The sequence below is a fragment of the Nansenia antarctica genome (genome assembly GCF_963989245.1).
Source record: "Nansenia antarctica genome assembly, chromosome: 3".
Taxonomy (NCBI): Eukaryota; Metazoa; Chordata; class Actinopteri; order Argentiniformes; family Microstomatidae; genus Nansenia; species Nansenia antarctica.
The window spans coordinates 84198998-84342184 of NC_137688.1; the positions used below are offsets into that span (position 1 = coordinate 84198998).

General features: G+C 46.2%; 5 protein-coding genes across 5 annotated transcripts; 2 read left to right on the forward strand and 3 right to left on the reverse strand.

The window, feature by feature from the left end:
- Window positions 1-31932: 31932 nt before the first annotated feature.
- On the forward strand, window positions 31933-56139 carry LOC308154527 (signal transducer and activator of transcription 1-alpha/beta-like; the record flags this gene model as incomplete). The annotated part of the gene is made up of 25 exons (XM_080527674.1): window positions 31933-32060; window positions 34573-34717; window positions 36741-36836; window positions 37434-37520; window positions 37650-37728; window positions 38758-38849; window positions 39921-40072; window positions 44846-45004; window positions 45681-45773; window positions 46437-46496; window positions 46605-46625; window positions 46709-46799; window positions 46909-46950; window positions 47057-47140; window positions 47267-47365; window positions 48032-48167; window positions 48658-48713; window positions 48817-48902; window positions 49167-49306; window positions 49538-49723; window positions 50143-50218; window positions 50522-50688; window positions 54804-54881; window positions 55721-55867; window positions 56039-56139. 25 exons carry the CDS (start codon window positions 31933-31935, stop codon window positions 56137-56139), a joined length of 2601 nt encoding a protein of 866 aa, XP_080383800.1.
- A 2371-nt stretch (window positions 56140-58510) lies between these two features.
- Window positions 58511-87562, reverse strand: LOC308152603 (glutaminase kidney isoform, mitochondrial). Its single transcript, XM_080525620.1, has 19 exons — window positions 87473-87562; window positions 86878-86975; window positions 81188-81284; window positions 80178-80296; window positions 77313-77442; window positions 76481-76560; window positions 74720-74883; window positions 72393-72451; window positions 68535-68567; window positions 68363-68421; window positions 68045-68111; window positions 67101-67151; window positions 66338-66514; window positions 64350-64481; window positions 64111-64203; window positions 62764-62825; window positions 62123-62199; window positions 61272-61335; window positions 58511-61130 (listed from the first exon to the last, which is right to left on the reverse strand). Exons 4-19 carry the CDS (start codon window positions 80243-80245, stop codon window positions 60983-60985), a joined length of 1464 nt encoding a protein of 487 aa, XP_080381746.1. The 5' UTR covers window positions 80246-80296; window positions 81188-81284; window positions 86878-86975; window positions 87473-87562; the 3' UTR covers window positions 58511-60982.
- Window positions 87563-92231: 4669 nt separating this feature from the next.
- LOC308152472 (NGFI-A-binding protein 1-like) lies at window positions 92232-101540 on the reverse strand. The gene is made up of 7 exons (XM_080525461.1): window positions 100701-101540; window positions 99908-100041; window positions 99274-99325; window positions 98484-98603; window positions 97178-97346; window positions 95532-95669; window positions 92232-92361 (listed from the first exon to the last, which is right to left on the reverse strand). The coding sequence occupies exons 1-7, from the start codon at window positions 101532-101534 to the stop codon at window positions 92285-92287; spliced, it is 1524 nt and encodes a 507-aa protein (XP_080381587.1). The 5' UTR covers window positions 101535-101540; the 3' UTR covers window positions 92232-92284.
- Window positions 101541-113140: 11600 nt separating this feature from the next.
- On the reverse strand, window positions 113141-122996 carry LOC308154528 (major facilitator superfamily domain-containing protein 6-A-like; the record flags this gene model as incomplete). Its single annotated transcript, XM_080527675.1, has 6 exons — window positions 113141-113272; window positions 115013-115302; window positions 116643-116741; window positions 116851-117012; window positions 119583-119680; window positions 121366-122996. 6 exons carry the CDS (start codon window positions 122994-122996, stop codon window positions 113141-113143), a joined length of 2412 nt encoding a protein of 803 aa, XP_080383801.1.
- A 17471-nt stretch (window positions 122997-140467) lies between these two features.
- LOC308154529 (uncharacterized protein) lies at window positions 140468-141535 on the forward strand (the record flags this gene model as incomplete). The annotated part of the gene is made up of 1 exon (XM_080527676.1): window positions 140468-141535. One exon carries the CDS (start codon window positions 140468-140470, stop codon window positions 141533-141535), a length of 1068 nt encoding a protein of 355 aa, XP_080383802.1.
- Between the last annotated feature and the right edge of the window lie 1652 nt (window positions 141536-143187).

Below are 143187 nucleotides of genomic sequence, written 5' to 3' on the forward strand. Positions count from 1 at the left end.
TCTCACAGCGTTTCCGCAAGTGCATTTCATAACAAAGGTCTCCCAGTATTCACTTAAAGCATCACGCAGGACTCCACCAGTGTCTTCTCCACCAGTGTCTTCTCCCTTCTCTGTGGTACCATTGGGTAGAACCATCGCCACCTCCAAGAGAGTGTCATCAACAGATAGACGACCATCCTTACAGGCAGCATTTAACTCTTCAAACACATTTCCCCTGTGAAGCCTTAGCTTTGTGACCTTGGGAGGTTCAACTGTTGCACTTTCCAGAGGGTATGATATATTATCTAGTGGTAGGGTATCATCCAGACTGATGGTGTCATCCATGAAGGAGTAGCCTATCTGTATTTCCTCATCAACTATAATGGGGTGCCTGCTCCCTGTGGAAGCAGCTGTAGAGGTGGAAGCAGCTGCAGATGGAGGTGAAGAAGCAAGTCTAGGCCGAGAAGCAGTTGCAGGTGGCGATTCAAATCCAGGTAGAAAAGCAGGTAGAGAATCAAACTCTGGTGGAAAAGCAGGAGCAGAACCAAATCCAGTTGGAGTTGCAGGCGGAGAAACAGCTGGAGGCGGAGAAACAGCTGCAGGCGGAGAAACAGCTGGAGGCGGAGAAACAGCTGGAGGCGGAGAGGCAGCTGGAGGCGGAGAGGCAGCTGCAGGCGGAGAAACAGCTGCAGGCGGAGAAGGTGTTCCAGTGTCAGACCTTGCTTTACAAGATAGGTAGACTCTCAACATTTTTACTTTTAGACTTTCATACAGTTGACCCAGACTCAGCAATGGATCAAGCTCCACTTCGGTGAAGTCCCTAATTGTGAAATCAAATTCATTCAAATCACCAAGCTTACTTTTCCCGTGAGGGAAAAAAAGGGCTTTTCCTCTGCCATTGTGGTGTTCTTTTCTGCTTTTAGGTGTCTAGTGCCGCCTCCTCTTTTCCCTTTCACTTGATTGAAAGAGCCCCCAACTTCTTCAAACAACCCCATTTGGTAAGTGCGCTTCACTTTGGAAGCATTTTTGTTCCCCCACATTTTTCCAGCGCGATCATCCCCTTCAGTGTTTTTGGTTTTGCAGGCCCGTTTTCCAGAATAAACATCTTCAGTGTTTTTAGTGCCCCGTCTTTGTTTTAGTTTGGACATCAACCTTTCTGTAGCTTTGGAGACAGTTGTGGTGGTTCCTTCAAGTGCAGCTACTTCTCTTCTGCAGTACTGCCGAATAGCTATCCGGTCTCCAATCTTGGGTACATAACTCATTAGCTCGTCGTCTGTCATCCCATGGACAGCATAGCAGTCAATCTGAAAAACAAAAACATTATGGAACTTGCGCCTCTCACCCTCTTTGCATGCCCTCACCCTCTTTCCAAAGTCCTGTGTGTGTGCCCCAATCCCTTTTCCAGTCTGGAAACTACAATATTCCAACTAGAAATAATGCTTTGTGGATGTATGCCCCGCCAACAAGAGTCAGGTTGTTGTTTAGGCCTACATCCTCTGTCTAGACGCAAAAAAGTATGTAGTGAAGGCTTAATGTATTTTATTAAATGAGTCCCAAGTAGCCAATTGTGAAAACAATTCCTCAAGCCGTTCCTGAAATGTCACATTGACAAGGCCAAAAGTGAGGTCACGGTGACCTTAATCTATACCTCCTTTATAGCTAGCTAACATTGCATACCTTTTCATTGATGAACGTTGAGATAACAATGGTAGAGGAGCACGCTGTATATATATATACGTACTCTCTTACCTGCCTGCAACATACCATGCTGACAGACCCTCTCCCACCAGTAGGGGTGGGACGATTAGAACATTTCATATCACGATTATCATGGGCAAAATAATCGCGATCCACGATATTATTGCGAGATTTTTTATTTTATTTTTTTTCGAATGCCAATAAAACACTGTAATCACTTTAACTTAGATTTTGTTGTATTTTTATGACATTTTAAGTCAGTAATTCAAATTCAGATTCTAGTGGCACATATCTCTGGCCATAATCCGGGTCCTTAAGAAAGAGCAATCGAGCGCTGATTGACCTAACTCCTTTTCGGCCAATCAGCACCTTTCATTAACGTACCCAAGGAAGTTTAAAGAACGCACTCCCAGTGTTGCCAACTTCCAGAGCCCCTTGGTGACTTAATTAGGCAAAAGCGACCAGTGACAAATCTTACTTCCTTTTTTGGTCATTTGGGGAATTACTGTAAAGCATCTAACATATCCCGTATTCCACGGTTCACGTTACAACCGAGCTCAGGAGAGACGAGTAGGGATACAGTCTATGGCGAGCGAGGGTTGCCGTCTCCTCTCTCCCTCAACACTCACTCTGAGAACACCAGTCTGATAGCAGCCGCGGGGAGCGTACCGTTGTTCCCCGGGTCCTCGCAGGGGGTTCGGGCAAAGTTCGGGAAATAACGGACGGTTGTCATGTGTTTATACAGCATGGATGTTACGTGCCTAATGCCTTTGATGCGCACACTTGCTACTTGCCGCTTTCATAATTTTATTTAGCCTATATAGCACAAGTCATGCATTGCATGTAACCTCAAGTGCTGAACAGTATTAAGTAAACCACAATATATTTGCTAAAGCTTAGGGGCGACCGTGCCTTTTGCAGCCATAGACTGTCACTGCCTGGTAATAACAAGGAAGGCCAATGACAGTATCCCGTCTTAAGTTTGTCACCAGCCATGGTGAGAAGGCTAGCATAAGTTACCTAGTGACTGACTGACAAAGCTGACTTGACAGTAACGTTACCCATGCAGGCTGAACAATAGCGCGAGACAAGTTCTGTGAGGATATTCGCGCGCGGCTCATGTGAGGAAACACAATTATATTACAGTAACAGTTGCTAACTTGACTGCAAAAGTAATGTAGCCTGTGAGAGGGTAGTGAGAGGGCTACATTACTGTAGTGAGGGCTACATTATTAGTGAGAGGCTGTGAGAGGGTAGAGGAGGCTGTGAGAGGGTAGAGAAGACTGTGAGAGGGTAGAGGAGGTTGTGAGAGGGTAGAGGAGACTGAGAGGAGACTGAGAGGGTAGAGGAGGCTGTGAGAGGGTAGAGGAGGTTGTGAGAGGGTAGAGGAGGCTGTGAGAGGGTAGAGGAGGCTGTGAGAGGGTAGAGGAGGCTGTAAGAGGGTAGAGGAGGTTGTGAGAGGGTAGAGGAGGTTGTGAGAGGGTAGAGGAGGCTGTGAGAGGGTAGAGGAGACTGTGAGAGGGTAGAGGAGGTTGTGAGAGGGTAGAGGAGGTCGTGAGAGGGTAGAGGAGGCTGTGAGAGGGTAGAGGAGACTGTGAGAGGGTAGAGGAGGCTGTGAGAGGGTAGAGGAGGCTGTGAGAGGGTAGAGGAGGCTGTGAGAGGGTAGAGGGGGCTGTGAGAGGGTAGAGGAGGTTGTGAGAGGGTAGAGGAGACTGTGAGGGTAGAAGAGGTTGTGAGAGGGTAGAGGAGGCTGTGAGAGGGTAGAGGAGGTTGTGAGAGGGTAGAGGAGACTGTGAGAGGGTAGAGGAGACTGTGAGAGGGTAGAGGAGGTTGTGAGAGGGTAGAGGAGACTGTGAGAGGGTAGAGGAGACTGTGAGAGGGTAGAGGAGGCTGTGAGAGGGTAGAGGAGACTGTGAGAGGGTAGAGGAGGTTGTGAGAGGGTAGAGGAGGCTGTGAGAGGGTAGAGGAGGCTGTGAGAGGGTAGAGGAGGCTGTGAGAGGGTAGAGGAGGCTGTGAGAGGGTAGAGGAGGCTGTGAGAGGGTAGAGGAGGTTGTGAGAGGGTAGAGGAGGTTGTGAGAGGGTAGAGGAGGCTGTGAGAGGGTAGAGGAGGTTGTGAGAGGGTAGAGGAGGTTGTGAGAGGGTAGAGGAGGTTGTGAGAGGGTAGAGGAGACTGTGAGAGGGTAGAGGAGGCTGTGAGGGTAGAGGAGGCTGTGAGAGGGTAGAGGAGACTGTGAGAGGGTAGAGGAGGCTGTGAGAGGGTAGAGGAGGCTGTGAGAGGGTAGAGGAGGCTGTGAGAGGGTAGAGGAGGTTGTGAGAGGGTAGAGGAGGTTGTGAGAGGGTAGAGGAGGTTGTGAGAGGGTAGAGGAGGTTGTGAGAGGGTAGAGGTGACTGTGAGAGGGTAGAGGAGACTGTGAGAGGGTAGAGGAGGCTGTGAGAGGGTAGAGGAGGCTGTGAGAGGGTAGAGGAGGCTGTGAGAGGGTAGAGGAGACTGTGAGAGGGTAGAGGAGGTCGTGAGAGGGTAGAGGAGGCTGTGAAAGGGTAGAGGAGGCTGTGAGAGGGTAGAGGAGGCTGTGAGAGGGTAGAGGAGGTTGTGAGAGGGTAGAGGAGGCTGTGAGAGGGTAGAGGAGACTGGGAGAGGGTAGAGTAGGCTGTGAGAGGGTAGAGGAGGCTGTGAGAGGGTAGAGGAGGTTGTGAGAGGGTAGAGGAGGTTGTGAGAGGGTAGAGGAGGCTGTGAGAGGGTAGAGGAGGTTGTGAGAGGGTAGAGGAGGCTGTGAGAGGGTAGAGGAGGTTGTGAGAGGGTAGAGGAGGCTGTGAGAGGGTAGAGGAGGTTGTGAGAGGGTAGAGGAGGTTGTGAGAGGGTAGAGGAGGCTGTGAGAGGGTAGAGGAGACTGTGAGAGGGTAGAGGACGTTGTGAGAGGGTAGAGGAGGCTGTGAGAGGGTAGAGGAGGTCGTGAGAGGGTAGAGGAGGTTGTGAGAGGGTAGAGGAGATTGTGAGAGGGTAGAGGAGGCTGTGAGAGGGTAGAGGAGGTTGTGAGAGGGTAGAGGAGGCTGTGAGAGGGTAGAGGAGGCTGTGAGAGGGTAGAGGAGGTTGTGAGAGGGTAGAGGAGGCTGTGAGAGGGTAGAGGAGGCTGTGAGAGGGTAGAGGAGGTTGTGAGAGGGTAGAGGAGGTTGTGAGAGGAGGCTGTGAGAGGGTAGAGGAGGTTGTGAGAGGGTAGAGGAGGTTGTGAGAGGGTAGAGGAGGTTGTGAGAGGGTAGAGGAGGCTGTGAGAGGGTAGAGGAGGTTGTGAGAGGGTAGAGGAGACTGTGAGAGGGTAGAGGAGACTGTGAGAGGGTAGAGGACGTTGTGAGAGGGTAGAGGAGGCTGTGAGAGGGTAGAGGAGGCTGTGAGAGGGTAGAGGAGGCTGTGAGAGGGTAGAGGAGGCTGTGAGAGGGTAGAGGAGGTTGTGAGAAGGTAGAGGAGGCTGTGAGAGGGTAGAGGAGACTGTGAGAGGGTAGAGGAGGTTGTGAGAGGGTAGAGGAGGCTGAGAGGGTAGAGGAGGCTGTGAGAGGGTAGAGGAGGCTGTGAGAGGGTAGAGGAGGTTGTGAGAGGGTAGAGGAGGCTGTGAGAGGGTAGAGGAGGTTGTGAGAGGGTAGAGGAGGCTGTGAGAGGGTAGAGGAGGTTGTGAGAGGGTAGAGGAGGCTGTGAGAGGGTAGAGGAGGCTGTGAGAGGGTAGAGGAGGCTGTGAGAGGGTAGAGGAGGCTGTGAGAGGGTAGAGGAGGTTGTGAGAGGGTAGAGGAGGCTGTGAGAGGGTAGAGGAGGCTGTGAGAGGGTAGAGGAGGTTGTGAGAGGGTAGAGGAGGTTGTGAGAGGGTAGAGGAGGTTGTGAGAGGGTAGAGGAGGCTGTGAGAGGGTAGAGGAGGTTGTGAGAGGGTAGAGGAGGTTGTGAGAGGGTAGAGGAGGTTGTGAGAGGGTAGAGGAGGTTGTGAGAGGGTAGAGGAGGTTGTGAGAGGGTAGAGGAGGTTGTAAGAGGGTAGAGGAGACTGTGAGAGGGTAGAGGAGGCTGTGAGAGGGTAGAGGAGGCTGTGAGAGGGTAGAGGAGGTTGTGAGAGGGTAGAGGAGACTGTGAGAGGGTAGAGGAGGCTGTGAGAGGGTAGAGGAGGCCGTGAGAGGGTAGAGGAGGTTGTGAGAGGGTAGAGGAGGCTGTGAGAGGGTAGAGGAGGTTGTGAGAGGGTAGAGGAGACTGTGAGAGGGTAGAGGAGGCTGTGAGAGGGTAGAGGAGGTTGTGAGAGGGTAGAGGAGGTTGTGAGAGGGTAGAGGAGACTGTGAGAGGGTAGAGGAGGTTGTGAGAGGGTAGAGGAGGCTGTGAGAGGGTAGAGGAGACTGTGAGAGGGTAGAGGAGGTTGTGAGAGGGTAGAGGAGGTTGTGAGAGGGTAGAGGAGACTGTGAGAGGGTAGAGGAGGCTGTGAGAGGGTAGAGGAGGCTGTGAGAGGGTAGAGGAGACTGTGAGAGGGTAGAGGAGGCTGTGAGAGGGTAGAGGAGGCTGTGAGAGGGTAGAGGAGGTTGTGAGAGGGTAGAGGAGGCTGTGAGAGGGTAGAGGAGACTGGGAGAGGGTAGAGTAGGCTGTGAGAGGGTAGAGGAGGCTGTGAGAGGGTAGAGGAGGCTGTGAGAGGGTAGAGGAGGCTGTGAGAGGGTAGAGGAGGCTGTGAGAGGGTAGAGGAGGCTGTGAGAGGGTAGAGGAGGCTGTGAGAGGGTAGAGGAGGTTGTGAGAGGGTAGAGGAGACTGTGAGAGGGTAGAGGAGGCTGTGAGAGGGTAGAGGAGGCTGTGAGAGGGTAGAGGAGGCTGTGAGAGGGTAGAGGAGGTTGTGAGAGGGTAGAGGAGGCTGTGAGAGGGTAGAGGAGGCTGTGAGAGGGTAGAGGAGACTGTGAGAGGGTAGAGGAGGTTGTGAGAGGGTAGAGGAGGCTGTGAGAGGGTAGAGGAGGCTGTGAGAGGGTAGAGGAGGTTGTGAGAGGGTAGAGGAGGTTGTGAGAGGGTAGAGGAGGTTGTGAGAGGGTAGAGGAGGCTGTGAGAGGGTAGAGGAGGTTGTGAGAGGGTAGAGGAGGTTGTGAGAGGGTAGAGGAGGTTGTGAGAGGGTAGAGGAGGTTGTGAGAGGGTAGAGGAGGTTGTAAGAGGGTAGAGGAGACTGTGAGAGGGTAGAGGAGGCTGTGAGAGGGTAGAGGAGGCTGTGAGAGGGTAGAGGAGGTTGTGAGAGGGTAGAGGAGACTGTGAGAGGGTAGAGGAGGCTGTGAGAGGGTAGAGGAGGTTGTGAGAGGGTAGAGGAGGTTGTGAGAGGGTAGAGGAGGCTGTGAGAGGGTAGAGGAGGTTGTGAGAGGGTAGAGGAGACTGTGAGAGGGTAGAGGAGGCTGTGAGAGGGTAGAGGAGGTTGTGAGAGGGTAGAGGAGACTGTGAGAGGGTAGAGGAGACTGTGAGAGGGTAGAGGAGGTTGTGAGAGGGTAGAGGAGGTTGTGAGAGGGTAGAGGAGGCTGTGAGAGGGTAGAGGAGACTGTGAGAGGGTAGAGGAGGTTGTGAGAGGGTAGAGGAGGTCGTGAGAGGGTAGAGGAGGCTGTGAGAGGGTAGAGGAGACTGTGAGAGGGTAGAGGAGGCTGTGAGAGGGTAGAGGAGGCTGTGAGAGGGTAGAGGAGGCTGTGAGAGGGTAGAGGGGGCTGTGAGAGGGTAGAGGAGGTTGTGAGAGGGTAGAGGAGACTGTGAGGGTAGAAGAGGTTGTGAGAGGGTAGAGGAGGCTGTGAGAGGGTAGAGGAGGTTGTGAGAGGGTAGAGGAGACTGTGAGAGGGTAGAGGAGACTGTGAGAGGGTAGAGGAGGTTGTGAGAGGGTAGAGGAGACTGTGAGAGGGTAGAGGAGACTGTGAGAGGGTAGAGGAGGCTGTGAGAGGGTAGAGGAGACTGTGAGAGGGTAGAGGAGGTTGTGAGAGGGTAGAGGAGGCTGTGAGAGGGTAGAGGAGGCTGTGAGAGGGTAGAGGAGGCTGTGAGAGGGTAGAGGAGGCTGTGAGAGGGTAGAGGAGGCTGTGAGAGGGTAGAGGAGGTTGTGAGAGGGTAGAGGAGGTTGTGAGAGGGTAGAGGAGGCTGTGAGAGGGTAGAGGAGGTTGTGAGAGGGTAGAGGAGGTTGTGAGAGGGTAGAGGAGGTTGTGAGAGGGTAGAGGAGACTGTGAGAGGGTAGAGGAGGCTGTGAGGGTAGAGGAGGCTGTGAGAGGGTAGAGGAGACTGTGAGAGGGTAGAGGAGGCTGTGAGAGGGTAGAGGAGGCTGTGAGAGGGTAGAGGAGGCTGTGAGAGGGTAGAGGAGGTTGTGAGAGGGTAGAGGAGGTTGTGAGAGGGTAGAGGAGGTTGTGAGAGGGTAGAGGAGGTTGTGAGAGGGTAGAGGTGACTGTGAGAGGGTAGAGGAGACTGTGAGAGGGTAGAGGAGGCTGTGAGAGGGTAGAGGAGGCTGTGAGAGGGTAGAGGAGGCTGTGAGAGGGTAGAGGAGACTGTGAGAGGGTAGAGGAGGTCGTGAGAGGGTAGAGGAGGCTGTGAAAGGGTAGAGGAGGCTGTGAGAGGGTAGAGGAGGCTGTGAGAGGGTAGAGGAGGTTGTGAGAGGGTAGAGGAGGCTGTGAGAGGGTAGAGGAGACTGGGAGAGGGTAGAGTAGGCTGTGAGAGGGTAGAGGAGGCTGTGAGAGGGTAGAGGAGGTTGTGAGAGGGTAGAGGAGGTTGTGAGAGGGTAGAGGAGGCTGTGAGAGGGTAGAGGAGGTTGTGAGAGGGTAGAGGAGGCTGTGAGAGGGTAGAGGAGGTTGTGAGAGGGTAGAGGAGGCTGTGAGAGGGTAGAGGAGGTTGTGAGAGGGTAGAGGAGGTTGTGAGAGGGTAGAGGAGGCTGTGAGAGGGTAGAGGAGACTGTGAGAGGGTAGAGGACGTTGTGAGAGGGTAGAGGAGGCTGTGAGAGGGTAGAGGAGGTCGTGAGAGGGTAGAGGAGGTTGTGAGAGGGTAGAGGAGATTGTGAGAGGGTAGAGGAGGCTGTGAGAGGGTAGAGGAGGTTGTGAGAGGGTAGAGGAGGCTGTGAGAGGGTAGAGGAGGCTGTGAGAGGGTAGAGGAGGTTGTGAGAGGGTAGAGGAGGCTGTGAGAGGGTAGAGGAGGCTGTGAGAGGGTAGAGGAGGTTGTGAGAGGGTAGAGGAGGTTGTGAGAGGAGGCTGTGAGAGGGTAGAGGAGGTTGTGAGAGGGTAGAGGAGGTTGTGAGAGGGTAGAGGAGGTTGTGAGAGGGTAGAGGAGGCTGTGAGAGGGTAGAGGAGGTTGTGAGAGGGTAGAGGAGACTGTGAGAGGGTAGAGGAGACTGTGAGAGGGTAGAGGACGTTGTGAGAGGGTAGAGGAGGCTGTGAGAGGGTAGAGGAGGCTGTGAGAGGGTAGAGGAGGCTGTGAGAGGGTAGAGGAGGCTGTGAGAGGGTAGAGGAGGTTGTGAGAAGGTAGAGGAGGCTGTGAGAGGGTAGAGGAGACTGTGAGAGGGTAGAGGAGGTTGTGAGAGGGTAGAGGAGGCTGAGAGGGTAGAGGAGGCTGTGAGAGGGTAGAGGAGGCTGTGAGAGGGTAGAGGAGGTTGTGAGAGGGTAGAGGAGGCTGTGAGAGGGTAGAGGAGGTTGTGAGAGGGTAGAGGAGGCTGTGAGAGGGTAGAGGAGACTGTGAGAGGGTAGAGGAGACTGAGAGGGTAGAGGAGGTTGTGAGAGGGTAGAGGAGGTTGTGAGAGGGTAGAGGAGGCTGTGAGAGGGTAGAGGAGGCTGTGAGAGGGTAGAGGAGGTTGTGAGAGGGTAGAGGAGGTTGTGAGAGGGTAGAGGAGGTTGTGAGAGGGTAGAGGAGGCTGTGAGAGGGTAGAGGAGGTTGTGAGAGGGTAGAGGAGGTTGTGAGAGGGTAGAGGAGGTTGTGAGAGGGTAGAGGAGGTTGTGAGAGGGTAGAGGAGGTTGTGAGAGGGTAGAGGAGGTTGTAAGAGGGTAGAGGAGACTGTGAGAGGGTAGAGGAGGCTGTGAGAGGGTAGAGGAGGCTGTGAGAGGGTAGAGGAGGTTGTGAGAGGGTAGAGGAGACTGTGAGAGGGTAGAGGAGGCTGTGAGAGGGTAGAGGAGGCCGTGAGAGGGTAGAGGAGGTTGTGAGAGGGTAGAGGAGGTTGTGAGAGGGTAGAGGAGGCTGTGAGAGGGTAGAGGAGGTTGTGAGAGGGTAGAGGAGACTGTGAGAGGGTAGAGGAGGCTGTGAGAGGGTAGAGGAGGTTGTGAGAGGGTAGAGGAGGTTGTGAGAGGGTAGAGGAGACTGTGAGAGGGTAGAGGAGGTTGTGAGAGGGTAGAGGAGGCTGTGAGAGGGTAGAGGAGACTGTGAGAGGGTAGAGGAGGTTGTGAGAGGGTAGAGGAGGTTGTGAGAGGGTAGAGGAGACTGTGAGAGGGTAGAGGAGGCTGTGAGAGGGTAGAGGAGGCTGTGAGAGGGTAGAGGAGACTGTGAGAGGGTAGAGGAGGCTGTGAGAGGGTAGAGGAGGCTGTGAGAGGGTAGAGGAGGTTGTGAGAGGGTAGAGGAGGCTGTGAGAGGGTAGAGGAGACTGGGAGAGGGTAGAGTAGGCTGTGAGAGGGTAGAGGAGGCTGTGAGAGGGTAGAGGAGGCTGTGAGAGGGTAGAGGAGGCTGTGAGAGGGTAGAGGAGGCTGTGAGAGGGTAGAGGAGGCTGTGAGAGGGTAGAGGAGGCTGTGAGAGGGTAGAGGAGGTTGTGAGAGGGTAGAGGAGACTGTGAGAGGGTAGAGGAGGCTGTGAGAGGGTAGAGGAGGCTGTGAGAGGGTAGAGGAGGCTGTGAGAGGGTAGAGGAGGTTGTGAGAGGGTAGAGGAGGCTGTGAGAGGGTAGAGGAGGCTGTGAGAGGGTAGAGGAGACTGTGAGAGGGTAGAGGAGGTTGTGAGAGGGTAGAGGAGGCTGTGAGAGGGTAGAGGAGGCTGTGAGAGGGTAGAGGAGGTTGTGAGAGGGTAGAGGAGGTTGTGAGAGGGTAGAGGAGGTTGTGAGAGGGTAGAGGAGGCTGTGAGAGGGTAGAGGAGGTTGTGAGAGGGTAGAGGAGGTTGTGAGAGGGTAGAGGAGGTTGTGAGAGGGTAGAGGAGGTTGTGAGAGGGTAGAGGAGGTTGTAAGAGGGTAGAGGAGACTGTGAGAGGGTAGAGGAGGCTGTGAGAGGGTAGAGGAGGCTGTGAGAGGGTAGAGGAGGTTGTGAGAGGGTAGAGGAGACTGTGAGAGGGTAGAGGAGGCTGTGAGAGGGTAGAGGAGGTTGTGAGAGGGTAGAGGAGGTTGTGAGAGGGTAGAGGAGGCTGTGAGAGGGTAGAGGAGGTTGTGAGAGGGTAGAGGAGACTGTGAGAGGGTAGAGGAGGCTGTGAGAGGGTAGAGGAGGTTGTGAGAGGGTAGAGGAGACTGTGAGAGGGTAGAGGAGACTGTGAGAGGGTAGAGGAGGTTGTGAGAGGGTAGAGGAGGCTGTGAGAGGGTAGAGGAGACTGTGAGAGGGTAGAGGAGGTTGTGAGAGGGTAGAGGAGGTTGTGAGAGGGTAGAGGAGACTGTGAGAGGGTAGAGGAGACTGTGAGAGGGTAGAGGAGGCTGTGAGAGGGTAGAGGAGACTGTGAGAGGGTAGAGGAGGTCGTGAGAGGGTAGAGGAGGCTGTGAAAGGGTAGAGGAGGCTGTGAGAGGGTAGAGGAGGCTGTGAGAGGGTAGAGGAGGTTGTGAGAGGGTAGAGGAGGCTGTGAGAGGGTAGAGGAGACTGGGAGAGGGTAGAGGAGGCTGTGAGAGGGTAGAGGAGGCTGTGAGAGGGTAGAGGAGGCTGTGAGAGGGTAGAGGAGGCTGTGAGAGGGTAGAGGAGGCTGTGAGAGGGTAGAGGAGGCTGTGAGAGGGTAGAGGAGGTTGTGAGAGGGTAGAGGAGACTGTGAGAGGGTAGAGGAGGCTGTGAGAGGGTAGAGGAGGCTGTGAGAGGGTAGAGGAGGCTGTGAGAGGGTAGAGGAGGTTGTGAGAGGGTAGAGGAGGTTGTGAGAGGGTAGAGGAGGCTGTGAGAGGGTAGAGGAGGCTGTGAGAGGGTAGAGGAGACTGTGAGAGGGTAGAGGAGGTCGTGAGAGGGTAGAGGAGGCTGTGAAAGGGTAGAGGAGGCTGTGAGAGGGTAGAGGAGGCTGTGAGAGGGTAGAGGAGGTTGTGAGAGGGTAGAGGAGGCTGTGAGAGGGTAGAGGAGACTGGGAGAGGGTAGAGTAGGCTGTGAGAGGGTAGAGGAGGCTGTGAGAGGGTAGAGGAGGCTGTGAGAGGGTAGAGGAGGCTGTGAGAGGGTAGAGGAGGCTGTGAGAGGGTAGAGGAGGCTGTGAGAGGGTAGAGGAGGCTGTGAGAGGGTAGAGGAGGCTGTGAGAGGGTAGAGGAGGTCGTGAGAGGGTAGAGGAGGTCGTGAGAGGGTAGAGGAGGTCGTGAGAGGGTAGAGGAGGCCGTGAGAGGGTAGAGGAGGCCGTGAGAGGGTAGAGGAGGCTGTGAGAGGGTAGAGGAGGTTGTGAGAGGGTAGAGGAGGCTGTGAGAGGGTAGAGGAGGCTGTGAGAGGGTAGGAGGTTGTGAGAGGGTAGAGGAGGCTGTGAGAGGGTAGAGGAGACTGTGAGAGGGCAGAGGAGACTGTGAGAGGGTAGAGGAGGTTGTGAGAGGGTAGAGGAGACTGTGAGAGGGTAGAGGAGGTTGTGAGAGGGTAGAGGAGACTGTGAGAGGGTAGAGGAGACTGTGAGAGGGTAGAGGAGACTGTGAGAGGGTAGAGGAGGTTGTGAGAGGGTAGAGGAGACTGTGAGAGGGTAGAGGAGGCTGTGAGAGGGTAGAGGAGGCTGTGAGAGGGTAGAGGAGGCTGTGAGAGGGTAGAGGAGGTTGTGAGAGGGTAGAGGAGGTTGTGAGAGGGTAGAGGAGACTGTGAGAGGGTAGAGGAGACTGTGAGAGGGTAGAGGAGGTTGTGAGAGGGTAGAGGAGGCTGTGAGAGGGTAGAGGAGGCTGTGAGAGGGTAGAGGAGGCTGTGAGAGGGTAGAGGAGGTTGTGAGAGGGTAGAGGAGGCTGTGAGAGGGTAGAGGAGGCTGTGAGGGTAGAGGAGGCTGTGAGAGGGTAGAGGAGACTGTGAGAGGGTAGAGGAGGCTGTGAGAGGGTAGAGGAGGCTGTGAGAGGGTAGAGGAGGCTGTGAGAGGGTAGAGGAGGTTGTGAGAGGGTAGAGGAGGTTGTGAGAGGGTAGAGGAGGTTGTGAGAGGGTAGAGGAGGTTGTGAGAGGGTAGAGGTGACTGTGAGAGGGTAGAGGAGACTGTGAGAGGGTAGAGGAGGCTGTGAGAGGGTAGAGGAGGCTGTGAGAGGGTAGAGGAGGCTGTGAGAGGGTAGAGGAGACTGTGAGAGGGTAGAGGAGGCTGTGAGAGGGTAGAGGAGACTGTGAGAGGGTAGAGGAGGTCGTGAGAGGGTAGAGGAGGCTGTGAAAGGGTAGAGGAGGCTGTGAGAGGGTAGAGGAGGCTGTGAGAGGGTAGAGGAGGTTGTGAGAGGGTAGAGGAGGCTGTGAGAGGGTAGAGGAGACTGGGAGAGGGTAGAGTAGGCTGTGAGAGGGTAGAGGAGGCTGTGAGAGGGTAGAGGAGGCTGTGAGAGGGTAGAGGAGGCTGTGAGAGGGTAGAGGAGGCTGTGAGAGGGTAGAGGAGGCTGTGAGAGGGTAGAGGAGGTCGTGAGAGGGTAGAGGAGACTGTGAGAGGGTAGAGGAGGCTGTGAGAGGGTAGAGGAGGCTGTGAGAGGGTAGAGGAGGCTGTGAGAGGGCAGAGGAGGCTGTGAGAGGGTAGAGGAGGCTGTGAGAGGGTAGAGGAGGCTGTGAGAGGGTAGAGGAGGCTGTGAGAGGGTAGAGGAGGTTGTGAGAGGGTAGAGGAGACTGTGAGAGGGTAGAGGAGGCTGTGAGAGGGTAGAGGAGGTTGTGAGAGGGTAGAGGAGGTTGTGAGAGGGTAGAGGAGGCTGTGAGAGGGTAGAGGAGGCTGTGAGAGGGTAGAGGAGGCTGTGAGAGGGTAGAGGAGGCTGTGAGAGGGTAGAGGAGGTTGTGAGAGGGTAGAGGAGGCTGTGAGAGGGTAGAGGAGACTGTGAGAGGGTAGAGGAGGTTGTGAGAGGGTAGAGGAGGTTGTGAGAGGTTAGAGGAGGTTGTGAGAGGGTAGAGGAGGCTGTGAGAGGGTAGAGGAGGCTGTGAGAGGGTAGAGGAGGCTGTGAGAGGGTAGAGGAGACTGTGAGAGGGTAGAGGAGACTGTGAGAGGGTAGAGGAGGTTGTGAGAGGGTAGAGGAGGTTGTGAGAGGGTAGAGGAGGTTGTGAGAGGGTAGAGGAGGTTGTGAGAGGGTAGAGGAGGCTGTGAGAGGGTAGAGGAGGCTGTGAGAGGGTAGAGGAGGTTGTGAGAGGGTAGAGGAGACTGAGAGGGTAGAGGAGGCTGTGAGAGGGTAGAGGAGGCTGTGAGAGGGTAGAGGAGGTTGTGAGAGGGTAGAGGAGGTTGTGAGAGGGTAGAGGAGGTTGTGAGAGGGTAGAGGAGACTGAGAGGGTAGAGGAGGCTGTGAGAGGGTAGAGGAGGTTGTGAGAGGGTAGAGGAGGTTGTGAGAGGGTAGAGGAGGTTGTGAGAGGGTAGAGGAGGTTGTGAGAGGGTAGAGGAGACTGAGAGGGTAGAGGAGGCTGTGAGAGGGTAGAGGAGGTTGTGAGAGGGTAGAGGAGGTTGTGAGAGGGTAGAGGAGGCTGTGAGAGGGTAGAGGAGACTGTGAGAGGGTAGAGGAGGCTGTGAGAGGGTAGAGGAGGCTGTGAGAGGGTAGAGGAGGCTGTGAGAGGGTAGAGGAGGCTGTGAGAGGGTAGAGGAGGCTGTGAGAGGGTAGAGGAGGTTGTGAGAGGGTAGAGGAGGCTGTGAGAGGGTAGAGGAGGCTGTGAGAGGGTAGAGGAGACTGTGAGAGGGTAGAGGAGGTTGTGAGAGGGTAGAGGAGACTGTGAGAGGGTAGAGGAGGCTGTGAGAGGGTAGAGGAGGTTGTGAGAGGGTAGAGGAGGTTGTGAGAGGGTAGAGGAGGCTGTGAGAGAGTAGAGGAGGTTGTGAGAGGGTAGAGGAGGCTGTGAGAGGGTAGAGGAGGTTGTGAGAGGGTAGAGGAGACTGTGAGAGGGTAGAGGAGACTGTGAGAGGGTAGAGGAGGCTGTGAGAGGGTAGAGGCTGTGAGAGGGTAGAGGAGGTTGTGAGAGGGTAGAGGAGACTGTGAGAGGGTAGAGGAGACTGTGAGAGGGTAGAGGAGGTTGTGAGAGGGTAGAGGAGGCTGTGAGAGGGTAGAGGAGGCTGTGAGAGGGTAGAGGAGACTGTGAGAGGGTAGAGGAGACTGTGAGAGGGTAGAGGAGGCTGTGAGAGGGTAGAGGAGGCTGTGAGAGGGTAGAGGAGGCTGTGAGAGGGTAGAGGAGGCTGTGAGAGGGTAGAGGAGGCTGTGAGAGGGTAAAGGAGACTGTGAGAGGGTAGAGGAGGTTGTGAGAGGGTAGAGGAGGCTGTGAGAGGGTAGAGGAGGCTGTGAGAAGGTAGAGGAGGCTGTGAGAGGGTAGAGGAGGCTGTGAGAGGGTAGAGGAGGCTGTGAGAGGGTAGAGGAGGCTGTGAGAGGGTAGAGGAGGCTGTGAGAGGGTAGAGGAGGCTGTGAGAGGGTAGAGGAGGCTGTGAGAGGGTAGAGGAGGTTGTGAGAGGGTAGAGTAGGTTGTGAGAGGGTAGAGGAGGTTGTGAGAGGGTAGAGGAGGCTGTGAGAGGGTAGAGGAGGCTGTGAGAGGGTAGAGGAGGCTGTGAGAGGGTAGAGGAGGCTGTGAGAGGGTAGAGGAGACTGTGAGAGGGTAGAGGAGGTTGTGAGAGGGTAGAGGAGGCTGTGAGAGGGTAGAGGAGGCTGTGAGAGGGTAGAGGAGGTTGTGAGAGGGTAGAGGAGGTTGTGAGAGGGTAGAGGAGGCTGTGAGAGGGTAGAGGAGGTTGTGAGAGGGTAGAGGAGGCTGTGAGAGGGTAGAGGAGGCTGTGAGAGGGTAGAGGAGGCTGTGAGAGGGTAGAGGAGGTTGTGAGAGGGTAGAGGAGGCTGTGAGAGGGTAGAGGAGGTTGTGAGGGTAGAGGAGGCTGTGAGAGGGTAGAGGAGGTTGTGAGAGGGTAGAGGAGGTTGTGAGAGGGTAGAGGAGGCTGTGAGAGGGTAGAGGAGGCTGTGAGAGGGTAGAGGAGGCTGTGAGAGGGTAGAGGAGGTTGTGAGAGGGTAGAGGAGGTTGTGAGAGGGTAGAGGAGGTTGTGAGAGGGTAGAGGAGGCTGTGAGAGGGTAGAGGAGGCTGTGAGAGGGTAGAGGAGGTTGTGAGAGGGTAGAGGAGACTGTGAGAGGGTAGAGGAGGCTGTGAGAGGGTAGAGGAGACTGTGAGAGGGTAGAGGAGACTGTGAGAGGGTAGAGGAGGCTGTGAGAGGGTAGAGGAGGCTGTGAGAGGGTAGAGGAGGCTGTGAGAGGGTAGAGGAGGCTGTGAGAGGGTAGAGGAGGCTGTGAGAGGGTAGAGGAGGCTGTGAGAGGGTAGAGGAGGTTGTGAGAGGGTAGAGGAGACTGTGAGAGGGTAGAGGAGGCTGTGAGAGGGTAGAGGAGACTGTGAGAGGGTAGAGGAGACTGTGAGAGGGTAGAGGAGGCTGTGAGAGGGTAGAGGAGGCTGTGAGAGGGTAGAGGAGGCTGTGAGAGGGTAGAGGAGGTTGTGAGAGGGTAGAAGAGGCTGTGAGAGGGTAGAGGAGGCTGTGAGAGGGTAGAGGAGGCTGTGAGAGGGTAGAGGAGGCTGTGAGAGGGTAGAGGAGGCTGTGAGAGGGTAGAGGAGGTTGTGAGAGGGTAGAGGAGGTTGTGAGAGGGTAGAGGAGGTTGTGAGAGGGTAGAGGAGGCTGTGAGAGGGTAGAGGAGGCTGTGAGAGGGTAGAGGAGGCTGTGAGAGGGTAGAGGAGGCTGTGAGAGGGTAGAGGAGGCTGTGAGAGGGTAGAGGAGACTGTGAGAGGGTAGAGGAGGTTGTGAGAGGGTAGAGGAGGTTGTGAGAGGGTAGAGGAGACTGTGAGAGGGTAGAGGAGACTGTGAGAGGGTAGAGGAGACTGAGAGGAGGCTGTGAGAGGGTAGAGGAGGTTGTGAGAGGGTAGAGGAGGCTGTGAGAGGGTAGAGGAGGTTGTGAGAGGGTAGAGGAGGCTGTGAGAGGGTAGAGGAGGCTGTGAGAGGGTAGAGGAGGCTGTGAGAGGGTAGAGGGGGCTGTGAGAGGGTAGAGGAGGTTGTGAGAGGGTAGAGGAGGCTGTGAGAGGGTAGAGGAGGCTGTGAGAGGGTAGAGGGGGCTGTGAGAGGGTAGAGGGGGTTGTGAGAGGGTAGAGGAGGCTGTGAGAGGGTAGAGGAGGCTGTGAGAGGGTAGAGGAGGCTGTGAGAGGGTAGAGGAGGCTGTGAGAGGGTAGAGGAGGTTGTGAGAGGGTAGAGGGGGTTGTGAGAGGGTAGAGGGGGTTGTGAGAGGGTAGAGGAGGCTGTGAGAGGGTAGAGGAGGCTGTGAGAGGGTAGAGGAGGCTGTGAGAGGGTAGAGGAGGCTGTGAGAGGGTAGAGGAGGTTGTGAGAGGGTAGAGGAGGTTGTGAGAGGGTAGAGGAGGTTGTGAGAGGGTAGAGGAGACTGTGAGAGGGTAGAGGAGGTTGTGAGAGGGTAGAGGAGGCTGTGAGAGGGTAGAGGAGGCTGTGAGAGGGTAGAGGAGACTGTGAGAGGGTAGAGGAGGTTGTGAGAGGGTAGAGGAGGCTGTGAGAGGGTAGAGGAGGCTGTGAGAGGGTAGAGGAGGCTGTGAGAGGGTAGAGGAGGTCGTGAGAGGGTAGAGGAGTACATGAGAGGGTAGAGGAGGTCGTGAGAGGGTAGAGGAGGCTGTGAGAGGGTAGAGGAGGCTGTGAGAGGGTAGAGGAGGCTGTGAGAGGGTAGAGGAGGTTGTGAGAGGGTAGAGGAGGCTGTGAGAGGGTAGAGGAGGCTGTGAGAGGGTAGAGGAGGCTGTGAGAGGGTAGAGGAGACTGTGAGAGGGTAGAGGAGACTGTGAGAGGGTAGAGGAGACTGTGAGAGGGTAGAGGAGGCTGTGAGAGGGTAGAGGAGGTTGTGAGAGGGTAGAGGAGGTTGTGAGAGGGTAGAGGAGGTTGTGAGAGGGTAGAGGAGGTTGTGAGAGGGTAGAGGAGGTTGTGAGAGGGTAGAGGAGGTTGTGAGAGGGTAGAGGAGGTTGTGAGAGGGTAGAGGAGGCTGTGAGAGGGTAGAGGAGGCTGTGAGAGGGTAGAGGAGACTGTGAGAGGGTAGAGGAGACTGAGAGGGTAGAGGAGGTTGTGAGAGGGTAGAGGAGGCTGTGAGAGGGTAGAGGAGGCTGTGAGAGGGTAGAGGAGGCTGTGAGAGGGTAGAGGAGGTTGTGAGAGGGTAGAGGAGGCTGTGAGAGGGTAGAGGAGGCTGTGAGAGGGTAGAGGAGGTTGTGAGAGGGTAGAGGAGGTTGTGAGAGGGTAGAGGAGGTTGTGAGAGGGTAGAGGAGGCTGTGAGAGGGTAGAGGAGGTTGTGAGAGGGTAGAGGAGGCTGTGAGAGGGTAGAGGAGGTTGTGAGAGGGTAGAGGAGGTTGTGAGAGGGTAGAGGAGGTTGTGAGAGGGTAGAGGAGGTTGTGAGAGGGTAGAGGAGGTTGTGAGAGGGTAGAGGAGGCTGTGAGAGAGTAGAGGAGGCTGTGAGAGGGTAGAGGGGGTTGTGAGAGGGTAGAGGAGGTTGTGAGAGGGTAGAGGAGGCTGTGAGAGGGTAGAGGAGGTTGTGAGAGGGTAGAGGAGGTTGTGAGAGGGTAGAGGAGGCTGTGAGAGGGTAGAGGAGGCTGTGAGAGAGTAGAGGAGGTTGTGAGAGGGTAGAGGAGGCTGTGAGAGGGTAGAGGAGGTTGTGAGAGGGTAGAGGAGGCTGTGAGAGGGTAGAGGAGGCTGTGAGAGGGTAGAGGCGGTTGTGAGAGGGTAGAGGAGGTTGTGAGAGGGTAGAGGAGGCTGTGAGAGGGTAGAGGAGGTTGTGAGAGGGTAGAGGAGGCTGTGAGAGGGTAGAGGAGGTTGTGAGAGGGTAGAGGAGGCTGTGAGAGGGTAGAGGAGGTTGTGAGAGGGTAGAGGAGGTTGAGAGAGGGTAGAGGAGGTTGAGAGAGGGTAGAGGAGGCTGTGAGAGGGTAGAGGAGGCTGTGAGAGGGTAGAGGAGGCTGTGAGAGGGTAGAGGAGGCTGTGAGAGGGTAGAGGAGGTTGTGAGAGGGTAGAGGAGGCTGTGAGAGGGTAGAGGAGACTGTGAGAGGGTAGAGGAGGTTGTGAGAGGGTAGAGGAGGCTGTGAGAGGGTAGAGGAGGCTGTGAGAGGGTAGAGGAGGTTGTGAGAGGGTAGAGGAGGCTGTGAGAGGGTAGAGGAGGTTGTGAGAGGGTAGATAGAGGAGACTGTGAGAGGGTAGAGGAGGTCGTGAGAGGGTAGAGGAGACTGTGAGAGGGTAGAGCAGGTTGTGAGAGGGTAGATAGAGACTGTGAGAGGGTAGAGGAGGTCGTGAGAGGGTAGAGGAGGTTGTGAGAGGGTAGAGGAGACTGTGAGAGGGTAGAGGAGACTGTGAGAGGGTAGAGGAGACTGTGAGAGGGTAGAGGAGGCTGTGAGAGGGTAGAGGAGGTTGTGAGAGGGTAGAGGAGGCTGTGAGAGGGTAGAGGAGGCTGTGAGAGGGTAGAGGAGGCTGTGAGAGGGTAGAGGAGACTGTGAGAGGGTAGGAGGCTGTGAGAGGGTAGAGGAGGTTGTGAGAGGGTAGAGAAGGTTGTGAGAGGGTAGAGGAGGCTGTGAGAGGGTAGAGGAGGCTGTGAGGGTAGAGGAGGCTGTGAGAGGGTAGAGGAGACTGTGAGAGGGTAGAGGAGACTGTGAGAGGGTAGAGGAGGCTGTGAGAGGGTAGAGGAGGCTGTGAGAGGGTAGAGGAGGCTGTGAGAGGGTAGAGGAGGTTGTGAGAGGGTAGAGGAGGCTGTGAGAGGGTAGAGGAGGCTGTGAGAGGGTAGAGGAGGCTGTGAGAGGGTAGAGGAGGCTGTGAGAGGGTAGAGGAGACTGTGAGAGGGTAGAGGAGGCTGTGAGAGGGTAGAGGAGGTTGTGAGAGGGTAGAGAAGGTTGTGAGAGGGTAGAGGAGGCTGTGAGAGGGTAGAGGAGGTTGTGAGAGGGTAGAGGAGGTTGTGAGAGGAGGCTGTGAGAGGGTAGAGGGGCTGTGAGAGGGTAGAGGAGGTTGTGAGAGGGTAGAGGAGGTTGTGAGAGGGTAGAGGAGGTTGTGAGAGGGTAGAGGAGGTTGTGAGAGGGTAGAGGAGGTTGTGAGAGGGTAGAGGAGGTTGTGAGAGGGTAGAGGAGGTTGTGAGAGGGTAGAGGAGGCTGTGAGAGGGTAGAGGAGGTTGTGAGAGGGTAGAGGAGGCTGTGAGAGGGTAGAGGAGGCTGTGAGAGGGTAGAGGAGGCTGTGAGAGGGTAGAGGAGGCTGTGAGAGGGTAGAGGCTGTGAGAGGGTAGAGGAGGCTGTGAGAGGGTAGAGGAGGTTGTGAGAGGGTAGAGGAGGCTGTGAGAGGATAGAGGAGGCTGTGAGAGGATAGAGGAGGTCGTGAGAGGGTAGAGGAGGCTGTGAGAGGGTAGAGCAGGCTGTGAGAGGGTAGAGGAGGCTGTGAGAGGGTAGAGGAGGCTGTGAGAGGGTAGAGGAGGCTGTGAGAGGGTAGAGGAGGCTGTGAGAGGGTAGAGGAGGCTGTGAGAGGGTAGAGGAGGCTGTGAGAGGGTAGAGGAGGCTGTGAGAGGGTAGAGGAGGTTGTGAGAGGGTAGAGGAGACTGTGAGAGGGTAGAGGAGGTTGTGAGAGGGTAGAGGAGGCTGTGAGAGGGTAGAGCAGGCTGTGAGAGGGTAGAGGAGGCTGTGAGAGGGTAGAGGAGGCTGTGAGAGGGTAGAGCAGGCTGTGAGAGCTGCTGTATGTAAAGCTGCTGTATGTAAATTAAAAAGGTGATCCACTCTTTATCCAACTCATCCATTCTATCAAAGAATACAATTCAGTGACTAAAAAAAGGTATGGCATCATCACTAGCTGTAGATGGACTCAGACCTCTCCTCACCTCAACAATGTATTTGAATACCTACAGTAATAGCCTACTGTAGATTTCTGAGTTACAAAACTGAACAGTAGTGAAAAGTGAATAAACAGAGGGAAAGACAAATGGTGAGGGGTAGGGAGGCATCAGCTAAGATGGATGAGATGAGGAAGAATCAAAGAAACACACTTCTGACTTACAGAGCGGAAGGCTACTGGCACAAGTTCGCTGGGAATCAATTTCTGGGGAGGAAAAACAGACAACTGCATAAGTAACCATGCAAAAGGTACAGTTAAGTGATCATCAGTTATTTTAACATTGATTTATAATCCTAGCAACACTAAATTCAATTCCACTCAATTATATTATTCTATTTTCTCCCTATATGCATAACTAAAGTAATCTTAATTTATCCAAAAATATCTAGCCCAGTCTAAGTAGCCTACATGAAATAAACATCTGTGTAGCCTAATGCAATATATTGGTAAAGATGTCTACAGAATTTCAAAATCTCATCTAGAAACGTTGCTGCTTGGGAGCTGGTAGCTAGCCAGACAATTGTTCAACAACCTAACACTCAATGTTCTAATTGGAACGTTTGAATATCCTGAGTGAATGCAAATAAGCCTGTACTTAGGTATAACCATAGCGGGAGGTGCTCGCCATACTCCGACATAGACCTCTAACGGTCGGAATGGCGATACTTTAAAGTTTCGGGTTAACGTTCCGCCTTTCCGGACTGGTGGCACTGCACCTTTTTTTTCAAGAGTGCCGCTATTCCGACAATTGTGTGTGTGTGTGTGTGTGTGTGTGTGTGTGTGTGTGTGTGTGTGTGTGTGTGCGTGTGTGTGTGCGTGTGCGTGTGCGTGTGCGTGTGTGTGTGCGCGTGCGTCCAAGCGCGCGGCGCTGTCTTTCAGCACCCGCCGTGGTGAGGGCTGCTTTGCAGTTCTGGGGCCGGATTCACCAAAGTGTTCTTAAGATAATTCTTAAGACAATTCTTAAGAAAAAAGATAAGATGTTCCTAAGAATGTTCTTAAACGCTATTCACCATTTTTTTCCATGTCTTAAGAACTTCTTAGTTTTCTCACTTAAGAAGTTCTTAGATTTTGAACTGTGATTTTTACACCTGTGTGTCTCTCGCTCTCTTTTGAACTTCCATCTAAAATGTGAATATAAAATAAATAATAGTAAGGACATTGTTTCAGTTACTTGGCCTACTTAAATAACATGTTCATAATGATTAATTAAGTAGTATACATCAAATACAACAACTGCCTCCTTGATTTACTTTCTGAGTACATTGTGGTGTAATCTAGGAATAGGCCTACATGTGACACAGGCTGAAAGGCCCATTTCAGTTATATCTCAAACATACAAACATGTGATAGACATTCACACATTCACACAAAACATTCACACAAAAGTACTCTGACCAACTTGAATTAACACATTGTCTAGGGCTAAACTAAATATTAATAAAATCAAATAAATGCAATACAAAATTGTTCAAGTAAGACTTACCTTTCACTTTAGCTGCTTTAAGACAGGTGAGAGCTTCTCTTAAAGTTAATAAGACATTTGAGAAGAAATCTAAGAACTTTGTTTTGGAGAATCTCATTTGTTCTTAAGTTCTATCTTAGGAAAAATCTTAAGAAGAAAGTTAAGAAAAAACTAAAGTTAAGATAAGATTTTCTTCTGGAATACCAAATCTTCTTAAGTTTTGTCTTAAGAACAAATTTGTTCTTAAAAACGCTTGGTGAATCCGGCCCCTGTTATTCAGTGTGTCGTTCAGTGACTGACAGCTTTAGTTTCCATCTCTACATATTTACGCCTTTAACTTTGAATCATTGTTTTTATTTCTATTTCCTTGTCTGAGAAAACTATCTCGCCGAGATGTGGAAAACAACACTGCAATTACGCACGCTGCAATTACGCACGCATATTGGCCAGATCTCACACACGCATGCAAATGAACATCATTGCCAAACCCGCCCTATTCACTAAGATCAGCGCTAATTATCACATGAGGAATATCATTCCATTGCTCTATTTTGATCACAACACTCAGGTTGCATAGCCTACCACAGGTTGAATGCAATTGCAGAAAAGAAGGAAAATCAATGCACTTGTACAAAAATAGCTAACATTGCGTTATTAATAAAAGCGTAGTAATGCATGAGAATGAAATAATACACTGGGAAGCAGCATGTCGGAATGGCGAGATGTCGGAATGGCGGCATGTCGGATAGCCATTTTCACTCAAAGTTTAGACTCGTAAATCAATGACAGTCTACAACTAGCTACTCGTTACTCTATGATTTAGAAACTGTATGTCATATCTATATACCGTCGGGCTTAGATATGACACACAGTACCGTAGGCTACAGCTAAGCGTTGGCAGGCCGTCGGCTAACATTATCCTAGGCTAGGCTATCAACACTGCTAAAATGTCAGTGTAGGCTTGCTTCAGATTTCGGTATTCGGTTACAGTAATAGAATCCTGGATGAATGTAAATACGTGTAATGTGTGTAGGTTATATAACATTAGTCTACTTACCAGTTACAACAACGTGAATTTGGGGAAAGTGGGATGCTGACTGTATGAACCTGCCGAACATGTGCCGCGGTCGAGTGGAGTGTGTTTGTTGGTTGCCCATGCGGTGTGCTCTGATTAAATTGATATCACCTGGCACCTCCAGAGTCTCTGCAATTAGCTTTTTTAGAAACTCTATCATATTGCTGGCTCCGTTTGTTTCCTTGACATTATATATACACATATTGTTCTGTCTGGATTTATTTTCTAAATAATCCACCTGATCTGAAAGCTCATCAATTCGATCCTTTGTCTGCTTCAGCTGCTTCACCCGTGTCTCCAAACAATCCACACGTGTTCCTGTTTTCTCCACGTCCTCACGCAGATCTGCTGTTTGGTCCATAATTGTTTTAATGTCTTTTTCCGTGCGTTGTTGAAAGGTTTTGGAGTCGTCTCTGAACTCCTGGATCTCTTTAGACTATAAACTAAAAACCACAGTGTGTTTGTTGAACTGAATCCTCCACTGTGGGACTGCAGACTAAAGGGAGTGGTGATTGTTCAGGTGAGCTGCCTGCTGGGTGATTAGTGAATTGATTTCAGCTGTGTAGGCCGCGAATTTGCGAAACCTAGGATGGTAGGGGGTGGCAGGGCAATACCGCTACCTGATTGGTTGGCGAAGCACTCCCTCATTGCCCCCTCATTGGCTGGCAATACCGCTACCTGATTGGTTGGCGAAGCACTCCCTCATTGCCCCCTCATTGGCTGGCGAGTCTACCATCTAAAGCCAGACTCCTTGCTATAAGCTATAGCTTGGGCTAACGTAAACGGCTAACGTAAACGCTAGCATGCGGAGTGTGAACGGGTTGAAATGCACGCCCAGAGAAGTTAGAAGTCATAAGGAAACATGTTTATTGACTGGGCAACACAGTGTAAAAATACACAGCTTCATAAAATAAACCAGAAACACTCATTCTGCAGTCTGCACGTTTTATTCCGATATTAACCACCCACAAACCATATTACTGCATAAGCAACCACACAGGGGAAATACAGTATCAAAGGAGCAGTACATTTCAGGAACATTTCAGAACTTTAGGAGTTGTTTAAACTTGAACTCTCTTCAAGAGGTAAACACAGCTGTTTACCTAGCCTAGTAAAAACAATATATAATCATATATTTATGACCTTGTCCTTTACAAAGCGATGGGTATTCGTTTGCTAAATTGCTGGATCACTCTGTCTGCCCTACTGTGTTCACATTCACCCAGCATTCAGTATCTTTAATGCAAAGCATGTTCTTGATAGGTTTGAATTAAGTTTTCATAATGAAGAGTACATTTTGAACCGTACAAGAACTCTATACATTTCGGTTTTGTTCTGAGAGTTCAACTGTGCTTCTTGGGCACAGACTTGCAGGCTCATCATTCTACAAAACCTTATCTTCAGTGCCAGCTATGCCTCCTCTTTCCTGGCATTGTGTTGTCAGAGGGGCCCTGTCATTGTGTTGTCAGAGGGGCCCTGTCGTAAATGTCCATGAGACCCCCTCCTCAGGAACATGCGTGTTCCTGACATTGTATGGTCTGAGTCGCTCAGCAAAGAAACTGCTTATGGTGGCTTTCTCACGCTGCACTTCCTCATGAAAAGTGCCTCTTCCTACCCATGTATGTTCCTGCGATTGTGTGTGCCTCACGAGGCTGGCCCCGCCTGTACATGTGTGTCTTCCTGTACGTATGTCTTTCTTCTCTAATAAAATGACCTGCTCGAGAGAAATTAGCCAGTCTGGATGAGAGTCTCTGAGGGAGACTTCCATCCATTCTCCATGCAAGAAAATCATGATTGAATCCGTGTCTCTTTGTTGTTTAGAGTCTGCTAAGGTCTGTTTGAACTAGCGATGGGTTAACATGGCCTGATTTACAACCGGGCTGACCAGAATATAGCATTTAACCCTATTGAGAACCGAACAGTTCTCCTCGCCAGCAATCACAACATTTCCTTCTATCGCATATTTGTCATCTTTTATCTCAATTCTACCTCAAATTAACCTGCACTTTTCAGTGGAGTAGTCATAGAATCGATTCTTGGTTGGTTTCAGTTCTGTTCTTTTGGACAATACTCTCTTATACAGATTTTCTCCAATGAAATGTCTACTACTTCCTGTATCTAGTAAGTTACTAAGTAAGTAAGTAAAATGTATTTCTATAGCACCTATCCCAGACCAGGGGTCACAAAGTGCTTTACACATACAAGAACATAATTAAAGAGCAAAAGTCATAGCAGGTTAAACAAGTGAAAATAAGAACAAGTAACAAACAACAAGTGTACAACAATATCAACAGGACACAGAAAGACAGGCTTTTGGGGTTAACCAAAAGCCTGTCTATACAGGACAGTCTTTAGCTGTTTTTTAAAAGCCTCGTGCCTTTTGGCCATTTACTTTTATTGTCTCAGCACCTTCAGGATCAACAGCATGAATAAACTCATGGTCTGAATGTGTATCAGAAGGCTCATAGTGCTCTTATCTCACTGTTACCAATTAATTAATTGTTACCAGATGTTGAGATATCTGCCTTGTTGCCATTCCACCTCTCTAACACCTGGTGTCGCTGTCGCGCTCTCTCTCAGTCAGCATGCCTGCTTCTTCCTCACGGTTTAGATTCGTGACCATCAGCAGCACATAGCAATAGTGAAGCTATGAACATGACTTAAGTAACTGTATTCAGGAATAGGCCCTAGACACTAATAAGAAGAGCAGAAGAGAGAGAGAGAAGTCTATGGAAGCATATAGCTGACCTAACTCAAATGCTAATGCAACATGTTCCACTTTTGCATGCATTCTTTCAGACAATATTCAAATTCAAATGCAATTCTAATGATTTGCATTTGCATTTTCATGTACCTGATGTGCACATTCGCTGTCAATATTACAATTATAATGCAAAGCCATTTGACATGTACGTTTCAAAGTCATGCGCTGCTTTGTAGCTGACAAAATTCAAAAGTTCATTCTAATGTGCAAATGACTTTGCAATCCCAAAATAGCATATTAATTTGCCACTTTTGCCTGCGTTATTTGAGTCAATATTCAAATTGTAATGCAATAATGTGATTCGCAATTGCATTTACATGTTCTAGGAAACACATCCGCTTTACAGATGACAACATTCAAACTCTCTATGCAATTCGAACGCATCCGGGTACTTTCCCCTCCCGTAATGTCCACGCCCCTTTTTGGGTGATAGAAGTGTAGAAGTTTGACTGGCGGTCAATGGAAATGTCTGGTCTTCGCTACTTTAATCCGATAAAATAAGAAAACCGTAGTGCTTTTTAGATATTAGGAGCCCAAATCCGATGACCAGTTAGGCAAACTATTATATAGTGTCGTTGCCGATCAATGATCGACGTCGTTATATAGAGAAAATTAATGAAATAGGGGTTGATTCATCAGAGCAGTCATACGTCATCTCCCTGTCATCTGGGATTTGTCGATCTTTGATTTGATTTGCCGTGTAAATCCTCAGATGAGTGCGTTACATTAGTTTTCTTAAGATAGGATAATGAATAAATCTGTTCAATGGGCATTTGCCTACTGTTAATCAGTGCCTACTGTTAATCAGTAGCCTGTATGGTGTATATGAAGATGTTATAGCTAGCTAGCTACGATTTATCATGAAAATAATGAACAGCAAGCTAGATCCAAAACTAGGGCCGGTGGAGGAGGGCAAGTGTCACATTGGACAGACTACCAAAACAGAAAAATAAAGTATCTTAACGACAGCAAAAGTGATGGATGTCAGAAATAGCCTTCATTACCTGGAGATTCAATACGTTACTTTTATATGACAGGATATGGGTTAGGGTTATATGACACCTGTAGCGAGATCATTTATTGAATAGAACAATCAAACTTGGCGACATACAAAAAGAATCCATAAGCGATCTAAACCAGAAAAATAACAAACAATGCGTATAGAATATAGAATAGAATAGACTTTATTGTCCTTGTACAGTTGCCTATACAATGAAATTGTAGTGGTTCTTCTGATGAACCACTGATGAACCAGATGAGACACTGACCTCATGTCTTTTAGCTTGCTTAAAGCGGATGTGTTTCCTAGAACACCTAGAATGTAAATGCAATTGCGAATCACATTATTGCATTACAATTTGAATATTGACTCAAATAACGCAGGCAAAAGTGGCAAATGAATATGCTATTTTGGGATTGCATAGTCATTTGCACATTAGAATGAACTTTTGAATTTTGTCAGCTACAAAGCAGCGCATGACTTTGGAAATTAAATGTCAAATGGCTTTGCATTATAATTGTAATATTGACAGTGAATGTGCACATCAGGTACATGAAAATGAAAATGCAAATCATTAGAATTGCATTTGAATTTGAATATTGTCTGAAAGAATGCATGCAAAAGTGGAACATGCAATTGCAATCTCATATTGCATTAGCATTTGAATTAAGTCAGCTATATGCTTCCATAACTGTGACGTATGTGAAACTGAAAAGCGCCACTTTCAGTTTCTCTGAAAACACGTGGGCAACATTTGGCTCTTCCGTCGACTCTTAACCTCCCCCCCTGTAGTTTCTAAAGCGGCTGTTGAGAATATGTAATTTGGTTTGAGATAGTCTTTTGGTAATAGCTTGTTCTCGACCAAACTGCTAAGAAAACGTAGACCAGGATTAATCTCAGTGTATGAGAGCGATAGTATTCCCATGTTAGGATCTTTACCGGACGAGAAGGTCGGGGAGGGCGCGTCACTGTCAGAACAGCTCGACCCTCTTCATCCTGATTGGTCATCACAAAAGGGGGCGGGTATTCCCGGTTAATACTAAGCTCTGGTTGGATAAGACCGATATCCGTATTATTGCTGTTTTATTATGATCTTTATAGGTGTGTGTGTGTCTGAACTGTCCTGCCAGAGAGACCCAGGGAGCTGCAGGGAGGACTGATCATTATAGACATCAGAGAGTTATAATAACCTACGTGTCCAAACGGCTTTGTTGTCATCTCGTCAAAGTAAAAGGTAAGATTGTTACTGTTAGTGTATGCTTTCAGGAAGGGTGAAGGAAGGAGAAGTGGGGCTGTATTATAGCCAACTAAACATTGTAGTAACACAAGTCTACTGTGTGACAACCCTCGTGCACATAAGGTTCAGAGATAGGAAATGTTAGAATAGGTATAGCATAGCATAGAGTACAGCACAGTGTTTTATTTGTATAGTATAGTATAGTGGATAGTGTACATAGCCTTTATTTATGTAAACCAGCTCTTTTCCCTTCTTGTTTTTAGTATTTTTTTCCTAGCACCAGGGGAGCCCCCCCTCCCAAATTTCGTTGTTTGGTACCTGTACTGTATTAATGACAATAAAGACCATTCATTCATTCATTCATTCATTCATTCATTCATTCATACTGATGCACTGAGTTAACCATGATGTGCTCTGGGTCCCTTTCTGAACTACAACTAAACATTGTAGTAACACAAGTCTACCTGTCTGTCTGCCCTCTATACCTGTCTGTCTGTCTGTCTGTCCTCTCTACCTGTCTATCTGTCTGTCCTCTCTACCTGTCTGTCTGTCTGTCCTCTCTACCTGTCTGTCTGTCTGTCTGTCCTCTCTACCTGTCTGTCTGTCTGTCCTCTCTACCTGTCTGTCTGTCTGTCTGTCCTCTCTACCTGTCTGTCTGTCTGTCCTCTCTACCTGTCTGTCTGTCCTCTCTACCTGTCTGTCTGTCCTCTCTACCTGTCTGTCTGTCTGTCTGTCCTCTCTACCTGTCTGTCTGTCTGTCTGTCCTCTCTACCTGTCTGTCTGTCTGTCTGTCCTCTCTACCTGTCTGTCTGTCTGTCTGCCCTCTCTACCTGTCTGTCTGTCTGTCCTCTCTACCTGTCTGTCTGTCCTCTCTACCTGTCTGTCCTCTCTACCTGTCTGTCTGTCTGTCCTCTCTACCTGTCTGTCTGTCTGTCTGTCCTCTCTACCTGTCTGTCTGTCCTCTCTACCTGTCTGTCTGTCTGTCCTCTCTACCTGTCTGTCTGTCTGTCCTCTCTACCTGTCTGTCTGTCTGTCCTCTCTACCTGTCTGTCTGTCCTCTCTACCTGTCTGTCTGTCTGTCCTCTCTACCTGTCTATCTGTCTGTCTGTCCTCTCTACCTGTCTGTCTGTCTGTCTGTCTGTCCTCTCTACCTGTCTGTCTGTCTGTCTGTCTGTCCTCTCTAGCTGTCTGTCTGTCCTCTCTACCTGTCTGTCTGTCCTCTCTACCTGTCTACCTGTCTGTCTGTCCTCTCTACCTGTCTGTCTGCCCTCTCTACCTGTCTGTCTGTCCTCTCTACCTGTCTGTCTGTCTGTCTGTCTGTCCTCTCTACCTGTCTATCTGTCTGTCTGTCTGTCCTCTCTACCTGTCTGTCTGTCTGTCCTCTCTACCTGTCTGTCTGTCCTCTCTACCTGTCTGTCTGTCCTCTCTACCTGTCTGTCTGTCCTCTCTACCTGTCTATCTGTCTGTCTGTCCTCTCTACCTGTCTGTCTGTCTGTCCTCTCTACCTGTCTGTCTGTCTGTCTGTCCTCTCTACCTGTCTGTCTGTCTGTCCTCTCTACCTGTCTATCTGTCTGTCCTCTCTACCTGTCTGTCTGTCTGTCCTCTCTACCTGTCTATCTGTCTGTCTGTCCTCTCTACCTGTCTGTCTGTCTGTCCTCTCTACCTGTCTGTCTGTCCTCTCTACCTGTCTGTCTGTCTGTCCTCTCTACCTGTCTATCTGTCTGTCTGTCCTCTCTACCTGTCTGTCTGTCTGTCCTCTCTACCTGTCTGTCTGTCTGTCCTCTCTACCTGTCTGTCTGTCTGTCCTCTCTACCTGTCTGTCTGTCTGTCTGCCCTCTATACCTGTCTATCTGTCTGTCTGTCCTCTCTACCTGTCTGTCTGTCTGTCCTCTCTACCTGTCTATCTGTCTGTCTGTCCTCTCTACCTGTCTGTCTGTCTGTCTGTCCTCTCTACCTGTCTGTCTGTCTGTCCTCTCTACCTGTCTGTCTGTCTGTCCTCTCTACCTGTCTGTCTGTCTGTCTGCCCTCTATACCTGTCTGTCTGTCCTCTCTACCTGTCTGTCTGTCTGTCTGCCCTCTATACCTGTCTATCTGTCTGCCCTCTCTACCTGTCTGTCTGTCTGTCCTCTCTACCTGTATGTCTGTCTGTCCTCTCTACCTGTCTGTCTGTCTGTCCTCTCTACCTGTCTGTCTGTCTGTCCTCTCTACCTGTCTGTCTGTCTGTCCTCTCTACCTGTCTGTCTGTCTGTCTGTCTGTCTGTCCTCTCTACCTGTCTGTCTGTCTGTCCTCTCTACCTGTCTGTCTGTCTGTCTGTCCTCTCTACCTGTCTGTCTGTCCTCTCTACCTGTCTGTCTGTCTGTCCTCTCTACCTGTCTGTCTGTCTGCCCTCTCTACCTGTCTGCCCTCTCTACCTGTCTGTCTGTCCTCTCTACCTGTATGTCTGTCTGTCTGTCCTCTCTACCTGTCTGTCTGTCCTCTCTACCTGTCTGTCTGTCCTCTATACCTGTCTGTCTGTCCTCTCTACCTGTCTGTCTGTCCTCTCTACCTGTCTGTCTGTCTGTCCTCTCTACCTGTCTGTCTGTCTGTCCTCTATACCTGTCTGTCTGTCTGTCTGTCCTCTCTACCTGTCTGTCTGTCCTCTCTACCTGTCTGTCTGTCTGTCCTCTCTACCTGTCTGTCTGTCTGTCCTCTCTACCTGTCTGTCTGTCTGCCCTCTCTACCTGTCTGTCTGTCTGTCTATCTGTCTGTCCTCTCTACCTGTCTGTCTGTCTGTCTGTCTGTCCTCTCTACCTGTCTGTCTGTCTGTCCTCTCTACCTCTCTGTCTACCTGTCTGTCTGCCCTCTCTACCTGTCTGTCTGTCTGTCTGTCCTCTCTACCTGTCTGTCTGTCTGTCTGTCCTCTCTACCTGTCTGTCTGTCTGCCCTCTCTACCTGTCTGTCTGTCTGTCTGTCCTCTCTACCTGTCTGTCTATCTGTCCTCTCTACCTGTCTGTCTGTCTGCCCTCTCTACCTGTCTGTCTGTCTGTCCTCTCTACCTGTCTGTCTGTCTGTCCTCTCTACCTGTCTGTCTGTCTGTCCTCTCTACCTGTCTGTCTGTCTGTCCTCTCTACCTGTCTGTCTGTCTGTCCTCTCTACCTGTCTGTCTGTCCTCTCTACCTGTCTGTCTGTCTGTCTGTCCTCTCTACCTGTCTGTCTGTCTGTCCTCTCTACCTGTCTGTCTGTCCTCTCTACCTGTCTGTCTGTCTGTCCTCTCTACCTGTCTGTCTGTCTGTCCTCTCTACCTGTCTGTCTGTCCTCTCTACCTGTCTACCTGTCTGTCTGTCTGCCCTCTCTACCTGTCTGTCTGTCTGTCCTCTCTACCTGTTTGTCTGTCTGTCCTCTCTACCTGTCTGTCTGTCTGCCCTCTCTACCTGTCTGTCTGTCTGTCCTCTCTACCTGTCTGTCTGTCTGTCCTCTCTACCTGTCTGTCTGTCCTCTCTGTCTGTCTGTCCTCTCTACCTGTCTGTCTGTCTGTCCTCTCTACCTGTCTGTCTGTCCTCTCTACCTGTCTGTCTGTCCTACAGCCCTACTGATGCACAGAGTTAACCCTGATGTGCTCTGGGTCCCTTTCTAATCTCAGTTGACTCCTTGGTCTCCAGATGGCCCAGTGGTGTCAGCTACAAGTACTGGACTGTAAGTACCTGGAACAGGTGGACCAGCTGTACGATGACTCCTTCCCCATGGACATCCGCCAGTACCTCAGCAAATGGATTGAGAGCATCGACTGGTAAGCTTTGATTTGTTTATCGTGTCATCATGACACGGAGAATAGTCAAACCAAGTCATCCCTGGCAGAAGGGGGGACTGTCACTGGATATTAATCTGAAATATGTCCTTCTGATTTATGATTTCACAAATGCTAGTTGTTTCTGAAATCACAGCTTATGAAAAGGAGATTTGTTGTAATACCAAGTAGTAATTAAAGTGTTGGTGTTTATATTTATGTTTTGTGTACCAGGGATGTGATCAGGCGTTCAATAATAATAATAATAATAATAACTTTTTATTTGTGTGCGGAGGAGCTACATTTGAAAAGCTTATCTCAGAAATACACGTTAGTTTAGTTGAGTTGAGTTGAGTTGAGCAAGCACACACATTACAGAGACCTACATGTACATGAATAAAGTCATTGCAGATATTACACAATAATATCCAATATTTTACACATTACATTATGTAAAGTAATACATTATGTAATGTGTAATATACAATATATTACACATTACATTACACACACAGTGATATATGTAACACAATAATATGTCACTATTTGCACTTTTGGTTAGATGCTAAACTGCATTTCGTTGTATAGTACTTGTACTCTGCGATGACAATACAGTTGTAGTATTCAACTCTAAGTCCTTGACCATTGTCTGATTTCCATTGTGGTCCTCTTAAGGCAGCGGTTCCCAAACTTTTTCAATCAGGCCCCCCTTGGGTAATTGGAAATATTTTCGAGCCCCCCCTAACCCGGTCCCCACCTAGATTGATATAATTAATTGTATAAAGTTGTACAAACATTACATTTTCTCTTCTAATAATAACAAGACACATATATCCAACTATAGTTTTATATTTTATTATGGGTTGAAAAGGAACATAAGTGCTTGGCAAATGATCCTGTGCCACTGAAATATTCAACATATCAACATTAACTAATTTCTACTGCATCACTATTCTTACTCTACACATTCCTATCACAATTACGATCAATGACTTGTGTGTGCTTGCTTTGCCTTGCAAATCTTCTCAAAGCGGGGTTGTTGTTTTGAGACTGCCACTCTCAGTTCATTCTCAATGTTCAACTTCGACCTGTATTTGCTTTTGATAGCAGCAACAGCAGAAAAGCCTATCTCACACAGGTACGATGTTGCAAAAGGCAGCAGTATTCCCACAGCTTTTTTTTTTTTATTAGTTTTTTTTTGTTGTTGTTGCGCCCCCCCTGCAGTACCCCCGCGCCCCACTAGGGGGGCGCGCCCCACAGTTTGGGAAACGCTGTCTTAAGGCAATTGATTATTTTCTTAAGCTTATTTCTGACAGCAGCTGGTGAAACTGGGAACAAGTCACCAACCAATCAAAATGTTCAGACTTTTATTTTTTTAAAGCTTTATTTTTGGGGAAGTCCCACTCTCATTTCCTCAGTTCTTTTTGGACAGGAACAGTAGAGAAAGAAGTTAGGAAGAAACAGTTTGTCAGCAGGGCATGGGCCGGATTCAAACCCATGCAGACATGGGGCATGTGTAGGCCACTGTAGGCCGTAGTGCTAGACCACTGGACCACCCCAGGACACATGAGCCAGTTTTTAACCTTTGTTTTGAAGTTGAACAGAGAAGAAGTTGTAGCATACAGGATTGTGCAATCAATGCATAACCCCTAAATTACACCGCAAGCGTCAACCTCAGCAGTGCGTGTGCGTGGCTGAAGTCCTGCGGCTCTTTCTGTTCCGTCTTTCACACTGCAATAATAATAATATAATGTTTCATTTCACTTCATTTATATTGAGTTTAGACAGAGAAGTGTGCGCTCAATTGTAAAAAAAAATAAAAAATAAAATACTACTACTAGCCTAATAATAGACTTTGGCTTAGATGGGGAGATTCGTTTACATGTGAACAGAAAGTGAAACGTTCAGTTGTGTGGGGGATGTTGAGTGATAGAAGGAGTGGGTCAATCTCACCTTTCGGTTATGACGGTGATTTTTTTTTACAAGTATATTAGAAATAGATCACAGTACGCTACAGTAAGAAATAACATGTATAGCCTCTCTAAATGAAGACACAGCAGCTAATCGCTCAAACATTACATACGTTACTTATCTGAGGTGAAAGACCACATTTCCTGCATCACAAATAAATAAAACATTTTACATACAACCTTCTGCATTAAGAGCTGAAGCAACTTCTTCCCATGCATGAAGTGTTGATTTAAAAAATTGATTTAAATTTACAGATGTAGACATTGAAACTGTAGTGTATGTTGCTGGTCAACAGATCATTTTCAGGCGTGTGGCACGCGGAATAAATAGGCGAGAGCCCGAATCTCTGGATGGCATGTCGCGGCAGCCAGCACGAGACACGCGTCTCACCTGCGTTGTACGGCTGCTCCAACCCGTTAACGTGTGCGCCGAAATGAAACTCACACGCGCTGCTGAGGTTGACGCTTGCGGTGTAATTTAGGGGTTACCTCCACCCAACCTCCCCCGTCTCATCTTGATACCTGTCACTCAAACACATTTGCAGGGATAATGTGGCTGTTCAGGACTCCCTAGCAACCGTACGTTTCCATGAGCTCCTGGCCCAGCTTGACGACCAACACAGCCGCTTCTCCCTGGAGAACAACTTCCTGCTTCAGCACAACATCCGCAAGATCAAGAGAAACCTGCAGGTAGGCTTACGTGTCTCAACAGAGACAGACACTGCTGTCGGGAACTTTAATTACATAACCCGTTATTAGAGCTGGTTAATTCCCCCCTTTTCCTTCCTGGACAGAGCTGCCAATTCTGTGGCGCAGTTAACAGTTCTGCCTGTGGACAGTGCCAATAACTTTTCGCAATAACCTGTGGCACAGATTTGTATGATATGATTGGTTCCCAAGAATAGTGATCTCATGACCAAGGAAACTTCTAGAAATATGTGTCCCGCGGGGGAAATATGTGGGCGGGGGATTTTTTTGACTTTGCTTTCTCTCTGAGCACATGTACGTTGCTTAATAAAAGGCTTCATTTGAGCCAACTGATTTAAGCTCTTTGTGATTTTATATTACTGCTAAATCTACTAAGAATCAATTAAATCCACAACATGATCTCAAGGCAGCTGGGACCACAGTCACCAAGATGACCATTGGTAACACACTACGCCGTAATGTATTGAAATCCTGTAGCGCCCGCAAGGTCCCCCTGCTCAAGAAGGCCCATGTACAGGCCCGTCTGAAGTTTGCCAATGAGCACCTGGATGATTCAGAGGAGGCTTGGGAGACGGTGCTGTGGTCAGATGAGACCAAAATCAAGCTCTTTGGCATCAACTCGACTCGCCGTGTTTGGAGGAGGGAAAATACTGACCGCAAGAGCACCATCCCCACCGTCAAGCATGGCGGTGGAAACATTATGCTTTGGGGCTGTTTCTCTTCTAAGGGGACAGGACGACTTCACCGCATCGAGGGGAGGATGAACGGGGCCATGTACCGTGAAATCTTGGGTGAGAACCTCCTTCCCTCAGCCAGGACACTGGAAATGGGTCGTGGATGGGTGTTCCAGCAAGACAATGACTCAAAACATACGGCTAAGGCAACAACGGAGTGGCTCAAGAAGAAGCACATTAAGCTCATGGAGTGGCCTAGTTAGTCTCAGGACCTTAATCCCATAGAACATTTGTGGAGGGAGCTGAAGCTTCGACCTCCAAACCTTAAAGATTTGGAGAGGATCTGCAAAAAGGAGTGGGCCAAAATCCCTATTGGGATCTGCACAAACTTAGTGACCAACTACAAGAAGCGTCTGATCGCTGTGCTTGCCAACAAGGGTTTCTCCACCAAGTACTGAGTTATGTTTTGCTAGGGGGTGAAATACTTATTTTACTCAATAAAACACAAATACTTTTTCAAATTCATATAATATGATTTTCTGGGATTTTCTTTTTATATTCTGTCTCTTACTGTTAAAATGAATCTACCATTACAATTATAGACTATTCATTTCTTTGTAAGGGGATAAACTCACAAAATCAGCAGGGGGTGAAATACTTATTTTCCCCACTGTATGAGCTATGTACAGTTAAGGTAGCTATGTACATTATGGTATGTACAGATGCATACATAGAAAAATATGGTATGTGCAAGGTTGTATTTGTAAACAGTAGTAGCTCAAAGGGTAATTGATTCACATTGACATGGGGTGTGTGCAACCAAGCAGTAGTTATAGTGCACCTAACTGCTAGAACAATCTATAGTTGGATGTTCTGGTGCCGCTTGGGCAATTTAGAGTGCTAATGGACCTATCGCTAAGCCACGCCCCAAAATAGAAATTGTCCAATCATATCACAGCAAAAGTCACTACAGGCAGAAAACTCGGACAAACAACTCGCTAATATCTGATGGTGAAAAGCTTCTAGACAAAATATTCTTGTCATCTTTCAAATCAAATCAAATCTTTAAAAAACATGTCTATTACTTGCTGTGGTAAGTCAGAAATCAGAAATTTGCCAACTCCCGCCATTGTACGTTTTTGAACGTCATTCAGTCACTGTCAGTGAAGCGTAGTTTGTTTGTCCGAGTTTTCAAAGGGGGCGCAGCTTAGCGATAGGTCCATTGATGACCTCGGTGACCTTGGTGAAGGTACTTTATCCATATTGCATCTCTGGTAAAGACATGAACATCCCATGGTTGATGTTGAGTATTTGACCACACCCCTTTACAGGACCGGTTCCAGGAGGATCCCGTTCACATGGCGATGATCATATCCAGAAACCTGAAGGAGGAACTGAAGATCCTAGCCAATGCCAAAAGTATCGAGGTACAGCCCCTCAATTCTCTTTTTTAACTAGGCTAATTCATTGATCACCACCACACGTTTGCATCCATGTCAGCCATTACTCTCAATTTCTGTTGGCTTGACTGTCAGGGTTCCCACGGGTCCTTGAAAGTTTGTGAATTTGAGAGAAAAAAAATCAAGGTCTTAAAAGTTTTTTGAAAATAGACATGGGTCAAAGTGCTTGAATTCCCCTCTCTCTCTCTTTCTAAAAAAATTAATATATATCAAAAATGTTTTACTTAGCTCGTCAACTAGTAAATAAGTCTCTGTATTGCTTAACTTAACACATATTTCACACAATAAATTGTTTTGCTGTGCTGTGGTAGAGAAGGCAAGAGACCATCTAGTGTTCACACATTCAAGCCTCTCTTTTTAATTGTTTTCTGTGAGCGGATAGTTCCTATTATATAAATTCTCATCTACCGGTAGATCTGTCTCAGAACTATGCTGTGTTGGGTCCTTGGATTTGAGGGAATTGAGTCTTGTTGAAAGTCCTTGAAAGATGCTTGAATTTGATGTTTCAGAAGGTGTGGGAACCCTGGACTGTGGAGGGGTTCTAAATGCTCTATGTCTTTTCAGACCGATAGAGAAAGCGAACAGCCTAACATGGTTGTGGAGAAACAAAAGCTTGAAATCAAAGTGAAAGAGATGAAGAACAAGGTTCAGGTGAGTTATCTTTTCCATAAATGTCTGCCTGTTTATGAGTGTAGGCAGCCTGGCCCAGTCATCCCTCACGTTGGCCACCATGGATTGGTGTATCATGCAAACCCATAACTTTGACCTCCCTCTCTCTAGGAGACAGATCATTACATCAAATCTCTAGAGGACCTTCAGGATGAGCATGACTTTAAGCTGAATACCCTAAAGAACAGAGGTGAGTCAATCTGAATCATTATTATTTTTAAGATTTGTGTTTAAGCTTTAAGTCTTTGCCCAGCCAGCAGAGCAATGATATTTGGAGTTCTGTCATGAATTCAGTCCCAAGTTTTCTTGCCCAAAGACTACATTCCAAACAAGGATCCATCTGATTATAACATTAAATATCACAAACATAATTTAAGGGGAGAGTTACCAAAACCAACTAGCCAGCGTACATACCTCAAGCCAGAGTTGGCCAACAAGCAAACTGCCAGTTCTCACCCAGTACTGGTTCCCCACCTTTAGACCAAAAGTGGCCCAGTCATGACTGAAAGGTATCAGGGCTATATATCACATCCCAGAGCTGGCCGTAGCAAATTGCTAGCTCTCATCCAGGGCTGGCCTTACACTACTTTTCCGACACTGAGCCATACAGTCTGTGCCTCCTCAAGACCGGATCTGGCACATAATTGTCTGCTGACAGGATGATGCTGCTGTCCTCTCTGCAATGACGTTCAAGACTTAACCCTATAACGCCTGAACCAAGAAATATATAATTGCTGAATCTCTCGATGGTATGTCAATAATTGATTTTCCTGAATGGGTTAATATAGGACCTAGGACCTAAATACCTGCAGTACCACATTTGATAGGCACTTTCTGACGCGATATTTACTATAAAATACATCATGAAATATAAAGTAATTGAGTTGCTTCAAACAACTAGATTGAACTCATGTTGGATATCAGTAAGTAAGAAATGTGATATTCTTACCTTAACCGTTGCTAAAATAGCAAAGAATGGGGACAGAAAACGTTCTGGGTTTGTTCACCATTTTAAAAAAATGTCACAATATGCACAATATGCAATAATCACATTGCATCATGAAAATGCGCACCTGATCCTGATAACCATGTTGTATGCAATTAGGTGGATTTTCGCGGTACTGCGTTCAACTGTTCACCCATTTTGAGGTCCGAAAAAAACGGTGTAAACGGTGTAATACAGTGTAAACAAAACTCTTTTCCTTTGAATGTGTTTTAGAACATGAAATGAATGGGATTAACCAGAAAGAGATCGAGCATGAGAAGATGCTAATTTCAAAGATGTGTTTCGAGCTGAAATACAAACGAGGGGTAAGAAGGCTCAATACTGTACTGTACTCTACTCTACTGTACTGTACTGTACTGTACTGTACTGTACTCTACTCTACTGTACTGTACTGTACTGTACTCTACTGTACTGTACTGTACTGTACTCTACTCTACTGTACTGTACTCTACTCTACTGTACTGTACTGTACTCTACTCTACTGTACTGGGGTCGGTTGCACCACTTCTTACTAAGTACAAACTAACCCTAGTTATAGCGTAAGTATTTACTAAATCAAGATTTAGTCACTACTAAACTTGAATGGGTTGCACCAAGCACACTAGTTATGACGTAGAGCTTAGTAACTACAAAATATTTATACATACCCTAGGGTGGTGTAAGTTATAACTTAGTTGTTACTAAGAAGACATTAGCCAATCAGCGAGCAAAGCAAAACCCTCCGTTTTTAAATCCTCAATTTTGGCCGCAATTGGCTAGAAGCTGTAATTTGGCTCTACAAGTGTTAATATGTCATTTTATGAAGTTTTAATATGTTTTCAGGCGAGAAAGTAACCATATATATTCACAAAATGTATCCGGTTTATCAAAAGAACCCGTTTATATATCTGATCTGACGTTTTTTTCCCCACTTCTGTGGGAAACTTCGCTAGCAACATTACGTTGCTAAGATACCTTACTTTATCTCCGCTGAGGTAACGACGGTAAGCTCTACTCGTGTTGCTAGCGAAGTTTCCCACAGAAGTGGGGGAAAAAAAACGTCAGAGCTAAGATTACTAGCTAAGATTGGCAGAAGGTTGGCGTGGTGCAACCGAAATTAGTAAACAACTAGTTTGAAACTAGCTAGTAACTACTAGGGGTTTAGTAACTACTAAATGCCTACATTTAGTAATGACTTACGCCAAATTGGTGCAACCCAGGCCTGTACTCTACTGTACTCTACTCTACTGTACTCTACTCTACTCTACTCTACTATAATCTACTCTACTGTACTCTACTCTACTGTACTCTACTCTACTTTACTCTACAATGAACATCATATTGAAGAGTAGAGTCATTTAGAAGTGTTGTTATTAAGTGGTCGGTCTGCCGCACAGGAAGTGGTGAGGGAGCTGGCAGAGGTGCTGAACCTGGCAGACGGCGTGCAGTCAGACCTGATCTCAGAGGAGATGCCGGAGTGGAAGCGTCGGCAGCAGATAGCCTGCATAGGAGGCCCACCCAACGCCTGTCTGGACCAGCTGCAGAACTGGTGAAAGTTTTTGAAAATAGACATGGGTCATTGCTTGAATTCCTCTCTCTCTCTCTCTCTCTCTCTCTCTCTCTCTCTCTCTCTCTCTCTCTCTCTCTCTCTCTCTCTCTCTCTCTCTCTCTCTCTCTCTCTCTCTCTCATTAAAATATTTGGAGTTCCGACATGTTATGAATTCAGTCCCAAGTTTAAGACAAGACGACATTCCACAAACAAGGATCCATCTGATTATAACATTAAATATCACAAACATAATTTAAGGGGAGAGTTACCAAAACCAACTAGCCAGCCTACATACCCCACATTCAGACCAAAGATGGCCCAGTAACGAGCCTTCCTGCCCTGTCCTGTAGGTTCACAGTAACGTGCCTTCCTGCCCTGTCCTGTAGGTTCACAGTAACGTGCCTTCCTGCCCTGTCCTGTAGGTTCACAGTAAAGAGCCTTCCTGCCCTGTCCTGTAGGTTCACAGTAACGAGCCTTCCTGCCCTGTCCTGTAGGTTCACATTAACGAGCCTTCCTGCCCTGTCCTGTAGGTTCACAGTAACGAGCCTTCCTGCCCTGTCCTGTAGGTTCACAGTAACGAGCCTTCCTGCCCTGTCCTGTAGGTTCACAGTAACGAGCCTTCCTGCCCTGTCCTGTAGGTTCACAGTAAAGAGCCTTCCTGCCCTGTCCTGTAGGTTCACATTAACGAGCCTTCCTGCCCTGTCCTGTAGGTTCACAGTAACGAGCCTTCCTGCCCTGTCCTGTAGGTTCACAGTAACGAGCCTTCCTGCCCTGTCCTGTAGGTTCACAGTAACGAGCCTTCCTGCCCTGTCCTGTAGGTTCACGGTAACGAGCCTTCCTGCCCTGTCCTGTAGGTTCACAGTAACGAGCCTTCCTGTCCTGTCCTGTAGGTTCACAGTAACGAGCCTTCCTGCCCTGTCCTGTAGGTTCACAGTAACGAGCCTTCCTGCCCTGTCCTGTAGGTTCACAGTAACCAGCCTTCCTGTCCTGTCCTGTAGGTTCACAGTAACCAGCCTTCCTGCCCTGTCCTGTAGGTTCACAGTAACCAGCCTTCCTGCCCTGTCCTGTAGGTTCACAGTAACCAGCCTTCCTGCCCTGTCCTGTAGGTTCACAGTAACGAGCCTTCCTGTCCTGTCCTGTAGGTTCACAGTAACGAGCCTTCCTGCCCTGTCCTGTAGGTTCACAGTAACCAGCCTTCCTGCCCTGTCCTGTAGGTTCACAGCAACCAGCCTTCCTGCCCTGTCCTGTAGGTTCACAGTAACGAGCCTTCCTGCCCTGTCCTGTAGGTTCACAGTAACCAGCCTTCCTGCCCTGTCCTGTAGGTTCACAGTAACGAGCCTTCCTGCCCTGTCCTGTAGGTTCACAGTAACGAGCCTTCCTGCCCTGTCCTGTAGGTTCACACTAACCAGCCTTCCTGTCCTGTCCTGTAGGTTCACAGTAACCAGCCTTCCTGTCCTGTCCTGTAGGTTCACAGTAACCAGCCTTCCTGCCCTGTCCTGTAGGTTCACGGTAACGAGCCTTCCTGCCCTGTCCTGTAGGTTCACAGTAACGAGCCTTCCTGTCCTGTCCTGTAGGTTCACAGTAACGAGCCTTCCTGCCCTGTCCTGTAGGTTCACAGTAACGAGCCTTCCTGCCCTGTCCTGTAGGTTCACAGTAACCAGCCTTCCTGTCCTGTCCTGTAGGTTCACAGTAACCAGCCTTCCTGCCCTGTCCTGTAGGTTCACAGTAACCAGCCTTCCTGCCCTGTCCTGTAGGTTCACAGTAACCAGCCTTCCTGCCCTGTCCTGTAGGTTCACAGTAACGAGCCTTCCTGTCCTGTCCTGTAGGTTCACAGTAACGAGCCTTCCTGCCCTGTCCTGTAGGTTCACAGTAACCAGCCTTCCTGCCCTGTCCTGTAGGTTCACAGCAACCAGCCTTCCTGCCCTGTCCTGTAGGTTCACAGTAACCAGCCTTCCTGCCCTGTCCTGTAGGTTCACAGTAACGAGCCTTCCTGCCCTGTCCTGTAGGTTCACAGTAACCAGCCTTCCTGCCCTGTCCTGTAGGTTCACAGTAACGAGCCTTCCTGCCCTGTCCTGTAGGTTCACAGTAACGAGCCTTCCTGTCCTGTCCTGTAGGTTCACAGTAACGAGCCTTCCTGTCCTGTCCTGTAGGTTCACAGTAACCAGCCTTCCTGCCCTGTCCTGTAGGTTCACGGTAACGAGCCTTCCTGCCCTGTCCTGTAGGTTCACAGTAACGAGCCTTCCTGTCCTGTCCTGTAGGTTCACAGTAACGAGCCTTCCTGCCCTGTCCTGTAGGTTCACAGTAACGAGCCTTCCTGCCCTGTCCTGTAGGTTCACAGTAACCAGCCTTCCTGTCCTGTCCTGTAGGTTCACAGTAACCAGCCTTCCTGCCCTGTCCTGTAGGTTCACAGTAACCAGCCTTCCTGCCCTGTCCTGTAGGTTCACAGTAACCAGCCTTCCTGCCCTGTCCTGTAGGTTCACAGTAACGAGCCTTCCTGCCCTGTCCTGTAGGTTCACAGTAACCAGCCTTCCTGCCCTGTCCTGTAGGTTCACAGTAACGAGCCTTCCTGCCCTGTCCTGTAGGTTCACAGTAACGAGCCTTCCTGCCCTGTCCTGTAGGTTCACACTAACCAGCCTTCCTGTCCTGTCCTGTAGGTTCACAGTAACCAGCCTTCCTGTCCTGTCCTGTAGGTTCACAGTAACCAGCCTTCCTGCCCTGTCCTGTAGGTTCACAGTAACCAGCCTTCCTGTCCTGTAGGTTCACAGTAACCAGCCTTCCTGCCCTGCCCTGTAGGTTCACAGTAACGAGCCTTCCTGCCCTGTCCTGTAGGTTCCCAGTAACGAGCCTTCCTGCCCTGTCCTGTAGGTTCACAGTAACCAGCCTTCCTGCCCTGTCCTGTAGGTTCCCAGTAACGAGCCTTCCTGCCCTGTCCTGTAGGTTCACAGTAACGAGCCTTCCTGCCCTGTCCTGTAGGTTCACAGTAACCAGCCTTCCTGCCCTGTCCTGTAGGTTCACAGTAACGAGCCTTCCTGCCCTGTCCTGTAGGTTCACAGTAACAAGCCTTCCTGCCCTGTCCTGTAGGTTCACAGTAACCAGCCTTCCTGCCCTGTCCTGTAGGTTCACAGTAACCAGCCTTCCTGCCCTGTCCTGTAGGTTCACAGTAACGAGCCTTCCTGCCCTGTCCTGTAGGTTCACAGTAACAAGCCTTCCTGCCCTGTCCTGTAGGTTCACAGTAACCAGCCTTCCTGCCCTGTCCTGTAGGTTCACAGTAACCAGCCTTCCTGCCCTGTCCTGTAGGTTCACAGTAACGAGCCTTCCTGCCCTGTCCTGTAGGTTCACAGTAACGAGCCTTCCTGCCCTGTCCTGTAGGTTCACAGTAACGAGCCTTCCTGCCCTGTCCTGTAGGTTCACAGTAACCAGCCTTCCTGCCCTGTCCTGTAGGTTCACAGTAACCAGCCTTCCTGCCCTGTCCTGTAGGTTCACAGTAACGAGCCTTCCTGCCCTGTCCTGTAGGTTCACAGTAACGAGCCTTCCTGTCCTGTCCTGTAGGTTCACAGTAACCAGCCTTCCTGCCCTGTCCTGTAGGTTCACAGTAACCAGCCTTCCTGCCCTGTCCTGTAGGTTCACAGTAACCAGCCTTCCTGTCCTGTCCTGTAGGTTCACAGTAACCAGCCTTCCTGCCCTGTCCTGTAGGTTCACAGTAACGAGCCTTCCTGCCCTGTCCTGTAGGTTCACAGTAACGAGCCTTCCTGCCCTGTCCTGTAGGTTCACAGTAACGAGCCTTCCTGCCCTGTCCTGTAGGTTCACAGTAACCAGCCTTCCTGCCCTGTCCTGTAGGTTCACAGTAACGAGCCTTCCTGTCCTGTCCTGTAGGTTCACAGTAACCAGCCTTCCTGCCCTGTCCTGTAGGTTCACAGTAACCAGCCTTCCTGCCCTGTCCTGTAGGTTCACAGTAAAGAGCCTTCCTGCCCTGTCCTGTAGGTTCACAGTAACCAGCCTTCCTGCCCTGTCCTGTAGGTTCACAGTAACGAGCCTTCCTGCCCTGTCCTGTAGGTTCACAGTAACGAGCCTTCCTGTCCTGTCCTGTAGGTTCACAGTAACCAGCCTTCCTGCCCTGTCCTGTAGGTTCACAGTAACCAGCCTTCCTGCCCTGTCCTGTAGGTTCACAGTAACCAGCCTTCCTGTCCTGTCCTGTAGGTTCACAGTAACCAGCCTTCCTGCCCTGTCCTGTAGGTTCACAGTAACGAGCCTTCCTGCCCTGTCCTGTAGGTTCACAGTAACGAGCCTTCCTGCCCGGTCCTGTAGGTTCACAGTAACCAGCCTTCCTGCCCTGTCCTGTAGGTTCACAGTAACCAGCCTTCCTGCCCTGTCCTGTAGGTTCACAGTAACCAGCCTTCCTGCCCTGTCCTGTAGGTTCACAGTAACCAGCCTTCCTGCCCTGTCCTGTAGGTTCACAGTAACCAGCCTTCCTGCCCTGTCCTGTAGGTTCACAGTAACCAGCCTTCCTGCCCTGTCCTGTAGGTTCACAGTAACCAGCCTTCCTGCCCTGTCCTGTAGGTTCACAGTAACGAGCCTTCCTGTCCTGTCCTGTAGGTTCACAGTAAGGAGCCTTCCTGCCCTGTCCTGTAGGTTCACAGTAACGAGCCTTCCTGCCCTGTCCTGTAGGTTCACAGTAACGAGCCTTCCTGCCCTGTCCTGTAGGTTCACAGTAACGAGCCTTCCTGCCCTGTCCTGTAGGTTCACAGTAACGAGCCTTCCTGCCCTGTCCTGTAGGTTCACGGCGGTGGCTGAGAGCTTGCAGCAGGTGAGGCAGCAGCTGAAGAAGCTGCAGGAGCTGGAGCAGAAGTACACCTACGACAACGACCCCATCCCCCTGCAGAAGAGCTTCCTGGAGGAGCGGGCCCTCTCCCTCTTCAAGAACCTCATAGAACAGTGAGAAGCTTTCACATGTAGACGAGAGAGAGTGGCCGTCACGAATGGACCTGGCTATAGCTAAGCCACGCCTCCTTTGTAAACTCGGACAAACAAACATCGCTTCACTGACAGTGACTGACTGACCGACCGTGACTGAATGACATTCAATGACTTACAATGGCGGGAGTTGGCAAATTTCTGATTTCTGATTTACCACAGCAAGTAATAGACATGTTTTTTTAAAGATGACAAGAATATTTTTCATCTAGAAGCTTTTCACCATCAGATATTAGCGAGTTGTTTGTTTTCTGTCCGTACTGACTTTTGCTGTGATATGATTGGACAATTTCTATTTCGGGGCGTGGCTTAGCGATAGGTCCATTGGGGTCGGGAAGTCACTGAACCGTTAAAGGAGCAGATGGATGGTGAACTCTTGTTTGTTTGTGTCCAGGTCTACTCCCAGTGACTCAACTGAAGTTGATGTTCGTCATATAGAAATGTTTGCATATTTGTACCTCTCAGAACTCAATGATGTGATCACGATTACAACTGCTCCCTGATGTCAGTCAGGTGGAAGCAATGTAGAGTAAAAGGCCTCCGTGGCCGGTGTGTGGTGCTCGTCCGTGGTTCATAGCTGCTGGTCATCACTAATTGTGTGTGTGTGTGTGTGTGTGTGTGTGTGTGTGTGTGTCAGCTCCATGGTGGTAGAGAGGCAGCCCTGTATGCCCACACATCCACAGAGGCCCCTGGTGCTGAAGACGCAGGTGCAGTTCACAGTAAAGCTCAGGTGAGTCAAGATATATCAGCTCTTTCAGTTTGTCTCTACTTGTTCTTCTGGACATGGGCACTTCTCAAAAAAAATAACTTCTCACTTTTCAAAAAATGACAGTCGAGAGAGGACGCTGGCGTTGCGTGTTCGCCGCTTCTCTGCCCGAAATCTAGATGTAATTGCAGTATACAGAGTAGATCAGAGTAGTAGTCATACAACGACATTTTGATTTAGTAATCTAAAAATGTACTTTTTTTTTTTACGTCTTTGAGTGTCTAGAAAAGCGCTATATAAGTCTAATGTATTATTATTATTATTATTCTCACTCGGCTAAATTACACCAGAAGCGTCAACCTTAGCAGCACGTGTGAGTTTCATTTTGGCACCCATGTTAACGGGTTAGAGCAGCCATACAGCTGCGTCTCACGCGTGTCTCATGCTGGCTGCCGCGGCACGGCTGCTACAGAGTGTCTGTCCGACTCTCTCCTATTTTCTCTGCGTGTCTCTATTTTTGTTTGTTGTGTTTCTTTTGTTTATTGTCCTGCTTTTTTTTTCTTTTTTTCCTCTCTTTTCTGTACAGTGTCCTTGAGTTTGAGGCGCTTTTAAATCAAATCTGTTATTATTATATTATTATCATTATTTTTATTATTATTATTATTATAATTTCTGTTTCCTCTCCAGATTTCTTGTGAAGCTCCAGGAGTTTAACTATCAACTCAAAGTCAAAGCCTTGTTTGACAAGTAGGTCGACTGTCTTTAATTCAATTAATTCATTGTAATGATCTTAACAGACTTATTCTCTGAACATACAGTACCTCAAATGACTGCATGTTTTCTTTCCCCCCCCAGGGATGTCACAGAGAAGAAGGGGTATGTGCCATGTAATTTAATGTTGAATCTCTCTATATATTTGCTCTACATTTATTGATCAAAACTGGCTTTAACACCGACAGGTTACGTAAATTCAACATATTGGGGACCAACACCAAAGTTATGAATATGGAGGAGTCCAATGGAAGCTTAGCTGCAGAATTCCGCCATTTGGTAAGCAGTAGCCCAATCTCAAATGAGATACACTGATTTATGACGAAACGTCCATTTGGACCTGCACTGGTGTCAGTCTTTACAGTGTACTCTTATGATCTCAACACAGCAACTGAAAGAACAGAAAGTAACCGGCAACAGAAACAGTGAGGTAAGAAACCTTTCCAGCATCTCGCTGGGTCATTAACATGTTTGCTATGGTATGGTAATTACAGTACAGTCGTTATACTGACGTGTCTCTGGCCTTGGTGTCTCAGGGCCCTCTCATCGTGACGGAGGAGCTGCACACCATCTGCTTTGAGTCTGAACTCAGTCAGGCAGGCCTGCAGATCAAACTGGAGGTAAGCTGAACTCACTGAAAACATCTGAGAACAATTGGAGTAGTTTTTCTACACTCACATTGTCCTGAGGTCCACCAGATTCCTGGCCAGTTTCTGACAGACCTGTCTTCTCTGACCCTGTCCTAGACCATCTCCCTGCCCATCGTGGTCATCTCTAACGTCAGCCAGCTGCCCTGCGGCTGGGCCTCTATCCTGTGGTACAACATGTTGACCAGCGAGCCCAAGGTAGGCACAGGAAACACCCTAGGAACCTGCTGTTAGAACCAGACTAGGAACCTGCTGTTAGAACCACCCTAGGAACCTGCTGTTAGAACCACCCTAGGAACCTGCTGTTAGAACCACCCTAGGAACCTGCTGTTAGAACCACCCTAGGAACCTGCTGTTAGAACCACCCTAGGAACCTGCTGTTAGAACCAGCCTAGGAACCTGCTGTTAGAACCAGCCTAGGACCCTGCTGTAAGAAGCACCCTAGGAACCTGCTGTTAGAACCACCCTAGGAACCTGCTGTTAGAACCACCCCAGGAACCTGCTGTTAGAACCACCCTAGGAACCTGCTGTTAGAACCACCCTAGGAACCAGCTGTCAGAACCAGACTAGGAACCAGCTGTAAGAACCAGCCTAGGAACCAGCTGTCAGAACCAGCCTAGGAACCTGCTGTAAGAAGCACCCTAGGAACCAGCTGTCAGAACCAGACTAGGAACTGGAAGAAAGGTATTAGCTACGGAGTAGGACCCTTGCAGGGTAGAGGATGCTAAATGAAGGTGCATTAGGGGTTAGGAGGCGGAACATAATTAGCTCTATGGGGTGAGATACAAACACCAGACGGATCTAAATCTCTCCCCCTCTCTTCTCCCTGACTGATCTCTGTTACTCTGGGCTTGTTGTGGACAGAACCTGAAGTTCTTCCTGAAGCCCCCGCCGGCGACGTGGGGCCAGCTGTCTGAGGTCCTGAGCTGGCAGTTCTCCTCCATCACTAAGCGGGGCCTCAACGAGGAGCAGCTGGGCATGCTGGGAGACAAGCTCCTGGGTGAGTCTGGGGGATCTGATGTTTGTTTTTAGAGTTCCATCTCCCTCCTCTGTCCCCATCAGACAAGCCCCTGGTAGCTCAAAGGTATCACCAAATTAACGGGCATCCCTAACTTAGTTGGAAATGACACCGTAAGTGTTTTTCTACTCTGTTTGGTTCCAAAAGTAAGGGTGTTTGAACATTAGGCAATAGAACCTCTCCCGGGCCTCTGGGGTCTGAAACCATCTGAAAATGAACCTTATGGTATAAACTACCTATGGTAGAAATGTCATGCTTTCTTCAAAAAAGTGCACAATTCTTGTGCTAAGCCGCTCCACTATGGGTGAGCCTGAGGGATCTGATGTTTGTTGAGAGTTCCATCTCCCTCCTCGGTCAACATACAGATTATTGGATGTCTGTTATGTTACTATACCTACAGCATTGTGGGTCGATTTACGAGATTCAGATCCCCTGACGAGTCTGTAACCCAGAATGTTCTTTTCTTCTACAGGTCCGAGCGCAGCAAGGAACCCAGATGGTCTGGTCCCCTGGACTAAGTTCTGTAAGGTGGGTCGTGAGGACAGGATACAGAATACAAGGTTACATATTAATTCACACCGATCATTTAGGACACATGGGGTCTGAGTGTTCATGGTTCTTTCTGGATCAGGGTGAGAAGAACTTCCCTTTCTGGCTGTGGATCGAGGGGATCCTGGATCTCATCAAGAGACATTTGCTAACCCTGTGGAATGATGGGTAAGTTACTCATCCACATGTTATCTAGAACCAATCATCAGAACAACATTAGCCAACATTAGAATCTGCGCTCGACATCCACACACACATTTGGCGTGTCGATCACAGATCTGTGCGGGTAAGATGGTGGTGGGCAAGGACATGAGAACGGACCCCGAAGTTAATTAGCCGTATCTGCTGAGTGACACATTAGAAAAGCAAACGACTGCATTCTCGTCCTAAAATCGATGTCACTTCTTCTCTGTGTTTCTCTCGGTCCTCCAGGTGCATCCTGGGCTTCGTCAGTAAGGAGCGAGAGAAGGCCATGCTGACGAGCAGGTGGCCAGGAACGTTCCTGCTGCGCTTCAGTGAGAGTAGCAGAGAGGGTGCCATCACCTTCACCTGGGTGGAGTACGACGTGAACGGTGAGAGAGAGAGAGAGAGAGAGAGAGAGAGAGAGAGAGAGAGAGAGAGGGAGGGAGGGAGGGAGAGCGGGAGGGAGAGCGGGAGGGAGGGAGGGAGGGAGAAAGACTCTCCTCCCTGGGTGAACGGTGAGAGAGGAAGGGAGGCCTCTTCTCTGGGCAAAGTACACACACACACACACACACACACACGCACACGTTGAAATAATTGCCTGCGTGTGTGTGTTTCCACAGAGAAGCCTGTGTTCCATGCGGTGGAGCCCTACACGAAGAAGGAGCTTACTGCGGTCCCTCTGTCTGACATCATCCGCACGTACAAGGTCATGGCTGCGGAGAACATCCCAGAGAACCCTCTACGCTTCCTCTACCCAGACATCCCCAAGGACAAGGCCTTCGGGAAGTACTACAGGCCCACCGAGAGTAAGCAAGGACCTCGTTTCTCCAGTCCACCATGTCTGGTGGACCTACCCCAGTAAACAAAGAGTCCAAAAGACGTCCTCAGGGAAGCCGGAATGTGGGTTCAGATGACGTCTTTCTAGGACGTCCAGGTGACGTCTTTAGGACGTCTTAGTCCATAAGATTCATTCATTCATTCATTCATTCATTCATTCATTCATTCATTCATTCATTCATTCATTCTAAAGACGTCAACTGGACGTCCTAGAAAGACGTCATCTGAACCCACATTCCGGCTTCCCTGAGGACGTCTTTTAGCCTCTTTGTTTACTGGGACTGTACTGTAAATGGGTTGTTTAAGCTTTACGTTTATAGTACAAACTGACAGCTGTTTGGCCATTGAAGCTTACTGTACATTTCTGGTTGGCCATTTTGTTTTCCAGCATCAGAGCCCATGGACGTGGAGGGCCCCGCGACCACAGGTTACATGCCGACAGAGCTCATATCAATATCTAATGTGTAAGTGTTTACAGAGTATCACACATATACAGAGCCCTCCATGAGGATTGGAAAGAGGAAGGATTTTGTCTTCTTTTAGCTCCATACTCTATATTTGACCTCATAGGAATTGTTTGATTTCAAATATAGAGATTATTAGCTTTAATTAAACAATTTAAAAGACAGAAACACCCGTCAAAACAATATTTGTGGTGCCCTGACTATGTATAAAAAGGGTTGTAATTTCTAAATAATAACATTAATGTGAAATCAATTAATGATTGATTGATTGTTGGCGGCTGAATAATGTACAAATGTGTGTAGTCCCCCATCGAGACTTCAAGAGAGCATCATGCCCATGTCACCTGACGTCTACGGAGTGTTGGAGCAGATTGTAAGCCCGAGGGATATCGATGCTGTGGTGAGTACAGTTCAGTCCACATTACTTCACATTACTCCACATTACTTAATTACTTTTCGGGCCACGTACTGTACCTGGTTTTGGATTCATGAATATGAAATGTTGTTGCTCATGTCAACTGTTGTTTTCTTCTGTAGATGAACGCTGAGTTTGAGGAGGGGGCTGCCCTGGATCACAGCTAAGACATGGCCCAGGCTGAAGCCTGTTGACCAAGCCTGTCTGACTGGATTACATCTTATCTTTCACGTCTCAAACCACTTTATTCTTTTTCTAACAGAGCACATTAAGACATTATCAAATGAAATACATAAAAAAGATATACCGTTAGTTGTACTGGATCTGTACTGTTGTGGTTATTATATTAACATACATCGCTTTGTTACCATGTGTGGAAGGCCAATCATTCTATATAACTATACATATCATTTTGTATAACTACAGTTGCATATATAAGGGTTGGGGTTAGGACACAGTGGAGAATAATGTTGAACTGGAAGACATTCATTCTTGTATTAAAACTGATTTTGAATCATTGTTATTGGATTTGTACATCTTCCTTCACTGAATTTTGGAGTTTGATAATTTTTTTACCAAATTGAACTTATTAGGAAGAAAGGATTATTTTCCATCCACACATGTATTTAATACTAACACATTCATTTCCTGTTTGGTCTTTCCATGCCTTTTGTTTGATACAATGGGAATAAAAACACAGAATAGGAATAAAATAAAGCTAAAATAAAGCTAAAATAAAGCTGCGACAAACAGTTACTCGCTGCCATAGGGGCTAAAGCAAATACACTTTGAACAGGAAACAAACTGATGACATCAATATAGTACATTCAAAATAGTTCATGTTGACCAACGGACCATGTTGTAAACACTCGTACAACGTTTGCAAAAGGACTGAGAAGTCAAAGTCAATTGATTCCAACGAAGGCAACGCTACAGTTTTACACTTAACAGTCATTGGATCTGATTGGCAATACAAATATTTCTGATTCTGATTCTCACAATGTGGGAATATCGCTCTATGTAGAAATCCATAGGCCCTTTGGTGTGGTTGTATGGGTTGTGGGGGGCGTTGGTTGCAAGATGGGGCCTTGTTGTCTTGTTTTGTTATTATGTGTTTGAAAAGAAAATAAAGCAGAGCTAAAGCGGTGTCCAAGCATGACCCAGTTCAAAAAGCGGTATAAAAACATGGTTTTCACCAGGTACGAGGAGGAAGAAGGGCTTTGATAGTTGTTGTTTTCACAGATTATTTGTTTATTTACATGATCTGTTTTCTATTGTTGGTCAATATGTAAATATGTAAATAAATTTGATTTAATAAAAATAAAAAATAAATTTTTTATATTGAAGTCAACTGCAGATTATTAATTATTAATCTCTGAGTATTGGAGAAGGGGTAGGATTAAATAAGCTTATGCTTCTTCCTACTCCTTTTCGGACATGTGAAGTAAATAGTGTTTTTTGTTTTGTTTTGTTTTTTCTTGTTTTTTGTTTTGTTTTGTTTTTTCTTGTTTTTGTTTTGTCTTTTGTTGTTATAACTATTTCTCTCTACACATGTTCGAAATAAATGCTTTCATTCATTCAAGAAATATTTGATCACAAAAAAAAGAAATCCACACGCATCCACAACGTTCCACACGCACACGCACGACACACGCACACAGTTACCGCGCGTAGTCAACGCAACTTTCGGTACATCAACAATTCTGACGTTTATTCGTATGTACGTTTAAACTCGTATGTATGTTTAAACTCGTATGTATGTTTAAACGTGTTCAGACAAGCTCCATCGTCAGTAGACTAAGATGGGCTGCAACGGGACCCCACCTGTCTCTGCTGCGAGGGTTGGCCACGACCTTACGACTATTACAACCGGGCTGGATGTGGTAAGTCAAGAAGTCACTGCATTTGCGTTATAATGTAGCTTAAATGCAATTGTTGGACATGTTTTAGATGTTTTACAGCTAAAGACGGTCTTGTATAGACAGGCTTTTGGATAGCTATAAGCCTGTCTTTCTGTGATATTGTTGTACACTTGTTGTAAGTAAGTAAAGCTTTATTTATTCAGCACCTTTCATACAAGAAATGCAGCTCAAAGTGCTTTACAACAGGAAGATAAGAACATAAAGTGAATATAAAAACATATAGAATGAATATAAAAGCAGGGGAAAACAGTCAAAAGAAAAGGTAAAGATTTACATTTCTTACACACTATGTGATACATGTGATACATTCATACACTACTATATATTATTTTAGCCCCCTCAGTGAGTGTAGTCACGCTAGTATGGGACCGGCACCTGTGGTACACGCTACCCCACCCGCAATGTACTGCCCTCTCACTTGGTTGCAGGGTATTTCAACCGGGGCCTGGTTACCCCTTAATATCCAGGACCTACTGTCCCTTCCTTAAGCCTAACTTGGATCTCGGCGGGCCTGGTTACCCCTGAAATCTAGTATCCAGGACCTCCTGTCCCTTCCTTAAGCTGTTGTCTGTTACTTGTTGTGGCCCCTGGTCTGGTACTTACTTACTTACATATGTCTCAATTCTATTCTGTGCCATACTGCTTCTTTGAAGGCAACTGAGCCATGTTCCAAATGGCAGCCTCCTGGACCAACTATCTATTTGATGGTCGCTACAGTGGCGTTCATAGTGGCGTTCATCATCTATGGGAGCATTCTTATGGTATGTGGTTTGCCTTATGAAATGGACTGCACTTATATAGCTATGCCTTTATCCAAAGCGCTTTACAACGGCCTCTTTCACCCATTCACACACCAATGGCGGCAAGCTACCATGCAAGGCGCCAGCCCACTCACTGGGAGCAATTTGGGGTTCAGTGTCTTGCCCAAGGACACTTCGACATGTGGCCAGCCGGGGCTCGAACTGCCGATCTGCCAACCTTGCGATCATTAGACGGCGGCTCTACCTCCTGCGCCACAGCCGCCCCACGGACTGGGCATTATGACTATGCTGCTATAGGTTTTAAACTATAGAGACGAGGGTTATGGTTAGAGAGAGAGAGGAGGGTTAGGGTTAGAGAGAGAGAGAGAGAGAGAGAGGAGGGTTAGAGAGAGAGAGAGAGAGAGAGAGAGGAGGGTTAGAGAGAGAGAGGAGGGTTAGAGAGAGAGAGAGAGGAGGGTTAGAGAGAGAGAGAGAGAGAGAGAGAGAGAGAGAGGAGGGTTAGAGAGAGAGAGAGAGGAGGGTTAGAGAGAGAGAGAGAGAGAGAGGAGGGTTAGAGAGAGAGAGGAGGGTTAGAGAGAGAGAGAGAGACGAGGGTTAGGGTTAGAGAGAGAGAGGAGGGTTAGAGAGAGAGAGGAGGGTTAGGGTTATGACTGTTGGGCTAAGATTAGGGCTCTTTGTGTGATTGCTCCATTATTTCTAAATCTAGTCCATGGTTTAAAAAATGTTCTCATTGTCCGTTGTCTCTTTCTCTCTCTGTCACAGCAAAGAAGAGCACACCGATGTGAGTAATTCTACTTTGTGTTAACCAGTTCGCACAAGAAGTAGCTCACAATATTACAATATTGATAGCTGCTATTTAGTCATACTGTATGTGCCTAAGACTAATATCAACATTTTCTCCACTGCGTCTAAATAGCATTGGAAAAGCAACTCAAACATTGGATGACGGAATTTGTGAGTGAGGATTGCGACCTGCTGACAAAACTATCAAAAATGGAACTACTTGTATGGACCTCAAATGTGGGATTTTCTTACCAGGGTTCCTACAAGTTTCAACAAGTCAAATTTAAGAAATATTTAGACCCTTTTTAGACGTCTTTGAATATAATTTTAGACCTATTCGCGACACCATATGATAGCTTTTTGTCATCCTCGAGGAGATGAAATTAGGGATTTCACTGCCATACAGACAAAAAAGGAAACGAATTGGCATTTTTTTGGTTCCAGCTTGATTAATTTCCATGTAAATAGATGTGGTCAGACTGATTTCCTTGCAGGATCTCGTTTTTAAGACCTAGCACCTCATTTCTAGACCGAATAACTGACATTTGGGACCTTTTTTAGGCCTTATGGCCTAAATTGGATTGCTGAATTTTAGCCATTAAGGATTTTTAAGACCAACGAGGGAACCATGTCTTACAGTAATTAGAGTAACCACACATAAACTCTTGATTGATCATATTGTATTGTCTAAATCTGTCTGACAGATCAGACCTCTGTGGAATCTGAGGAACGAACCAAGATCTGCCTTTCTGGAGCGGATAACAAGGAGAGTCAGAGATATCGTAAGTGAATTACTGCTCAATCAAACTATGTCAACTATGTCAACTAGCTTTCTTGATAAAACGACGATTTCTCTTTTATAGACTAGACGGATGGGAAACAGCACTGCCAACGGACATTGTCATGGGGATGCTATGGTCCCTAATAAGGTCCATAATAACACTAAGACCACTGGTGAGTCAACCCCACAATATTGTTAGCGTGCAAAACACATGCAAACGGTACGTCACAAACACATATTTCCCATCAGCCAGTTTTGATTTGATTGTTTCTCACTCTGAACACGACTGTTTATTTTCTCACAGTGCAAACCAAGAAACTCAAGGAAGAGCACACACGTCTAAAGGAAGAGTTAACACGTCTAAAGAAAGACAATCTCCATATGAAAGGGAAGCTAAGCCTAACAGAGAGTCAGAGAGAAGTGAGTGAGAACAGAGTGAGAACCTTCAGTTGAAATCCTAATGAGTTGTTACTATCTTCTATAGGTCGCTGCTCTGGATTCTAAAATGTAAAACTATTTTTGTGCTTCTTTTCTGTGCTACGGTACACACTCTGACCACGGAGGCGAGACAGTTAACCACGCTGCTCCAGAAACGTGAGCCACCCTCGCTCCCCCCTTTGGTCTATTTACACCTTTCTCTGTAGCCATTTGATATTCCCTCCCATCTTGAGAATTACTGTACACATTGACACTGAGGTCTCCATCTCGTCTCAATGTCATTTGAACATTTAATTCGACTAAGACTAGTTCAAGACTAGAGTTCAAGTTCATGGTTGTAACTTGATCACTTCCTGATCCATCTCTAAGCCCATTAATCATTATGTTTTGTTCTTCATCTAGAAACTAACACCCCTCACCAGGCAGAGGCTACAACTGTAGCGATGTCACGTGCTAAGGAGAACACCTGCGAGAAGAGCAGCCAGACCAACAAGGCCAAGGACCTGGCAGGACTGAAGAGTTTCCTAACGAGGGCCAGTAAGAGCAACCGTAAGCATACCCTACGAGCATATCTCAGACAGGAACTACATGCATTTGATCATCACTTGAGAGTGGTATTATTGACACGGTTGACTGAGATTCACGTTGCTCCACTCCCTTATTGCTACAGTATGTCCTGGCTCTCACTGTTGTCCCCTGTTCTTCCTCTGATGCCTTCAGAGACACTAGCAATCGGCCTCTCTGATCTGGAGACCCACTGTCACCAGGGCATACTACATCGAGATCACTTTGTGCAAAAAGGAACACTCCAAAGGTCATGACCCCCAGCTTGGAGACGTCTGAGGTGCCCCACCATGGTCCTGACATCAGACTTGACCTTGAAAGACCGCGACCTTGAATACAGAAAATGATTTCCTCTAAAACATAAAAGCATAAAACTAAAACATCTTAGTTTTTTTTCAACTTCAACTTTTGTTTCACTGAGGTAGCATGAAGGAACAGTTTTTTGGGGGATAAACATAGAATAGTCGTGTTGTGTCGGCTATTATGTTGTAGCCTACTCTAACCTCCTGTGTGACAGTATGTGGATAGACATGCATTTGTGTCGCAACATATTGATTATAATCTATAATAGTATTTGGGAGGCAACATATTGAAAAGTGCTTCCTGTCATATTTGCCATCCACTCACTGTCCGTATAGTTTTGGACAGACTCTAAACGGTATGTCACAGGACAAAAGATGACATTTCCAGTGTCAAAAACATCAAATCAATGGAAAATATGCGATCAATTGCATCTCCATGTCCTCGGTGGGTGCCATGTTTGTCGGAAATCAGTTAAGGTTAAGCCAACTTTGGTAAAAAGAAAACAGTTGTTTAGGTATCATATTGAATTCTCAGATTGTATATTTTGTCACATTCAAAATGATAGTTAATGCATTTTCTGTGTTTAGTTTACTTGTTGCATAGGCTGTTACTAACCTCATTGAGACCAGTGACCCTCCTAGTTCAGAAAGCCAGGGAAAATCCTTTCCAGAAAGTAGTTACAAATGAGTGACGTCTCACCACACATTAAACCAATCAAATGCCTTGCGAAAAAACGTAATTGAGTTTTTACTTCTGGTTTTCTTCCATTTTATTAAATGTTGCAAGCTATCTGAGGCAATAACTCTGCAAAAATAGTCCTACCCAGTCGTAATAGACGATGCACATAGCAACAAGCAACCATTCTATGGGCATCTAATGAAATTACAAGCACATTCTCCTATCACTCCGTCCATAAAGCTTTGCTAAGTCAAACATTTGTCAATGATCACAGAACTGGTCACAGAAGATTCGCTTATTTTTAATTAAAACATTTAAAAAAATATATTATATTAAAATAAAAACAAAATGTATTTATTTGAAAAATCTAATATAATGATGTTTTATGAAACTCTGAAGAAGAAACCTATCCAGAAGAACAGGAGACGCAAACTGGGGACAAACTATATGAAGACACAGCAGCTAATCGCTCAAACATTAGATACGTTACTTATCTGAGGTGAAAGACCACATTTCCTGCATCACAAATAAATAAAACATTTTACATACAACCTTCTGCATTAAACATAACGACAAAAAATTTAAGACACTTGTTGCAAATTATTGTGGTGTGTGTGTGTGTGGTATAGTTCCATAAATAAATAAAAAAACATCACACCCTGAACATTGTTTTCAGTGAGTATTGTTGTGTGTAATGGATCCTCTGTAGTGTTTGCATTGAGTTGTGATACAATACAGTAGAGTACATGTTACGGTACATGTGGGAAAGTTAGGGTTAGGGTTAAGGTTAGGGTTAGGGTTAGACATGCCAGCATGTACCAAGTCACCCTAGCACCTAACCCTAACCCTAGTTTTCCCACATGTACCGTAACATACATATTGTATTTTCTGTAGATTTACATACTGTTCATATGAAACACACAAATCTATGAATGCCCAATACTCTACAGTGATATATTCTGAGAACAGATACTGTAAGGTTTCTAAAAATGTGCTTTGGCAGTTGTGAAAAAAAAGAACATTCTCACACACTGAACATTGTGTTTTCAGTTGTTTTGTTGTAGTCTGTAATGATGCGTATAGGGTTTAGATTTTTGCAGGCTTTGAGCAGCTGTTTTGGTGTGAAAGTTTGAGTTTTGAAGAGAGAAGGTGTGGTTTTGTTTATGTAGCTTTAGAAAAGTGTGTTGTGTTTAGAGTTTTGGGAAAATGGAGGAAAGTTTTGTGAAATGTGTTTTAGCAATTGAGAAAAACTGTAAATGTATGATTGATTGATTGTTGGCAGTTGAATAATTTACAAATGTGTGTAGTCCCCCATCGAGACTTCAAGAGAGCATCATGCCCATGTCACCTGACGTCTACGGAGTGTTGGAGCAGATTGTAAGCCCGAGGGATATTGTTATTGGATTTGTACATCTTCCTTCACTGAATTTTGGAGTTAGATTTTTTTTTACCAAATTGAACTTATTAGGAAGAAAGGATTATTTTCCATCCACACATGTATTTAATACTAACACATTAATTTCCTGTTTGGTCTTTCCATGCCTTTTGTTTGATACAATGGGAATAAAAACACAGAATAGGAATAAAATAAAGCTTTACTTTATTTAATGTTTTCTCAGTGAAATAAATATTTTAAATTGCCTGCGACAAACAGTTACTCGCTGCCATAGGGGCTAAAGCAAATACACTTTGAACAGGAAACAAACTGATGACATCAATATAGTACATTCAAAATAGTTAATGTTGACCAACGGACCATGTTGTAAACACTCGTACAACGTTTGCAAAAGGACTGAGAAGTCAAAGTCAATTGAATCCAACGAAGGCAACGCTACAGTTTTACACTTCAGACTCGTTACTGAATACAATGTTGTATTAATGTCAATATCAATTCACTTTGATCACTTGCCAGTTCCTTTTAGCACAATTCGGTTGTTAAGTCTGACGTCAAACGTGACGTTTAGCAATTTCCGGGTCCAAATTAAAAATTCCCCGCACCAGAGTACCAGTGTACTAAAGCCATAATGACAGTTCAATCGTTTTTTAGACTGATCTATTCATACAACAAGGGACACAGCACTTTCCCGTTTTTCCAATATTGTCAGCGTCTTTGAGCCTCGGAAAAGCAGTATACAAATATAATGAATTATTATTATTACTGCGGCATTTCCAAGAGAGCGCCTCAGCCAACGTTGGACCCGGAAACACGTCACGACTTAACAACCGAATTATCAAACACGCATATACACAGACAAAACTAGCAACTGGATTTACTGCTTTAACTTTTCAAGTATAGGCAAGGTTATTATTACACTCTTACTCTAAACAGTTAAACAATCAATGTGCATATCTGCATACAAAGTGCTCCATCAGTTTTGTTTGGGATCGTCTTAGAGTTGAGCTTTCATTTTGTCACCTTTCAGACCTGAGGGAGGTCATTTATAGTATGGTGAGATTAAAGTCCAATATTCTGAGCTCATAGATTTCTTCTAAACTGAATATGTGACTTGGGTGACAAGAGTAAAGCACTAGAATATTGTAATGAGTTGTCTATAAAAAAAAATATGAGGTGAATTATCATCAAGTTTCATGAGTTTTTCATGTTTTGTTTTCAAATTTGACTTGTGATTAAGCATAGCCGACTACTATAGGTGGGTCATTTGTCTCTCGAGTCCAATTTGCTTTTTAAATTGTAAAGGAGGCTTGTGTTTGATATGTTTGTTTGGAAACTTGCTGAATTGTGGAGTGAACAACACACATAAAGCTTTGGTTGACACTGTTACTTAGTCCATTCTACTACAAATCAAAGAAGACAATCAAGTATGAACATTTGTCATTTTGGAGAAAGGTGCAAAAAAAATGGCTAGCTATCAGATAGCAAAAACATAAACAAAAAGTGCTCCACATGCCAATCCTCTGAATAAGGGATGCACCGATACTGGTACTGTGCTCATGTACTCGTACTCAAGGACTGTGATCATCAGGTTATGTGTAGTTATGTGTTTTTAGCTTGTTCATGTTCTATCAGCCAGTTGTGATGTGCTGCTAAACATGCAGTTAGATGTTACATAGCAATGTTTTTTGTTAGCTACTAGCTAGCGACCAATGTGATGGTAGAAAATGCATCTGTTTTGATTAAGAGCGATTTTCTCCGGTATTCGGTTTGCGGTGTAGCAGCATTCAAATAAGCATAATCTTCTTCAACTATTTTCAGATCTCAATGAATGACACATAATTTCAAAGCTTACAATCTGCACTTTTCATACTTTGTAAAAAAAATAATGTTGGCCTGGGGACCAACACATCGGACCCTGTCACATATTTAATTTGTTACAGTCAGAAAGTGAGGAACAGCTGATGAAAATAAAACATCAAAGTCACTGTTAGAGCTGTAGTGGTATTATTAAGTACTCGGTATCGGTACTCAGTATCAGCAAGTACCCAAATGTAAGTACCTGTACTTGGTCTGAAAGTGGCATCGGTGCATCCCTACTCTGAATTCACATGAAGCTTTCAAATTAAAATATGATCACTGAACCTGGCTGATATTAGACATCAAGTCTGCTTCCTAGAATCAACTGCACGGTGCTTAAATCCATCCCCTTCAAAAGCTGTGCCAGTGTGAGTTATTTTTACTACAGATAAAATAGTATTTACACAGAATCCTACCACTATTATATTAAAGTCATTTCACACACACACACACGCACGCACGCACACACGCACGCACACTACATAAATGTACAGTTTATATCTTATAAATAGGTTAAAGGTTTACACACTATTGTACATGAATGACCAATTGTTGTGCACTTCAATATAGACAATACTGTACATTCCACATAGTGCCAACGTCGAGGGAAGAAAGTTACACAAAGTGAGTAAGACTACATATACAAAAAGCCAAACATAAACCAACCAAGAGACCAAACATGAGGGAGAGGTCGATTCAAATCAAAACCAAATGTGTTTGTCTTAGAAATGCACACAAATACTAGGCTTATTGTACAAAATTAACAATACAGTATCATCACACGACAACATGACAGGGAACCGTACACAAAATATCTTCCCACTTGTACACATACATACACTCTGGACCGGTCCGGTCGGCGGGGCTCACAGCAGGCCGTCCAGGTTCTTCTCGGCCGTCTCCTTGTCGGAGGAGGTCTCCTGGGGGCTGTACTTCTTGTGGTAGTCCTGGAGGATCGTCACTACGTCATGGTGGCCAAAGTGCACGGCCTCGTCCAATGGTGTGTTCCCCCACCTAGAACACACACACACACACAACACTGTAACTCAGCCTCATCCATGGGTGTGTTCCCCCACCTAGAACACACACACACACACACACACACACAAAACACTGTAAAACAGCCTCATCCCCCCAAAAAAGGTGTTCGCTCACCTGTCTTTGGGCACGGGGTTGACTTTGCATGCCTCCAACAGGAAACGCACCACCTCACCGTGTCCTGAAACACAAACCAGACGACTTAACATCAAAACTACTTATCATCGGTGGCATGGTCCGCTGGAAGACGGAGAAAGAGTGACGGTATAGACTCAGTAGGAGAGAGGCACAACATAGAGAGTGCCTAGTTCCTAGTAAATGGACTGCACTTATATAGCGCCATTATCCAAAGTGCTTTACACCGGCCTCTCATTCACCCATTCACACACACATTCACACACCAATGGCGGCAAGCTACCATACAAGACGCCGGCCCGCTCACTGGGAGCAATTTGGGGTTCAGTGTCTTGCCCAAGGACACTTCGACATGTGGCCAGCCGGGGCTCGAACTGCCAATCTGCCAACCTTGCGATCATTAGACGGCAGCTCTACCTCCTGCGCCACAGCCGCCCCATAGTGAGCAGTATAGAAGACAGTAGCTCCAGCTCGCCAGATCCAGATATGGCCGAGGCACACGGGAAGCGGCATATTAGCCGGCCGCTTCCGAGGGTGGGATAGGAGTATTTCTGGACTAGGATCCGTCGCGCAACACCGCCCCCGTCTGGTGCTGGAGTAACGGTACTGGGCTCGAGGAGCCAGTCAGCCTAGTCTGCCTGGCGGCCTCCTCTGGGACTGCCGGCCACGGGGTCGGGCGGCGGATCCTTCGCAATAGGCAGGGGATAATTGGATGCTAAGTTGGGTTAAATTGGCTACCAAATTGGGTGAAAAGGGGATAAAATCTGAAAAAAAAAAAAAGAAAAAGAAGACAGTAGCTCCATGTGAAGGGGGTGGGGGGGCGGTGTCCTCACCTTCAGCTGCGGCCACGTGGAGGGCGGTCCTGGAGTCGTAGTCTCTCTGCTCCATGTCCATGGACGACAGAGCAAACCTGAGGACAGAGACCAGGATGAGTCAAACGAGCCCACGTGTAACGCATGCATAAAAAGCCAACGATAAGAAGAGAATTCAGTGCTCTGCCTCTTGGTACAGCTGGTTTCCCACCAGGGTATCAAGAATGAGCAGAATACATTTGTTCCTTCTCCACACCCATCTCGATCCCTCTCACTTTGACGAGCTGAAATGGCTCAAGGTAGAAACACAGGGCGACCAGGTTTTACTACTCTGGATGTTCCATGTCCCCAAATATCTGCGCAACTATTTCAACTGGAGGAATGACCACCAGAGGGAGCTCTACTGTAGATTCAAGAACTCCATGAGGAAAAACACATTGCTGTACTCTGCTGCAGTTCTCTACAACGGACTGCCAAGCTATTTTGAAAACGTGCCAGTCTTGCCCGCCCTCTGCCATCTCACTGGAGGACCACAATGGAAACAAGCCTTTGGGTTTTGTTGGGTTTTAATCCTCAATATTTGTTTTTAATGTAGTATGTACTAATGTCTCCAGCTGGAGCAGAGGACTTATCTAATTATCTAATTAAATCAATCAACCAACCTTCTCAGTGCAGACACATCCCCGGTGTAGGCAGCGAACAGGAGGTTGATGACAGACTTCACCTGAGAGAGAACCACAAGGGGAGTTACAAAAACACTGTTTGTCATGTCACACTTTGTCATAGTAAGTAAGTCAAATGTATTTCTATAGCACCTATCCCAGACCAGGGGTCACAAAGTGCTTTACATATACAAGAACATAATTAAAGAGCAAAAGTCATAGCAGGTTAAAATAGGCAAACAAGTGAAAATAAGAACAAGTAACAAACAACAAAGTGTACAACAATATCAACATGACACAGAAAGACAGGCTTCTTTTGGGGTTAACCAAAAGCCTGTCTATACAGGACAGTCTTTAGCTGTTTTTAAAAGCCTCGACCGAGACCGCTGATCTAAGATCCAAGGGGAGAGCTTTCCAAAGCTTAGGAGCCACGGTTTGGAATGCTCGATCACCCTTGGTTTTCAATCTGGCACGGGGGACAACCAACATGTGCCAACTCAGAATCAGTGCTTTTCATTGCTATCAATAAAATATGAAAGCTGGGGCTGAAGCTTTTGAATTGTTTGACATTCAATCACCTTCATGGTGCACTACCTGAATCGTCCAGAAGATGTCCGTATTGCTTTCAATGGGAACAACTGCAAAACGTGGGAAATGCGTCTTACCTTTCAGGGTTAGGGTTATTTTACGGGCTCAATCCACCAGATCCAATTTCGGATATAAATATATTGGCTCCTATCATGCAGTGCATAATGGGACTGTGCGTGAGCGAAGTAGGCTGGGTAGCGCAATGAGAAATGTTGAATCTGTCTGAATATTAATTTAAATGAGTGTGAACTTCTCGGAGCGAGAGCAAAATGGCTGGTTGTCTTCCGACTGGATATTAATTTGAGAAACATTGGTTCCACACACTCAAGCTACTACTTGACAAAAATGGAGGACACAGGAGTTGATTGTACCGGTTGTCTCGGCTAATCCCAAACTGTACGGCCTCCTACGATCAACCACAAGGGGTGATGCCATGTCATGATCAGGGCTTCCTGGTCATAATCTGCTCTCTGCGACAGAATATAAAAAAATGTTTTGGGGGGGGGAGATTTGCTGAATCCTACAATCCTTCACTACAATCCTACAATCCTTCTCTGTAGTGAGAGTTGGGGGGGGGGGGGGGGGTGTAATCCGCTCTCTCTCTGTGCACTTTGACAAGACACTCTTCCACTGAGTCAGAGAGGTTAAGGCACATCGACACATATCCCAAATCTGCAGATGTTCTCCTTTAAAAACATCAGAGCCAATCACAGCGTATCCAGGTGGTGGTGCCGCTGTGCTGCTCCCGTCAGTACTCACCCGCTGGTCTCCCCCCTCCCTACGGGGGTCCAGCTTCTTAGCAAAGTGCCTCATGTTGTCGTAGTTGTGGAAGTTACAGAGAGACACCAGATCCTGCAACACACAAATAATCCCCATGTTGGTCAGGTTTGGTACTGCTTTAGAATGGTTCTCTAATAACACACACACACACACACACACATTCATCAGTCACTCATTTCAGCATTGACAAATAAGTACGAGGGTGGTGAGAATCGTACCGTGCAGAACTGGATGCCCCGGACGCTGTTGCCCAGCTTGTCCAGCGGGGGGGACCAGCACATGACCCCCATCACGTTGGGCACCACCAGCAGAATGCCCCCTGCCACGCCAGACTTAGCTGGAAGTCCCACCTGAGTTATACAGTAGAGGAACAAGAACCTGAGTTATACAGTAGAGGAACAAGAACCTCATAGTCATACAGTAGTGGTTGGAATAAAATTGCAGGGGGGTATTCCATCAACGTCACTAAAGGAAAATCCAGGCTTATTTTTGGTAACTCACAAGATTGATCAAAATAAGCCTGGATTTGTAGACAAATCTTGTGAGATTGATCAGAATAAGCCTGGATTTTCCTCTAGCAATGTTGCGTGCCTCAGGGCTCCGTTCTTGGCCCGCTACTGTTCACCAACTACCTCCTCCTACTTGGCGAAATAATTCGGAAACACGGCCTCAAATTCCACACATATGCTGACGATACCCAGCTCTACCTCCACACCAAACCCTCTGTCGCCCTTCCTCCCCCCTCCCTCATCTCCTGCCTCCACGAAATCAAAGAATGGATGACCACCAACCTTCTCAAACTCAACAGCAATAAAACGGAACTCATGGTTGTTGCACCCAAGAACCCCCTTCAAAAGATCAGTAGCCTCGTCCTCACCATTGACGGCTGTTCCATCTGCCCCTCCTCAGAGGTCAGGAACCTGGGGGTCTACTGGACCCAACCCTTTCCTTTGAACCCCACATACGGTCAGTCACCAAGTCTGCCTTCTTCCATCTCAAAACCATCTCCCGTCTCCGACCCTCACTCTCTGATACCTCTGCCGAAACATTAATACATGCTTTTGTCACCTCCCACCTGGATTATTGTTCTTCTTGGTGTTTCCAGCAAGGCCCTGAACCGACTACAATATGTCCAAAACTCAGCTGCCAGGATCCTCACCCACACTAAACCCTGGGAGCACATCACTCCCACCCTGTAACAACTTCACTGGCTCCCCATAAAACATAGAATCTCCTTTAAAATCCTCCTCCTCACCTTTAAGGCACTCCATGGCCTGGCTCCTACCTACCTAACTGACCTACTCCAACCGTACTCCCCTGCACGTGGTCTCACTGACCTATTCCAACCCTACTCCCCTACACATGGTCTCTGATCCTCCGATGCTGATCTCCTCGTCATACCCCGCACTAGGCAACGCATACTTGGCGACCGTGCCTTTTCTGCTGCTGAACCCAAGCTGTGGAACACCCTTCCACCAGCCATCCCATGCTCTGATACGCTCAACACTTTCACGACCAGACTGGCATCTGTTCAGACTATCCCCCATAGCTGCCTTTTCCTTTTTGTTTGTTGTGTTTCTTTTTGTTGGTTATTGTCCTGCTTCTCTTCTTTTTTTCTGTACAGTGTCCTTTTTAAAAAATATATATTTTATCTTCAGTTTTATACACAAGTCAAACAAACAAATTAACTAACAAACAAACAACAAGCTGCCAGGCATACATGTCTAGTATGATTTGGTTCCAAGCAATTCCCAAAATGCAACATCGTCAGGTATTACAAGGATACAACTAAAGAGTACAAGTAAAATAAAATAGTAAAAAAAAGTACAGGCTTGCTCTGTACAGTGTCCTTGACTTTGAGAAAGGCACTTTTAAATAAAAATCTATTATTATTATTATTAACCCCTAATTGTTCCAGGGGCACCGACTATGGCTGATCCTGTGCCTAGAGCAAAAAACACCAAATTCCAACAACTGACTGACAAGTTGATTGCACGGCAATAAAACTATTATTATATTATTACAGAGTCAGCCAGAACCTACTGCAGGGTAAGGTGCTGTGGAGGTTGGCAGATTGGGGACGACACAGTGGGGAAACACAGGGAAAAAACAGGGGGAACAGCAGGGCCAGAGAGAGGAGGAGGAGGAGGAGGAAACAAAGCGAGGGGAGAGAGAGAGCAAGAATGTTCTAGCAGCGCAGACTCACGTGGAAGGCAAACTGGCCGGAGAAGTCGTACATGCCGCAGGAGTGCATGAGGCTCAGGGTGTTCCTCACGGCCTCGGGGCTCAGCACGCGCTCGCCCGTGATTGGGCAGAAGCCCCCGTTGGCCAGGGTGGCCGCCATGACGCTGGCGCTCTCGCAGGTCACCTCGATGGAGCACAGCTACGGAGGACACACATGAACACAGTCAAATCACAGCTCCAGATGTGAGCTGTGTACAAAACAAAAAACAACAACACTCAACTGTATTCAAAATCGGTACACACGAATGCGCACACAGACACATGGCGACGCCACGGTTAAGATTTCCATACACACACGTTAGACATTGTCGAGGGTACGAATGCTATTACAGAGTGTCACTGAGCTGTTGTGTGAATGTTCAACATAGGACACGCCCACGCTAATGTACGTGAGAGCGCAGACATCCGCATCCCTGTAGGTGGTTGGAGGCAGAGAGAGGAGAGAGCTAGATGGGAGCTAATTGTGTGCCTGAACAGATGGTGAGGCAAGGTACGGTGATGGCTGGGGGAGAGAGAGCTCACACACCACGACCAGGGCCTGCAGGGGTAGTGGATAGTGAGTTGGGCTGATGATCAGAGGGTAAGATCAGAAGGACATGAGTTCAAATCACCACCTGGGAACACCACCACTACTTGAAATCTGTAATTGTAACTCCTTTGGATAAAAACGTCCTGCTAAATGGTTAAAATGGAGAAAAAAAGAAGAAATGCAGGGCCTCGCTCACCTGGAAGTAGAAGTCCAGTATGGAGGTCATGTCCGTCCCCTCGGGAAAACACTGGAGGAGGAAACAGCACACCGACAGTCAGAGGCTTGCAAAAACAGCAACAACTAAAAAGGGTTGTGAACATAATGACACAGAGCACTTAAAACCACTCACTTAAATAAAACATGTGTATACTTAATGTGATCATATCGACAGTGGCAAGAAAAAGTAAGTGAACCCTTTGGAATTACCTGCATTTATGTATACATTAGTAAAATACAATATGGTCCGACGGTATGGTCTGAATATGGTCCACTAATAAAGACATGAAAGACTATAATTGTTTGTGTGTTATTAGCTTATAAGCACATTGTGTTTGTCTATACCGTATTTTACGGACTATAAATCGCATCAGTCCAAAAATGCGCCATGAAGAGGAAAAAAATGTATATAAGCACTGGACTATAAGTCGCATTTATTTAGAAATGTATTCCATAAAATCCAAAAAACATTTAATCTGGAAAGGCATGAAATTATATATTTTGATATATAAGTTGCACCTGACTATAAGTCGCAGGACCAGCCAAACTATGAAAAAAAGTGTGACTTATAGTCCGGAAAATACGGTACTTAGGTTAGACTTAGATGAAGATCAGATCACATTTTATGACCAATTAATGCAGAAAACCAGGTAATTCCAAAGGGTTCACATTACTTTTTCTTGCCACTGTATATCTATATGGGGGGAAAGCACGTGTTAAGCACATTCCATCGTCCTCACCCTATAAACCCATAGAGAGAGAACAGCAAACACTATACAGACCACTTCTGCCGTGTGTTCCGATTACAGCTGGTTTAGAACGGGACCAGAGTTAAGATGGTTGCCAAATGGCTCTATTCCAGAACACGAGGTGTCTATGACATCAGCCTGTCTGTTGTTCTGTAGTCATGCTATCAACACTCACCTTCTTCTCCTTCAGGTAGTAGCCAATAGCAAAGTTTCGATCTCCAGACTCCCGCTCAGACTGGAATCTAGAGACAGTAGGGTTGTCGGAATCAGGTTTGCTGCAGCTTTCTTCACTTTCTATTCTCCAAACCAGGGATTGCTATCTATCTATCTATCTATCTATCTATCTATCTATCTATCTATCTATCTATCTATCTATCGGTGGCATTGTTGTGCTGGGTTAAAGCATCTGAGAAACAACATAGCAGAATCCTGAACCCAAGGTGGTTAACCGCAACAACTATTTAATTTGTTGTGTTTCCTCTTGTGTACTCACGTGGCATTGCTAAAACCCACATACTCGTTTCCTGCCAGTTTATTCATGAAGTTCATGACCTGCAGTAACAATGAGAACATCGCTATCACACCAAGACAGATCAAACATAATAAATGCACTTTTGGCCAGATAGATTTTGGCCAAACAAACATAAAAGCTATGCATTACTCACATAATCAAATTTTTCAGCATTGCTTGCCCCTTGCTGTAAGACAAAAAGAAAATCACAAGGATTAACATCCCCTAGAGGGAAAACTTTAGACCAATTCAAACAATTACAAGATTAAGCTATCAGTAACATTACACAAACATCAAGATAATACATCTATACATTTGCCTAATAATTAACTATATTGTCTATAATGTTGATGAAATTAACAATAAATTGGATGTGGGTTGATAACTGTATATATTTGATAGATTTTGTTAATCAATAATCGGAAATAAAACAGTATTTAGTAACTAATTAAGTCATAATATTAAAAAGGAGTTAGGATTAGTGCCCAACTAGTTGGAGATGAAGGAGATTAACAAATAATAAACAACATTCAAGCATTTTCAAATGGGAAGATATTCTACTGTAACACCAACTGCACAACACTAAACATTTTTTTTTAAATCTTTTACTGTTAAAAGGAGCGGTTTGGTTTCAATGATCAGAATAAACATATAGTTAAGTACAATCCATGACTGTAGGTCTCTATTAACAGGTGGGCTCTATCTGAAGTCCATCTATGTGAGTATAGTATGTGCCGATTTTCTACCACTAGCGTGTGGTTAATGCGGTGGGGTGGAGAGGTTTCAAAGTAGTGGAGAGCTCTAGGAGTGCAGACGTGTGTGATAAGGGGTGCTCAACACGTCACCACCCAGTATGGTGGAACACACTGCATTGTGGGATATGAGGAGTACTGTACTATAGGATGATCCCTAGTTTACAGCTCAAATATAAAATAAATAAAAACAGAATGTTTGGCTATAATAATTACAAATAGGGCAAATAATACAGAAGCCAAATAAATAACAATAAAACAATAAACACAAAGAATTAATCATCTATGAAAAACGGCACATGTTTGTAACTAAACCAGCTGTTAGGACCATAGTGACTATTGTGAGCCGTTAATACTCGATAATCGAGTATATAAACAGTTTTAAAACTACGAGTAGTGAATACAGTATGTGCAGCTGTAGGGCAAATCCAGATTTGGATTTTCAACAGGGAAAATAATTGAAAGAAAAAATTACCAACGTCATTGACCTGTTGCAGTGGTCATAATATCCCACAGATCCTATTGCTGTAAAATATGCAACAACAAATAAACCACAAACGAGCCTTCAAAATACATTCACAAGTCCCATAGTTTTGGACCCTGATTTACCATAGAGAAAATACATGTAGATCATGCATTGTTTCCGATTATTTCACCATCTGAGACACATATGCTTTTTATTGATGGATGCACTAGGCTACACTGTGGGGAAGCATCCAATCAGAGGATCAAACCGCCCCAGCCTATATAACAGTGTACAGTGATTGGGTTAAAGTTGAGGAAAGATTAGCTTGCAACATAAACAGAAAGGCACCACATGATTACCCTGTCGAACAAACACCCAAACCAAATCTATTAGGTAAGGCAGTAGGGCGGCTGTGGCGCAGGAGGTAAAGCCGCCGTCTTATGATCGCAAGGTTGGCAGATCGGCGGTTCGAGCCCCGGCTGACCACATGTCGAAGTGTCCTTGGGCAAAAATTGCTCCCAGTGAGCGGGCCGGTGCCTTGCATGTAGCTTGCCGCCATTGGTGTGTGAATGTGTGTGTGAATGGGTGAATGAGAGGCCATTGTAAAGCGCTTTGGATAAAGGCGCTCTATAAGTGCAGTCCATTTACCATTTTAGTATCTATGTGTGCATGTGTTGAGTACGGGATGACAGTATCAATAAAGCCAATGTGAACATTCACTCCTGTTTTAGGTATATCCACTTTTCCTCTCAGACAGGATAATCATAGAGCACCTTTCCATCAGATTTCAACCCCAAAAAATCCAACCAGATAGGAACCCTCTTAACAACCAGACAGGAAGTAGGAACACTCTTAAGAACTAGCTTGGTTATGGTTGGGAGACGCAAGCTCAGTGGTTTGCGTCTGTAGATAGACAAGACATGCCTCATCTATCTGGGAAAATATGGCAAGATTAACTGAAATATGGAACTCATAATTATGACAGTCATGTTTTTGAAGGTGGTAATATTATTGCTGAAGCTGAAGAGGTAAGACAGACTTAGTTTGCATCCCTAGAGCTAGAATAAGAATTTTTTTTTAATATCGGGAATAGGTCGCTCGTTACAAGGTTACATGGAAACTAAAATGATTAATAATAAAGTTTAACTTATTTTGAGTTGAAGACCTGTATCTCAAATCATTGAGGCACAGGGCATAATTTCCTGAATTTGTATCAAGAGGAGAAGGAACAAATAGATCCAAATCAGAGATAAAGGAAGCTCTAATCTACTGGATTATGTTGCTAAAATGTTGACATTGCCTGGCCACAGTACAATGACCTGACGTGGGAAGTTATCAGTCGTGCAGCCCACCTGCTGTGGAACAACGTGAAGAACATTAGACCAGGACCTAGAACCAGGACCTCTTTACCTGAGGCTGCTTTTCTTACGGCAAAAAACACACCGCAATTTCGGCGCCCATGTTAACGGGTTAGAGCAGCCGTATAGGGCGCGTGAGGCACGTGTCTCAAGCGTGTCTAGGCTGGCTGCCGCGGCACACCATCTAAAGATTAGGACTCTCGCCTAGTTTTTCAGAGTGCTGCGTGTTGCAGGCAAAACTCAATGTACAAAGACAGGGCTGGCAGTAGCAGCTCCGCAGTCAGAGCCACAGAAGACACGCAGCAGCCAGTGTGGAAGCCGCAACAGTGAGAGCCACAGCAGTTCCGCAACGCGCTGCTGAGGTTGACGCTTGCGGTGTGTTTTAGGGGTTATAATTGGAGTGCTTGATGTGTTTAGTGTGTACAGTGTAGTTGCCATATAATGTCTGAGTATTGTGGCCAAGCAGATATCATCAAATACCATCAATTGTTGGGATGACATGAAAACAAAGGCTCTACAAGAGAATGTCTAAAAGTATTATTTTGGGGGAGAATAAGAGGAATAGAGGAAGAGAGGAATCATTTCGATAGTACCCCTAATCCTTGATCGACGGCATGTAGTTAAAGTGATTGCTGGGAGTTTAGTATGAAACATACTTGCGTCCTCACGTGAAAATGAAACATGGGCTGGTGGGTTATGTAGTAAAAGCACTACAAGAAGAAATTGTATGCACACAAACATACGTGTCCCCGCTCTTGGTCTAGTCTTCAGCGAACCACCTACAATATGGCATTGGAGGTGAATGTGTTTAACCCCTACTAGGGTCCCACAAACAGATAAACAGTGCAGAGTGAGATTTCAGAAATCAAATCCCACATTGAACAGAAGAGGGCGCCACCCCTTATGTCTAACAGCACTTCCTGACAGGGAGGAAGTCGCCGGGCCTGCCTGTTCACAGACATGCACTCCCACCCACCCAGCCACCCACCGGTCTTTCATTCAGATGGCAATTATCCATGATTACATGTGCTTACAGAACGGCCTCTCCCTAGCCCCATCCAGACCCAAAACACACTGTTCTGTGTGAGCTGTGTGTACAACTTTGGGAGGCAGCAAGCTCAGTGATGCTTTCACTCAAACAAATCCCCTTTCAGTATGATTATCTACAGTGTAATCTTAATCCTATAGAAGCTGGTAATCTGGCTAAAGTAACCCCCCCCCCCCCTTTTATTAATTTATTTTGTAACATATTTCATTCAATTCGACTTTGTCAGTCAGAAGGTGGCAAGCCTACGTAATTACACGAGTGCGACCAGCGACAGTAGCATTTGGTAGAACTACACTATTGAACTGAACACAGGCAAAGGTTCCATTTTTCCTTTTTCAACATGTTTTTCCAAAAACATACATTAAACCACATGAAATTTAAATGTTACCTTGATGAGGGACGTGCACACGATCGCGCCGGCGTTTACCATGGGGTTATGGGGTTTGTCTGTGGGGGAATTAATGTGAATACAATGTTTAAAGATGCATTAGGAGGGAACATTCAGTCACTGAGATCAATTTGAGTTTCTCAAAACATAACAGACGTTAGAAGACAACCGTCCTATCATTCATTGGAGGTGATGAAGCGTGACAAAGTGAGACTGTCTAAATGAGGCTTCCAAGTGGTTTCTGAATCCACTCAACCATTGAACCATAAAACTAGACATGACACATTTCAGGCATAGGCAGCTGTTTGTAAGCAGTTTTAGAACACTCTAGAAGGTGAATGAGGAGCAATAAAACTGATAATGAATGCTTCCGGGTCACAGGCCACACGGCGGTGTCGTGGAGCACAGAAATAACGAGGTACAGTGCCCTCCACAATTACAGGTAAAGATTAAATAATTACTTCTTGATGACAGATTTACTCATTTATTTTCTCAGAATACATTTACCTCAGTTAATTAAAGGTTGGATGTTTCAAAAAGTTTTCAGTGTGACATTAAGCTAATTCACCAGAAGGTGGATTTTTTAATAACCCGTTATAAACATCTTTACCAGGGGTGCCAATAATTGTGGAGGGCACTGTACATAGTGTGATGGAATAATATTGCCTAAGACATTTTATACATTAATAAGAATATTCTTTCAGGGCAGAACCAACATTGACGACCTCAGCCTAGCACACAATGAAACCTGTTTTCTCTACTTGTCCTCCTGTGCCATACATTTGAATATATGCAATTACCCTTTTGTATTCCATAGTCTGTCTCTGACCCTAGAAACTCAAGACAATGCTGAGTCACACCAGAGTGATTGCCCTGCATTGTTCACTCTAGGGCCATCACCCCTCACCTTTGTTATACTGTAAGGAAGGGAGGGCCAGATTCCCCCCTAACCTTCATCCCCATCATCTTCCTCAATGTACAAATCCACACCCCTTGTAAATGATTGGCCTAGACCTCACCCGAGGGCGGACGTGTTACCTGAGGGTGCCTGAGGGCATATATACTGACATTGAATGAATGATCTGGACTTTGCGAGAAACTTTGACCGTTCAGACTCGTCTGACGAACCTGTAAACTTTCTCCTTCTATAGAGGAAAACATTAAATATCTTTTTCTTATGCATTTTGAAACGAAGCAGTCTGCCTTTCTTTAATTGCACTGACAATAGCCCAATCCCACAGTACTACCGCTACTTCTGCTGTGTCCACTTCCCCCTGTCGCTTTAATCTCCTTACGCAACAGAACAACAACACAGGACAAAACAATAAAAGCCCTTCTTCCTCCGAACAGGTTCTCTAAACCCTTCCTCCTCAAGGGGAGGCTGTGGCGCAGGAGGTAGAGCCGCCGTCTAATGATCGCAAGGTTGGCAGATCGGCGGTTCGAGCCCCTGCTGGCCACAAGTGTCCTTGGGCAAGACACTAAACCCCAAATTGCTCCCAGTGAGCGGGCCGGCGCCTTGCATGGTAGCTTGCCACCATTGGTGTGTGAATGTGTGAATGAGGCCGTTGTAAAGCGCTTTGGATAAAGGCATAGCTATATAAGTGCAGTCCGTTTTCTTCTCTAAACTCATTAGATCCTGAGCTTTCATCTCAGTCCGTTGTTTACCAACACAACTAGGCTACATTGTTATGAGCACAGAGCTTCCCACTGCTGCTCATCTTAGAAGTGCTGCCGCTACACAATACACCCGTATAAAGCTGACTATTGCTGCTACATACACTTTGACAATGTATTACTATTGTTATTACAATCATTACTGCCGCTACTTGTGCGACACCCTTATGCACTACTTCTGTCACTGTTTTATTATTACTATATTATATTGTATTGTTGATTTGTTGGTTGTTGTGGACTGTTGTTCCCAAAGCGTTTCATTATATCAATTACGGCTCTATGCAATGTACGTGACCAACTGTTTTTTGATTTTGATCAAACAATAATGTATTTTGGTGCGTTGTAGATTGTACAGAGCCTACGGACACAACACAGATTTTAATTCTGCACCGGCAACACTGCACAGCTCATTAACATTTCATCACACTACCATGGCAACAGACGACATCACCTCGCGCTGAATCATAAGACAGATAAGCCAGGGGGAGACGAGTTCTTTGCAAATCAAGGTCGGAAACAATAGCCTGCATGAAACATTTATAAGACACGATCCTGGATCATGGTTAATATGCACTGCAATGAGTATTGACATCCGAGCAGGGTTGTGCTGATGTTAGTGTGCAGTAACCATGTCAGTTGTGAGTGTGTCTCACCGTCCTCGTTCAGGAAGAGCTTGTTGAAGCGGAGGCCACTGGGCTCCTTCCCGATGAAGCGGTGCACGTACTCCGTGCCGTGGTCGTGCACGGCGATGGCGTACTTCAGGGGCTTCACACAGGACTGCAGGCAGAAGGGGACTTTGGTGTCACCCACAGTATGTCTGAGGGAGGGAGAGAGAGAGAGAACCGGGAAAGCGACGTGTCAACAAGCAGTTTTGTCATTGTCATCAGCTCAGTGTTTAATTGAAAAAGAAGAGAACGCACACTGCAGTTCACTTAGGAGAGGTGCTGGCGACGGAGCAGAATACTATTGAATGAAGTAGAAGCCGCACGCTCTTGTTCCAGATGCAAAAGTGTATTTTAATTGACAACGGTTTCGGCTGTAAGTAAGACTTGACAAAGACTACGGCCGTAAACCAATTGTCAATTAAAATCGACAGTTTTGCATCTGGAACAAGAGTGTGCGGCTTCTACTTCATTCAATGAGCTCAGTGTTTCCCATGAATCACCAGACTGTGGTGGCCCGCCATGGTGTCCCAAACTAACCGAAAATAACACACAAGTGTGTCCCAAACTAACCGAAAGTAACACACAAGTGTCGTGACTTTTACACTTGAGTGACGCGACCTTTAGGATTCGCACTGCATCTACTGTAGTAGGTCCATACGATTCAGTAAGTAAGTAAGTCAAACTTTATTTCTATAGCGCCCTTCACAGCACGGATGCACAGGGTGCTTTACATCAAAAACGAGAAAAGTGCAATCAAAACATCAATGGTTAAAAACAAAAAAGGGGACAACAGAAACAGAAACAGAAACAGGAACAATAAGAAGGCTTAAGGTGACTACCGGCCTGCCTAAACAGGTGAGTCTTTAATTGCGGCTTAAAAAATTGTTCTGAGGGAGCGTCTCTCAGGTCAGGGGGGAGGGCGTTCCAGAGGCTCTCAGGTCAGGGGGGAGGGCGTTCCAGAGGCTCTCAGGTCAGGGGGGAGGGCGTGTGTTTCAGAGGCTCTCAGGTCAGGGGGGAGGGCGTTCCAGAGGCTCTCAGGTCAGGGGGGAGGGCGTTCCAGAGTCTTGGGGGCGTCACCTCAAACGCTCTGTCCCCTTTCGTTTTAAGTCTCGTCCCGGGTACGACCAGGAGCTCCTGGTCGGATGACCTTAGTGACCTCAGTAGCTCTATCGATAATTCTCCCCCCCCCTCCCCCCACCCCAGACTTTAGAGAGTCCGAGGTCCACCCGCCACAGTCTCACACAATCCTGTGGGAAACAGTGTGAGCTGCTACTGTACAGTATGTCAACATGACAGAACGCTGGGGCCACATTTGTATTTGTATTTTATTTAGCCTACAGTAAAAAAAAAAAACATAATTCATACACACAACAACCATGACACATCATAGAGTAGGTAGACAAGGCAGACAAGGAACCCAGAGGGGTTTATGGAGCGTCTCCCTTAGTCATAGAATGTGATTACAGTTCATGTGAAATAAATCACATTTGCCATATCGCTGCAGCTTGAGAACGACATAATGCATTCACTCACTAACTGGCAAAGAATTCTGGAACACTCACCAACAGATGTTACACATGGTATTTACCCATCAACAATAATTTGCCTACAAAATGAATAATCTATGCATTTTTGGTGAATTAAGTCACCCTTTAGCACTCTAGAATGTTGACGATTCGGGCCACTTTATTCACCCTCCGCACTGAATGAGTTAGGGTTAGGGTTAGGGTTAGGAAGAAAAAAAGCTACCTTTGTCCGTCGACAGTGCACAGGGACACGGCCCAGAGGTCAGGACTGAACCTGGCCAGCTGGGGGATGTAGTCAGCCACCTGCACCACACAACACAGGACAACCACATATAATAATAATAATAATAATAATAATAATAATAATAATAATAATAACAACAATAATAATACATTAGAGTAGACTTATATAGCGCTTTTCTAGACACTCAAAGACGCTTTACAAACTGAAAAGATCGAGTAGTAATAATAAAAAGAAACAAAAAATAAATAAAAGAAAGTATAGGGGCCTAATTGAGGTAGTGCTGGGGACACATGGGAAGGGGAGGGGGAGAGGGTTAACTGGTGAAGGCGAGCTTGAAGAGGTGGGTTTTGAGGGCCTGTTTAAATGTTGACAACACAGGACAACCACATATAATAATAATAATAATAATAATAATAATAATAATAATAATAATAATAATAATAATAATAATAATAATAATAATAATTCATTAAAACAGAAAACACAGAAACAACAAGCAACAGATAACATAGAACACAGAATTAACGAACTGGGAACAATTAACACAGCAATGTCCAGGGGGGGAGGGGAGTGGCAGGGTTAGGGGAGTTGGTTAGGGCAGATGGTTAGGGGTAGGGGAGGTTGTATGCATGGGAGAACAGGTAGGTTTTGTGGTGGGATTTAAAAGTGGAGAGTGAGGGTGAGTCTCTGAGTGGTTGAGGGAGAGAGTTCCAGAGGCGGGGTACATATAACACTGGCTTCCTTATTCCTCAGAGTCGTTTAGCCTACGCAGGAAGTCTCAAAAACGATGACATCCTCTCCTGCAACCCACCTGCCCTCCTGAGAGGTTCTTGGCGCTGGCATGGAGCTCGTCAATGTGGGAGGCGAAGGACATGAAGTCTGGGATGACGAACTTCTTCCTGAAGGCCTGTGTGAGCAGCACAATGTTGCTCTGGACGCACCTGGGAGAGAAGGAGAGGACAGTATGGATTTAGGCACATGCCTAGGGCCTTCTCGCCACTAGGGGGCTCAGACAGAGAGGGCTAAAGAACATCAACTGCCTAAATAATGTTAAACATATATTTAAAAAAAATATAATCCTTTCTAAAACTTTATTTCACTGTTTATATAGCCTATATATCTATATCTATATCTATATCTATATCTATATATATATATAGAGAGAGAGCACATATATATTATTATATATAATTATTATTATTACTATTATTAATTAATTAACTATAATAATTAATTATAACTTAATTAAATAAATAACTAAATTAAATGATTATTAAATGATACTTATTAATATATATATATATGTTTTTATTATTATTATTTATTTTAAATTATTATTATTAAAACATTTATTTTAACATATACAACCTTACGTTAGCGCCAATGTGCAGGAATACATATTTCTGCCTAGTGTAATCTATCCATTTAATCCTTCCCTGCATGTGTCAGAGTCGAGATGTGACATACGTGGCCTGGGGTGGTCCAGTGGCCTATGTGAGCGCACGCACGCAGACACTTTCCTGTCTCTCTCCACTGTCTTTAGCCAATAAAGACAACAAATATAAGAGTGGGACTGCCCTCACTCAAACAACCTCTAAGAGGTGACACACATACAGTACAGGCCAAAAGTTTGGACACACCTTCTCATTCAATGCGTTTCCTTTATTTTCATGACTATTTGGTACATTGTAGATTCTCACTGAAGGCATCAAAACTATGAATGAACACATAGGAATTATGTATTTAACAATAAAGTGTGAAATAACTCTAAATATGTCTTGTATTTTAGATTCCTCAAAGTAGCCACCCTTTGCTTTTTTGTTGTTAATAAAATATATAATAATAATATTTAATATAATATGTGTTAATAATAATATGTTATTATATATATATTTAATATTATTATAATATATTTTATTAACAACAAAAAATATATATTTTATTAACAACAAAAAAGCAAAGGGTGGCTACTTTGAGGAATCTAAAATATAAGACATATTTAGAGTTATTTCACACTTTTTTGTTAAGTACATCATTCCACATGTGTTCATTCATAGTTTTGATGCCTTCAGTGAGAATCTACAATGTAAATAGTCATGAAAATAAAGGAAACACATTGAATGAGAAGGTGTGTCCAAACTTTTGGCCTGTACTGTACATCAATGGAAGAACACATTACTGAGAAATAACACCAGAAGCAATTGGCTCTGATATGTTGCCCTGCAGCTATAGGAGTTAAATCAGATGTACTCTGCTTTTCCTGCCCTTACTGTAGGGTCTATATGCTCTCTCAAGAGTTGTTTCATCACGTGCTTCCTGGCCAAGCCTGGTGCCTATAAATAAATGCAGAGTGAGTTGGCGTGGAGTCAAAAGCTGTCGTGCCTGGTGTGTTTGTGTTTTGCCTCCCTGACTGGTGGTGTGTCGTCTTATTTCCTGAATCCTGCAGCGTGATTCGCTTCAGGGCTGTTCCCCAAGCTGTCACTCAACTGGGCCGTGTGTGTGTGTGTGTGTGTGTGTGTGTGTGTGTATGTCCCAGGGTTGAGTGTCCCAGAGTCACTCACTAGGCTGTGTGTGTGTGTGTGTGTGTGTGTGTGTGTGTATGTCCCAGGGTTGAGTGTCCCAGAGTCACTCACTAGGCTGTGTGTGTGTGTGTGTGTGTGTGTGTATGTCCCAGGGTCGAGTGTCCCAGAGTCACTCACTAGGCTGTGTGTGTGCTTTGACCTAGAGGAGATGGAGAGTAACAACCCTTGTTTGTTGGAATAAATAACTGTGGGAAATAGAGGAGCAGAGTTTACGTTCTTTTTTCAGCTGCTCAGGAAACAGATATGAGTCTCTTGACAAATGGCGTGGTGTGTGTTTTCCCAACGTGCGGCTGCAGTAAGAGGGAGGCGTCTAAAACAGAATGAGATCAATAGATGACCTGAGACATCGGAGAGGAAGCTAGTATCCTTCCACAGACCGTGAATGAACGTGAATAATTAATGTGACGCACGCGGGGACTTTCCCTTTAGATCCTGACTATTCAATGTGATGAACTGTTCAGATAATAATAATAATAATAATAACTATTTATTTGTATAGCACTTTTCCTGCAAATGTTGCAGCTCAAAGTGCTCCAATCATTATATAATGATAATTCAATGATTTAGTCATTTAAAGGCAATATTAAAAAGATGGGTTTTTTAGTCTTGACTTGAACATATGTGCTGAGGTTGCATCCCTAATGTAAACTGGCAGTGCATTCCACAATCTGGGTGCATAAAATGAGAATGCAACCTCACCAAATATCTCCTTTTGCTGAGAAAACCAGTGTCAGAAGACCTGAGAGCTCTATTGGGCTGATATGCTAGCAAAAGATATTTCAGATGAAGACAAAGGGCACACAACAGCAATATCCTTCTATTACAAAATGACCCTAATGCTGGACAGTTTACCATGACAACCTAGCTAGAGATGGAGACTTACTTATTTTTTCTGAGTGGGGGCGGTCCCACTCATATTTTTCCTTTTATCGACAGATACAGTAGAGATTTAGACAGAAAGGATGGGTGAGAGAGAGAGAGAGGAGGGATGACATGCAGGACATGTCCACGGCCGGAATCGAACCGGGAACCCTGCGGTTACGTGGTCGACGCTTAACCCACTACACCACCTAAGCGCCCCCCAACCAACTTACTTCTTGAAGAGGTCCCGGTCCAAGGTTCCGTCTGAGGTGGTCTTCACCGTGATCTTCAGCATCTCCATACACTCCTTCAGCCGGGGGTCTCCAGTACGCAACCCTGTGGCCTTCAGCGCCTGCAAGAACATGGCTCGTTTTTTTTTTTGCAGGCTTGACAAACAGCAGGGTTGTATATTCAGGGTTCCTACAAGTTTCAACAAGTCAGATTTAAGACCTTTTTAGACCTTTTTTAGACCTCTTTGAATAGGATTTCTGACCTATTCGTGACACCATTATGATACTTTTTTGTCATCCCCGAGGTGATGAAATTAGGGATTTCACTGCCATACAGACAAAAAAGGAAGCGAATTGGCATTTTTTTGGTTCCAGCTTGATTCATTTCCTCGTAAATAGACGGACTGGTCGGACTGATTTCCTTGCAGGATCTCATTTTTAAGACCTAGCACCTCCTTTTTAGGCTGAATAACTGGAATACAAGACCTTTTTAGGCCTTAAAATGTGGTTTGCCGGATTTTAGACTTTTTAAGACCAGCGCGGGAACCCTGTATATTCTAACAACAAAGATACTGTGTCATGTCCAGAATAGGATCAGGTCTTTTCTTGAGATATCCAGAGAAAAGAGAGTAGGGGTCAGACAGAGAATCATTACGCCGGCCTCCCAGACACATTGGATTGGAGGATGTCAAGCAGGTTCAATGATGCTGCAGACCTTTCCTGATCGTTCAACCATCCAACTGTCTGTTTACATTTTCAGAGCACCAACAAAAAAAAACATTGAAATGTTAGGCCCATCACTTTGACCAATGAGATCGATCGTCTCCAGTCATAATGTCATCCGATGGACGAATTGCAACAAAAATGAACACAGGGTTATAGGCCTATACTGAGCCTACACACACACACACCCTAACCCAGACAGAAATAGTCCCTGTGGTCAAAGGCACCATGACCAGTGACCATCATTTGTGCAGGGCGCAAAACCACGGAACAGACTTCGGACCACTCACTGTGGTAAATTTGTGAGCTGGGATTTTTTCTTGGCCCTCTGCGATGGTGTAGAACAGCAGGTCCTCGAGACTAGGCAGGATGCCTGCCTTTCTTCTCCTGGGGAGGGGAGAGAGACACCACAGACAGACGGTAAGGAACATCCAGGCCCTCTGACGAGAACAAGGAGCTCTAGAGGACAACAGGTTAACTGCAGCAGGGGGGCGACTAGCTATACTGGAGGGAGAGGCGGTGAGTGTTTTAACAGTTTACTGCCCCAGCTTGAAGGAAAAGATTTGGAACACTGCTCTCAGAATACCAGTCAGAGTTTTTTTTTTTTTCAAGCCATTATGGTTCAAGGAGAGTTTGGAATCACATGAGGCTATTTACTAGCTGTTCGCAAGGGTTAGCTTTGTCAGTTTGACATCACCTTAAAAGATCCCAACCTAGATCGGTTACAGCCACAGCTGTTGTGTAGAGTCACGCACATAGTACGTATGACCATAGCATTTCTTGCTGGTCACTGACTAGTATTATGCAGTAGCAGTTCTAAATCCTTTCCCAAATGGAAGGAGAGTTAGTGTATGTTAGAGGAGGGAGATAGGAATAGTCAAACGAGCTCACAGCAAAAGCTTTCTGCTATGATTCATATGCAACTGATTGGATTTGTAAAAGCTCCGGGTTGACGGGGAGCTCAGGCCGTGTCCTGCGGTGCGTCGCGGACAGACAAGGGAGCGGTCGACCCCGCTCCGCCGTCTGCTCTAGAGAAGACGTTTAAGAAAATAGAGCTTTAGTAGGTAGATCCCTTCATCGGACATCCAGTAATGACTTAAGACTCTCTCCTCCTCTTTGTGTTTCCCACTGAGGTTGATTGGGGGTCACACTGGGGTCAACTCTGGGGCCTATACCCTTTTCTCGCCTAGAAAACTCTTGTAGGAGGAGGCCCATTTGTAGGCCTATTCTTTTCCCGAAATCTGGTAGAAGGGGCCTGTTTAATTGACAAATGTGGGTCCATTTGTGACGTCATTACTAGATGACCGATACCTGCTAGTGAGGAATGCTACGATACGCGTAAGTAGGGGGGGGGGGTCAAGCGCAGTCGCTTGGGGGGGGGGGGCTGAGGACATTTCAAGGTAAAAAGAAATGAAGAGCAGTCAGCTGCAAGGCTTAGCCTGTCAAAACGACACGTCACATCTACAGTGTATGAATAAATAGATACAAATACTTACAGACAAATGCAAAGCAAGCAGATCAACAGGAGGGAGAGAAAATATGCAGTGAGTAAATAAGTGGCAACAAACTCAATAGCATACACATCATCATCATCATCATCATCATCATCATCATCAGGCAGATACCATTTCAAACAGAAAGAGGTCAAAACAAGATATGCTGATTCATGATTAACAACAGACTTGAATTCAATAATCAAGACACTCAACCATAGATGCAACGAAAAAGAAAAATCATTACTTCCTTTTGGTCAATTAACTAACTAACTAACTAACTAACTAACTAACAGATGTTGTTGCTATGACCAGAACATCAAAGAATCCAGTGTCTTTTTTGCCATGTCCATTGTACTCGACAGATTGCCTCCTACTAGAGGCATGCTACCAGAAGCGGCAGGTGAGAGGTGGAGAGAGGGAGACATCTGGAGGGGACAGGGGGGCTGCAATCAATTCTCAATCAATATGCCTCTGCCCTTCCCTCTCTGCCCCCTCCCCCGCTCAGTCTCTTCTGCGTGTGAGGTCAGCTGTGTGCGTGGCTCACAGGGCCCCGTTATAAGCCCTGCACGCCACAGAGCCAACAACAGCACGCGGCCCCGCTTTGATCCCTCCTGTGGAAAATAACTAAACACATCTCCCAAACTAGACTACGGCTGGGCGGATGATAGCCCAGACTAACACTGGATGGACGATAACCCAGACTAACTCTGGATGATACAGTAGGAGCAGACAGCACCGGTATTTGTATGTCTCGGCATGACTCTTAAAGCTGACCACCACATACGATGGATGCGATGGCTTGTAGCGGCGACAGCCGAGCTTCGTCTGTCCACAGCTCCGTTGACTGGTGGCGGCGGCAGGAGCCTAGAGGTTAGAGAGGCCGGCTAGCGATCGGAAGGTTGCTGGTTTGATCCCCGCCTCAGGAGGGAGCTGCATGTGCTCTTGAGCAAAGCACTTAATCTTTAATTGCTCCAGGGACGCCGACTATGGCTGACCCTGTGCCTAGAGCAAAAAAAAGACAAAATTCCAACAATTGACTGTGGACAATGGAACTGAAGTCATAGGCTAATCAAACTAGGCCTCTATTAGGCCTTTCACCCCGCCAAGGCTCTGTGCCGGTTCCCCTTCTCGAGTTTCAGAACCGTGGTGCTTTCTGGTGAACCAGCCCGTGTTCATACCAGTTTAAGCGGAACCATCAACGTCATCAACGTTGGCTGACCAGATGGTTACAGCTCGGCCAACCGATCAACCATTGCCTGAGTCTGAGCTCTGACGGCGTGATCAATGCCCGTGTACCTGACATTTTGTCTGCCATCTTTATTTGACCAAGTGCATCATCACGGTGTCACAGTAGACCGGTTGGAGTAGAGGGGTCTTGTAGATTATAATCTGTTGCTGACAGCACCACAAAAATCAATCAGTGATAGTGAGTGACTCATCTTGGTGCTGCAGTGCAGTAGCCTACAAAGATCTAAATCTCTCTCTCGGCACTAAATTGGATCTCCTGGATACTAGACGGAAACTGAAGCTTACTCCACTCAATCAAAGCAGAAAAAAAACACACTCAAAGAACCAGTCCCAATGCAACACTATGTAGGTGATCTATATCAAGCTAGCCCCCCACCCCAGCCTCCCAACACTGATCCCACAAGATTCTTCTGAGGCTGAGCCTTGACTGAGGATGCTGTTGCCACTAACAACACAGTACAGATGGCTGGCAACTAGCAAATTAACCATTTAGCCTAGGCCGATAGAAAACCCAGAGGGGACTTGTTGTTGTAGGCTACAATAAACCTTGAGCAATGAGGCATAGGCCTATCACTATCATGCATGTTTTCGGGGAAAAGTGAACGTTTGGTAATAGAATAGCCCCTTCCTCCCCCTCCTCCATTTGAACAGAGTGTGTGGCGGCAAATCGGAATTCAAGTGGAGCTGGGAGGCGGTTATGCATCTGGTGAATTTCACCAGCGCCGCAGATTCTATCCAACTAATGCTGAACTTTCTAGGATTCAAAAATTCATTATATCATGAGTTGGATGATGGACATTGAATATGCTTTGTTGGCCTTAGCCTACCAGTGGACCCTCCACCCTGCATGCTAAGACGAACAGCGCTTGCATTTGGATATGAAGGCCATTATTGGACATTTATGGCAGGGGCACAACATGTTGATGGTCTTATCAACTGGTCCAAGTCCAACAGGAGAGCAAATATCCACAAGATAAACAGTTCCTAGCCTGCCAACTCAAAATACAGTTTTCTGACGCAGGTTTTAGCCTCGTCCAAAACATTCAATTGAATGACATTATCATGCGGTCTGAGGAAACAGCTGCGAAACAACAGGGGGGAGTTCAAGGAGACTGAGTGACATTCTGAACACGCCTCTGGATCAGCACAGACTGACCTTCAAGCAACATTGGGAACAGGCAAAACTAGGTCTGTCTCCATCACTGGGGGGGAATACCCTCCTTTTTATTTTTATTTGTATTATTTGTTTTTCTGATTTTATCCCTTTTTCACCCAATTTGGTATCCAATTGAACCCAACCTAGCATCCAATTATCCCCTGCCTATTGCGTAGGATCCGCCGCACGACCCCGTGGCCGGCAGCCCCAGAGGAGATCGCCAGGCAGACTAGCTGACTGGCTCCTCGAGCCCAGCACCGTTATTCCGGCACCCCGGGGGCGCTGTTGCGCGACGGATCTTTGTCCGGAAATAGTCCTATACCGCCCTCTGGAGCGGCCGCTCAATATGCCGCTCCCTGTGTGCCCTGGCCATATCCGGATCTGGCGAGACCGGGATTCGATCCCAGTCCCCGGTGGGCAGCTTGCACTAGTGGCTAGTGCTTAGACCGCTACGCCACCGCGGGGCTGGGAATACCCTCTTTCTGATAGCAGACGATATATGAGAACATCTCACAGTCGTGTCTCCTGTACAGTCAAGAGACCCTAACTTTGTAACATCATCAACGGGGCTACACCAACCACCACCCCATCACAAGCCTCAGTAAGACACAGGGGCTAAACCCATCAACATATCGCTAGAGGAGGCTATGCATGGCATAGGCAGCTTGTGACATGGTCATGTATCCTTCATCCCACCGAAATCTGCAAATGACAACCAGCTATAGGCCTACTACCACACATCATTATAGTACAGCAGACAGAGGTACTGGTGGCTTAGTGACAGAGGTACCGGTGGGTCAGTGACAGGTAGGGGAGAGTGTGGCAAGTTGACCCAGTGGGTAAGTTGAACCACAAGACCATCTTTTATTTTATTTTTTTATCGTGTTTTCACAGCCCTTTGTCATAGATGCATTCTTATAATTTCAATTCGATAGGAAACATCCTGAAATAGAGGTAGGGCCTAGATGATTTTGTTTTACTTCTGTCTCATTTTTCTTTGCCTGTAGGACAACAAAGGTAAACATTGGTTCATCTTACCCCACTCTCCCCTACCGGTGGCTCAGTGACAGAGGGACCGGTGGGTCAGTGACAGAGGGACCGGTGGGTCAGTGACAGAGGGACCGTTGGGTCAGTCAGTGACAGAGGGACCGTTGGGTCAGTCAGTGACAGAGGTACCGTTGGGTCAGTCAGTGACAGAGGGACCGTTGGGTCAGTCAGTGACAGAGGGACCGTTGGGTCAGTCAGTGACAGAGGTACCGTTGGGTCAGTCAGTGACAGAGGGACCGTTGGGTCAGTGACAGAGGGACCGTTGGGTCAGTCAGTGACAGAGGTACCGTTGGGTCAGTCAGTGACAGAGGTACCAGTGGGTCAGTCAGTGACAGAGGTACCGTTGGGTCAGTCAGTGACAGAGGTACCAGTGGGTCAGTCAGTGACAGAGGTACCGTTGGGTCAGTCAGTGACAGAGGTACCGTTGGGTCAGTCAGTGACAGAGGTACCGTTGGGTCAGTCAGTGACAGAGGTACCGTTGGGTCAGTCAGTGACAGAGGTACCGTTGGGTCAGTGACAGAGGGACCGTTGGCTCAGTGACAGAGGGACCCGGTGGCTCCAGTCAATGTGCCATGCCATCCCACAGTCCTTACTACCGCCAGAGTAAACATCAACATGACGTTATCGCTCCTCATGTTCACTGGTGTAACCCAGTATTACAATGTAATAACAGATAAAACAGTATAGTAATAGTCTAATCGTCAGTAGTATAAGTGTGGGCTAGTGTATCAGAAGAAAACCAGATTGTTAAGAGCCAAACCTGAACATCAATAATGAGTCGGACAAGGAGGATTATACATTTGTCAACACTGGGTCAAACCAGAGCAAATAGCAAATATTGACTGATATAATCTGGTACTATCTATGTCGTTTAATTGAATGAAACGTGATTATATCTATATATTAGACCGGTGACAGACTGACACTAGTGTAGTCAATCACACAGCCATGGGTGTGTGTGTGTGTGTGTGTGTGTGTGTGTGTGTGTGTGTGTGTGTGTGTGTGTGTGTGTGTGTGAGAGCCAAACACTCACTTTTCCGCCAGCTTCTCCTCCTTGCTGGCTTCATTCGTCGGGTCCGTTACCGAGCCGCTGTCGCCGGTCTTGGTGCAGAGGCTCCTGTTGCCCTGGGTCTTATAGTAGTAAGTAAGTACATGTTATTTATAAAGCACCTTTCGAAACAAAGTTACAAAGTGCTGTACAGTGGACATCAGGTAAAAACAAGTTAACACAAGGCACATAAGGGCATAAGAGCAATAACACAACAAGAGATAAAACAAAACAATGACCTATAGAAGTGGGTCAGGTGAAAATGTCATGAAATAAAGTGCAAACAAAACAGGTGTGTTTTAAATTAGTCCAATTAACGGATTGAGCATCTTTATCGACACTGGGAGGGCGTTCCACAGTATGGGAGCCACCACTACAAAAGCTCGGTCACCCTTGGTTCTGAGGTTGGGCAAGATAGGCCATCTTCATGTCTGCTCACACAGGACCAGCCAGACAGGGGGACAGGTGCAGTACATACTGGACAGGTAGCATGATAATAATACACCTTATTGCTAAGAGCTTTCCGACTGGGTGACCAACCTGCGCCGCATGCGAGGGTTAGGGTTAGGGTTAGGGTTACCTTATACCGCCAAGGTCGCTCTCTGCCCGCCGACCTGACATCCGTGATGACCCGGGCGGTGCTGAAGCAGCTCACCGCTTTAACTGATGGTGGCGGTTTATTATTCCTTATCAGAGGACGCGTCAGGCTGGACTGAATCAACAACTCCTTGAGCGCCACCGAAGACCGAAAATGTAACATCTCAATTTGTATCTTCTCTCTGAGAAAGGAGGTGAATGGTTAAGCTAAACCGGTCAAATCACTCAGTTAATGATTCTGTTATTAATGAGTCCAACGCGTTTAATAATACCGATGGGGTCGGATTGTGTCTCTGCGCTGTGGGGAAGAACGGTTCAGTGACGCTCACGACGCTGAGACCTTTAGTTCCCGCCCCTACTGGCTGGTGTTTGCGCGTAATCAACACTCTGATTGGCTAGTGTTAGTGCGTAACCCCGCTCTGATTGGTTGGAGCCGTTGTCAATCACAATCCCGTTTCCTCAGCACCCCATGGCAGCATAATAAATATGCCGGGTGCGTTGGTGGTGTTATAATTAAATAATGTGTTTCTGTCTGTGCAGCACGAGCGAAGTGTGCATGTTATGTTATTTGTTGTTTTCTTCATAAGTCAAAATGTGTAGTGTTTCTGTGTGCAGGGAAAGTCATATTGAGACACTGGAAATAAAAGATGTGATGATTTATTTTCCATCCTCTGTATATTCCATCTTCTTTTATTCCAACAGCCCTGCATATTGCATTGGTTGTTGGTGGTTGTTGCCCTGCTAAAAGGCACACATTCCACATTCCAGTCCAATGTTGAATGATGCCAAACGGATGTTAACGTTGGCAGGTCGTATGCTATCTGGATAGAGACCATGGCCAGGCAGGAGTTAGACATCTTTGCTCAATTCAGGACATACAAGAGATGCTGGCCATGCAGGTGGACCACACAGTGCATGGTGCATGTATGCATTCATGTTGTTCAAAGTGTGATCACTAAATACCAAAAGACATTGATCCAGATTGTTGTCGGAGTAGCAAAGCTATCAGCTCTTGTCACACATTCTGAAATGCTTGTCTGGTCATCTGAGATTAAGCCAGAGTGACATTACAATGCCCCAGAACTAACAACACAATCCTGGACTGATCCTCTCCTTTTCAAAAGCTAACTCTTTCACTGGGGTGGAGGTAAAAACAGGCAACAATCACAGGGGTGATATTTATTTTAGCCTCCAGTTTCAGGAACAGAAAATATGAATCAAGAATGTGTTAGAGGAGACACTATGCTGAAAAGGAAAGACTTTCTTACTAGAAGATTCTGAAATAAATATATGCCATGAGTAGTATCTTAAAAATCAAAAATAATTCATTGGAGGATATTCCTGATTATAAATAGGACCATAGTCCTTGTCCTTTCTCTCTTCCTGTCTGAATGAGTTTCTCCCCTGCTTTTGTCTTAGCCTGCCACCCTGTGGTCAATATTAATATTGCAATTAATACAAATGATAGAATACTGAGTGTGTAGCAGCCTATTACAATTGCAATCCAAATATGTAGGAATAAATAAAAAACGAAATGCACTTAGCCTACAAATGAAAAAAGTACAAACTTCAATACCTACTTTGGTTCTGTTTACCTGGGCACTGTAACTAATAGCATGAATTGACACTAATTCAGCATGTTTGAAATGTTATGCCCAAATCATCTCAAATTCTCTGAAGAGACTAAATAATATGATTTAAATGACTGATATAATTTGCGCGTGACAAGCATGACAAGCATTTCAAACATGCTAAGTTAGTGTCCATTGACTTGTAAAGTGCTAACTCTTAGCTGGGTGTTAGTGACGACATAATAAACAGAAAACAGCCCAGATAAACAGAACCAATGTGTTCAATTGGGGATTGAAGTCTGTCCTTCTTTCAGGGTAAGGAACCAAATGTGTGATTTCGTAATTTGTTGAAATGGTGAACTATCCCTTTAAGAGTTAATAAATGCATTGGGAGGTAAAAAGAAAGAAACAAATAATACATAATCCTAAACACAATTGGAGGAGGTGAGCCGATAATTCACAAACGCCCACATGTTCTCTAAAGGAGTCAGTTTCCTGCTCTTTTAAATGAGGGTGATGGTGCGTTCACCAGATCACTCCCACACAGCTTAGCGGCAGGCAGGCTCCCTCCCACCACTCCTGGTTCCGCCCACAATCATTATTGCCATGGCAACACATCAGTGACTTGCATTGGCAGAGGTCATCAGACAGAGTTGAGACGATGAGCTACTAAGAGTGGGCGTTCAGTGATGAGTTGACCTGTTCTCAGGAGAAAATCTGTGTACGTGTGTGTGTGTGTGTGTGAGAGTATGAGAGAGAGAGGGAGGGAGGAAGGGCGGGCAGGTTTGGGTGGGGGGGGGGGGGGGAGTGGGTTGACGACGACAACGGCGACTATGAAAAGGATCTGCGTCAGAGTGAGTCATGAGTTAGTTTCAGAATGTGTTGATGTGACGCTCATGCAAATGGTTTACTCAAGAGCTTCATACACTCCTTTCAGGAGAAAGTGTTGACATAACCCCAGCAGCTCTGTCACCACTCACACCTCTACTAATTGCAGGATTAGGTTGTCTGTCTGTCATACTGACATTTGGATGTCAAATAAAATATTTTCAGTTTCAATTTTTCACAGAACATAATGTTCCTTCTCTTTGGCACCTGGACATTTTTTCACACCACACGCCACTAACGAGTTCAAAGAAAGTGAGTTCAAAAAATAAAGTTTAATGTTCATGTGCTGTATAACAAATAAAATATATTAGTGTTTAAAAAACAGGTGCATAACAAGGCAAACCTAATCTAATTCTATCACATACAATAACAGTGATAAGAACATGAATCAACTATTGATAGCTCTATCACACAGCTGGACATGCGGTGATCTCTGAACATCATATGACACTGATAACCAGTATGGGCACTGGTCGACGACAGTCACCTAGCACAGAACAATGGTAGGCCCAGAAAGTGAAATTACAAAGAGTAATTACATACTTATTAACAAGTATTGCATTGGTTGCAGTCTTAGTGAGTGAGACTATTACGAAACTAACTGCCATGTGCAGAGCATCTACGTCAGACAAACTATCAACTGGATCTCAAAAAAGACCATGAGAACAAGACATATTTACTCAGTGGAAAACACAAAAACATTGATAGCCATCTGCTAGCTTATTCTAACAGCAAGGAACATCTTCAATTATACACTTGTGGTCCTAGTGATGAAACACTGGTAAGATCTAAGGCTATGCTAAGTAACATTAAAATCTTGTACAGCGCGTGGTACCAGACACTTTTACTGGTTTTTAAAACAACAGTAATTCGGTTTAGCTCTACACACATAAACACTATATTGACAACAACATTACAGCAAATTACTACACTCACTGACAAAACCCTGCTTTTGATATTAGGCTATTATTTCTGTAATTTCCAAACTATATACAGGCCTGATGATAATAATGTCTGACAGTGAGAACTGTAGAAAACATGACAACTAGTAGCCCCGGTATAAGATCCATTTTTGCTTCGCTAAATAAAAAGTGAAACAAAGCAAATGATCAGAGTCGGACTCGGTACCAGGCAACGCGACAAGGCTAAGACTGACCTACAACACTGACCTCTGGATGGAGTTACAGAACAGAACATCTGCTGCCTCAAGTCAATTTAGCACTCATAAATACATACAGTACAACGGGAGGGGGGGAGGGGGGGGGCAAAAAGATTGCTCCTCTAATGCGGGGTACACACATAAGGATTTTTTGGCCGGTTTTGGCCCGATTTTCGGATGTCTGAAAACGACAGAAAACGCCCGGTTATCAGATGGCTCTTAACATTTTCCTATACCAGAATCTTGGGGTGTGAGGTGTGTTAAGAGTCAATTCTCTTCAATTGTGCAATCAACTCTCCCGACAACCTGCTCGGAAAATGGGCGTGGCCGGCAATCGTAAATGTGAAATGCGTTCAATACTTCCGACCAGAAACCATAGGGTTGCCAGATTGTTTGGTAAAATTAGCGGTTTTAGACTGTGGTTAGGGTGGAAAATCTTTATGTCTGTGGGGTGCTGAAATGGGGAAATTGGCGCACACCACACACAACACGATCAAGGCTGTTCAAATCCAAGATGTTGTTTCTTCATGTGTGGGGTCTGTCTCAGATAAGATTTCTGTTAAGATTTAGAAATTCCTTATGTGTGTACCCCGCTTAAGGACAACGTTCTCTTGTCTCCTCTGAATTGAACCCAGAAAACGGTTCATGAAGGGCTGAATCTGAACTTGATCTCTACACTGAACTCCAAATGTTTTACACTAATCTACCGTTGACATCCAAGGTTACGTGGAACATCTAGGTTTGGCATGCAGATCTCAAGTTATGATTCCGCCTTTTAAAACTGCAGTAAATCAGCTGGTCCACCCAAAAAATTTACAAACAAGTCAAAAAAAAATCGATGGGGGTACAAAGAAAAAAATGCAACTTGTGGTGTTCTTTTCAATAACCGTCACTTTTTTAAATAACATCATGTACAAATCGATAAATAAACAAAGACCTGCACAGGACGAAGAACATCCTGTTCAATATTTCCCCACAACTGAATGCATGCTCTACTGTAGATGCTTTGGTAAAAAAAAACTTTGACAAAATTAAAGAAAATAAATGCTATTTTTGAGGCAACATTGGTTGTTAAGGCTCTACTGTGTCTGTGCTTGCTTAGTATCTATTGACTGATAAACTGCATACAGTAAACTGTGAGTAAAACAGGGGGGGAACAGAAGGGGGGCTGGAGGCACTATGTGGAATCCTCTGGTTCTGACTTGATGGTCTTCCTGTCTGAGTGGTTGGCTGCTCGCTGTGAAGTCCCGTTCTCTATGGAGTCAAAAGCGCAAAGAAAAAAACATCCTCATTATCACAATCCAGGGTTCCTACAAGTTTCAACACATCAAATTTAAGACTCTTTTAGAGCTTTTTTTAGACCTCTTTGAATATAATTTTTGACCTATGATAGCTTTTTGTCATCCTCAAGGTCAGGGGTCGGCAATAGGCGGCCCGCGGGCCATTGCTGGCCCATCACCAATAATATTTGGCCCAGCAGAATATTTTGAGAATCCACTTTTTTTTTTTTTTTTTTTTTTTTTTTACAATATCGGACCGACAGTCCCACATATAGCGCCTATAATGTCCGAATAGAGAATCTACCTCCACCTGAATAATGCTTATTGTACTTTTATCCATGTTGAGAGTGAATGACACAGGGACAGACAATCAGGCAGCGGGGTGCACCGAAGCGCACTGACGCTGAACCCCTCATAGTGAATCATAAGTAGGTGGACAACGTGTAGTGCTGAAATAGCCGTGTGTGGTTTGAAAAAAATAACACCAGCTCAGTAAATAATTCAAACGTAATGTTTACGTATATGTGACTGCAACACACATATGAACAGTAACAAAGCAAATTCAGTTTAATATTCTGAAAAACATTGACAACAAAATCGGTGAAAAAAAGAAAAGAAAGAAAAGTAATCCGCTTATGCGAGGGGTGGTGGTGCATAGGCCTATGCTCCTGAAACGACAGAGCAAACACGCTATTAGGGATAATAATTACAATGAGCCATTCATTCAAAATATAAAAAATACAATTAGGTTATTAAATACAATAACGACAGGCTTGGTACTCACTTAATGTGAAAAGTGGCATCTCCCATCGGTCAGTATTTGCTTGATATCTGGTTATATGGACGTCACTTTAATCCGCAGGCAGTTCTCAAGTTTTTTTGTGCATCAATCGATTCCTCTCGTGCGTCTTTATCACATTCATTGAGGAAAAGGACGACTCGCATGTATAGAAAGGGAACATTGTGAGCACGGAAGATGTGAGTCTCACAACGGCTTTGCGTTGATGAAACCAGGTAGGATGAACATTATAGTTCGCTGTCCATTCCTCTTTAAATGCCCTGTTTTCACCGTCAACTTTCCTCTTTACACCTTTGGAGAGTGACATGATGTTTCTCTTGCTAGTTAGCAGGTTAAATGTTTAGCTAACTTCACCCGGCACCAAACAACCAATCCAATAATAATGTGACCTTGTCTGGAAGGAGGGGGGAATCATTCAGAATGAAAGTATGTTAAATAATTATTAGAATAAGCTAGGCTGCGCTACATCGTCAGTCCACACATTTATTATTCAAAACTATGGAAAAGGGTGAAACTACGTTTCAACGTTGTTGAGAATCACAACACAAACTTGCTAGTCAAGCCAAAATACTGCAACGTAATGGATTGGACTGCTACCTAGTTAGCTACAACACTACTTTACATTGTTACCTAGTTAACTACAACACTACTTTACATTGTTACCTAGTTAACTACAACACTACTTTACATTGTTACCTAGTTAACTACAACACTACTTTACATTGTTACCTAGTTAACTACAACACTACTTTACATTGTTACCTAGTTAACTAGAACACTACTTTACATTGTTACCTAGTTAACTAGAACACTACTTTGCATTGTTACCTAGTTAACTACAACACTACTTTACATTGTTATCTAGTTAACTAGAACACTACTTTACATTGTTACCTAGTTAACTACAACACTACTTTACATTGTTAGCAGGCTCACAAAACAAGCTGTGTTAGTTGACTAGCGATGTGTACATTTTTCGAAAGAAAAGTCAAAGCATTAGAACGTGTCACATTTTTTAACAATCAATTACTTATGAATGAATGAATGAATGAATGAATGAATGGAATGAAGAATGGTCTTTATTGTCATTGCTACAGTACAGGTACCAAACAACGAAATTTAGGAGGGGTGGCTCCCCTGGTGTTAAGGAAAAAAAAAAAAAAAACGTTCGGGCCCGCCATCTAGTGGCTCAAAAAAAAATTGGCCCGAGGCCAAACCTAATTGCCGACCCCTGCTCAAGGTGATGAAATTAGGGATTTCACTGCCATACAGGCAAAAAAGGAAGCGAATTGGCATTTTTTTGGTTCCAGCTTGATTAATTTCCACGTAAATAGATGTGGTCGGACTTCCTTGCAGGATCTAATTTTTAAGACCTAGCACCTCATTTTTTCCACATGACGGTCGGATAATACACTCAGAATTATCTGAAAAGAGGAAAAACATATTTTTGGTAGAATCTTCTTGAAACGGCAAGTTAAAACTGAAGCAACATAAAATACTACTAGAGGTGGTGGGTTAAGATAAGGATGAGAGTGTGCTGTGTAGAGTATAAGGAAATATCAAAACATGCTACTGTAGGAGTCAGATTCAAAGAGCCATCCTAGATTAAAGAGGCAGCATACATTAAAGTGGGATCTGACTAAAGTGTTAGCCTGCAGTGTGTGACGGGACGCGAGATCAAAGAGAAAGGTGTACGCACGAACGATCAACATTTAAGAGTCGGAAATATGACCCACTTTATATCACGGAACTGCAAGGGATGCACAGTAAGTGGTCGCTCATTACCTGTAAAGATGCAGGTGTGTGCACTAAAGCATGACGAACACTATCATGTCTGTCGCGTGCACAGCGATGGATCATTACACATCAGGAGTATGATGCCGTGAACATTGAAAATGATTATTTTTCTGGCATTTCTGCTTTATTGGGATAGAGACAGTAGAGATTGGCAGGCAGGGTTCCTACACGTTTCAACAAGTCAAATTTAAGACCTTTTAGACCTTTTTTAGACCTCTTTGGGTAGAATTTTTGACCTATCGCGACACCATATGATAGCTATTTGTCCTCTTCAAGGTGATGAAATTAGGGATTTCACTGCCATACAGACAAAAAAGTCCAGCTCGTTTGTTTAGACCTAATGACTGAAATGTAAGACCTTTTTAGGCCTTACAAATCGGGTTGCTGGATTTGAGACTTTACGGCTTTTTAAGACCAGCGCGGGAACCCTGGGCAGGAAGGACGGGTGAGAGAGAGGTGGTACCGTGGGATTTTACGGTGTATGCATTAGCGTGTAATTGGCCACTAAGTGCCCTGTGCAGTGAACATGTTGCTGTGCTGCTACTGACCTGCTGCTGGTGTTTTGGCCTCATCTGTGTTATGGTGGTTATGGTGACGCTTCAGCTCATTGGCCAGCTGCTTCCCCAGCGTAAGCTCCCCCTCCGCCGCGTTCTGACCGACCACCCGCAAGTTCATCGGTCTCTCAACTGAAACAACACACACACACACACACACACACAAACGAACAAACATGAGCGTGTGGATAAACACTATCCTTTTACATGCTCAATCCCATTGCCGACCGCTTTTTTCACGTCGGCTGAATCTACTCCATCGGTGCATAAACCTCTCTCAAGGATCCCCCCACTTCTGCTGCGTGAGCACAGACACACACAGACACACACAGACACACACAGACACACACAGACACACAGAGCACACACACACTACTCAATAAGCCTACAGTGCTTTATGCTCCTCTCATTCAACTTGAATAAGGTGTTTTTAATAGCTGCTGTTTTACATTCGTCTCTTGGTAACCATACCTTATGAAACAGAGAGAGAGAGAGAGAGAGAGAGAGAGAGAGAGAGAGAGAGAGAGAGAGAGAGAGAGAGAGAGAGAGAGAGAGAGAGACACCCCCTGGGCAACTGGCTGAAGGTAAACAGGCGTGGGAGTGGTAATTACCAGTGCAGAGGGGATTTATGGGAACAGGGATATACAGTAATGAGCTGTCAGCAGCAGGCCTATGGGCTGTCAGCAGCAGGCCTATGGGGTGAGTGAGAAAACTGATGAAAAATAAGACGAGTCCCTGAAGGCTGGCTGGGAGCTGAGAAATGATTCCTCCCTCTTTTGAGAAAGTGTGAAGGAAAAAAAAAAAAAAAAAAACCCGAACCTGAATTTAGAGATTTAGGAGATTCACGGTCGTGTCACGGCTGATTTCGGGATTAAGTGACTTATATGACCGTGCCTTTTCACGAGCTGCACCCCGCCTCTGGAACTCTCTCCCTCAACCACTCAAGAGACTCACCCTCACTCACCCTCACACTTTTAAATCCCACCTCAAAACCTACCTGTTCTCCCATTCATACAACCTCCCCTACCCCTAACCATCTCCCCTAACCCTGCCACCCCCCCCCCCCCCCTCCCCCCCTGGACATTGCTGCGTTACTTGTTCCACGTTCGTTAACTCTGTGTTCTATGTGCTCATGTTATCTGTGGCTTGTTGTTTCTGTGTTTTCTGTTTTTCCCATATTGTCAGCGTCTTTGAGCCTCGGAAAAGCGCTATATAAATACAATGAATTATTATTATTATTATTATTATTATTATTATTATTATTATTATATGCCTGGGACGGCGAGACTCAGTGGGAGCAGGAAGTGGAGCTAAGTAGCTAAGAGCTAAGTAGCTAAGAGGAGTGGCATACTAAAAAAATGCTGGTCGAGAGAGGACGCTGGCGTTGCTTGTTCGCCGCTTCTCCGCCCGAAATCTAGATATACTTGCAGTATACAGAGTAGATTGTCCTACAAAGACACTTAGATTTAGATTTAGTCATCTAAAAATTAATTAGACCCCTATACTTTCTTTTATTTATTTTTTGGTTTCTTTTTATTATTTTACTACTCAATCTTTTCAGTTTGTAAAGCGTCTTTGAGTGTCTAGAAAAGCGCTATATAAGTCTAATGTATTATTATTATTATTATTATTATTATTACCGTGGTTCTCCCTGTTCTTGTCTGCAGACATGTTGTTGTTGACCTGAGCGTCACTGAGGTACTTCAGGGCTCCTGCTGGTATTCTCCAGTCCAGGGCCTGTAACCGCTCCTGCACCGCTGCGTCATGGAGGATCTCCATCTGCCTGGCCAACAGACGCTCCAGCTGCACCTGGGAGACACAGCCAGACGTCACGGTTACGTTTACATTTTTGGCATTTAGCAGACGCCTTATTCCAAAGCGACTTACAATCAATACATTTGACTAAGCAAGTGAATCATCAATCCGCCAGCCGTAGCAGGAAGAGTAATCTAGCTCAGGCCCCGGGCCATTGGCAGTCTCCGTGACAGAAGGAAAAAATAAAGATAAAAAAAATAAAAAGACAATTTTTGTTTTTGTTTTTATATAGACACTGGAGAAACAGAGAAACAATACAAGTAGTAGTAAGTAGAAGTCTTAGGGGACACAGTAAAGGGGAAAAGAGGGTGTCTCAGGAGACACAGTGCTGGGGGGTAGTAGATGTCTCAGGAGGAGCAGTTAAGGTGTAACCTGAAGAGGTGGGTATACATTCAATGGGAACCAAAACGTTCACAGGAACCAAGTTCATCTAAGAATGATAATGATTAGAAATAATAAAACAAACAAAGTACTTAGGTCCTCTGATGAGGGGGCGGGGTTTGGGCAAAAAAGATTATACAAAATAATTAGTAAAAAATTATAAAAATATATTTTAAAAAAGGGACCAGAAAGTGTTCTTATAGGAACATTTGGGAGTTGAGAAAACCATCTGTAGCCAGTGCCATTACTATGCTGCTCAACACTCTTGTTGCAAAGGTCTCAGGAGAGCTCTTTGCCTCTGCCCATCACGAGATGTGTCTTGCAGGGAAGCTTGGTGACAAATGATTTGTTTACTTGCATTCAGAGGTGGGAAACCCTTTTTCAAAGAGTGGAAGTAGTACTTCCCCACCAACATGCACTAACCCAGCTGATTCTGATTAGCACAGGTAGGAGAACCCATTAACGGCATAAGCTGGTTAAGTGCTTTTTCTTACAGTGTTCAATATCTTTCCATTCCACGTTATTGCGCATAGCTTTTTTTTTATGGACTGGAATGTTACAATTTCTTTAACTGTGTAGTTTTATTGAGTTACCAACACCAATTTCAGGTCTACATTTCATGTGAACAGCTGCAATAAGAAAGACGTTGACTTAAACAATTGTTGATGTGTTTAATACTTATTTCCCCCACCGTACGGGGCTGAGTCGTACCGACTTTGTAGAGGCAAGTACAGGCAAGGCTCTAATTACCTGGAGGTTTCGCCCAACCGTCTCCTCCCCTTTGGACTTAGCGCACGCTAGCTGCTCCCTAAGGATCTCCTGCCTCATGTGGATGGCCTGGAGAGCCTCCTGGATGTCAAAGAAGTTCTCCTGAGGACATCAAGAAACAAGAGAAGATATAGAGGATCTCACAGATAAGGGTGGGCCAAGCTATGGTATTTCTCCTGGTGTGTGGTGAGCATTCAGAGGGATGTACAGTCAGTGTCATACTGTAGATCAATAGGGGACTCTTCATTTTCGCACACTACCTTATTCAAAGACCCACTTGAGAAGTCAACACTTGTACATGTGTTTTCAATCATTCGTACAACAGCTGAGAAGAGTGATACAATCCATAAAGGAAGCGTTGAACAAGCCTAGCGATTCAAGAACAATCATTTCCCCCCAGAGTTTTGAAGACAGAGAAAGCTTCTTTTATTCTGGGTATTCGGATATCTGTGAAGCATGTAGCGAAACATCCACCCGCCAACATACACAGCTCCAGCAGAACAGGAGAGTTAACATTGTTTTCTTAAGTTGCTAGTTGCCATCACGCATGATTAGACCACAAAGCAATACTTCATACTTAAAAGATGACTTGAAAAGTAATTGAAAGTGGGCTTTCAAAACATGTCGGTGCCTGTTGAGTAAAACGTTAGCACACACACGTACATGACACTGTACTTTCCAGTACAGACATAATGTACGGGTGAAATGCTTTGATATCAAAGCGTTTAAACTTAAGAAAGTCACTGTCACTGTTTTCTACCAGGGCTCTTACCTCGGTTTTTATCCTTTTAGGAGACGGCTCATCTCTGTCCCCGCAGCGAGACCTAGAGATGATAGTTACTGTCAGTCTGTGTGCAATATGTAAAAATAATAATAATAATAATAATAATAATAATAATAATAATACATTAGACTTATATAGTGCTTTTTTAATACATTTTTAGATGACTAAATCTAAATCTAAGTGTCTTTGTAGGACAATCTACTCTGTATACTGCAATTACACCTAGATTTTGGGCGGAGAAGCGGCGAACAAGCAACGCCAGCGTCCTCTCTCAACCAGCATTTTTTTTGGAAAAGTGAAAAGTCTTACGAATCATATTATGATCAATGTAATGTTAGCTAGCTACCTCTAAACATGGATTTGGCTGGGCATACATTTATCAATTTGAGGTGGTAAACACAGTCTGGCTATCTTATCTTGTCTATCTTATCTGTCTGGTTAACTTATCTGTGTACTTCATAACTTACAGAACATGATCAAATCTAACACATTACAGTCATTACGCAGTCATAACATGAGGACCAATGTGTTGAATCAACACAAGCTCCTACACACTCTTTCCTCACTACTGTATCTAAACTAGAGGAGCAGATCGTGTGGGGGGCCGTGGAGATGGCCTTACTTGCTGGTCCGGTAGGTGTATTTGTAGGTGACCTCTCTGGAGATCTGGCGGGCCAATCCAAACAGCTCATCTCTGCGTGTCAGCAAGGCCATGTCCCTCATACACAGCTGGGCTGCTGCCTCGTTCACTGTCAGCTGCAGGGAAGATTAGGGACAAATGTTAGCATTCGTATCAGGGCTGACAGTCGATTAATACTAATACAACATTTGGTCTCAACTTATCTAATAATGACTTTGCTCCAAAGATAATGCGAATGAGTTCGCTCAAATATTGGTAGGGACATGTCCCTACCGTCCATATGCAAACCTACGCCCTTGTGTTGATTATATTGATTGATTCAACTAACGAGGAAATGTGAGCATTAGTTGATTCATTTGTTTGATTCATCTATTCATCTGTACAACCCTCATTTATATCCTTACGATTCACGATTCACAAATCACTTTAAACCCCTCCACCCTCCCCTTTAGTATTACTGAGTAGTAACTGAGGTTAGGAAAATGCAGTGGCACTGAGCCTAGCCCTACATCAGGTTCCCGACTGTATTACACTGTACTGTATTATATTGCATTTCATATCATCGTATTTTGCACAGCATTTTTGCACTATTGAAGCCAGTGTAAAACCATCACTTAATTACTAGGGTTATTTTACTTACTTACGTTACTTATTATTATTGTATCTGAATGCTGCAATGCTAAAGTTGACGAACCAAAGCCAAAGAATGTTACTCTTGGGTACTTCACTACACTACAGTGAGATACCACTAAAAGTGGTTCTGGTTCTACTGTACCTCGTGCAGAGTCAGGTGCTTGCCGTCCCTCCTCTTGGAGTCGAAACGTCCGTAGATGGCGCTGTACTTGCGGATCTCCTCCTCTCTGTGCGGGTCGTCGTCGCTCATCTCGAAGATGTGGCTGATCATCTTGGCCAGTTTCTTGTTGCCCTTCAGCTGCTCCTTGACCTCCGCCGGGTCCGTCTTGGGCAGGGCGGGGGTCATCCGGTCCACACACTCCAGCACCGACTGTACAGCGGCCGCATCCAAGGCCTCCAGCCCCTCCCGGGGAGACGACGGGGACCCCTGGTCCGACGGGGACATGCTCTGCTCGCTGTCGTTGCTATGGCACCCCGACCAGAACCGCGGCTCGCCGGCGCTCTGCGAGGGAGACCCCGCCGCCGCCGCCGCCACTTTGTCGCGGGCCACCTCCAGCTTGCCCGGGTCCAAACAGGCCGCGGCCAGGCCTTTGGGGACTTTGACGTTAGGCCCTTCCCCCCTGGTCCCGCTGTTGCTGCCCCGCTCCTGGGTGCTGTGCGGGGTGGGGGAGCCCTCGGGCAGCTTGTAGACGGGGATGCTGCAGACCGGCAGGGAGGTCAGGGGCTGGTTGAACAGCGCCGGGTTGGTGACCCAGTCGCGCAGGGATTTCTGCAGACGCCGCACGTGTAGAGGTTTGCTGGCCATGCCCACCAGGGCCATGATCTCCAGGAACTCCTCTTCTCCGGCCTCGCAGAGCTGCTGCACGTCGTCGCCGCCCTGCTGGATGAAAGCCTCGTAGTAGTAGAGCAGGTTGGCCCTCTGCAGGATGCGGTAGAGCTGCAGCTCCCCAAGGGTTCTGGGCAAAGCCGCCGCCATACCTGAGAGGAGGGAGGACATACAAACGATTGATTGTATGATGTAGGGATGAGATATTGTGTCTAAATAAAGTGTTGCTGTGATTCTGTGTGACTGAAGAAAGGAAGAGAAAAAGGGGACAGAGGCTACTAGGCTTGGAGTTTCCATTGTGAGTGAGCTGTGAGGCCCAGCTCAGGGCTGCAGTTAGGAGAGTGGCAGTTAGAGAGTCCTGAGTCGCAGGGAGGAACACATGCCACAGCCCTCCTCTGCAGCGTGCGTAGGTGGGCTCTCTACACAGACTCCACGGGCTTCAGCCAAGGGACGTGTTACCCAACCCATTCCTAGCAAGCAAGTCAGTTTAAAAAACCATGATACACACACATTCATAAAGATAGGCTACCAATCGCTGATTTATCCTCCCGGATAGAATACGTTTTTTTGAATAATGATTTCATAGTTTATCAATGTGAAGACTATTTTGTAAACTCTTCCTCAGATCTCGACAGACATTTTGCTCTTGAAGTCATGTTATGTAAATGGCTGAGCGAAAAAACTTGAAGGAACTCAAACCTTCAACAGTAGTTAAACCGAGACAACGTCTTCACTTTCATGTTTGTTCACGTTCAAAGGCACATTCACTCAACCTAAACCCATCCAGCATGTGCAATATCAACATCAACATGTGGATCAACACATTAATTAGTTTCGAACACAATAAACAATAAACAATAAACATCCAGAGAGAGTGAGCACCAGTCACATATCTCTCTCTTCCTCTCTCTGTACAAATAAATATACAACATACAAAATACAAAAAAATGCATAAAACAAATTACAGTCGATGCCAGACCCTCGTAGGTTACGTACCTGGAGAACGCTGGCCCCTTTTAGGTTCCTTTGTCTGGGTGTTGCAATGTGGATCCAGTGTGGTAGACAGAAGCCCAGACTACTGTAACATTACCTAATGAACAGTAATGTGCCACAAACTGTTTCAGAAGAACCTGTTAGAAGAAAAACGGAGTAGATCCAAAAAGATTTCGCTCTAAAAAAAACAAAACCCCCCAAAATAATTCCCCTTCTTACGCGCGTCTACGCACCGAACCAGAGTGCGTCTCTGGACCTTTGGCGTCGTTTTTGGACAACTTTCGGTCCCCCTTTGGCTTTGGCTTAAGACGCGAAATAGGGTTGTGTGAAATAGGGTTGTGTGTGTGGGACGTGAAGAGTGAGCTTCAGCCTGCTACACCCTCCTCCTCCCCAGATATAGTGAAATTGGGATATTCCGCGGTTGCTACAGCGCTGCTCACACCCACGCCAGGATTTGCGTCACGCAGGAGCGTGGGCGGACAGGGGCGTGGGAGGCTTCTGCAGAGCCTCTCTCCCCTCCCTGCCATGGAATACCAAGCCTAGACCAAGCTCCACATCTCTCTCTCTCTCCCTCTCTCTCTCTCTCTCCCTCCCTGCTCCACATCTCTCTCTCTCTCTCCCTCCCTGCTCCACATCTCTCTCTCTCTCTCTCTCTCTCTCTCTCTCTCTCTCTCCCCCTCCCTCCCTCCCTCCCTCTCTCTCTCTCTCTCTCTCTCTCTCTCTCTCTCACTCTCTCTCTCTCTCTTCTGCATGGAATACCAAGCTCCACATCTCCTCCTGGGTCAGCTGGGAGGGGAACAGACTCAAGCTCCACATCTCATACACACACACACACACACACACACTCATACACACACACACACTCACACTCACATACACACACACACACACACACACAACTCACACAACTCACACAAGCCGCACACACACACACACACAACTCACACAACACACACAACTCACACACACACAACACACACACACACACACAACTCACACACACACAACTCACACAACACACACAACTCACACACACACAACACACACACACACACACACAACTCACCCAATCGCCCGCGTAGACGGTGGTGAAGCAATAGTCTACTATTGGCATTTCAGGAGAGGAGAGAGCATATAATGAGCTGTTGAGTTGAACACCTCATCTCAATTGGACATATTGTATGCTGCTCTTACTACTTGAGTTCAGAGAGGGATTGATTGTCACTGCTTGTATTTAGAGATTCAGAGAGAAAGAGAGAGAGAGAGGGTTGATTTGGTCTATTTTTAATTCACCTTAAGTTGGGATGGGTCTGATGGTAATGTGGTGTGTGCTGTGTTTCTTTAGTTTTTTGGGGGGCTCTCAGAATTCAACCAGGACTTGGGGATAGAGGTGGAGATGAGGCGATTTGGTCCCACGTGTACACAGACCATGAACCTTTCTCTGTGGACGTACACACACCCACACACTGAGATTCAACTACCATTAGCGCTTTGCCTCTCCAAATGTAATATATATATATTAAGACTTGAGGCTATGGTGTGTCTTCCTATCCCGCAGTGCATTTGAGGCTGACATAATGTCAAATGAAAGAGAAAATCAAATAAATAAATAAATAAATACATATTGATGTTCCTCTTCAGCAGGTTACAATGTCCGGAGTGACAAGTCGTTTTGGGAAATTGTGATGAAAATGCTTCTAAAACACATAATACCCTTTGACAATCTCCTTCTTTCAGAAACTGTCTCCACACAGAACTAGTGCATCATGTAATAACTGTAATCGGCAAGTCTGTTTCAGTATCAATGAGCTATTTTGGGGAATTAGGCCAGCCACCACAATGTCCTTGGGAGATGAGCTTTGCTTTTCTTTACGGAAACAAAAAGCTCGGGATCGACACACTGCGACGACACAACTCTTTCCCGCTTTTCCAGAGGCTATTTAAATAAGACTCCTAGGCCTCCCAGTCAACCACTGTCTGTTTGTTTCGCTGCCGAAGACGAGCTACTGATAATAATTTCCAGATGAAGAAGAACGATGATGATTATTGAGTCAGCGAAGAGGAGCAGCTGTTGGTTTTTCATCTCCCATTTAATGATGTGTTTTCCACATTGTCGGGGGACGGGGGGCGGGGGGCGGGGGTGGGGGGGGGCGGAGGGACGACAGGTACAGTAGGCTTCAGTTTCCAGCAGCCCACACACTCCTTTTATCCTGGCTGGCTGTGTGTGTGTGCACAGCTCTGACCTCCCCAGACCTACCCAAGAGTAGCTCACCCCCCTGCAAACCCCCTTCCTTCACCCTAACCTCTCTAAAGACACCTTGGGCCCTACCGCTCCCCATTACTGATGCTTATTAGCAACAAGCATTAATGAACAAAAGAGAGCTGGGAGAAAAGGACTCAATCCTAAAGCTAAAAAAAAGAAGCTTGCGTTCCACTCGCCTTCTTTTCTGTCCTAACCGCTGTCCTTTTTTCAAAAATAAAAAGTGGGATGCACTTTAAGTGTGCGCTCTGCAACTTTTCCCCTTCCCAATTTCAAACACACTTCAGTGTCAAACCCACGCAGGAGCCTGTCAGGCCCCACACTCTGTGATAACACCCACACACTTCTGGCAACCCAAACCCCCCCCCTCCCCTCCCCTCCCCACACACACACACACACACACACACACCCTTCCCCCAACCAACCCACATCCCCACACCCATGCACCAAAGGAAGCCTTTTTCCTCTAAGTTTCCTCTTTTGTAACATTGAGACTTTTAAGATATCGACTCATAGAACAGCTCCTTGCTCTTAACGGTGAGGGAACCAAAAAAAAGGATAAACGGTATACTGTAGTCGATGTATATGAGCATTATTATTACAGCAAATGAGATTAAATTAGATTCGATTCAACTTTCTTGTTATTGCAGAGTAGATGTATCAGACAACAAAATGCAGTTTCGCAGTTTAAAAATGTTCAATATTGTTATATACACTATTATATTTGTGGGGAAAAAACGTTGATATGTGGATGTGTGTTTGTCTTACAGATTTATACCAGAGTGTTGTGTTTGTCAAGAAAGACAATTTTGTAGGTGGCTACTGAGCAGAACTGTACAGCACATTACTTTGTGTGTGTTTGTGAGAAAGTGTGGGATGGCATGAGCAGCTTATGTCTGAGTGAACATGTGTGTCCCTGTGTGGGCGGAAAGTGTGTGTGTGTGGGCGGATGTGTGTGTGTGGGTGTTTTGTGTGGGCGGGGGTTGTCTGAAATGCAGAGATAGGGACTGCAGTATGAGAGAGTGAGCAATCTTCAAAGTTTTATGGTTGTAGTACATAAATCTTTAACCCGTTTTTGTGATCCATGTCCCTATGGTGATTATGCCAGGTCAGTGATAACCCTAAACATGCAGGTGTATCATTAGTGTTGCCTGTGAATTGTAATCAATACCACAGCTGCCGAACCTGGCCACAGAGCTGGGCTAGGATTGCACTGCCCACACAGAGTGTCTGTGGGGGGGCGCGGGGGCTCTCTCTCTCTCTCTCTCTCTGTCTCTCTCTCTCTCTCTCTCTCTCTCTCTCTCTCTCTCTCTCTCTCTCTCTCTCTCTCTCTCTCTGTCTCTGTCTCTGTCTCTCTCTCTCTCTCTCTCTCTCTCTCTCTCTCTCTGTCTCTCTCTCTCTCTCTCTGCCTCTCTCTCTCTCTCTCTCTCTCTCTCTCTCTCTCTCTCTCTCTCTCTCTCTCTCTCTCTCTCTCTCTCTCTCTCTCTCTCTCTCTGTCTCTCTCTCTCTCTCTCTCTCTCTCTCTGTCTCTCTCTCTCTGTCTCTCTCTCTCTCTCTCTCTCTCTCTCTCTCTCTCTCTCTCTCTCTCTCTCTCTCTCTCTCTCTCTCCGGTCCACACACGCTCACAGTGATAATGAGGGGGAATTGTATTTGGAAGCTTGAGGGGATTTGCCCATGTAGGCGGGTGTGTGACCACCACAGGTACCAGAGACCCCTCAACGCCCACTCCTCACAACCCCCCCCTGCTCACCACCCCCCCCTCACCGCCTACCACCCTGCTAATCTGTGTCATATCTGCTAATGCAGGACAACGCAACTGCCTTAGTGGCAAACCCCTCTCATGTGCATTTTATGTCATGTTAAATGTGCGATACATTCGATTTTCGACCCCTTATTCGAGGGGTGATTTTTGAACTTAGCATCGCTATATGAACTATTAAACCGTCTTATAGCTGCCTGTCAGGCAACCTTACGAAGCACTCTGACCTTTATGGTGGGACGAGGTATATCACTTGTTCTTTATCAGAGATCTATATGACATTTTCTACAAAGAAAAAAGCAAAATCGAAGAAAAAAAAAGAAAAACCCCATTAGTTCTGATGAAACTATTCAAACAAAAATGAGTGTGTTGTCATTGAGTATTGAAGTCATGTTGATTTCCCCTCTTTGAAGCGAAGCCACACATTCTGTATTATTATTATTGCTGTTAAGTTTTTGATCTCAACCCAACAGCCACGAAAAAAACAACAGCAGCTCGGGGATTAGTCCCCCCACTCACCGCCTACCGTTCAAACACAAGTCCCTGCGCTCAATGAAGCAAACCTCTGCAAACCTCTGCAACTTACTTTTCCTCACATTCTCTCCTCAGCCAAATACCCGTTTATTTCTCTCTCTGCACTTCACATGGAATTTCTAAATGGATTTGAAAAGAAACTGTGACATAATTGAGATGGCGGTGGGGGACAATGATGTGGGTTGCGAGGAGCAGAGGAGGGAGGGAGGGTCGGTGTGGTGTGGTGTGTTCCAGGCAGTGCTGTCCTTCCATAGATCCCGTGGCCCCGGCCCTGGCTGCCTAACAGAGGATTAATGGGAGCCGACCCGGGGCTGGGATCTCTCCTGCTGTGCTCTGCAGGCTGTGAGGCTGTGAGGGGATGGTGGGCTGGGCCCAGGGCGCCCACGGAGGGCCGGCCCCGTGGGCGTCATGTATGGGCCAATTGATCACAGGGAAGACAAAGCCTTGCACTGTCTCGCAGGGCCGTTCCCCTCACACACACACTGCGGAGAGCATCCTGGTGACTGGTGTGATCTTTACGCTGGTGAGGAGTCAGAAAATGGATGTGAAATCAGTCTGTTCATTCAGTGTTTTCGCTAAAGAAAATATGTATACAAATAATAATATATATAGTATGCCATTTAGCTGACGCTTTTATCCAAAGCGGCTTACATTGCAACGAGCGCGCACGTTTCTTCAGCGTATACTACGGGCGGTATATATGATCCCGGTGGGAATCGAACCCACAACCTAAGCGTTAGACAATGTTAGTGGAAATATTACACATCTTTCCACTTTATCATTGTTTCATTTGACTGTGGATGAAAGTGTATGTAGCTTATTGGATATAGCACTATCAGTGTGCTCTGTGTTTAAAGTGAGGGATGCCACTACTACAACTATCTTGTGATGCAAGGAATCAAACCCACAACCTAAGCGTTAGACAATGCTAGTGAAAATATGACACATCTTTCCACTTTTTTACTGTGGATGAAAGTGTATGTAGCTTAACTATCTTGTGATGCAAGACTAACCATGTCTGGTCTTATTTCTCCTCGCAGGAGAGTCCACAGGCTCAGAGAGGGCCAGGCCTACTGATGTCTCAACTCTCTCTGGAAAAGATCCACATCCGCAAGGCATTTCATCCAACCGGGGGAACTGTACCAGGGTGCTAAAAATGTAGTATCTAAAAATAGTGGCAGTTGGCTGAGTCATGTTGTTTTGACTTTCAGATGGATTGATTTGATGATCATTTGGCCGGTTCTAGATTACACTTAAACTCTTAACAAATTCAGAAAATACAAATAAGATCGACGCAACCATTGTAGCTCACAATTACTAAAACATGCGCTTTACTTCCGGTTCCTTCATAAAAGAAGAAGTAAGTTGAAATATACTGTATATATGCCATTGAGATGATATTTCTATTTGAAGTGACTGACATTGGAGTGAGTGCATACATTGTCAGTATGGTCCCAGCAAGAATCGAACCCATGCTCTACCAACTGAGCCACAGGGGAAATGCTGTTTCACGCACGCGGAGAATGAAAGTTTGACAAATGATGTACTCCATTGATGTCCAGTGTCCGTGACTATCACACGTCAACATCATGAATAGACAACATACCGGTAGTCATTTGATGTGGAAAACGGTTGCATTTGACGGTTCCTACTGCATAGTGTTGACGGCTGAAGTGCAATAATGAGGGCGAGGGAAACAATTAATTTCTCAGTTCAAAACAAAGACAACTGGTAAAGACAAACAAGCCCAGTCGACACATTTTACACCACTATTAGACTATTAGACATGCTTTGCGCCAAGACGATTCTGCAGATGGCAAGTCTAGTTTCTGAGGAACAGTATTACTGTCCACCCACACAATCCCATCAGCAGCAGGCCCACCATGACCTCAATAACCTGCACGCATGCACACAACACACACACACACGCACGCACGCAACACACACGCATGCAACACACACACACACACACACGCACGCAACACACACGCACGCATGCAACACACACACACACACACACACACAAGCACACACACACACACACACACACGCACACGCACGCATGCAACACACACACACACACAACACACACAACACACACACACACACACACACACACACACACACACACACAGTGGTAGTATGGTTCATGAGTCTTGTACTTGTACACTACTACCACCAAGTGTCCTTTCTTGGAATTGACAAAGTATTGCACGAAGATAGAAGATAGAAGATAGAATGAATGAACAGATAGAATCAGCAGTGACAGTGTTTTTTTCTTCAACACATTGATTTATTTGCCATGACATTCTGCATCTCATCTAAAGTGTTGAAAGCTTGAACGATGCAGTTTACAATAATGACAAACTTAAAATTAACTTAAATCTGCGGGAAGACAGGAGCAATAAATACATTCTGAAAGAATAAAGGCAACGATCACCGCTGGAGACACACAAACCAACGCACAGCACTGCCACAGTGACGGGTACAGAATCATCTGGAACGCTGCATAAACTAATGGGAGAGTGTAGCGTTGTCTTTCTCTGTTCTTTTGGCTCTATACTCTACAGTTTGGATTTGAAATCAGACAATTACTGTGAGGTAAAACGTAGAGATTCTCAGCTTTATTTAATGGTACATATTGGTTTCACCATGTACACATGATCAACAAATAATGTATACATATTTTCTTTTGATTTTAGGGCACCAAAAGTAATGGGACAGATTAATATACTGTAATGGCCTAATTAATTGTCTGTCCACTACAGATACAGACAATACAGTTTAGTATTTGGTTGTTGTTTAGTATTTGGTGGACAATCCGTTGTATGCAATAACTTCCTGAAGTTTGTGACCTATTGACCCCACCTGACCCCACCTGAGTAGCCCCTGAGACTCCAGTGATATGTCATGTGATGTCAGGCTGGGACGCTGGGGACTTCCTCTGTTTTCATCCATAATGGACAGCACACCAACAAGCACATATTATGGAAAGAGGAGAGGTAAGTCAAATATTGTATTGCTTGTTTTTTTTACTATGATAATCATATAAGTTCTTGTTTATTATCAGGAATGATAATATTTAGTTATTAATAATAATTATTTGTGTTTTTTTGAAATAATAGCCCTTTTATGAATGTCAAATATAATGGACACCAAGACCATCTTCATACACTCAACATTGTTCTAGGAGACAGAACTGAAGCAGAGAGTAAGTATTCTTTACCGGACAGTTGAATGAATGAATGAATGAATGAATGAATGAATGAATGGTCTTTATTGTCATTGATATAGTACAGGTACCATACAACAACATTTGGGAGGGGGGGCTCCCCTGGTGTTAGGAAAAAAAAACAAAAAAAAAGAAGGGAAAGGAGCTGGTTTACATAAATAAAGGCTATGTACACTATCCACTATACTATACTATACAGATAAAACGACTAGGGTTGTCATATTGCACATAGTGTTATTGCACATTCATTTATGTTATTGCACATTTATTATGTTATTTAGTTGAGGGAGATTCAGATTTGGAGCTGTCAGATGACAGAGAAGAGGAAGAGGAAGAAGAAGAAGATACAGAAGGCTCAGATGTGCAGACAGATACAGACAGACAGACAGACACGAGCAGGAAAGACGTCACCCTCTATGGGCTAGGAGTAGCAGGTATGTTTTTATTTAGTTCCAGGATAATATTCAGTTCCAGTAATTAGCCACTATTGATATTCATGGTAAGATAACATACTAGTTACAGTAAATGGGAATTTCCATGTCATGTAAAACCCATAATGCAGACATATTGCATCAGTATGCATAATGTATAAGTGCTATTTATCAGTGATCCTCGAGGTTTGACGATTTCCAAAGTGGTGTCATGAAATAAATGCAAACTGCCTAAAATAGGAGAAAAGGAGACCATATCACATCCTGTGATGCTCTACAGGCCTGAATGCATTTAGTCCAATTAGATGTGTGAGAGGTTTTTTAGTAATTATTATTCCTGTTATTACCTTTTATTTATTGGTGTTTTTTTCCACACCTGTGCTACCTGGGCTTCCTGGCTGTCAAGATGACCCGACGACAACCCATAAAGACTGGAGTCCAATTCAGTATTTTTCCCGGTACATTGAAGTCTTCAAAGATTTGGCAGCGTTCACAAATCAAAGAGAGCTACAAACTAGAGGAGTGCCTCTGAATACGACTCCACAAGAAATTAAGATCTTCCACATGGCCTGCATTGGCTAGCCCAGAACTTAAATGTTTTGGGCCCCAAAAAACCCCCCAGAAGTGCCAGTTATAAAGCAGCAAAATGGCATAAAGGTTATTTAAGCTGAGAAGCTCACTCTGGATAGTTGATGACCTGGATGTAACAGAGGAAACAAAGAAGGCAGACGTTCTTTGGAGAGTCGGGCGATTACTGGACCGCGTGAGTTCTCTGGAGACGCTCTGCCAGGCCTGTACTGCGGCCGTCTTCAGTTGTTGTTTGTTTTTGTATTTTTGTGCCTAAAATCTTATCATTAGGACATTCAATGTCTGTTCAATTGGATTTAGATCTGAAGATTGACTTAGCCAGTCAAGAACTTGCCACGTTTTGGCCCTGAAAAACTCCCTAGTTGCTACGGCAGTATGTTTGGGGCCATTGTGGGCCACTGTTAGGGCTTTCACACCGGCAGTTCCGAACTCCGGTTCGCGTTCGCGTTCCGAAACCTCTGAACGTTGGCGCTGTCTGGCGAACGAGCCCGCGTTCATACCAGTGTATCGTTCGCCAGACAGCGCCAACGTTCGGAGGTTTCCGAACGCGAACGCGAACCGGCGTTCGGAACTGCCGGTGTGTAAGCCCTATCAATGACGAAGCACCATTCAATACATTTGGAGGCATTTTGCTTGTACTCGAGCAGACAAGATGTTTCTGTACGCTTCAGAATCCATTCTGCTGGTACAATCACCAGTTGAGACAAGTTAGCCAGTTGTAGTGGCAGCTTTACATGCCCAAACCACAACACCCCCTCCACCGTGCTTCACAGTTCACAGGTGATATGCTGTAACTCTTGGGCAGATACTTTTTTCTGTACTGTAACCCGGCCATCCTTTCATCGACGTCTCTTTGGTCCTCTTTTTGACATCAATAGCAGACTCCAATTGCAAATCCAAAGCATGGAATCAATACTTGACATTGATCGCTCTTTTGCCTGCACAAATGTCATGTGCTCATGTTATCGGTTGCTTGTTGTTTCTGTGTTTTCTGTTTTTCCCCATATTGTCAGCGTCTTTGAGCCTCGGAAAAGCGTTATATAAATCCAATGAATTATTGTTATTATTATAAATGATGTGATGGAACACACTTGTCCAACCAGAAACACCAGTCAGTCAAGGCAAATGTCCCATCACTTTCGGTGGCCCAAAATAGTTGTGTTATTTCTATGTACACAAATCACGATCAAATAAAAGCGGAGAATCTCTACTTTAACCTCATAGTGATTGTTTGATTTCAAATCCAAACAGGTGGATGGTTTAGAGCCCAAAGACGAAAAAATACTCCCATTCCTTATGCTGGACACGGTATTAGCGACTGGTCATGTTAGCTACTTGTAATAACCAGCACATACAGTAGGTCTCGAATATCAAACACAAACACCCCAAAAAAATATTTTATCATCACGCTCGACAATCTTGTTATTACTCTCGACATACTACGTATGTCTTGTTGTCATGGTATTCTTTGATTGTGATGCGTTCACTTTTCCAGCATAATACCAGATCTAGACGAAAAGTATTATTAACAGAATGTCAGATGACTTACTTACACAGACAGGACATTATGCAGCATTATGCAGATATAACGAACATTACAGACAGACAGATACACTAGTTAGTCAGAGTTGGTGGTGTACTGTACAGTATAACATGAATATAACACACATTTAAAGGCATGTAAAAGAGGCACTTCTACATACCAACATCTCCTTTATGGTCCCATGATCCAACAAACTTGTCAGCAAGACTTTAAAGGACGTTATCCTATTCCCAGGGCAGCAGTGCTCTCGTACGTTTATGCTTTTCCTACTTATATACCTGGTAAAAGCAGTCAAAGGAGAAGGACCTTTACTGCGAGTGGCAGCTCTGTGTAAATAACACAAGCCTCCGCGACAAAGGCCATCTGAAGTAGTCTGCCCCGGCAGAGAGAGCTTGAGTCCGTGAAGGGAGGGGGAGTCAGGACGAGGTGGTGGGCGCCCCCGGTGGTGGGGGGGTGTACTCCTCCCGTTGATCGGCGCTGTGGCCAGGGTCAGGGCGTGACGTCTCCACCGCTTCATATTCACTACTAGAGCGCCGCTCATTTGTCTCCTAGCAAACAGGGAAAGGAACCTCATTGGTTTACAAGCCTCGATGACAAAGTATTTGACACACTCAAGAGCTGATAGTCAAACCATGCACTACGTACACTAGGGAGTCCGGATATTTTCCCAAGCCATCACCCCACACACACACAAACACACAAACACACACATGCACACACACACACACGCACATGCACACACGCACACACACACACACGCACACACGCACACACCACATAACCATTTTACTCTCAACCCAGGGAAGAGTTCCATCAACCTGTGCAACAGTATATTTTCTCACCTTTCTTCTTGTGTAGGAAGGCGTAGAATTGAAAGAAAAGTGTTAATATGAAATCATGAACAAATAATAGCAATATAATTATAATATAATAAAGCAATATAATATAATTAGCAATATAATTGCTATTTGTTGCACTTCTGGCTAGACGCACAATCATTTCGTTGCATTGTCTTGTACTATGTAATGACAATAAAGTGAATCTACTCTAATCTAATAAAACAAATCACACATTCAAAATTATTATTATTATTATTAATTATCATAAAACAGCAACAACAAAAAAGTACAGTATACACTTACAGTGGGGGAAATAAGCCATAATTACCAAAAAGTAAACACAAGTCGTAATTAACATGGTGTAATTAACACAATTAACGTTGTAACTAACGTGGTGTACGTGGACATCCAGACACCAACCCTTTTAATAAACAGAAGGAGTCCCTGTCTGTCTTTGCATGAATGAACATAGTTGCCCAACCTTGCGTCATTGTTGACAGTGCCTGACGTGTTCAGAAGGTGTGGGGATGATGACGTGATGAGGGAGGGACTTCCAGCGGCCCCTGGTCCTATACTGGTCTACTAGCATAGATCTGTTTGTCTCATGATGACGGATGGATAGATGATTCACTTACTTAAGACAAATGATGTCTTAAATATTTTCAAGGCAAGGGACTCAGTGGTACAAAGTCCTTAAGTATTTTATTAAGGCAGTGGAACCTAAACTTCGGTTTAGGGGATGGAACCTCACTTGTGTGGGGGGGATTAAGACTGTGTTATTAAATGTTTTTACTATTTATTTCTTACATTTGTTTCTCTTCTTTTATTGTATTTTATCTTTATCTTCTTTTTACCGTTTTACTACTTCCCCTGCTTTTATATTCATTTTATGCTTATATATGTTTTTATATTAACTTTTTTATCCCTGTTGTAAAGCACTTTGAGCTGCATTTCTTGTATGAAAGGCGCTGTATAAATAAAGCTTTACTTACTTACTTACTTACTTCAAATGTAATTTGAAAATGTGAATAGCTGCAATGGAGATATGTTGAATAAAAAAAAACTTGTTGAATACTTATTTCCCCTGCTGTAGGCTAGCTGCTAGCACATGGAGAGAACAACACTGTTTCCCCTCTTTGAGCCCTCGTCTTGACCATGACATAACATAACTAATCAGTTATGATGCTTTCATAGCGATTTTAAAGGTCTTAGAAGGTGAAAGCATTGGAAGTTGTCATTGCTTTTAATTCAGTATCTGTGCCCGCCCAAACCTGCTTTTAATTTATTTAAGTTATTTTGTATGACGTCTATCTGTGTATTGAATGTATGCCCGTGTCCTTGTGCTACCCCTCTTGGCCAGGTCAAAGAGATTCCTTATCTCAATGAGGTCACTGGTTAAATAAAGGTTTCATAAAAACAAAAACATTTTATAAACGGCCGTAGCCTCACCTGCAGGGGCTGAGTCTCTGTGGGCGGGTGGTTCTTGGTGAGGAGGACCAGCTCTCTGATCTGAGAGATGGCGAAGGCCACGGTGACCCAGGGCGAGCCTGACAGCACCCAGGCCGGCTTGTTGACGTCCTCCTGCTCCTCCTGGTGTTTGGTCTTCCTGGGGGGCAGCCGGAGCTCCTGTCGGGGCGGCGCCGCGGTCATACCGCCACTCTGGCTCTGCACCAGGTCGATGGTGGCGATGGGCACGGGGCTGGAGGGCACGGGGATGTTCTCAGCCAGCATCTGGTCCTCTGCAGAGGAGGAGGAAGAGGAAGACGATCGGTTTCTTTTTCCGTCACGGAAAATATCATTTAACACTACAACAGCCGTGCCTATTTTACCTACTACTGTAGTAGAGCTGCCTTGGGGGTCAAATAGACCCCCTTTTTAGAATATAAATCTGCTATTTACACACAGAGATCACTAGAGGGCGCTTCTTTTATTAGCCTGCCTCCTACACAGAAAAACTGCAAAACATCTTATCCTGAAGTGATTTTGAAAATGTAAGGATACTGGGTGGTAGAACGCACATATCTAGGAAAAGTCATGAAAGGAGGGTCCTGAAATTTGATCGAGTGCAAAGATAGAATAGTTTTTTTTACTCACAGGGGTCACAATGACCCCTCACGGCTCTTCTAGTGTTAACTCGTTCAGTTGCAGAGCGTGAATAAAGTTGTCAGAATTTTTAACATTCTACTGCGCCAAGGGGCGCCTTTATTCGCCAAAAATGCATAAATTATGATGCTTTTTGTAATCAAAGTATTGTTGCTAGGTAAATACCACATACAATGCTTTATGGCACTTTACGTGATGAGTGTTCCGGAATTTCTCTGGCAGTTAGTGAGCTAAAGGATATGAATGAATGAATGAATGAATGAATGATTGAATGAATGAATGAATGAATGATTGATTGAATGAATGATTGAATGAATGATTGAATGAATGATTGAATGAATGATTGATTGAATGAATGATTGAATGAATGATTGAATGAATGTTTGAATGAATGATTGAATGAATGATTGAATGAATGTTTGAATGAATGATTGAATGAATGAATGATTGAATGAATGATTGAATGAATGATTGAATGAATGATTGATTGAATGAATGATTGAATGAATGTTTGAATGAATGATTGAATGAATGAATGATTGAATGAATGATTGAATGAATGATTGAATGAATGATTGATTGAATGAATGATTGAATGAATGATTGAATGATTGATTGAATGAATGATTGAATGAATGATTGAATGAATGTTTGAATGAATGATTGAATGAATGAATGATTGAATGAATGATTGAATGAATGATTGAATGAATGATTGATTGAATGAATGATTGAATGAATGTTTGAATGAATGATTGAATGAATGAATGATTGAATGAATGATTGAATGAATGATTGAATGAATGATTGATTGAATGAATGTTTGAATGAATGATTGATTGATTGAATGAATGATTGAATGAATGTTTGAATGAATGATTGAATGAATGAATGATTGAATGAATGATTGAATGAATGATTGAATGAATGATTGAATGAATGATTGAATGGCATCCCCCCCCCCCCCCTCCCTCACCCTTCTCCTCGCTTTGTCCGGTGAGATATTGGATTAAGGAAAAGATGAGGAGGATGACGAGAGACGCCATCCCGATCCCTCTAAAGGTCTCTGCCGCTCCTAGAAAGAGACACAAACAAACCAAATCAAACTTAACAGTAAGAACATAATGTGGTAGGTAGCCTGTCTACTGGAGATCAGAACTGACACTACGGGGCCGGTTTCATACCAAAGTAGTTGACAAAGACTCCCCCCACCATGGCGCCACAGCCACGGCCCAGGCCCAGGTGGACGCCCTGCAGGATGCCCTGGGCGGAGGTCCGCAGGGCCGGGGGCACCGCAGCACTCAGGTAGGAGATACAGGCCGCCCACACGGAGGCGTGGGTCACACCTACAAACCAACACAAACCAACACAGGGGTCATGGGTCAATCACACCTACAAACCAACACAGAGGTCATGGATCCTAGGATGAAAACAAAACAGGATGACGTTGTGTTCAGTTAGCTGGAAGAAACTTCCCGGAAGATCTTAGATCTGCCCCAACTGGCTACTTTTAAAAATAGGCTAAAGACTCTGCTCTCTACTGTAGTAACCTCTGCCTTTAATCATTAAGATATGTGACTTTTTAAATTAATGTTATGCCTTTAATACTCTTTTAAATCTTTTTTTATACTTCCCTTTTTATATCTATTTGATGTAAAGCGCTTGAATTGCCTCTGTGTATGAAAATGTGCTATACAAATAAATGTGCCTTGCCTAGCCTTGCCTTGTTTTATTGAGTTAATACATTATTAATACATTATTAACTCAATAAAACAACACTTCTAGGCAAGACAAGTTTGGTCTGGTCTAAATGTCCTGTTAATAGCTGCAGTGGAAATATGTTGAATTAAAAAATGTTGATGTGTTGAACACTTAAGTACTGTACAGCCTAGTCACTGAATGATGCCAAGAGGAAAGCCATTACGAGCAAAACATTTGTAAATCCAAAACAATCAACGACTGCATCCTGCCATTTCAACAACTCACATTTTTCAGAAAATACAAATAAAAAAACAGACACATGTCTTAACCTGCCTCAACTATCAGTTGCTGTTTTCAACAGCAAAACACATTTGAAAAAAATATCCAGAGAGGAAACTGTGCTTCTTTTGATGTTATTTGAGCTCTAGCCCAGAAGATAAGGATGTGGTGACACGTGCTGACTCATCCCTTCTGCTCAGCACCCGGGCCTGTGAGTGAGTGTTCGTTCGACGTGATGGTTGCATGCAGATGAAGTCCTGTGATAACCTCATCTCTCTTAGTTCTGTGGGTGGGGTAAAACACTCCTCTCTCTAGGATGTACGGCTCAGAGTGAAGCCAGCGCCAAAGCAAACAGTTTTACAACAAATCAAACAATCGAAACTGAGAACAAAAATGATAGTCACACACTCAAAAAGGCTACCGAGCTGAAACAAGAGATGTATTTTTTTCTCTACTAAAGCGTTGTACGTTGGTTGCATCCTGTGGCCTGTAATGTTACTGAACAATGCAGGGTGGGGTTGATGATGATTAACTAGAAAAGCAGAACCCAATAGTGAACGAACATATTTGTACAGTGAACAATATGAAGAAGTTGGGAGAGGGACTGGTTGGTCTGACTAGTCTAGAGCCATCAAACTGGCTCCTAAGTGTTCTATGACGCAACACAAAAGAATTAACAGCATTTAAGGCGACTATTACGTCCACTAGTCACGTCATGAGGCTTGAGGCATTCCATGACGTTCCCTGTTGGTTACGCTGTACTGTATTTAAAATGACAGTTTTTTGTATTGCTCTGTTTGATGTTGTAATGGCACTTTTATGAATACTTTCTGTAATACCTTCTTGGTCTTTCTGAGGCTGGATGACTGTTGCCCGGGGTGTCAAACTTGTTTTGGTCGCAGGCTGCATTGGAGCGAATGCAACCTCATGCGGGCCGATTTTTTCTTTTTCACATTTGTTAGTAAAACTAAACTAACGTCCACTGCTGTGTGCACCAGTGCCTCATACAGTATTATTACAATACCCCTATTACAGTTGCCTATACTCAGCCTACCCACAATGCCACAGAGCTCAATATTACAGCAGCCCACTCAAACTCTATATAAAATATATACTGTATGTATTTTATTTTGTTATACTATATACTGTATATCTACTTTACCAAGTACAATACATATATGTACCATAAGTAGGAGTCTAACTTGTTTATGTCCTTTTTCATAAACACCTGCTATCAATCAACCCAGATCTATCCTTAAAAACCATCTATCCTTTTTTAGCAGATCCCCGGGCTGTGTCTGGTCACCCCTGGTCTAATGGACTGTGTCTGGTCACCCCTGGTCTAATGGACTGTGTCTGGTCACCCCTGGTCTAATGGACTGTGTCTGTCACCCCTGGTCTAATGGACTGTGTCTGTCACCCCTGGTCTAATGGACTGTGTCTGTCACCCCTGGTCTAATGGACTGTGTCTGTCACCCCTGGTCTAATGGACTGTGTCTGGTCACCCCTGGTCTAATGGACTGTGTCTGGTCACCCCTGGTCTAATGGACTGTGTCTGGTCACCCCTGGTCTAATGGTCTGTGTCTGGTCACCCCTGGTCTAATGGTCTGTGTCTGGTCACCCCTGGTCTAATGGGCTGTGTCTGGTCACCCCTGGTCTAATGGACTGTGTCTGGTCACCCCTGGTCTAATGGACTGTGTCTGTCTGTCACCCCTGGTCTAATGGACTGTGTCTCACACCCCTGGTCTAATGGACTGTGTCTGGTCACCCCTGGTCTAATGGACTGTGTCTGGTCACCCCTGGTCTAATGGACTGTGTCTGGTCACCCCTGGTCTAATGGACTGTGTCTGGTCACCCCTGGTCTAATGGACTGTGTCTCACACCCCTGGTCTAATGCAAAGAACATGATGTCACTGTCTGTTGTCCCCCCGCTTACCTTGAAGGACCTCCATGGGCAGGACTATCCACGCGTTCTCCAAATAAGAAATATACAGGTAGCGAGCTGTGTTGCACGCCAAGCCAATGTACAGGACCCTGGGGTGGGAAACAGCTTATTAGTAACATGACCTTGAGAGGTTAACTACTCCAACTTGTAAAACTAAACATGTACTACATTCTATCTCTGCTTGTTGAATAGACAGTCAGTGTCATCTCTACAGGTAGAGAGAAAGGTATACTTGAACACAAGGTACGGTGTTAAATAAGAAAATAATATCACAAAAAAAGGTTAGAGCAGAGTGATGTGTGGAGTGTTATCATAATTCTACAGGGAAATTCATTCATCCATGGTCCAAAGAAATAACGTAGAGGCACTTAGATAGATTGGCACTTGATAGGTGTAAAACACAGACGTACATCTAACAAAAGATCACAGAAACCTTTGAACTACTGTAATGTAACTGTTACACTTCCAGGATGAAAAGTATGTTCATGTGGTTGGAAAGCCACTTCATCTCTGATGGACATCTGTTAATGTTGCTATCACTTAATAAAAGCCACATTACAAAAATGCTTGGTGTCCTCAACTAATAAATAACCCAAAACCCACTACAAGGCTCTGTCTCGCTAATAGGTGGTGATATTGTGAGTTTACATTTTTTTACATTTAAATGTTTGGCATTTAGCAGACGCCTTATTCCAAAGCGACTTACAATCAATACATTTGAATACTAAGCATGTGAATCAGCAGTCCACCATTCGTTGCAGGAAGAGTACTCTAGCTCGGGCCCGGGGCCACTGATAGAAGGAAAAACCTTCTCCCTATTATCGCCTTCTACTAAAACTATATATATATATATATATTTTTTTTTATATTACTGGAGAAACTGAGAAACAGTACAAGGGGGGCAATAGAAGTTCTTGGGGACACAGTAGAGGGGAAAGCGGGTGTCTTTAGGAGACGTGGTGGTGAGGAGCAGTTAAGATGTTAAAACATGGGTCCCAAAGCTGCCTGAGCGTCTCTCTCTCTCTCTCTCTCTCTCTCTCTCTCTCTCTCTCTCTCTCTCTCTCTCTCTCTCTCTCTCTCTCTCTCTCTCTCTCTCTCTCTCTCTCTCTCTCTCTCTCTCTCTCTCTCTCTCTCTCTCTCTCTCTCCTCTCTCTCTCTCTCTCTCTCTCTCTCTCTCTCTCTCTCTCTCTCTCTCTCTCTCTCTCTCTCTCTCTCTCTCTCTCTCTCTCTCTCTCTCTCTCTCTCTCTCTCTCTCTCTCTCTCTCTCTCTCTCTCTCTCTCTCTCTCTCTCTCTCTCTCTCTCTCTCTCTCTCTCTCTCTCTCTCTCTCTCTCTCTCTCTCTCTCTCTCTCTCTCTCTCTCTCTCTCACACCACACTCTCAAATGCCAGTGCGCTGTGCAACAGATACGTCATTCTCAAATACCCCTGTGCCAGTAATTGTTTCACAGTGGGGCATTCAGTACTGTCGTTGACATCATAAAGGGGGTGGTGAGTGTGAAAGTCTATTTGTGGTTTCTTTTACCTCATTTACATGTATTACATGTAATCAAATGTTCTTTATGTTATATTGAAACCTAGCTATTGACGGGAGTGGAACTATGTACAAGCCTTCTTTCATGTGTGCTAAATAAAGTCAACAAAAACAACATTAACAACAACTGAAAAAAGCCTCAATGGAATGCTAAAACCATCTGCTTAAGACATGAAGAGGATCATGTGATGTCCCTTCCTAAGTCATAATATCAGCCTGCTCCACACCAACACCATCCCTTACCTGATGTGGCCCACCAGCTCTATGAACTTGTGGCTGGTGAAGTAGGCGGCGAGCTCGGCCATGTGGCTCAGGACAGAGCAGACTCCGAACAGCGTCGGCGTTCCCTTCAGGTCCTCCAGGTGCCAGTAGAGGAAGGTGAACATGAAGCCGTAACCGAACCCCATGAACCAGGCGACGAACAGCACCGTGCTGTACCGGACGCTGCAGAGCAGCCGCAGCAGGTCGCTGTACGTGAACTGGTCGGCTGCGCTGCTGCTGCTGGACTCGGGGGACTGGTCCCCCCCCAAGCTGCCCTCCGAGGAGGGGGACACCACGCTCCTGACTCCCTGCGGGACCGCCCCCGCCCCCGCCCCCGTCGCCTCTTCGTTCCCCTGCATCAGCTCTCGCCGGTACTCGCCGCTGTCGAAGTAGAACTGCGTGGCGACCACCAGGGCCACGGCCATCAGGACGCCGAACACGATGAAGGCGATCTGGTAGTTCCTGTACTCGGGCGCCACGCAGCCCAGGCCTTCGATGGGGACCGTCAGGTGCGTGTGGTCGATCCAGATGCCCACCAGCAGCATGGCCAGGCCCCAGCCCAGGGAGCCCCACATCCGCTGCAGGCCGTAGCGGTCGCGGCGGGTGCCCAGGTACTGCAGGGTGACTGTGTCCACGATGGTCACGGCCGGGGCGCTGAAGAACTCCCCGACGATGATGACCAGCAGGATCAGGAGGAAGATGGTCTCCACCTGGTCTTGGTTGAAGACGATGACGTACGTTTTGGGGAAGGTCGGGGCCGGGGGCGGGGGGGCGTGAGTGGTCGAACTCAAAGTCGTCGTCGCGGCGGGGGTGGTGTTTGACAGAACGTGACCGGTGGTGGTGTTCCCCTGCTCGTAAGGAACCACCGTGACCGTGAAATTGGAGTCCGAATCGGCGTTTCGTTCATACCTGCGCCGTACGTGAGAGGCGGAACCGAGGTCAGTCAAAAGCAATGGCGATCGGCCGTCCAAATCCCGACGTCTTCTTCTCGCCGTGTGATTGGTGGAGTTACCTGTAGTAGGCGGTAGTGTGACATTCATGGGGGCTACGGTGGAAGGAAGCGTGGCGGGGGCCACTGTGGTGAAACCCACTTCCCGACAGCTCATGCCAGCTGGTTTGACGAAGCCGATGCCGAGGTTGAACACCAACCAACACAGCACGGAGAAAAGCAACACCGGTTTCCCCTTCTTGAAGCGGTCGGCCACCACCCCCCAGAAGGGGGCGCTGCAGAATTCAATAAAGTAGCGGATTCCAACCAGCAGGCCGCTGCGGCTGGCTGACATGCCGAGCTGTTTGTAGTACACCGCTAGGAGGGGATGGAGGGAGCCGTAGGCGGCGTAGAAGAAGAAGTAGAACACTTTAGAGACGAGGAGTTGGGTGTTGACTCGGAGCCAGAGTCTCTCGCAGCAGTCTGTGGCCCTGGGCGGGGAGGAGGCAGCAGGTGGTGTCCCCGGAGCAGGTGTGTCTGAGTCGGGTACGGAGGAGGAGGAGGAGGGGGGGGGGTCTGTCTGCAGCTCCAGGGACAGACTGTTAAAAGGCTCGGCGAGGACATACTTCCTCTTATGGTCCTCCTCATCCTCTGTTAGGATGGCGACTTTGTCATCAGTTGCCATTTTCTGTGAAATAGACATTATGGAGGTTAGTTAGTTAGTGGCTGACATGTGAAGCCCTGTTTGGTCAAAGTACCAGACAACGAAATGCAGTTTAGCATCTAACCAGAAGTGTTATAGTGATATAAAACATGATAGTCATAGTGATAGGTACAGTATGGCAAGTATAGGTGTTGTGAAGGCCCACAGTTTAGTGCCAGTTTAGTTTCCCCAAACCAGCCCTATTTTTGCCCCTAGTATTTCCTTTGTTATTTTCTATACAATTATATACGTTTCGTGAAGTATATGTATTATTCTTGTAATGTTTTATGCATATGTTTGATGACGTAGTATCCGGGGTGTGTCTGTGACCCGGATGCTACGTTCGGTGGTGGTATATAAGAGACGGAAGGGCGGAGTCAGTCGGAGTGTGTGTAGAGAAGCCGAACGAGAGAGAACTAGAACGAGAGAAGCAACGAAGCCGATCTAAGATGGCGGATTCAGCAGCGAGCACACCGTGCAGCAACTGAAGACGCCAGGAAAAGCGATTCTTGAGTGAGCCACTGTAGCCTGTTAGTTGTGTTCCCGTTGGACCGTCTTGCCAGCAGCCGGCTGTTCACCGTGGGACCAAGCGGGACGCCAGCTGGACATTAATCGTCGTCTCCACGAGCAACCACAGACTCCAGCGGAGCTTCAACGCGGACCACTTCGTCGACGCACATGCCAGTCAACCAGGCCTCAACGCGCACCACGCCACTGGACTATAAGCCGGTTCAGGCCAGAGACTGTCAGTGAGTGATTGAGAGTGTGTGTGGCCGGCCGGGTGGGAATGTATATATGGGGATGTATACAACCGTCGTGTAATAAATGTGTTGTTCATCTGTAATACCGTGTGTTAGTTGTTTGTAGCTTCAATGCTAATGCTAGTTGTTTGAAGGCTAATGCTAATGCTAGTTCCCTTGCTAATGCTAACGACCTTAACTGCTAGTCTAACGGTTTGCTGTCGCCCCCTGCCTGTATCCTCTTATACTGCCTATTTAGCTCCCTTAGTTAGATAACCAGCCCTTTCCTAAAAGTATACAGTCCTTTTCAGCTACTCCCTGGTTACATTTGGTCCTTCGAGCCGGATTGGTAGTGTAGTGATAGCATGGCTGAGCGCAGCCAACCAGACCAGACAGTTACCCCCCCTTCTCCGCCCCCTGAGCCAGAGCCACGACCACAGAGAGTCCCGCGGTTGCCTCCGAGGTTACAGGAGTATGAGCTTGAGCTCGAAAGCTCCCTGAGTGATAGCGAGGAGCGCACTCCACGGGATACAGTGGTCGGAGAGGCCGAGGTGTCCGCCGGCGCGCGGGTGGCTAGCACTGAGACAGCCCTCAACGAGCACCAGCCTGAGGATGAGATGGCAGAACCGCAGGGTTTTGCCGTGGAAACGGAAGAACAGGAAGGAGAGGCCCGGTCCGACAGCGCCTGCGGGCGGAAGAGGGAGGGCCTCAGCCTTAACGATCTGCCTCCCAGTACGGCGCGCTCGAGACCTAGCTCCTGTCGCTCCGTGGCTTCCTACCGGTCCAGGGCTTCCGTGGGCAGTTCTGCCTCTGGGGCGGATAGCCTGCACTCCAGAGGGAGTGGTGCCGCGCTGTCCGAATGTATGCGCCAACAGGCCGAGATGGCGTTAGAGCGGGAGCGCCAACAGGCCGAGGTGACGTTAGAGCGAGAACGCCTCCAGTTCGAGCGTGAACGAGAGAGGGAACGCATCCATTTCGAGCGTGAACGCCTCCAGATGGGGACGGCGGAGAGACAGCGCCAGGAGGCGCTAGAACGCGAACGCCTCCAGATGGACGGAGCGGAACGCGTGGCCAGCCTCCAGCGCCAGGAGGCGCTAGAACGCGAACGCCTCCAGATGGACGGAGCGGAACGCGTGGCCAGCCTCCAGCGCCAGGAGGCGCTAGAACGTGAACGCTTCCAGATGGAGCGCGACCGCCTCCAGACGGAGAGGCAGATGAACGGAGCGGAACGTGCGGCGGAGAGACAGCGCCAGGAGGCGTTAGAGAGGGAACGCATCCAGTACGAGCGCGAGCGCCTCCAGATGGAGGGGGCGGAACGCGCGGCGGAGAGGCAGATGGCGAGAGAGCAACTGCACGCAGAGAAGATGGAGGAAATGATGCAGACCATGCGCGACGTGTGCATCAGCAGAACTCCGTCGGCCTGTAGCTCCAGAGTATCATCCGCACGGCCCTCTCGAGTGCCATCTCCTGAACCCCCCGCCGATGGCTCCATGACCCCCGCCAGGACTGTCCAACCACAGGCCCAGCTGACCACCTGGAAGGAAGAGGACCAGGGACCCGACCGCTACGCGGCCCAGAGGGAGCCAGCGTCGCTGCCCGGGAGGGGAGTCATCCCCCAAGAGCGTAGCACACCCCTAGGTCCTCCAGTGCACCAAAATGCATGCAGGCCGGACACCCAGACCGTCACTCCAGCACCGATGATCCACTACAGGATGTTCCCCCAGGTGGAGGGACCCAAGTTCCCCTTCTTCAAGGACGAGGACAGGAGCCAGTATGTGGAGCTACGCATCTGCCTAGACACGCTCTTGGACAACTCCTGCTCAGAGTCCTACAAATATGCGATTCTCCTTCAGCATGTGAGGAACCCCAGAGCCCACAACATGGTACTGGCCCATGCCTCCGCACCGACACCTTACACCAGAGCGCTCGCTGACTTGGATGCCCGCTACGGTCGTCCCTGGAACCACGCCCTTGCTGAACTGCAAGCCCTCGAACAGCAGGCCCCCATCAAGGATGACCGGGCGCTGGATGACTTCGCGCTCCGCGTGCACACCTTGGTTGGGATGCTGAAGACGCAGGGCCCAGCTGGCGCCAGCGAGATCAACAGCACCTCCAACGTAGAGCGGCTGCTCCGCAAGATCCCACGCTTCCGGCAGGAGAGGTTCCGGCGACAGCAGCGCGTTCGTCACCCCGGGAAGTTGGGTCTGAGCATGGCTGCCTTCGCGGAGTTCCTACTGGAGGAAGTGCATGACACCAACGTAGACGCCATGGGTTACGCTGAGCCGAAGAAGGAGAGGGAGAAGGGAGACCGCTGGGACGGGCCGAGCTCGAACAGAGGACGCCCAGTAGGAGTGCTGCACACGGAGGAGGAGCCTCGGAGAGAGAGGACCACCCGACCTGAGGGAAAGGATTCCTCTCAACCCCCTCCAAAGGGACGGAGAGGTCCACCGCCATGTCCGTACTGCACCAGCGAGCACTGGCTCAATGAGTGCAGTGACTTCAACAACCTGAGTACCGAGGCCAAGCAGAGGTGGCTCGAGAAGAACCAGAGGTGCTGGAACTGTGGGCGCGACCATCTGGCGAAGAACTGCACCTTGAGGAGGAAGTGCAACCGCTGTGAGGAGGTCCACCTCCACATCCTACACGAGGTCTCCCTCGCCAGGTCCACGGAGGGCAACAGAAGCCCTAGGTCCGGTCGCGCACCGGAAGAGGAAACCCCTGTCTACTACCTAGACTCGCCACAGAGCAGCGGCTCCAAGGTTCTACTGAAGGTGGTGAAGGTCCGACTTCACCACAACAACGCTGTGTACGACACGTACGCCGTTCTAGACGACGGGTCGGAACGGACCATCCTTCTCCAGGGGGCAGTGCGCCAGTTGGGGCTCCAAGGGACTGCGGAGAAGCTGACTCTGCGCACGATACGTCGCGACCTTAAAGAGGTCACCGGGGCGAGAATCAACTTCTCTATCTCCCCGGCGGGGCGGCCGTCGGATAGACATCGGCTTCAGAATGTCTTCACCGCCGACCAGCTAGCGCTCTCCCGCTACGACTACCCCCTGGAGAGGTTACGCGCAAGATATCCCCACCTACGGGGAGTAGACCTACATCCGATAGAAGGAGCGGAGCCAACCCTTCTCATCGGCTCGGACAACGCTGAACTGATCGTGTCGCTCCGTCCTCCGCTGAGAGGACCACGAGGCTGCCCGATGGCTGTTAAGACTGCGCTTGGGTGGGCCCTCCAAGGCGCTACCGAGTGGAGAGAGAGGGACGGGAGAGCTACGTCATCCCTCCATGTCCGAACCGAAGAAGCACACCAACCAACCGGACCGCCTGGAGTGGAATCTATTGCTGCCAGTGCACCTGGAACAGTTAGTACCACAAATGGTTCACCACAGGATGACCAACCGAGGAAGAAGTCTCTGTGGACAGAGCATAAGTCTCTGGATGGGAAGCCTTACTACTACAACTCCCAGACTAAGGAGTCCCGGTGGTGGCGCTACCGTGCCATGGCGGCAACAGCTGTTGCCGAGGAACACCTGCAGGTGGCCATGCACCCTCACGTGGCCGAGGTCAGCATTGACGCACCCGTCAACTCCGTCGAGTACACGTCAGCCATGAAAGTCTCAGCCAGTATTGTAGACGCCTCCAAGGAGGAAAGGCCGAAGTTGGCGAAGAAGAGAGTAAAGTGGAACCCAGAAGAGGAGGCCAAGCAGGCCTTCAAAGAGCTTCTGGAGGAGGATGGTGGTTCATCCGACGCGTCATGGGAGCAAACCATGAGAATGATCATCAACGACCCACGCTACAGCGCCCTGCCCAAGCTGAGTGAGAAGAAGCAAGTGTTTAAGGCCTACCAGGCTAAGAAGGAGAAGGAACAAGCCAAGCAGCTCAGGAAGAGGAACTGTGAGGCGCTGACGAGCATTCTGGACAACATGGCCAACGTCACCCACTGCACCACCTGGTCCGAGGCCCAGCAGTACCTGCTGGACGACCCCTTCTTCGCTGCGTACGAGGCGCTGGAGACCATGAACCAGGAAGACGCTCTGCTCTGCTTCGAGGAGCACATCCGCGCCCTGGAGAAGGAGGAGAAGCAGAAGATTCTGCTGAGGGAGAGAGACAAGATGTCCGAAGGTGCCGTGGTACTGGTGAGGGACCAGTCCCTTCCGCGCGCCGCCTGGCAGACAGGCAGAGTGGTCGACACTATCACCTCATACCTCGCGCTGCTGGGGCAGCCTAGCTAGTGTGCCTTCTTTAGTTAACTGAAACCGAGGGTTTCATGGGGCGGCTGTTGTGAAGGCCCACAGTTTAGTGCCAGTTTAGTTTCCCCAAACCAGCCCTATTTTTGCCCCTAGTATTTCCTTTGTTATTTTCTATACAATTATATACGTTTCGTGAAGTATATGTATTATTCTTGTAATGTTTTATGCATATGTTTGATGACGTAGTATCCGGGGTGTGTCTGTGACCCGGATGCTACGTTCGGTGGTGGTATATAAGAGACGGAAGGGCGGAGTCAGTCGGAGTGTGTGTAGAGAAGCCGAACGAGAGAGAACTAGAACGAGAGAAGCAACGAAGCCGATCTAAGATGGCGGATTCAGCAGCGAGCACACCGTGCAGCAACTGAAGACGCCAGGAAAAGCGATTCTTGAGTGAGCCACTGTAGCCTGTTAGTTGTGTTCCCGTTGGACCGTCTTGCCAGCAGCCGGCTGTTCACCGTGGGACCAAGCGGGACGCCAGCTGGACATTAATCGTCGTCTCCACGAGCAACCACAGACTCCAGCGGAGCTTCAACGCGGACCACTTCGTCGACGCACATGCCAGTCAACCAGGCCTCAACGCGCACCACGCCACTGGACTATAAGCCGGTTCAGGCCAGAGACTGTCAGTGAGTGATTGAGAGTGTGTGTGGCCGGCCGGGTGGGAATGTATATATGGGGATGTATACAACCGTCGTGTAATAAATGTGTTGTTCATCTGTAATACCGTGTGTTAGTTGTTTGTAGCTTCAATGCTAATGCTAGTTGTTTGAAGGCTAATGCTAATGCTAGTTCCCTTGCTAATGCTAACGACCTTAACTGCTAGTCTAACGGTTTGCTGTCGCCCCCTGCCTGTATCCTCTTATACTGCCTATTTAGCTCCCTTAGTTAGATAACCAGCCCTTTCCTAAAAGTATACAGTCCTTTTCAGCTACTCCCTGGTTACAATAGGCTATACAGGTATATACGTTTACATGTATGTACAGGAGAGGATAGTAGTAAGTGATGTACAGTTAATGTAGCTATGTCTATACTGTGGTCTATACAGATATGTATACATATTGGCTATATCAAAGAGGTATGTGCAATGTGCAAAAAATATGATATGTGCAAAAAGTAGTTTAACTACATTATTAAAGTGTGCGCACGATTGGAACATGGGTTGGCTTTCCAACACATTCCCTGTGACAGTGACTCAGGGTAAACCACTCCACTGAGGACAGAAGCCTCATCCTGAGTGTCCATCAGACAGCCTGCACAGCGCACAGACAGACAGACAGCACAGGGCACAGACAGACAGACAGCCTGCACGGTGCACAGACAGACAGACAGACAGCACAAACAGACAGACAGACAGACAGACAGCCTGCACAGTGCACAGACAGACAGACAGCACAGGGCACAGACAGACAGACAGACAGACAGACAGCACAAACAGACAGACAGACAGACAGCACAGTGCACAGACAGACAGACAGCACAGGGCACAGACAGACAGACAGACAGCCTGCACAGCGCACAGACAGACAGACAGACAGACAGACAGACAGCACAGACAGGCAGACAGACAGACAGACAGACAGACAGACAGCCTGCACAGACAGACAGACAGACAGACACACAGACAGACAGGCAGACAGACAGCCTGCACAGACAGACAGACAGACAGACACACAGACAGATAGGCAGACAGACAGACAGACACACAGACAGACAGGCAGACAGACAGACAGCCTGCACAGCGCACAGACAGACAGACAGGCAGGCAGACAGCACCTCAGACAGACAGACACACACACAGAGACAGACAGACAGACAGACAGACAGCACAGCGCACAGACAGACAGACAGAGACAGACAGACACACACACAGACAGACAGACACACACACACACACACACACACACACACTCACACACACAGACACACAGACAGACAGCACGCACAGATAGACAGACAGGCAGACAGACAGACACAGACTAGACAGACAGACAGATAGACAGATAGACACATAGACAGACAGACACATAGACAGACAGACAGATAGACAGTACAGAGACAGACAGACTGACAGACAGACAGATAGACAGACAGCGCACAGACATACGATCCGCCTTAAATGCGGAAGTAAATGCGATCCCTTGACAAAATAAGGAGCATTAATATGGAATATCTCCCTAACAAAAAGATGCAACTTACACCACGAGCTCAATCGGCAATAAAGCAAATATAAATATGAAAACACAGAACTTTCTACTGATCGATCCGATGGCTGAAACAACATGAAATCGCTGGTAAACAACCCGCGTACTACAATCCCTTTAAGGCTTCACCGGCTCAGCGCGAAACGCAAAACGCTCACCCCAAATATCATAGATCACACTACATGTCAATCTGCGGATCTCTTCAATTGTAAATGATTCTATTCACCTGCTCATATCATCCCGTTCTGATCCAGCTATGACTGCGCAACTCCGGGGTCAGTTTCGTCTCTCTCTCTGCGCATTTCTCTCCTCGGCAGAATAAAACAGAATAAAACGTCATTCGCTCGTTTCACCAGAGAAGGACAGTGGTTCTACTGGTGCGAAAGAAACGAGTCCAAATACACACGTTGAGTCAAGCCGTGGCTAAAGCAAGCATCCTAAACTCAGGGCCAGACGTCTCACTCTTGAATGGAACTCAACGTTCCTCACCTGGCTCCAGGGCAGAGGATGGGCACGGTGACGTCTCTCTCTCCTGGCCTGTTAAAGGGGCGATCTGGGATTGGAACAAAAAGGACTCCCCGCCTCCTTTGTTGGGTAAACAGATGAGGCATGTGGCTGGAGAAATTAATGTAACCACTCTCAAATTCATAGACAGAGCTATTCAGATTCAGATTCAGATTCAGATTCAGATTCAGATAACGTTTATTGCCATTATGCTTGACACATATAGGAATTTGTTTTGGCATTTACAGAAGGTGCATTTATGCTTCACATATACATGAACAAAACAAGTACAAATACAAAGGCAAAAACAGGCAAAAACAGGACAACACAGGACAGACAGTGCATGGATAGTGCTGTATATATAAGCTATGGAAGCATACATAGTAGTGGCGGCTGGTGTCGTTCAAGATTAGGGAGGTCGTTTTTTTGGGGGGGTATGGGATTATTATTATCTATTTCTATTATAGCATATTGGATGACTGTCATTCATATACCATTCACTCATCCTAAAGCCATCATGACGAGGTTGACAGCCCGGCAGGTGCACAGGAGGAGAGATAGCACTTCACTTCTGCACTAGCCTATAGCCTACTCCAAAAATGTGGAGTAGAAATCCATCAATTGCTATGAGGTTAAACCGAGGTAAAGTTAGTTTTATATTGGATATTCATGTTTCTCTCTTCAATGGCTCTTAAACCCGGCATGACATGGCTATGATGACAATTATGTATAATTATGTATTCGGGTGGATGGACTGTCCCCCCCCAAACCAATCACACTCACACACTGCAAACGTAATATATATTTTTGACTACTTGCACACTACCTGACTACTTGAAAACTACCTGAACACTTGACTAATTGTACTGTATCATATTGAATTTCATCTTATTGTGCTTTGCACAGAATCTCACACTATTGATTACACTGTAGTACCACTGATTCTACTGTAGTACAACTACCATCACATATAACTTTATTACTTTATCATTACTTTACCATTAATCACTTTAGTTCTTTACTTGACTCTATTATTGTGATTGTGTACCTCGCTGCAATGCCAATGTTGAAGAACCAAAGCCAAAGATGTTCACTCTTGTGTAGTCTACATTGTACATTGGATGTAATAAAATAAATTCTTATTCTGATTGGCATTCATATTGTTTCGTTCAAAATGTCAAATGAGTGATAGTAGTACAACATTAAGAAATACATTCTGTTTAATTACAACACACAATATCAGTTGTCCGTTGTTTGTTCTCTCTCTGCGTTGTTACTGTACTATTATAGTATAACACCTGAGTGATACTTTAGAACTCATCCAGGCATAAGTAATCCATCTATCCACCCCTCCTAAATTTCGTTGTTTGGTACCTGTACTGTAGCAATGACAATAAAGACCATTCATTCATTCATTCATTCATTCATTCATTCATTCATTCATTCATTCATCTATGAGCATCATAAACAGCCTAACCCAATAGGACCGAGGGCTCATTGACATACACCACACTCTCTGGAAATATTTAGTTGAATAAGAATAAGAACAGTTGGGCATAGATACAGCATTTTGAACCTGTGTCATAATTTATTAGCTATCGATAGTCAATTCACAGACCTTGCATGCTTACCTGCGTATAGTCTGTTGTATGCTCAGCTGTGCTCCCTCAGTTAGACCTGTACCTGTACAGTATTTACAGCACAAGACATCAGCAAATTACTCTTATTGGTTTTTTCGACACTTTTATTCTCTACCACTGGCAGATGTAACAGCTGACAGCTGTCAGTCTAGTGGGGGAGTGGTTGGGGGCGGGGTTAACCTATTGTGACCTGCCCATTACCTGGCAGTGTGAAGGTGTGAAAAAGCTCCAGATCTTTGGGGGGCCTTTCCCCTGCTTTGTGATTTCATATGTACCAACATTCAAATGCGCATATGTTCTTCAACTTTTTTCCGATTTCAATGTATGACACATCAAAATGACTTTGTCTATTGTGGTTGCACTTTTCACCAGCAGCTGTCACAAATGTATTTATTGAGGGGTGCTTAGGTGGCGTAGCGGGTTAAGCGTCGACCATGTAACCGCAGGGTCCCCGGTTCGAATCCTGCATGTCATCCCTCCTCTCTCTCACCCATCCTTCCTGTCTAATTCTCCACTTTATCTATCAATAAAAATGAAAAATATGAGTAGGACTGCCCCACTCAGAAAAAATAACTGCCCCCCCATAAAAATAAAATTTAAAAAATGTATTTGTTGCAAGTTGCTTTGGATAAAGGTGTCTGCTAAATGTAAAAAACATTTTTTTTAATGGAAATGTACCAGCTGATGTCATCACAGAGCTCAGGTGATCCAATAACCCAGCCTGTTGACACCTGGGTACAGCCCAGCAGACAGCCATGCAAACACTATCTGTGTTCTCAGGCACTCTCTTTGTTTGCCATGGGGAATACCCCCCCTGTACAGTTTCTCTACTGTAAATAAATTGTGTCTTAGACGCAACATGATGTCATGTCAATGTCTGTCGTGTCTTCGCTTACCTTGAAGGACCTCCATGGGCAGGACTATCCATGCATTCTCCAAACAAGAAATATACAGGTAGAGTACCATTCACTCAGCTCAATGTGACATGGATAGGTTTTAGGCTATTCACTGTACCCAGTCCCGACATGATTATTGAGTCTGCCCACCCTAAAGCCATCATGAGGTTGACAGCCGAGCAGGTGCACAGGAGGAGAGATAGTGACCTGCGTAAGTAAAATTGAACAGAAAGTTACACCGGCGGGCCCTGGTGGCAATAACAAAAATGACAGCTTCCCATGAGAGGAGCTGCAGTGTTGAATAGCTTTAGCCATCTATAGCTAAGGGCAATGGTAGCCCAGAGATTATAGAGACTGTAGTATATTTTACTTGAAACACACACACACACACACATACATGAATTGTATAGTAAATAGGGCCTGTGTGCTAGGAAGGGCCTGTCCTCCTGACAATGGGGGTTTTATGACAGCTTGTAAACACACACCCTTTTTTCTCAAAACAGCCAGATGACCATATTAGGATAAAAGAACGGGGGAGATGACCATTTTTGGATAAGAGGCTAGGAAGGACTGTAGAATGACGGTTTATGGCTTTTTGACCCATACCTCCTTTTCTTGGTTGGGCCATGGGTGAAGGTATATTTGCATATTAAAAGGTATAAAACTCGGGGGCAAGGAGTGCCCTGTCTCTCTGCTTCCTGTGACCTCCCCAGCTGACCAGATCCAGACCAGACGATCGTATCCTGTGTATTTGCCTTGTTTGAATAAACGGTCTTAAACTGCTCAAGAACTACTCTTCATTTTAGTAGCCAACAGGAATGGGAATGGACTTTATTTGTCATTGCTACAGTACAGCAGGTAACATAATAGACAACAAGACAAGCTAGTAATCAGAAGCGTGCTGGTTTGATCTGTGCCTCAGGAGGGAGCTGCATGGGAGCTGCTGACTGGAGGGTTGCTGGCATCATAAAGGTGCCTACCACTGCCGTTGGGGTCTTGAGCAAGGCACTTAACCCCTAATTGCTCCTGGGGTGCTGACTATGGCTGACCCTGTGCTTAGAGCAAAACATACATTTTGTTGTATACTTTTAATTTAATCTACGTAGGTCTAACCTTAAAAGCATTCCTCTCTGATTGAGTCGGGTTGTTGAGTAGGCTAAATGAGTGGCATTAGCTAGGTAAGTGAAAGGTAAACTAAGATACAGTCGACAGCTCTCTCTCTTTCTTTCTGCTCCTTCTCCTTCATCTTTTAACAAATTAATTCCTTCAAAACTGTTCAACGTTTGTCTTTCTCTCTCTTTGAGTCAACTACTCACTTCAGTGTTATAGCTATTAGTATTATTAGCTCTTTAGCTGTCTAGTTTTAGGTTTTGTAGTTTTAGTTTAGTTTTAGACTATCTTAGACTGTTTTAGACTAGTTTTAGTTTTAGACGATGTAGTTTTAGTTTAGTTTTAGACTATGTAGTTTTAGTTTAGTTAGAACTGTGTCTGGTGTGTGTTAGTGGTGTGTGTTAGTGTGTGTTAGAGGTGTGTGTTAGTGTGTGTTAGAGGTGTGTGTTAGTGGTGTGTGTTAGTGTGTGTGTTAGTGGTGTGTGTTAGTGGTGTGTGTTAGTGTGTGTTAGAGGTGTGTGTTAGTGTGTGTTAGAGGTGTGTGTTAGTGGTGTGTGTTAGTGGTGTGTGTTAGAGGTGTGTGTTAGTTGTGTGTGTTAGTGGTGTGTGTTAGTGGTGTGTGTTAGTGTGTGTTAGTGGTGTGTGTTAGTGGTGTGTGTTAGTGGTGTGTGTTAGTGGTGTGTGTTAGTTGTGTGTGTTAGAGGTGTGTGTTAGTGGTGTGTGTTAGTGGTGTGTGTTAGTGGTGTGTGTTAGTGGTGTGTGTTAGTGGTGTGTGTTAGTGGTGTGTGTTAGTGGTGTGTGTTAGAGGTGTGTGTTAGTGGTGTGTGTTAGTGTGTGTTAGTGGTGTGTGTTAGTGGTGTGTGTTAGTGGTGTGTGTTAGTGGTGTGTGTTAGTGTGTGTTAGTGGTGTGTGTTAGTGGTGTGTGTTAGTGGTGTGTGTTAGTGGTGTGTGTTAGTGGTGTGTGTTAGAGGTGTGTGTTAGTGGTGTGTGTTAGTGGTGTGTGTTAGTGGTGTGTGTTAGTGGTGTGTGTTAGTGGTGTGTGTTAGTGGTGTGTGTTAGTGGTGTGTGTTAGTGGTGTGTGTTAGTGTGTGTTAGTGTGTGTTAGTGGTGTGTGTTAGTTGTGTGTGTTAGAGGTGTGTGTTAGAGGTGTGTGTTAGTGGTGTGTGTTAGTGTGTGTTAGAGGTGTGTGTTAGTGTGTGTTAGTGTGTGTTAGTGGTGTGTGTTAGTGGTGTGTGTTAGTGGTGTGTGTTAGTGGTGTGTGTTAGTGTGTGTTAGTGTGTGTTAGTGGTGTGTGTTAGTGGTGTGTGTTAGTGGTGTGTGTTAGTGGTGTGTGTTAGTGGTGTGTGTTAGTTGTGTGTGTTAGTGGTGTGTGTTAGTTGTGTGTGTTAGTTGTGTGTGTTAGAGGTGTGGGTTAGTGGTGTGTGTTAGTGGTGTGTGTTAGTGGTGTGTGTTAGTGGTGTGTGTTAGAGGTGTGTGTTAGTGGTGTGTGTTAGTGGTGTGTGTTCGTTGTGTGTGTTAGTTGTGTGTGTTAGTGGTGTGTGTTAGTGGTGTGTGTTAGTGGTGTGTGTTAGTGTGTGTTAGTGTGTGTTAGTGGTGTGTGTTAGTGGTGTGTGTTAGAGGTGTGTGTTAGTGGTGTGTGTTAGTGGTGTGTGTTAGTTGTGTGTGTTAGTTGTGTGTGTTAGTGGTGTGTGTTAGTGGTGTGTGTTAGTGGTGTGTGTTAGTGGTGTGTGTTAGTGGTGTGTGTTAGTGGTGTGTGTTAGTGGTGTGTGTTAGTTGTGTGTGTTAGTGGTGTGTGTTAGTGGTGTGTGTTAGTGTGTGTTAGTGGTGTGTGTTAGTGTGTGTGTTAGCGGTGTGTGTTAGTGGTGTGTGTTAGTGGTGTGTGTTAGTGGTGTGTGTTAGTTGTGTGTGTTAGTGGTGTGTGTTAGTGGTGTGTGTTAGTGGTGTGTGTTAGTGTGTGTTAGAGGTGTGTGTTAGTGTGTGTTAGAGGTGTGTGTTAGTGGTGTGTGTTAGTTAAAATTAGTACTAGATTCATTCTCTGATCCTTTGACTGGATGATATATGGTGATGATTCTCTCTGAGGATGAACTCACCCAGGCTTGCCACTGGCCCCCCCTGGCCCCCCCTGGCCCCCCCTGGCCCCCCCTGGCCCCCCTGGCCCCCCCTGGCCCCCCCTGGCCCCCCACTACCCTCCTGTACAGTTTCTCTACTCTACATTTTTAAAATGGTCACTGCCAATGGCCCCTGGTTTTAGCCTAGGTTACTGTTTCTTATGATGACTGATGGATAGACGATTCACTTACTCAGACCAATGTATCTGTTGTAAGTCGCTTTGGATAAAGGCCTAAATTACAACGAATGTAATGTAGATGTCACAGGCCTCTTTCACACCGGCAGTTCCGAACGCCGGTTCGCGTTCGCGTGCCGAAACCTCCGAACGTTGACGCTGTCTGGCGAACGAGCCCGCGTTCATAACAGTGTATCGTTCGCCAGACAGCGTCAACGTTCGGAGGTTTCGGCACGCGAACGCGAACCAGCGTTCGGAACTGCCGGTGTGTAAGCCCTATCAGAGCTCAGCTGATACAGCTGCCCAACGTGTTTACACCCGAGTTCAACCCAGCAGACAGCCATGCAAACACTGTCTGTGTTCTCAGGCGTCCAGCCTTATGTACTCTATTTGTTTTCCCGGCGGCCGTGGCGCAGGTGGTAGTCGAGCCGGCATATAATTATCGCAAAGTCTGTGGTTCGAACCCCGGCTGGCCACATGTCGAGGTGTCCTTGGTGTCCCAAGACACTGAACCCCAAATTGCTCCCAATGAGCGGGCCGGCGCCTTGCATGGTAGCTTGCCACCATTGGTGTGTGTGTGAATGGGTGAATTGGAATAAGGCGCTATATAAGTCAGTCCGTTAACCATTTGAATGAGACATTAATGGTAAATTTTTACACTCATTAATCAATTAAAATTGTTATCCATCGACTAAATATCCATAACTAAATTATAAATAACTGGGTCATAATAAGTGGTAGAAGAGATGTGCAGTGTATCATTCAGACATTACAGATATATATATATATATATATATATATATATATATATATATATATATAAGACCATAGTCTTACCATTACCATAGTCATACCAAGTGGTTTTATACAATTTCCTCCTCCTCACACAACAATCCAATTTTGCCCACACTACCTCTTTATCAATTGACAGTGGGGGTGTAGAAAGATTCACAGTTTAAAGAAGCTGAAAGAAGCGGGACCGCAGTGTAGCTTAATATGTTACATGATTGATTGACAGTTAAAAGAGATTGATTAATATGTTACATGATTGATTGACAGTTAAAAGAGATTGATTAATATGTTACATGATTGATTGACAGTTAAAAGACATTGATTAATATGTTACATGATTGATTGACAGTCAAGAGTTATTATTACAACAGGCTCTAGAATGTCTTGCAGCAAGACGTCATATAAGTTGACAGTTTGTTGTTTTTGAGAAATGTGAATTGTATACATTGAATTGAAAGATAGAATATCTAATAGCTCGTTTTATAGAAAAGAAAGTGATCACAAGTGTATGTCAGCAGATTTGTATATAAAGAACCTTTCGCTTGATATCACCAGTCCTAGCCATCATTTCAGAAGGTAGAAATACTACATTCACCTCTGGATGTTCCAGCCCCAGTTGGTTTGTCCTAGCAGGTCTTCATGTCCCCAAGGCTCAGATGGAACAGGTGACAGTTGGGATCGAGGAGTCAAAGGTCTCTGTGGGGGATGTCATCATCACCCGGTAATCCTGGCCAGGGATTACAAACTCATCAGGGTTTTCTTAATTTAAAAAAAGATCTCTCTATAGGCTACATATGCGTAGATATACAGTATTTATATTCAGCAAGGTTGTCTGCTGTGGTAATCCCTCTCTGGGTGAGCATCTAATGTTCACAGGACACACCCGCTCCATCAAGAGGGAGATGGACTGAGTGTTTTCACAGAGGACGTGACGCTTCTGTCAAGGCTTTCTCTCTGTCCTTCAACGTGGACGTTCCAGTCACTGGAAAACGGACATTGAAAAGGACACGCGGGAAAGGTAGGCCTATTTGCTGTTTCTTTGAGTCTTACTCTCTGGGTGATGTTGCCATAATACAGTACACCATTAGTGTACATCACTTTATTCAATCATCTTGTTGATGGGAGTCTGCAAAAAAGACTAGGTCAGGTTCTGTGGCTCTAAGGAAGAAGATTCTTTTGTGTTTAATGTTTAACTAACAATAGAGTGCTTATAATGACTATACGAGATGTAATTACATTGTTGTTTACACAGACATCACACATTGTAAAGGTAACACATTCACACATTCTCAGGTAAAGAAAATATATAACTTGTGAACTGTTATGGCAACACTGTCTACATAAGGTATTGAGTAATTACTGTGCGTTAGGTATGCAGTGCTATTGTAAATTATTGAACATTCTCAATGATTACATATCTGTTCAGCCAGTATTGTATAAACACAATGTTTATGATGCTTTAGTTAAGAGTATAGTTCTGTCACAATTAAATATGAAGGGTCTGCACTTCTAGTTTCCAGTCACAGTTTCCAGGTCACATCTTACTGGAACAGTCGGAAACAAAATGAAACTCAAACCCAGCATAGCTCTCTGTGGTCGACATAACAGACACCTGATATCTTAGCACAGGAGAAACTATCCACCAGCATCATGTGAAATTACCCCCATTATTCCGTTGCCTTCTCAGTCATCAGGGGGATAGTTTCAAAAGCAACACCTTCTATTAATGGAAGAAGTGTATGGATGGGAATGTATCTAGGTTGGGGATTGTGGGTGTCATTACTATAATCTGAGATCGACAGGTTATATCTGATGCAACTACATAAATTCAAGATCCGAAATAAATAAACAAACAGTTTTTCGAGGTATACTTATCCTTGGTTTCTATGATATTTTGGAATTATTTAAATCATTGTCATCTATTGAAGATAGAAGACAACAGAATGAACAACAATCGACAATCGACAACAGAAGACGACAAAATCCCAAACCTAACCTATCCCTAACCTCGTCTCTTCTCGTACACATGAACTCACATAATCATGAATTCCAGACATCCCAGAGGATGGATCAACAGAGAGACGGTTTCAGCTAATGCTCAGATGTTGCCCCAGTTTACAGGCAATCTCTTAAAAAAACCTTTCCATACCACCTCCCCACTGACCCTGTGAATAATTCACAAGCTCTCCTCTCTTTCTCTCTCTCTCTCTCTCTCTCTCTCTCTCTCTCTCTCTCTCTCTGATCCCCTCTCTCTCTCTCTTTCTTTCTTTCTCATGTCAACAGCTCCAGCTTCGAACAATAGGGCCTGTTTCTGTCCTAAGGGTTGCAGACATTTTCCACCTGCAGCGGTCTGTTGACAGACAAACAGCCGGGTGAACACTCCCGTCCTGCTGGTTACCACACACAGGTAAGGCATCAACAACATGTTTTAGATTAGACTAGATTAGATTAGATTCAACTTTATTGTCATCGCAGACTACAAGTACTATACAACGAAATGCAGTTTAGCATCTAACCGAAAGTGCAAATAGTGATAAAAGAACATGATCTAAATAAAACACGACAATGGTAGTGATAGGTAAGTGTGCAATATACAGTATGTGCAGAGGTAGTATTGTAAACATCGGTTTAGTTTAGAGGTATATTCAGTTATGAGCTATGTACAGTTATGGTAGTTTGTTATGGTAGTTTGGTATGGTATTTTGTACTGTGTGGTAGCTTATGTCGTTGTATGGTACCTGTACTATATTAATGACAATAAAGACCATTCATTATGTACAGTATGTAATGTGCAGATGTATAAAATAAGCTATATCAAGAGATGTGCAATGTGCAATATACAGTATGTGCAAAGGTAGTATTGTAAACATCAGTTTTAAACTCACTTTTAAACAAAACTGTCAAAGCCGACAGTACATGTTTGATGTGTTCTCAACTCTACTTATTAGGTGCAGTGTGAGTAGACCTATAGTTCTGCCATTATCTTACACGGTGAAATCTGTCTCTATTCAGAATACCAAGGAGCCCAAAATGCAGTATTATTTCCATCTCCTTCTGTTGATGGACCTGTATTCCAAGTCTCACACGGCCTCATGTGAGAAAGGTTGTGACTGTCGTGGGGAATTGAAGTTGACCCTTTGTGCCAACGCACTCTTCATCCAAGTTCCTGGCGATATCCCTCCCTTCACCGAACACTTGGACCTGTCTGCGAACCAGCTCACCTTCATCCCAAAGAAGGCCTTCCAGATGATCCGCAAGCTCCGAGTGCTGCTCTTACAGGACAACAACATCAGCGCCGTGGCGGACGGCGCCTTCTCGCAGCTGGAGAACATCCAGAGACTGGACCTGAGCCGCAACCGGATCTCCTCGCTGGGCGAGAGCTTCTCCCTGGGTCTGGGCTCTCTGAGAGAGCTGCTGCTGGCGCAGAACCAGCTGAGCAGCTTAGACAGCAAGAGTTTCCTGCACCTGGACAGCCTGCGGAGACTCAACCTGACAGGCAACTCCATCCACTCCATCCAGATGAGGTCCTTCGGCTCGATGAGCGCCTTGCGCCAGCTCCACCTGCAAGGCAACCGGCTGGGCTCCCTCCAGAACGGAGTCTTCTCCATGCTCCGGTCCCTGGAGATGCTCAACCTTCAGGGGAACCACATCAGCCAAACGGACGTGGGGGTCTTTACGCCTCTCGTTAGCCTGGCCCTGCTGAACCTGGCGCACAATCGCCTGAGCACCGTCAACTTCAAAGCCTTCTTGGGCATCCACTCCTACAGCACCCACATCCTGCTGGAGGGGAACCCGTGGAACTGCGACTGCGACCTGCAGAGGGTGTTCCGGAAACTGCGGAGCATCCAGAGACTCTTCTTGGATGACTACTATAACCTGAGCTGCAAGGCGCCGGACGAACTAGAGAACTATCTCCTGATGGACGTCGACACGGAGCTGTGTATCGCCGAGACGGTCACAGTGCTGATTATTACCATCACCGTGGTGGTGACAGTGTTCTTTGCCATGGTCATGGCAGAGAGGAAGAGGAAGAAGAAGAAAAGCGGTAAACATTGGACACAGCAGGGTGATCAGTCGGATGAGGATGAGAATTCATGATTTTCTCCGTGGCGATCCCAATCCTTTTGAGACACACTTGCACAGCAGCATTCAAAGCTAAGGAATATACAGTGAATTGCCATATAATGTATGATGGGAGTTATAATGTGTGTTTACAACCTCAGCATCACTTTTGGTCATTATTTGGTCAACTGTTATTCTCTTGCAATATTCTCAATACCACCACAAAAGGAGTGAGCATATGACTATATTTCTGAACTATCAAGTAACGCAAATGTGTTTTTATTTTATTTATTTTCTTAACCCTCTCCACAAACCCCCCCCCAACCCATGATAATGAGTTCCAATCAATATTGCACACATACTATACCATTTTAATTAGTAAAATATGTCTGACCAGTTGCAGAGACCCTGTGTATTACCTTATTAATTATTATTATTATATTAATTATTATTATTATTATTGTGTCTGACCTCCTTAGTTTGTAGTGTTGTATTTGATCACGTGATGCTGTCCTTACATGAAATAAAACAAGAGAAAAGGTGGTGGATGTTGTCATTATGTTAGGTCACGATACTGACATTTGATAAAAGGGATCCTTTATTACACATAACTTTATTTACATATGGACTTTAATGTTTAGATTTTTTTGTCTGGATTGAGTTGTGATTGGATTGTGAAAGACGAGGAGAGTCAAAGACGAAAGTCCGCTTTCAAAGCAGGAAATGAACAGCACTCAATTTCCCGTCATACCCCTCGGCTCCCGTCATGCCCTTATTTTGGTCGGTATTCTAACATTCTGCCAATTCAAACATTTCTCTTGTTGAGTTCGGAAAGGTGTAGGATAGCTTACAAGTTGTATTTTTGCATTTTCATGTCATTGCAAAAGTACAACATATGTGAAAGACGATTCCACGACGATTCCACGTCGAGTGGACGAGTGGACGAGTCCACTGAAAGTTCAGCCCTAACCGTGACCGGGGAGTGTGTCCCCACCCCGGGCCTACCTCACTACACCACCAGTTCCTGCACCATCACCTTCACCACCGTTCCAGCACAAGCCCTGGTCAGCAGTATCACCATCACAAGGACCAGGAGAGGAGCAGCGCACAACACCAACAGGGAAGTTTACTGCACCTTCCACCACTTACACATGTACACAGCACTGACCCACTTCCTACCCTCGCCAGAACACCATCACACACAACCCACAGCCGAACCAGCCGTCTCTGCCAACACCACCAGCACCAGGATGACCAACACCACTGGGTCACAGGGAAGTACTGATCACCCGCCTGACACCAAAATGCACACCTGCACAAACCATGCACACCTTCCTTCTCTCACTCCCCTATCTTTTCAGGCACTCACGTCATATCCAGCTCTGACACCCACCCAGGCTTCCAGACCCAGGAGCAGAGACCGGCTGGCACCACTACGTCACCCCAGCACCAACCCCAGGTTCCAACTCAGCGACCCCAAACCCTCAGTTCCGCCCCCCCCCCCCCCCCCCCCCCCCCAACTCCAGGCCCCCAGCTCCAGGCCCCCAGTCCCCTACCCGCCAACCCCCAACCCCCAGCCCGGAACAAGCTGAGAAGAGGCAGGGAGTTTTTCCCTGGATAAGCTGTGTACAGGTTTTCCGCCCCTGCTTGCCTGCCGTGCGCCGAGCTCTCTGGGCCTCTCCTTGGGG

Bases quoted from the DNA above. Each gene is read 5' to 3' on its own strand.
- LOC308152603 (XM_080525620.1), bottom strand. From the start codon at position 80,245: ATGGAGATGCTGAAGATCACGGTGAAGACCACCTCAGACGGAACCTTG. The intron at 66,515-67,100 runs GTGAGCGAGGCC...TGTCCTCCGTAG, and splicing joins TACTGGACTTCTACTTCCAG to CTGTGCTCCATCGAGGTGAC. The intron at 61,131-61,271 runs GTGAGCGAACAC...TGTGTGTTCTAG, and splicing joins AACCCCGTGCCCAAAGACAG to GTGGGGGAACACACCATTGG.
- LOC308152472 (XM_080525461.1), bottom strand. From the start codon at position 101,534: ATGGCGGCGGCTTTGCCCAGAACCCTTGGGGAGCTGCAGCTCTACCGC. The intron at 98,604-99,273 runs GTAAGAGCCCTG...TGATGTCCTCAG, and splicing joins CTAAAAGGATAAAAACCGAG to GAGAACTTCTTTGACATCCA. The intron at 97,347-98,483 runs GTAATTAGAGCC...TGTGTCTCCCAG, and splicing joins CGGTTGGGCGAAACCTCCAG to GTGCAGCTGGAGCGTCTGTT.